This window comes from Metopolophium dirhodum, chromosome 3 (assembly GCF_019925205.1).
Source record: "Metopolophium dirhodum isolate CAU chromosome 3, ASM1992520v1, whole genome shotgun sequence".
Lineage (NCBI taxonomy): Eukaryota > Metazoa > Arthropoda > Insecta > Hemiptera > Aphididae > Metopolophium > Metopolophium dirhodum.
The window spans coordinates 32,081,819-32,225,997 of record NC_083562.1 but is presented as its reverse complement, the minus strand read 5'-3'; the positions used below and the strand labels follow the sequence as shown (position 1 = coordinate 32,225,997).

Below are 144,179 nucleotides of genomic sequence, written 5' to 3'. Positions count from 1 at the left end.
CCGTGATTCGTCTTTACTCTTTCGTACCCGTGTTTTCTACTGTGCCCGCGTAGTGTAGAAGTGTACTAAAGTGTATTACGGTCAGCGTCTTTTGTAATATTGACCATTTTGTCTGTTTTACATTTTTACAATATTACCATGTCTAATAAAAGGAAAATTACTAGCTATTTTGATGCAAGTTGTTCTACTTCTAAGCTGTGAAAAAGTATGTAAGATCACTAATATCGTTACAGAAAATCAAGTTGTGGACTTAGCGGTAATATTTTTAGTATGGTTGTTCATTGTGGTATTATAAATATAACATCCAACGAAGTACTGGATGAATTAGCAAAAAAAAAAAACAAAAAAATAGATTTACTAATATAATAAAAATATTGTTAATACTATAATATTATATTATTAAAGTCTGTATACCGAAGTTATAAATAAAGTTTGTATTTACCATAATTTTATAAATTGATATTAGACATAACCATAAATTATATTTTTAATGATAAAATAATGCATGTTAAAAAATCAGCCATATCCCCCCCATGACAAAATAATTCATAGCTTGATCATTAAATTTATAATAATCATAATTTAAATAATATAATAATTTATTCATAAATTAATATTTTATAAATTCCGCTTTAATGATTTGTTTGTACTAATTGTAAGTATTATTTTAGAAGATCAATATTATTGCGACACCTTTATCAATATGCGTCTCCCTATACTCTGGTTTCTCCTATAGACTTATTACTAGGGCTGAGAATTAAATGCACATGCATGTTTTTTTTGGTACACCGTATAAAAAATGGTTTGGCCTAATCTCAGTCTTACACACTTACGGCATACCAAATTTTCGTTCACTAGTTTCAATAGTGTTCTGTTAGTTTTTATATTAGACTATTAGAGTGATTTGACCTATCATAAATTTTTTAGATAATAACATTATCTGTGCGACTGTGCTTAAGCGTTGGCTTTTATTCAATATTTTAATTTTAAAGCAAGATATGAGCATTTTTAATTTTTGATATTTCACATACCCATATTTTTCTTGAAAATATAAATTACGAAAAATCGGCAACGCTTAAGCACAGATAATGTTCTTACCTAAAAGTTTTATAATATATCAAAACTAACAGCACACTATTGAAACTAGTCAACGACAATTTGCTATGTATGGGTAGTGTATTATTATGTTATTACTGACATTTAGGTAATGTTACCATTATTATTATATTGTAAATTGAATATTGTCCGTTTGAATTATAAATAAATATATATATAGGTGTATATAATATATATATTATAGAGATATAAAAATATGATGCTGGTATGCTGTATGAAGAACGCGCGTGTACGGTGTCACGACTATTATAATTTGTGTTGTGTGTGTGTAAATAATATACATATAATATACTACAATAGACAAATAAGTGTCACGATCCCCTGACTTAATCATGACTAATCACGTACGGTACCTATAGCGCCATGATGGTTTTCGGACCAGACGCCAATATAAATTCGCAAATTGTGTTTTATTATCGTTTTAAAACAACGTATAGGTAGATACATACTATTTGCGTCTAAACGTATGTAGTATGTACTATGTATCTATATAGGTGTATAATGTATAATATAGTAGTAATGATGATACGGACAACCACTCAAGGCCGTATCCGGACTTAATAGGTAATTCACTGTGCAGGAAATTGTTGTATCACTGTTTCGCCAATATTTTATTGGAATATGTACCATCGAAATCCGTGTTGCACGAGTAGAGATTACAATGCCGGCCCTATTTTACGATCCCGGGATTCCGAAATGTATTAAGAAAAAATGTTATTATAATTTATATTATTTATTTTTTACCATTTTATATAGGTAGTAAAAAAAAACTATTATAAATTACAATATTGTAAGCAGGATATTTATACGCAGGAATAATAGAGCGTTTAAAGTTCCATTACCCAGTCTGCTTCTCAGCTTATTCCCTTTAAAGGCTGCTGCTAAAATTACAGATTTTGACTTTATACAAGGTATATAATAGAAGGAGTAAACATTAAATACTTGATTGCTATCTTTAAAAGATGCCCACACCGACGATGTACCTCAGTACCTGTATCTTTTTTTGTGAGTCGTGAGTTCGTGATCGTAGCGCTACGTTTACGTATACATTATATCAGCAAGCAGCATATTATGAGGGGTATTATGGGGGGGGGGGGGGGTACAAGTATACCAATCATGTGGACAGCTTCACTCCTATTTTGTTAAGGAAATAATCATTTAGAATTTCTCATGTCTTCATAAATTATAATAACTGTAGTATTGTCAACATTTCATTCAGATTTCAGGTACTTATAGGTATTCTTAAATTTTTTTCAACGAATTCATTGAATAACTGTAGATACTTGAATTTTTTAATTTAATTTAAAAAAATATTTTGAGCTATTTGAAGACATTTTAAATTTTCAAATTTTGTATCTACTACTGGTGGATTGACGCTCTATTAGTTTTTTAATATTCTAGTATTAACAACTTATAGGAACCTTGTATTACATTTGTAAGTTTTTTTATTAAAAGAATATTTTGTTATACTACTAAAATTGTTATTCTTCGGTTAAACATCAAATTTCGATTAGACAATGATAATTGAATCACCTAGTTATTACCTGTATATAATTAATTGTAAGATCTCTATACGATCACGTTATTCACGTAATCACGTTTTTTAGTAAGAAATATTATATTATTACTAATAATTTAATTTAATTTCCTTTTTGATTTTATTTACTGTACAGTACTACAGTGTACTTATGGTTTATTATATTTAAACATTTTTCCTAGTGATGCATAATAAGATAAAGTATATAATATATTATAATACAGTATATAGCTTTATTATTATTATTATGTTGTTTACTATGGTCAATTTAATAAATTGGCATAACTGTATTATTATATTTTATTACATACATTATACAGTTACGTCATCATATATTATATTATTCTGCACGTTATTAACTCATTTTACATAGCTAAACACATTTGTCATCCAAGTACGTAGTACGACTAGTATTACACATAATATAATAGGACAGTGTCATGGTATCGTTATTGACGCGTTGTTATTGACAATGTGCAGTGTCGTTATTATAAACAAACATAGAATAATAATATAATGTATTTTGACCTGTTCACTGTGAAAATAAAACCAAAAAATTCCCATACATTACATTTGAATTATTATTAACTAAAAACCAAAAACAATTATTATGGATAGAATTCTAAGGGAAAAAGCGTTTAACTATAATTCGCTATCTTTATCCGAATAAATATGGGTCTGAAAGGGCTAGAACATTATTATTTTATCTTCATAGGGGAGAAATTAATGCATTGATTTTACAATGATATACAGTAGAAACTGGAATATCCGAACTTTCTTTAATAGTAGAGGGTTCGGGGAATGGAGTGACCGAGCGGACTAAGGCGTCGGTTGTGACGCACACCTGCGCTGGTTCAAACCTCGGTTCACGGGCGGCATTTTTCTTCTGGTTAGGTTGGTTCGGGTGTCCGGAGAACAAGTGCCGCCATCCCCCATCCGGGCATGGCAGATACCTACAGGTGCCCATTTGAAAATCTGCCAAAACCACACACACGTGTTTACACATACTGTTCCCTCCCCCACAGTTTAAAAAAAAAACCACCCAATGGCCTAAGTTGCCGTGGGTTATCTAATAATAAAAAAAAAATTATAAATAATAAATATTATATAATATAATAATAACATTGTTTATTTCTTGATAAGTATGAACATACTCAGGGCAAACACCAGCCGAAGACGGGACTCCGGGTGACCTGCAGCAGCAAGCGGCACTACACTAGGTCGAACATCCGCACCTCCAATCACCTCATCCGAAACTGTTCCGCAGCGGTTGAGTGCTCTCGAGACATTATTAGGACACCCACAGCACGGCTGGTCACCGTCCGGGTGATCGCGATTGAGCGTGAGAGATGCCGCGGATGCGGTGCCAGGAGGTGCCGCGGACCGTAAAGCTCCCAGAACGACGAGTACAACAACAACGGTCATAAGGAAATCTAGGAAACCAACAACGGCGATACCCACACTCCACAACATAGAAGACGCGACGAACGAGATAAGAGGCCGGCTGGCTATCAAGCCGGGCCGAGAAAACAATAACAGAACAAGAAGACAAGACTGGCGGGCAGCGAAGCCGGGTCGAGAACTACAAATGCAAACAGCAGGCCTTCAGCCAACAATGTATCTTTTATCCTTTTTAACATGTAAAATTAATTTAAATGTGCGCCCTTAGAGGACCCAAAAAAAACATGGGTGTTAAACATTATGCATAATTCGTATTTCATTTAATGTACAATGGCGGCGTCGCGGAAATAATGTGAAAGCAATTCCCGTGGCGCCGTCGGTTTCAAACTGAAAAAAAAAAAAGTATCAACATACTAAATAATATAGGTATACATTAATATAATAATATGCATAGGCGCAACCAGGCCAATATTTTTTAGGGGTGCACAAATTCGTTAATAAACGTTAAATTGATTTATTAATACATATTAAAATATTTTATATTTTTTTTTTGTTAAAGAAGAAAGCCTCGATAACAGGACCATTGGCTTATTTTACATAGATTCTTAAATAATTTAAACTAAATTGTACAAATTAATATTTTTCATAAATAATAATATATTTTTGATTGATTCTTCGTCAGGGCCCAGTGTGTCGTGAATGTGCTCGGGTTGTTATATTTTTGTCGGGCCACTTGCGTGTATTTACATTCTGTAATGATATGTTTGATCGAGGTTGGATATCCGCATGTCTACATGTTCTTGAAAATATGTTTTTATAGGCGAGAGGTGCAGACGGTGCAGTCTTTGCTGTACAAAAATGATCTATGTAAATTACAATACTATTGTAGTCGACCGGCGTTCGCGTGTTCTCGCTTGCGATGTGGATTAAGCCTACAGAGAAAACACAAAAAAACGCGCCACGTGTAATACCTCACACTTTTAAACAGCATTAACGATGTGATATAAAGTCGTTTAACAAGCATAGATGGTGTAAAAGCTTACGCGACGCTGCATAGTCATCCTATAGGTTTTTATAGACACCACAAAAAAAAAAAGTGCAACGTGCAACGTGTAATACTTCTTGCTTTTAAACAACACGGGTAATGTGACATTATGTCGTTTAACAAGCATAGGTGGTGTGGAAACTTACGCGACACTGCACTACTGCAGTCACCCTATACAGAGTAGGTATTCGTACTTTCATGTAATATAGATAATACAAATAATAATAAGATAAAAAGCCTGTATAACCATATAGGCGTAGAATGGTGGGGGCTAAGGGGGCTATAGCCCCCCAGAAATTTATTTAGCCCCTTGTGTAAAAGTTTACTGTTTTATACGTCCATATGTGAGAACTGAAAACATTTTCTATTATTTATTTTGATGTCCGAAGAATATTTTATTTGATAATTTAAATTTTAAATAAAAAATGCTAATTACGAAGAACTGTATTGATAAAGATGATTTTGACATAAATGCTATTGTATCAGAAATTAACATAAACATTTTTCCAAATTTATATAAGCTTTTACAAGTAGCACTTACAATTATCTGATTTATTTGAAAATTAAGTTTTTTTCTTTTATACGAGTCGGATATAATCGCTGTAGTTCAATTACGCGCGAGACTAGAAGAAGTTAGGGTATAACTTCAATTAATGCTTGTTTAATATAGGACCTAACGATGTTTTGTTATTTTTGAAATTTAATTGAATGAGGTAAATCGAAGTAGACACATAAGCGTAAAATGTGTAAGAGCCCCCCCCCCCCCCTAAAAACACACGAGGCCCCAAAGTATTCCCTTACTTAACCTCGCAAGTATAATCAATTATGTTAATACGTGTTAATTGATATTTCTAGCTTACCCCTAGATTTTGAACAAAATTTATGTCTGTGTGTGGACAAGAGGTTCTTATATAGGAGTATGCCATGCGATAGTAGAACTTTTATTTATCGTAATCTGCATAATCATAATAATACTTTAATTTTTGTTATACTATTATAAGATCGTACGCACAAGACTAACTATTAAATTCTTTATTACAATTTCGGTGGTTTAGATTTTTGAAAAAGAAATGGGTATGCCCGAGATATTATATAATTATATACTTAAGTAAATTTGCTTATTTATTTGCAAATGATAGGCAATTGTTTAGATTAATTTTTTATACGATCGTCATTGTTAAATATTGTGTGTAGATATTACCTATTGTGCAATAATATTATAATAAGGATTGTTCTTAAACTGGAACTACGATAACGCGTGTGATAAATAAAACAGACATTTTTTAAAATGAACATCGACAAATAAATGACACAATTAAGACAATCCGAAGAGTAATAACCTGAGCAAATAAAAATTTATCGTGTTCTAGTATTTCAACTGTTGTTTTTTTCGCAACCAAATTGGAATTGATTGTTTTGTTTTGCCAGAGTTGTGATACACCTTTGCGTATTTGCGTACTTATACATATATATATATAAAAGGATTTAAGAATCCAAAACGCATTTCTTCGGTTTAATTCACCCACGACCAACTTGTATAAAAGTCCGAGTCACAGTCTCTTTCGATTTATTCATCCCGACACACTCGAAATAACTGTACAGGCATAGTAGACAAAATGTGCACCGTGTGCTATTTGTGGTTTATTGCGTGTTCTCTGTTGATGACAAATGCAAGCATTTTAAATGGTAAGTCATAAATGTATAATAGTACTATAGTATAATAATATAATATAATATTGAACATTTTATTTTATTAGGTAGGTATTTAATAAGTAATAACTAAAATGTTTTTTTTTTTTAAATGTGAAAATTATTTGTAACATTTGTATTAAGATTTATTTGATTACTATATAGGTACTTGCTGTAGGTAGGATTAGGTTAGGTGTTTATTCGTACAAATGTACAATTTATTGGTACATTCCATAAAATATTTTAATTTTTTGATTCTCGGTTCTGCAAGGCTTGTTAATTTGTAACAATAGTAAAAAGACCTAACATTTTACACTTACATCAGCTGTAATTTGAAAATGTTTTTTTTAGAATTTAACATAATATTGATAATCTATAGAAAATAGTTTTAAAATCTTAAGACATTTTCATCTGACCAGAACTTATTTTACGTGAATCTTAGTTGTTTTTATACTGAGGCAGTCAGCATGCGTGGATAGCATGTTTATTTAAAAATGTAATTTTACGGTAATATCTTTTTAAAACTAGTAATTTGTCTTGTTGAGTTAATTATAGGACTATCATTAATTTTTTTATATGAATAGATGATATTATTATAAAGGTCAAATTGAACTCTATTTTATGATATTACAATTTTAAACTCTATGTCGTAAGTCAACTATTAACTTTAGTGGTTTTCACTTTTCATACTTTTCAAACAAATAATTAAAAAAAAACATAAATGTTCAAAACAACTTGTAGAATGTATCAATTTATTAAAAAATGATAATGAGTTAATGAGGTATTAATTCAGGTATTCCTGAATTTGATTATTTATTAGTCTATACTTATTCATTATTATCAGAAAAAATATAATACCATAGAAATAGGCTTAATTTTACACAAATATAAAAAAATTATTCTTAACATATTATATTAATTTTTAGTTATTGTCCTTATAATATCAATATAGTAGGTAGATTATAAATAATATATTCAGTAAATAACAATACAAATAAAATAAATTATTAAAACATTTTAAAAGACCAAAATGAAAATGTGAGTGTTATGTTATTACTTATTTAAAGACATTTTAATTTATTTTTCATTTGAATAAATTTAAAAAAAAAACATTTATGGTTTTAATTTCATAGTTTATTTTTGTAAAATATACAGGTATTGTTAAGTTCCAAATATTTAAAGAGAAAACTTAACAATACCTGTATATTTTACAAAAATTAACTACAAAATTAAAACCATAAATGTTTTTTTTTTAAATTTATTCAAATGAAAAATAAATTAAAATGTCTTTAAATAAGTAATAACATAACACTCACATTTTCATTTTGGTCTTTTAAAATTTCTTAATAATTTCTTTTATTTGTATTGTTATTATTTATTGAATATATTACAAAATAAGCCGTGTACAAATAAAAAATATATGTTTAATTTAACGTAAGCATCATTAAATTAATGTCTAACTTTAAAAGTCATAAAAAAAACAGAAATAAAAATTTTAATTTATAATAACGTTAACTTTTAGGATTTAATATTTTTTGTTTGGATTTTGGATTTATTATACTTAATTTATTCAAATTATTAGGTATGTTGCGTGTTAATTAATAATTAATATAAGACAAAAATACTATATAATATAATATTTACATAGGATACAGCCAAAATTGTATTTACGTATTATTTTAAAGTTTATTATTATTATTTTATGGTAGTGGAAAATATTATTTATTTACTTATAATATATAAATTACATTTTAAGTAAGCTCATTGATTTTTTTTTAAATATTTAGAACTTAATTATGACAAAAAAAACAAAAACAGTCAACATATTGCAAACTATTTCTAACGAATAATATTATGAACTATATTTTATTTTATTTTGAACAATATAGAACATTAATAATATTATAACAAGCAAATTTCACTCAAACTATAGGTATGTACAATCAATACAGAACTATGAAAAACAATTTATATTACTTGATTTATATTGAAAAGTTCTCATTCAATTACTACAGAATTAACATTATAATAAAGAATAAAACACAAAAACGTAGGTATTTGGCTAACCAGTGTTGGACCTTTGGATCAACTGATTGAATCTATGTGCAATAATAACTGAAGAGTCGAAAAATCTTTTAACACAGTTTGAAAGGCACGCTTCTGTTTTTGCACCAAGCTTTGCTGATGGTTTATCCACACACTTTTCCCAACACATTTCACTGATCTCTTGTATCTAGAAAAATAAATTAAATGATAGTGGAAAAGAAGAATGCAGAGCGTGAGAATATTTATGTTACTTGAGCATTTAATTGTGCTTTCTGTTGTTCCATCATTATAACTTTTTGTATTTCATCGGCTTTCAATTTGTCGGTAGTACCGGTACCAGACGAGGAACCCAAGTCAAAACTATCACTATTATTATTAAAGAAATCTGCCATTGTTGTTTAAATATTTAATGACTATGTTCTCAAATAAATAAATTACTGTCAAATAAAAACTTTGAAAAATTATAAATTCACGTGCGTACACTTACAAATTGAGAAAATTATAATTATTGTGGAATTGATAAAATGATACCAAGCCGGGCTATTATCACTGCATCTCGACTTCTTCCAGGGCTACCAACTACTAAAGTACTAAACCCTATAATCATTGATTATTAAAATATAATACTTGTATATTTAATCAATGCTATAATTATATTTTTCTATAGCACAATACACGGTTTAAGATAGACCATTTCTTATTACTTAATACTTACTATTACTTATTCTATCTTAAACCGTGGCACGATATTAGGTTCACAGTTCACACATTAATGTATTTCCAAAAGAACTTCTATTGAAGAAGTCTGAATTACTGAATTTATTCTGTTTAAAGTAAAAGGTAAAACAATGCACTATAACATGCAAAATCAAAATTAATACGACCTAAATGTTATAGGTATTATTATAAAATATACACATTACACATTTAACTATGCATAAATCAGTAATTTTATATTACTTAAGTTAGGTACTTCACAAATAATATGTACGATGTACCTATTGTACTTAAGAGGTTTTGATGAAAAACATTGAATAGGTACTATACTTTATTTCAAAAAATCTAAGATGATATTATAATTATTAATTTCTATGTTATGCACACTTAACTTGCTCTGGTGGCGAAAGCCGTGTGCGGGCGGGCGTTGTCGTGCATGTCCTTCTAAATCCTAATCACTTCGAAACGATTTTTTCCCCCGAAATGTAGATTTTTAATTTTCTTGCAGATCGTATTTTAATGTATAATTTGACTACCTACCTATCATATGGGCTCGTGTCGGGATGCTGAATATATTGTATAATTTACTATTGCTTATATAGACTTACAAGAAGCGCAAAAGTTCATGGAGCAGCTGGACTACGATTATTCAGCGGTGGTGGCCGACGCCGCAGCAGCAGCGGCACAACAGAGGCCCGTCGCCGACTTGTTGTGGTACGACTACGGAGGTGGCAGCGGTGTTAGCGGGGGCGTCGGCGGCGGCTCAAGCGGCGCCGGCTATTACGGCGGTGGATCTCCGGTCACGGGTGTGCAGGCCACGGCCGCGCTGTTCGGGGCCGACAAACGGGGCGGAACGACCCAGTCGAGCAACGGCGGCATATGGTTTGGGCCGCGGTTGGGCCGCAGAAAACGCCGTGGCGGATCGCCGTTTAGCGGTAACGTCGTGCATCCCGTGGACGGAAACGCGATCGCGCCGGCCGCTTCGTCGCTGCTGCAACAAAATCCGTTGGCCTCGGGCTCGACGTCGGCGGCGGCAGAGCAGGCCGCTGTCTCGGATCTGATCAACAACGTGCCGTGGGTGCTCGTACCGATCATCGATAATTCCCGTGAGTACATAAAGTGGTAACGGTGGAGAATGGGGGCACGGGAAAAAAATTACATTATATTTATGTAGCGCATCATAAGGTATTGAGATAATATGAGGTTTGTCAATAATTTTTATTAGTTATTTGACATTTTCGTATCGGTGTAATAATACATCCTGGACATGGGCGGATTGAGTGTCGATGGGCCTATCAATAATACATTTTTTATATAGGTACCTAGTATAAAGTATAACGTAGATATTAAATATCAGTATAGTGCCTACTTCGTATACTGTATAATATATATTAATTAATAATTATTATATATAATGCGTGAGCCAACTGGGCAACTGGCAACTGCAGTAAGTTTTATAATGCAGTCGAAATTACTGTATAGTATGTTACAATTCACTTATATATAGTATTTTACTATCTGCTATACCTATATATTGTATTAACTGCAGTCGGAGAATATACATAAATCTCATTTCCTATGACTTTGAGACATACACGTATCCGTTTGATAATTATGTTTCAATTTTGTATAAAAACTTCTTTGGACTATGAATATTATATAATTTATAACACATTCAATCTTCTAGATTTCGTTCAAAGGGTTTTAAAATGGTTTTGCTAATAGTTTATGTTGGTAGGTCGTATAAAGGTTTGAATCGCATTTTTATATGATTCAACCAATATTTAATTCTGACAAACATATTATAACCTATTTAAATTTTAAATTTTCTTCTAATCTTTATAACGATATTATAACGTACCTAACTACTAACTGTAGGTACAGTAATTGATTAAATAATATATATTTTTATTTAATGTATTTTGATTAAAATATGTATATTATTATATTTAATTAAGAGGGTGGTAATAATGCCTATTTTAAGTCTTAGTGGCGAATATAATGTTGATATTGTACTAATATGAGTAATATGACCCATATTATAGGCTAAAGCCACGACGTACTTATGCCCTTGCCCCTTTTTCTTTGTTTTTGTTTCACACCCCAGCGTGATTGATCTCATGCATTATATCACATGTTTTGGTATTATATCAGTTACGAACACACCCCATAATGACTTTCTGGCCACTGCTTCTGGTGGTATAATATATATATATATATATATATATATATATATAACGCATATACCGCCATGTACCTACCTAAATATATTATTTAAGAAACCAGCTGTCCGCCCACCAGTGACTCAGTGATATTATCACAATTCAACTTAAGAGGATGGTACTGGTACAACACACGAATGTACTGTATCCAGTGTTTCTGTTTATCGTACACGCGTATTAGTATAATATTTCAAGAAATATCCATCTGGACGTCAGATTAGGGTTTCAACGAACAACATATATTATTCTGCACGTCCGGCTATGAAAACTGAAGAAAACAAAATTAGTAACCACCTCATACACTTTAATATATTATTAATCTAATACAACTTAAAAGTACTCCACATAATATTATAACTTTAATATAGGTTTAAAATATTGTATAGTAATCTTCTAAAAGGTATATTGGGTTTATTTTGTTAAAGTTATGAAATATTAAAAATGTCGGTACTCTATATTATATACCTAAATGTTTTATAATATGATGTATTATTGTCTTATACTGGATTCAGAGAATATATTCCTGTATATTATGATAGTTATAACTTATAACGAATAACTAATAACCAAAGGCTGCAATAATTAATGCGGTCGTACCAGTTACGTGGAGTTACCTACTTAATAAGAGTTCAGACATTTTATATCTTCACTCGAAAACAATTATAATATACCTAGTTAACTATTCCTATTAATCCTATTGGCTATTTCACATAAACAAACTATAGGTAGGTAACCTGCCTATTCACTATTATCTATTAGACATTTTGGACTGACTTGTCAAGTGACACCACTAAACCAATCATATATATCATATATATCATACATAGACAAACTAACACCAAACCGCAGTCACAGCATTTTAGACAAATATGGTTCTTCAAGACTATATTTTCGGAACCAAAAATGAATCTCAATAATTTAATGTATAGGCTATTATAGGTAACTACCTAATTTAGATATTATGCGGACGCAACAAAAGTTAACATTGTTTACAATATTCAATTATTTTATTGGTCAAAAATCATTCTTGTCTCTCATAAACTGCAAGCTCATACACTATACATATTAAATATATAGTGTAGAAAATCGTGTAATTAAATAAAACAATATATAAATCTAAAAAACTGAAATTATCAATAATTAATAAAATCATCATTTAATTAATGTAACAAGTAATGCAATAATTCGATACATTTATTATGGGTAGCCGAATATCTAACTATGTTTAATTTCTATGGTAATATATTGTAATTTTTTAGACTGATATAATATAAGCATGTGAATTGTGTTAATTCTTTGGGCATGGTTGGTACTTTGACATTAGATATTTTCGTGTTCGGTGTTAAAAGTAAGATTATTTAAAATTAAGTAATATTTTTTACTGGTACTTTAGGTATACATATCGTTGTATTGTACTATTGTGCGGTATGATCTTGAATCCTTATTTAGAATAATTTTTAATATTTTATTTTGTATTTTTTGAATAGGTTATTTGAACATACTATATTAGTATAATACCAGTTACTCAGTATGTTACCAGCTAAATCTCGAACAGAATAGACGAGATACTAAATCTTGATTACAAGACTGCACAATATGTGTTTGCCTATAGAAAACGCCCGATCTAAAGTTTACATGACATATTTTCCTATTAATTTCTATGCCAAAATGATAAATATTATAATAAAGTAAAAACAAGCCATCAGAAAAAAAGGTTCTGTTGGGCGATTTATCATATATCACCCACATCACCCACCGCGTAATTACGCCGCTGGGCGTGGACGTCGATAACCATCATGTTGTACTAATTTCATATCGTAAATATTATATTGTATTGTACATATTTCGCCGTTCCGGGCTACATAATAATATACTCTCTTATCATATTTTTTCCAGCAATACGCTTAATTTTTATAATCATAATATGACGTTATGACAACGCCATACGACAATATTGGGATCTGCCTTCACTGTGTTTTGTCTAAAATTGCGTCGCAGCGTATGGTTATCGCGTTTTTTGTTTTGTCGTAATATTATCCGATACTCGACTTCGGCAGACGCAGACCGCACGTCGTCGTACACATGACACAATATACATTGGGCATTGCAGAACATCACAATGTCGTGATAAATTGCCGACCCGACTTCGCCTTGAGGGGGGCGTGACGCTGGAAGCCTCCTGGAAACCACCACCACACCCTGCGCCAGACCCTGCGAAAATAATAATAATTACTATCGTTTCACCGCCCCAAATTGCAGAAATAACAAATCGTTATGTAAAATGTAAATGACGCGTTATACGATCGCCTGTGTAGCTGTACCGTTGCAGGCCACTGTGTAGGTCTGTGAGCAGCGTGTATATTATATTATTTTTTATATGTATATGTGTGGCGATAATCTCCCGAGTAATCTTATCTTCGGGTGTTGGAGGCGTGTTTTCGTGCTAAATCGTGTTTTTGTTCGTACGGTAATACAAAAATAAAATTATGTATACGCGTGCCAGCAGGCTAGTTTTGTAAAGTACTACTAGTATAAGTATATTAATTTGTATTCAGAATACTCGAGGCCGGATTGAGTACCTAGTCTCGACCCTTCGAGAAATATTTTTCAACTGGCCAATGATTCGCTACAGTATCACATATTATTGAAATATTAATAATGAAAACTTTAAAAAAAAAGTATTTGAATATAAAAATATAAATATAAAAAAATAACGTATACAGAATACGTACCTATTTGAATATTTTTTTTACTAAGTATAATAAAGCATTAAAATACAAAAAAGTTATATTATTTATAAGTAATAAATTATAATTATTATTATAAAATGTTGATACATAAAAATGATACGAACATAATGTTCGTTCTAATAAAAATATAGAATCATCACTGTTTCGACAATTTGTTTAAAAATATTCATAAAACAGTTGATTTTTTTTTTAAATTCTTGACTTATATAACTATAACTGATATTTGAATATCTGATATCATAATAATAACTATACGCATCATAACTGATCGGATTTCGTTTTTTTTTTTAATATACCTACCTATTACTATAATGTTACTTTTAGCCTTTTAGGTTCTCATACTAGTTTTATAATATTAGTTGGAATTACGTATAACTACGGAACATGTTTGGTTTTAATATAATATAAAAACACTAACTTTTAATGAGCAATTAATATTGAACGGTAGCGCTAACGAGCGCGACACGCGTGTAGGTACGCTGTGACGATCGACACAGCAATGGATCACGTATTTTATTTTTAGTATTTTAAATTGCAGAATATATTACATTTCAAGAAACAAAGGGGTTCTCGTGGGTTGACGGGGGGTCTAGACCCCTACCCCCCCTATAGGCCTCTTTAGAAAAAAATAATTTACTTATACTTGTGCGTTATTCCCGGCAGTGTACACTCAGATACAGATGAAGCAGAACGCGAGGAACGGCAGATCGTCGGAGGAGGACGATGACGACGTGGCGTCGCGATCGCGGCACTCGGCCAGATCGCCGCCGTACTCTCCACCCTTCTCGCCGCGTCTGGGCCGGCAGGCGATCATGGCCCAGCCGCAAGTGCCCAGGCTAGGCCGCGAAACGTTGCTGTACCGGCGAGACGCCAGAAACGCGTTGTACCAGCAGTCGAACGCGACGCTGCTCAAACAACAGCGACAGCAGCAGCAGCAGCAGCAGCAACAACAACACCCACTGCAAGCTGCCGCAGAATCGGCGGCGGCGCAACGTCAGGCCGTGTAGACGACTTCCGTGAGGTGCATAACTCGTGCTTTGAACCGAAAGTTGGGACAAGAACGAAACTCACACATTCATTATATATGTTATATTATATATTATGATTTAGCGTAGTCCGTATTTTTCGTAGTCTAATAAAAACGATAATGATAATATTATTATTATTGATATAATTTAATCCGTTTTAAAATAATAATATTATTATTATTATAAATTTGGAGTAGTCCTTAGGATTTCCAAGGCCCGTTACGACAGTTGGTCCAATACTACAATACATTGTATTATTCATTTGGTATATAAGTCTACTAATAGTTGTGATTATTTAGAATTTGGCATACCTAAATTAAAATAATAACAACAATAATACAATAAATATTAGATTTCACAGATTAGGTTTGTATACAAATTAGAAATTCAACAACATTCAAAATATTACCTAATAATCGCTATGTAAGGTGCATGGCGATTCGTTACCCCAGACTCGTCGCATATAATATGGTCACTTGGTTACATGTTCCATTCGTAGCTGTAGTTGTTGCTGTGGATGGGGAACAACATGACACACTTATAAGTTATTATTCCATTTTTGAATGGAAAGGAACTTTAAAGTTCACTTGTAAGAGAAAAGAGGGGACATCAATAGTTCTGCAAGGTAATCGATTTACGCAGGAATACTAATTACTATATAGGTAATAGCTCGAACATGTCTACATTAGCCAGACACGAAAGGCTTCTTTGTGGAGGATGGTCTTTTCTCAGTATATTTAGGCTGTAGATGACAGAAACCCGGAAACACTCTAAAGTCTAAATTATAATGGTGATTAGTCTATACTCTATAGTACCAAAAAAGAGTCTCATAAAAAATATATTTTATGAAATTATAAACAGTTCAGCTTAGAATTAATATTCTTAGGCAAGTTAAATTAATTTGATGTGCTTTTATAGTTAAACTCTTAAAATTACATAAATGAAAAATAGATACCTTTATTTGTCAATTTTTAAAACATAATTTCTAATTTCTATAATAACTTTAATAATAAATAAACCGCTTTGAAAACTTTTTACTGAATACAATTATTCTTATTATTATAATTATATGTATAGTTACAAATTATAGATGGAAAACCCATAATTTAAAGAAAATAATAAAAAAATGTTGTATTTTTATACCTACTAGGTGTTTTAAAAACACAATATTATAATATTATAATATACAAATAGTAAACACTGAGATCCCTCAAAATTAATGTATATTTACCTATTTTAATTTTCATGTTTTGGAATTGTATTATTATTTATTGGTCATAATCATAAAATATGCTCAAAAATTGTTAAATTGTAAAATTAAGATTTATGCCCTTAAAACAAAAATACCACAAGACATGTAAAAATATGCACTTCCCGTATAAATATTTAATATTTTTATCTTCGTAGGTAATGTCTTGAAACTAATTATTTATTTTTATCTTACTTGGCAACAAATCTTATCCCTCAAAAAACATGCAAAACCAACATCTTCTGAACCCTATACGCATTGTATTATTTATATTGTTAAATTATTGTATAGACGTATACAATATTGTCTGGTCGGGGAGTGATCCCTATATTATCTCCTAATGAGGTCTTGTTTACAAAACGGTGTAAGTCTATATATAGGTATATATATATAATATATTGCCGCGAATCATGTGTGCACCGAGCTCCCCAAGACAACATATTATTATTATATATTTTAATTTGTAGCACCATAATAATATATTGATGTGTATACAGAGTGGTCTGTTTCAGTGCAGGTTACTCTGATTTTTCGAATAGATATTTTTCAAAAAAATAGTATTATAAGTTCAGGTCCAGGACTGGGGTATGCACTTGACATGGCAAATTAGAAAAAAAAGTAGTAAAACATTCTAAGAAAAAAAAGTTCTGAAAATTTTTAATTTTTACCCCTCATAAGCACCAACTAGATGCAATTTGCTACGAATAACCTCCCTTGGAGTCAACGAGCATATTTTCTATAAGAAAAAGTGTCTTCAGACAAAAAATAAATAAATAAAAACACATATCATTTTAAAATCAATAAGTACATTGTTGGCTCCACTCAGAATCTAAAGAGGATCGTCATACACATTACACACAGCAGGTTATTATTGATGTAGGAGGGGAGGAATTACGGAATGATATCATCCATCCAGTTTTTTTAGCAGTCGTTTTCCACCCCCACAACCCCTTTATGTTGTTCAAAAATTATCCACCCCTCTTGGATTTTTAAAAATTAATTATTTTCATTATGTGTAGCTCTTACGATGTTTCTTTTTCCATAAAAATATGTGTAAATGGCGTATTATTGCGCATTGTATATAATAGTATATAATATATATATGGAATCTCCAAAACAAAGGTGACCCTTTTGTCCTTAATCACATATTTAACAGGCAAATATCATCTTCCAAATTACTTATTAAAAATATTAAAATCATTATAACATTTTTTAAAGAGGATTATTTTTTAGAATTAGAGCCAAAATCGTATATCTTTGTTTTTTTTTGTATAAATATTAAAATATGGTCACCCTAACAGTAAAATGTAGAGATGCGTTCTTCTATTTGTAATTACATATATATTATATAGGTTTAAAATGTCTGTAGATTGCACATTTTAATGAACCAATAGTATCCGCGGTATATCTATATAGACGATAGACCGCACGTTGGACCCGTTACTATCGATTGTGTCATATAATAGGATCAATAGGATCATCAGTTATTTCAATCTCATGTTTGTAGGTATAGGTACCTACATAAAATTATTTGGTACAATGTTTCGATTTTACGGTAACGTCGCTTGTCGCCTGATATATTATACATAATAATATATTATAACATAATTATTAATTACTGATAATACGACGTGGACTACATCCGTCGCAATAAATACACACGTCACACATAATAAGATTATAAATAAAATATATATTGTCGGTACAAATTTGTATACACTTTAATAACTATTAAATGTAGGTACGACACTGCATCATTTTTCATAAATATAAATAACAAAAAGGTGGGTAAATTGATGTCACTCTGCTGTACAGTAGGTTACAAGTGGATCACTGTAATGGATGGTGTTAAATTTGAATTCAATGATATAATATCATTGTATAAGAAAAGCGATTCTGAGTGAAAACGGTCAGTCAGCCTATGATATTACCAAGTATACCTAATTGATGATATTATTGTGAATAAAGTAATTTATATATAATCCATTTACGTGGAGCCTTGTTCTAAATTTTCAATCCTTAGCTATAAAAGTTGAACATTTTATAAATTTTTAACTACAAAATAATTATTAAATTTTAAATTTGATAAATTTTGTCAATATTTGAACTCTAAAAGCTCATAAAAAAAAATTGTGCCTATGTATTTTTAATATTTTTCAACTGCTATTGTAACAATATATCAGAAGTCTTGCATTAAATTTTCAAGCTTTTTTACCCAACAAATAAAATTTTATTGATATTTATAGAAAAAAAAACTAAACATTTTGAAAACTGACAATGTCCATTAACAGCTCAAAAAGAATCAAATTATTTTCAAAATTTTACCGTGTATAGAAAATGAAAATATAAACATTTAGTGAAATTTTCAAGTATCTACAGTCATACGTTTTTTAATTACAACAAAATAAGAAAATCGTTACATGAGAAATCGAGTGAATATCAAATGTTGTAAAAATATGAATTTCAAACGCTCATAAAAACTTAATTTGACTTTCTTGTAGACATTTTTTTTTTAATAAAGTTAGACAAACTTATGGATAATCATGTATTACATTTTCAAATCTTACATTTAAAAAGAAAAATTTTTATGAATTTTCAACTCAAAATAATTTGCTAGTTTTTGTGATTTTTCAGTATTTTGTCAAGATTTGAACTTTAAATGCTTATAAATAAAAACTGTGACTAAGGATTTTTAATATTTTTCAAATATCATAGTAACAATATAGTAGGAGGCTTGTATTACATTTTCAAGCTTTTTTACCCAACAGATAAAGTTTTATTGACATCCATAGAAAAAAAAACAAAAAAAAATGGAAACTGAAAATGTCCGTAAACAACTCAAAATAAGTCAAAATATTTGGAAAATATTATGGTGTATAGAAAATGCTAATATAAACATTCAGTCGAAATTTCATGTACCTACGGTCATTTGTTTTAGAGTTGCAACAAAAACCAAAATCGATTTTCTCGAAAACAGATTTTGCGTAAAAGTTCCCGTTTTTCCTTAATTTTTCTTTTTTTTTTACGTCGCTTTTGAAAACTACTGGGAAATGTTAAATGTTTTGACATCCCAAAGTACCAACTAGATGCACTTTCCTATCAGAAAAGTTACTGTTGAAGAAAATCCAAGCACTTTTACTACTTAACACTATTTACATAATATAATAATCAAAATAATATAAGTCGAGCGCGTTCAATATTATCCAAATCGATTGAGGGACGTAGAGTTATCGTATTTTGATCTATATGTATATTCGGACAAGTGGTCGTGAGGAAAAATAATACAGTTACATATATTATATGTATTTCTATAGGCATAGGTACTTAAAATCAGGAGTGCATTGTTGTTATTAAATAACGCATTAAGGGCCGTTCTTACGATGTCCGGTTAAAGTTAACCGACTGGCCGAATTCTGCCGGTAAGAAAATCTGTTATTAGTCGGTTAGCGTTAACCGACACTTTACCAGCAATTGTAATTTGTAAGACCGGCCCTAAGGGGTCCTAATATAGGCCATTAGCCGTATACATTTCTGGGTACTAAGTTAAATAAAAAATTGTAAATCTTAATGTAAAACATATTGTTACACGTCGTATGTTACCTATAACCTATTATATTATAATATTCTTAAACTTTTTGTCCAACGGATAATCACGATGCTCTACTAATTACCATTGTAAGTACTCGTAAAATATAATTTATTATATCGTTTAATAATACATGACTATAATGTACTCTGTTCAGTGAGAGAACACGTCGATTTTCACTATGCCAGGGTATAGCTTGAGAATTCGCAGAATAACCGATTTTTGACGGTCCGCGGCGTATATTATGTTCTCTCGGTGGACAGACCATTGACGGACGTGGATCCAGAAACCTGAAATGGAGGGAGGGGTGCTACATTTTTTCAGAAAAAATACAGTTATAATTTTAGTAGGTGCCTACATAATAGATTATAATTTATGGATACGATTTGATAACAATATTAACAATTTAATTGATATTTTAAATTTATGGATTTTTGGACGTCTGAATTATTTATTGTGTTTAAATAAATACATAATACATAACATTTCCACGGGGCCTCCCTAAGAGACTTTAGCCCCCCCCCCCCCTCCCTGAATCCGAGCCTGATTATAGGTAGATACCTATTTCTGAATATTCAGATATATATATATATATATATAATATACAATAATTTATGTATAAATACAATAATAATGTATGTGCATCTCGTTAAATATTCGATATAATATAGAATGCGACATCGTATGGTATAGAAATAATTTAATTAAGAAATACTCAAAAGGTTTATAAAAAAAAGTACAACAAATAATATATTTATATATACACCTATCATAATAATAAAGGTCCAATCTTATTTCCCTCGAGCAGGACTCGATATTCGCGCGGTAGATCATAATATTATTATATTTCCAGGACTCGGTTGCAGCAGCGTTCAACGAAATCTATGATTATTAATTATGACATTATATGACGTGCTGGTGCAAAGATCGTTCCACCTACTTTCTACCCTTTATAACTTCTATATAATATAGACATAATATTTCGTTCTGTTTACAAGACACTATATTTCAACGGTGAGTACATACCCCTATGTTAAACGCGTCGTATATTATTTGTGTATAATAATAGTATGAAACAATGAACATCGAAACGATCACTGCTTTATAATATATTGTGACCGTATGAAACCAAATTGCAGAAGTTGACATCATATATATATATACATATATGAGCATAATATATACAAATCTCGGCACTAGTTAATGATTTTTAAACTCAGTTAGGGTAGGTTGACTAAATGTTCATCGATTTCGCGTTATTTTAAAAACAATCGAGTTACCTGTAAGGTAAAAAGTTAAAATAAAATAAAATAATAAAACTACTTATTAGAACTTTTATTTAGATACATCATAATTTTCAAGAAAATCAACTGCTAAATAATTTTCAGTAAAAGGGGGGATGGGTTCTCATTTAAAAAATAGAATTTTGTATCACCACAGGACACTCACGTAGTACAGAAAATATCAGGATTTTAAAAATATGGTGGTATGCTTAAAAATTCTGAAAACCAGAACTTCAATAAAAGTATTATCAAAGGGAAAAATGGGGATGAGCATGTTTAAATATCACCATGTATATGTTACGAGTAAGGTACAAAAGTAAAAACGGGCAGTGTACCTACGTTTTACACGGGTAATATAATAACCTTACCCATAGGGACAAGGTAATGTATATACATAACATTGTCCAGCTAATTTATACACAATAGCCGATGTGCTGTAGATAAAGTATTAAGTCTTTTTATTTTGAGTACTTGGATGCTGTGTCGTAAAGACTACGTAGGTACAGACTACGTAAATTGATGATGTCTGTGGAATGGTCAACATGCCAAACGCTTTAAATCGTCAAATTAGATACCAAGTCATTGTAATAGCAAAAACCAAATCATACTGTTTAAAAAAAAAGTTATCATTAACATAAAAATGATTGTTATTAAATAATTATTGATCATCATTTTATCGTACGTTTTATAAAAGTTTACCTACTCAGCCGTAGACAATGTACAAACTACCCGTGTAATTCACGAAATGAACGTTTTTATAAATAATATTTTTACTTTATCCGATAGGTTGTATTTATATATTATAATATATACGGTCATACGGATATATTTGTATGCACTTTGCCCAACATTTAATTTCTACAATATAGCGTGGCTCGTCTAGTGCGACGAATCGTCGCAGGATTAATAAATATAACAAACTTGTGTCCCATTATCGCATTTTGTATAATATAATACACATAATTATTATGGTTTCGCGTACATTTTTATGTACATACATAGTATAATAGATAATATTATATAAACGATATTACTTAGGAGTTATAACTAATTATTATATACACTCAGGATCCGCGCTATAGTGATCCTCATATTTACGCGTGGGCATACGATTCAATCTTTCCGCGCCTAAATGATTATTGATCGTTCTTCAACAATAACAAAAAAAAAAGGTCGCCGGAAAGGCGTGCACCGGGCGCGTGGTTACACTTGTTCTTGTTTCAGTTCTAACGCCCACACGTCTTGTGGCCACCCGGTCCTGCCTTTGCTCCGCTTGTGGTGGTGTTGGTGTTCTTGGTGTTGGTGGTCATTGGCGGGATTCAGAGGGTTTCGGGCGATCGTCATCTGTACGCGACAAAAAAACAAATAATATATTTTAATGCCATTAAAAAGTATATTTTGTAATATTAATTAATATACACACATAAGAAGTACCCGTACAAAATATAATTTCATCATTTATTAATTTTCAAACCCAACAAAGAAAAAAATGTTCGGTATGGTTGGAACTTCGAGCAGTTTGTAACGATGTATAACGCACTGGCCACCAGGCAATTGTGTAACTATATATTATATATAACACCATATAATATAGATACTATTACCATAGACACATATAAACATTGTTTATATATGTCTATGACTATTACTCAATATTATACGCATTGATATGTGTTATTTAATCATCTGCTGCCGCAGTGTGCACATCATAATATTATAATATAATTACGTATAAATAGTATAATATAATTTATAACAGCCGTCGTTGATATAATAGTAAATAGATATCGAAGTGTCACGTGTCAGACGTGTAATAAATAATATATCATACACAATATATTATGCGATGGCGTCCCATACGGTCCTATTACAGTATATTATAATATAATTATGGTATTATAATATTACGATAAGAGTGTGTTATAATAAAGCGTTTTGAACACGGTTATGGTTTATAGTTGATTGCTGCGGTGATCGCGTGGCGAATAATTATATCGCTCTCCAATCATAATATTTAGGGTTCCGCGGTATTGCAGGCGCGTGCTTATATTGTTCAATTATTACACTGCAGATGGGTCGGGTGTAGCGAACGTCGGGCGACTGCATTAAGAACGGCAATCGAATTTGGACGTAATGCGACGAGGCGACGATGGTAACAGTGGCGTGATAAATACTATGATACTATACAGAGTCGCTTGAAAATGAAAAAATTTCGTATTATACGACATGGTATTGGCCGTTTGATCAATGTGTGTGGCACTGTATATATTATTATGCGTCGTTGATAATTTAACGCGTCTTTAATATTGATACGTGTCATGTGAATATAAATTCGGACGCGTATACATAGGCGATTTTCTTTGGAAAGTGTTCGCGATTTGAACAGTTGATATGCCGCTTTCTTCTAAATTGAAATCGATTTTTAGTTGTTCTTTCCCACGGTGCGCCGAGAGCCGCTGGACAAAACGCATCGCTCTTACTACATCGATCGTAACGACGTTTTTATCGTAAAAATGGTTCGAAAATTACGTTATATAAATACGCATAGGTATAATAGTGGTATACCGCATGTAAATAACCGTTAATAATCGTTTCTCGATGCACGAATTTCGAGTATATAGGCCTTAGCTGGTATACTGCTACAGTGCTATACTTGAACATAATAATATTATACCTACTCCAGACAGATTTCTTACGTCCATATATTATATTATTATATATAAATTGTCTAGTTTGTATTTGTTATTTGTTATTCATTTTACTTTATTTAACTAACCTTATAAGCAAATATAAGCTACATGGAATTCAACAACAAAATCTATTAAAAAAAAATTTAATTTAAAAAATGTATTATATTTTTATACAATTGTTTTGATTTATATGTTTTATATATAATGAATTATTCGCCCAATATTTATTAATTGCATGATAATTACGAGTAAATAATAATATACTCCTGGTCAATTTAGTAATTGATCTACATTTGTAATTAGAAAATTAGAACTAATGTCTCCTGAAATTTGAAAACACTGACGAATATAAGTATTACATGCTTATGACGCCATACGCATTTAGTTATTTAAAAAGTAGTCTGCCAATCACATTCATGTGGTTGTTAGTAATGTAGTGGTCTGTGAATTTTTTTTTCGGGGGATTTTTGTTCCGGTTACCATCAATCCCACAGTTTATAGTTTTAAGTGCACACGCATGCTCATTTGCAGATAACAATTAATTGGTCGGGTGTTTGCTATCAGCCAGACCGCGGTCGGGTGCCTAATTTAATCCCGACCATGGTATATCCACAGGGGTGTCACCGGTTTCCGCCAAAAATTACCTTTCCGTTTTCCGCCAATACCTTTTTCCGCCAATTATAAATTATAGAATTTCAAAGTTTGGGAACCCTTACGTATCATAATACTCATAACGATAAACCTATGGTTTATTTTGAGATATAATAGTCTATATTATGGTATATAATATCTTATATGGTGGGTTTTAAAATGTTATACCTGTATGCGTCTTTATCTACACAGAAAATATTATTTCATAGATAATATTATCTAATCTGTCATCTGATATCATGCTGCAATAGTTGGTTCGATTTGTTAGAAATATTACGGTATTGAGTAGTGACTATAGTGATCACCGATCAGTGGATAGTGTTTGATGTGTTTTAACTAGAGTAATGTCTGCACAATTAATTACGAGTAAACGCGAAAAACCACAAATTGTGATTGATAATTTTAAATTTAGTAAGGCATATGAAGGAGTAAATAAAATTCGTTGGAGATGCATTAACAAAGTATGTGATGCAAAAGTATATACTTAATAAGTAATAACTGGAAAAAATATTATTATTTTTTAACTCTATAGTGTGCAATTATTAAATCTTTACGTAAGGGTTCCTAAACTTTAAAATTCTATAATTTATAATTGGCGGAAAAAGGAATGACGTTTTTTCTGATTTGGCGGAAAACGGTATTGGCGGAAAACGGAAAGGTAATTTTTGGCGGAAACCGGTGACACCCATCCACAGCGTATAATTAATTAATGGCTAAATAATATACAAATTCGTTTTTATGTACAAACCTGCTGTTGTTGGGTCTTCTCGGCCTGCACGTGTGGCGTCTGCACCGACCGCTTGGACGTGTGCGTGGACAGGTCGGCTTTGAAACCGTCCGTGTCCGGGTCGTCGCTGTCCAGCACGGTCATCAGGTAACCAATGTAAGACGTGGCCAGCCGGAGCGTTTTGATTTTCGACAGTTTGGTGTCTGACGGCACGTTGGGTATGCAGTCCCGGAGGTCGGAGAACGCGTTGTTGATGCTCTGCGTCCGTCGCCGTTCCTTCTTGTTGGCCGTGTTCCTGCGCTTGACGACGCGCACAACCGGAACCGCCGCCGGCATCGGAGTCGTCGGGACAGGGTCCGAAGAACTGCACTGTTGCTGCATCAGATGCTGTTGCTGTTGCAGCAGCTGTTGTCGCCGTTGAAATTGCAGTTGCTGTTGCTGTTGCGGCTGAAGCTGCAGCCGTTTATTGTTGTCACCGTCGTCGTTTGCTTCTTCATCGTCGTCGTCGTTTTCGTCGTCGTCGTCGTCGTCGTCGTCGCCGCCGGCAGCAGAGGCATTGTTGTTGCTTTGTTGTGCAGGACGGTACTGTATAAAGGGAAACGGCTTAATATATTATGTGTCATTATGATATTGTTTTTGATATCAGCTAAAGCGTTCGATGGTGGTGGGTTGTTAAATAACCAATCTCTATTTCAACGGTTGGTCAAAGACAGCGATTGGCTAAATTTCAGTTATTTCATCTATTATTTAACATATGATATTACATCACTATTAGCTGTACTACCCGAGTTAAATTTAATCTATCTACCTATAGTTTTCTGTTTTTGTTCAGTTAAAAATCGAAATATATTATAGATATAAACACAATAAATTGTTATACAATGATACATTTTGTGACCATTTAAAATTTAAATAAATACAAAATATTCAATTTTTATCTGTTAAAATTAAATGCACGTGTGAGCCACCCTATATCAACCTATTTATAAGTTAAAAAAATAAATCATAATTCATAAACATCCTCCGAGTCTCCTACAACTGCCTAAGATTAAGAAGTAGGTATTTAGCATGCCGCGGCGTAAAATGTAAAATAGAATTAATAGACTTAATGACTTATGGTAAATTTACCATTTTAGGTAAACCTACATATATACGATACAACTGTTATTAGAATATTATGTCGTTCGTGTAATATTAAAACAATAACCGCCTACCTATTGTAAAGTATCTAACTATCTACAAAGCCGAGGCTGTCTGAAGTATTCGTATTGGCCCCCTTCCAATAATTCGAGAGTTGGAATCAAATTAATCGTTAAAACCCGTAATAAGAATATTGTAAACCGTACGTAATAAGAGACAAAAGCTGAACATAAACTGCGGGTCTGCGTGTTTAATATAAATAGAATCCTGTATATTATTCTGTCTTCATTAAAAAAAATGTTTGCGCAGTAATAACCACACGCATTGCAGACGGGAGAGAAGCGCGAATATTAAAAAAAAAAAAACCTTTTTACGAAAACTAAATGATGGTGTATACTTATACGAAACCCGCTCATAACGAGCACTAAATTTGTATTTATTATTGATCCGGGTTTTTTATTCGAAAATAATATAATATACCTAGTTAATGAGTTAATCTCCACGAAATCGTACACTGTACGCGTGTATCCAGCGCATGTGCGAGCGAGTATACTATTACCTTTATGCGTTTCTAGATAATAATTAAAACTATACGGCTAACCGAAAATTCTAATTTTTTTTCCGAGTCAGTTTGCACCTTTCCGGGGTCGGGTGCCTCGTGCATATGTATATAATATAATATATGTATAGTGTGGTCTAACACTGCAGCGGTGTGGGATACACTGTACACGTGTTGGAGTAGGTACCTATATAACATGTAGTCATAACTCCGAACCCATTAAATAAAATCCCAAGTGCTCGACCTAACCCGGAAAGTAAAAAAAAAAAAAAAAAAACTGAGGGTAAATTGAAACTGGTCGTATAATAGACGCATATTATATAGGTGCGGGGATGTCGCGATTTATTTTGTTGCACGACAGTTCCGGTGGCGCGTAAAAATGGGACCGGTACACATCCTTCATAGTTTATAATGATGATGATATAATATGCAAATGATCTTTACTGCGGAATAAAACTTAATTTATGAATAATAATGCACGTTACGAGTATACGATGACTGCGGTATAAAATATTTAACATATATCTATATAGTTGACAGTCGTATATACTACAGTAAATCAATAATATAACACTTTAAATAAAAAATTGTGCATATTTAAACACAATTTGTGCTTATTAATATTATCACGATTGGAAAAATCAATATTGGCCTTATTATTACCTGCCGCTCACATTTTGAGCTGAATTATTCGCTACTTTTCAAACAGTTATACATAATATTATATGTATTGGTATGGATTCCGATCATAATTTGTTTATTTTTCATACAAATGTTCGGTATGGTTGTCAAAAGGAAACTGCAGTCTCAAATTTCTCATTCAATTTACTTATATTATTTATATTTTATATTAATATTTTTGTTTTTATATTCAATCATTTTTTCACATACTTAATATTATTACTTCGTAAGATGATTTATAATACATTTTTAAAGGGAGGGGGCCGAGGGGAATAACATTTTTGAAAATTTACATGGTGGCGTAGCCGCGTAGTATGAAAAAGGATGGGAGCCACTACATCAAAAATGTAATACGTTTATAGGAGAAGATAAAGATTCCGCTATTTTTTTATTTATATTTTTTATTTATTCGCGAATCGATTATAACTCGATAAGAAATGGACAATCAATGTAACCAAACAATGGGTTTAAATAAAAAGACTAAATTTTGGACATTCCTTTTAAATTTTAGATTATCAATATCGAAAAACTTGAAATTCCATTATACCCCGAATGGGGTTCTCGTTCGACATGCCATCTTGAAAAGTTATTTTAAATTGACTATATTCATGAATTTTCGTAATATTGAACCAAATAAGTTAAGCATATTATTCAAGTTGAGATCTTAGTACCTTACCAATAAAAAATAAAGACTGTTTTAGGGAATTACAGCAAAAAAACACTCGTGTCTTATAAAAAAATGTAGCGTGCAAAACGAGCGGTTTTGCTAGTTGGAAAAATCGCAACCAGCTTGAATCAAATTTTTTTTACGGAAAAACAGCATAATATAATATTTTTTTTAGCTTATAATCAAATATAGTAAAAATTATTCCGCAGTGTTAAATTATTGTTTATATAGATCGAGTTTCGTGGCTAGATGATATCCGTCACTGCACTACACAACACGTCATATATTAATATATTATTATGTTCGGTCGAATATCGTTGTTCATTGGATGGCGCCGCCCCGGCGAGACGATCGCGGAGAAAACGGTCAGCGACGAGTGACGACGGATGACCAAATAGGTATACCGACGAAAAATGATACGGTTACCCGCTGGTTACATCGACCACGAGTTTAGGTATAGTAGCAAATTTAAATGTGTGCAGTACTTATTTTCGGCTTTTATAATTTTTTATTTGATTAGTATTCAATATTGATTATTGAAAATTACTATATTGTATTTGTTTAAAATCCTTAACACTAAAAATAATACCGACTACACTATATTCTGGGCGGCTTATAATATAATAAGTATATTAACCCAAGCTATTTCGTTTTTAATTTTAAAACGTTCAGTCATATGATGGCCATACCTATAGGCTATGGGTATCGACGAATTTTATAGAAGATTGGTTTAGATTGTATTATAACTAATTATTAATGAATAGCAAAAACAATCATGCAATGAAGTTATATGTGGCATGTGCACCACTAGGTCTATGTTCATTATTTTAAAATATTTTGGTGTGGAATTAGGTGTGCAGTAGCAAACTATCTCAATTTTAGGCCCTGGCTTATACCGTGGTTGAAGAGTTGAAGACAGAGTCGGAACACCGCGCGGGCTTATAATATTATATAATATAGAACCTCAATAAAGCCGACTGCACCACAACACGCCTTTGTGGTGTTTCGTGTCGTATCTTGTTTTTACCATTTTCAGTTTTAATATTTTTCCAACACATTATCATATCAATACTATTATCAAACATTAATATAATATGGCGAATAGTTACCGCACGTGCCACGTGCGACGAGGAACTTGAGATACTTCAACTTCGGGTTAGATTTGGCTTGATAAAAAACCTACCATATTTTGTCAGGCATATAATATTTTACCAAAACTCAAAAGTATGTGGTTCGAAAAATCTAAACTGCTGTACAAAATCACGACACGAAACACAGAAGAGGTGTGCAGTCGGTTTAAATTCCGAGGGTTTTCACTAAAACCAATTTTACCGTTATGTCGAGTATAGTTTTGAAAGTGTTTGAAAATGTATGCCTACAATATTCAATTAATACGTGTCAAATATAGGGAATCCGCCACGAAACGGTTAAGTGGAAACACGGCTTTACACCACGAGATTTGAAAACTGACGCGTTTTCAAAAAGTGGTCGTCCCCGAACATTTATCGTTACAATCCTGCTGCAGTTGAGGGTTTAACTCGCGCGGTCCTCGTTGGATTGCGGTAAGTTGTTGCTGCACGGCCGTCGGCCACATTGTTTCCACAATAATAACTAACCGCAATAATAACTGTACATAATATTATTGTATAGTACTGACTAGTGGCTAAACTTGTCTCGCGGTTCGATAGCTCTGGATCCTGACGAACAACGACGACACTATTCCCACCCACATCCCGCGATGATTATTGTGCTTCGTGGCAGGATGAACCATAGGCGTGCGCAGAATTTCTGGCAGGGTACAGCCATACATAAGTACATAACGTACACACGCATATTACGTATATACTATATATATATATATATGTTACTTTTCACACCTAATAGTTATGAAAACTAATTTGGACGGGGTTACCCTCGTTTGACTGCATTTACCATAAAAAAAAAGTATTTTACGGTTGACTATCAATTATCATGATAATTATATTGAATATTGATGGGGGAAAGTTCGCAGAATAAACAAGTGCTTATGGGATGCACAAATTGCACGATATAATATAATATTATTCGCGGGTTCCTTGTAGCTGTAGAATAATATTAAGTTTTTTATGCCATATACTATATATATATATGTATACACCGCCGACGTCCGCCGTTATTTATAAATTACGATTTATTGCATTTACGTGACCCAAAACTCCAATATAAAGCACTATAGGTACCTACTTCAAATCGAAGATTTTGTATCTATTATTAAAAATATATTTATATTTATTAAGTTACCTACTTGTGTGCAGTGTAAACAACTATAGAAGTAGGTGCATATATGGCTATATTATATTATGTATATTGTATATAGTTTTTTTTTGGAGTAAGGTATTTTGTACGTATGGTATAGGTAACAACAAAACATCAATTTAAAACTAAACATTTTACATTATCGTTTTTTTCCCCCTAGAACAGAATAAGCTAAATTCAAGACTCAACTCGGAACAACCAACCTATATTGTTGATTTTTAGATTTGGCAATCATTGAAAGGATAGGTAGCAGCCTATGTATAAACATATAATACTATAATATAAGCACGTGCATACCTGTGGCGTAAGCGGCCGTCGATCGAGTTGTGACACGGCGGTCGTGGCGTACGGATCGTCGTAAGCGACGGCCACAGCGGCGGCCGTCACTGCGGAATTCATGTCACATACATCGGCCGCGTTGTTGTTGTCGTACGCCGCCGGCTTTTCGTCGTAGCCCTGCAAGTGGTCGAGCTGGTGATAACCGCCGCTGCCGCCGTCGTAGTAACCGACGTTACCGTACTGCAGCAACGGCTGCTGCTGTTGCTGTTGGTGTTGGTGTAGATGATGACCGTAAAGGCCACCGTAGTCGCAATTGGCCACGGCAGCCGCGGCTGCGGCGGCGGCCTGCAGCGCGGCCACTGAAGATGGTCCGTAATTATTGTACGTGATGTCCTCGTACGACGTGGATTCGTCGTCCACGAACGACGACGAAGACGACGCGGTGCTACCGACGACGCACGTCACCATCTGCTGCTGTTCCGCGCCCGGCATCCAGTAGGACGGAGCCGACGGCGACAGGTCCTGGACGACGTAACGCCCGTCGCCGGGCACAGCTGAAGACGACGGCGTGGCCGCTACACCGAGGGCCGTCATGCATTCTTGCTTCACTGTAACACAAAAATATCGTTTTGTTTGTCATTGTTATGTACTATTATACATGTATTACTGTTAAATCAATTTTTTTTTATAAATATAACAATTTATGTAAGCATATAAATTCATCAATTTATATGTGGTATATTTTGAGAAGTTCATGAAGCTATATTTTACGGAAGGCAACTCGTATAAACTTATGAACTTCCCAATCATCGGAGTTGATACTATAGTGTATAATGTATAATAACAGCTATTTTAATTATAATATAAGGTGGGAGGCAATTCGTATGTTTTGGGAGTCAACAGCTATAGTATATGTACTGGTTATAAACTACTATAATATAAAAATCAGTGATTCACACAAGACTTTACCCAAATCTGTAACATCTTTACAACCCCTTCAGAAACCCAAATTCCGTTTATACCGAAACCTAGTAAAATTTTTTACTTTAGGTACAAATTTCATATGAATATCAGGTCAATTTTGTAATAAATTCGTTGTTTAAAAATAATTATTATCAAAAGGAATAATTTTATTAAAGAAGTTGGTACTTATATTAATTATTGATTGTAATAACTATGATAAGTAATAATTATAACAATTTTTTTTGGGGGGGGGGAGGGGAGGGGGCTAGGTTATTTTGATGATATCCGAGAAATTTATTTCTTGTAAAAGGTACAATATCTATATTTACCTCATGCGTAGGTCTGATCTGATCAACTCTTATTTTTTTATGTTTTTTACAAAACACACGTCTTATCAACCCATATTTATTTCAGCGTAATTCAATTATAATACAATAATAACAAAAATAATATTAAGAGCTGATACGTAGAAGTACCAACTGAGCTAAGCTCGTATCTGGTATATAAACCCGTATATTAATAACATTTATCGATACCCAAACGTTTTCTAAAAAAATTTATCCGAAACCCGAGCAAATGGTTCCAGTGAAATGCCCTAATAATAATCGTACATGTATTTATTGGATTCACATATAAACTGTAAGTTTTTAAATGGACATTTATTTTATTATAGAATTTGACATTAAAATGTTTGAATGACTTAAATTTTCTAAATGAGAATTATTTTAGTTACCTTTTTCGTTTGTAGGTAGGTAATCTATATGGATATTAGTATAGGTACCTACATATACATTTCTTCTTCGTCTAATATGTCAGTTAAAATATTATTTTTTATTTTTATACTAGAGTAGGTACATTTACGATTTACCTACCGATGATACATAAATACATATTAGTTCTCACATATTTAAGTTTGACAATAATAATATAATGTCAATATTTACTATAATATAAAAATTGTTTCAAAACCGTATACCTATAGTATACTTAGTGTCCTAGTATTGACTGTGTGAATTTATGCTAAACGTAAATTTACAATATATTTTATATACCCGTACATTATGTTCGACGGAACAAACATTTATCTAATATTATATTCCTATAGTATATACAATATAAGTATTTGTTTTAGATTCTGAAAACTATATACCAAAATTTGAAATTCGTAAAACGGAAAGTTATTAAACAAAAAAGTAAAAACATATTCAAGAATGAATTACAACTACCTATATTATATATACCTACTTTTAAAGAGCCTTAAAAAATGTAGGTACCTATAAACATAAGACCTGTTGTTTTTTTGTTAAATAGCACGCATACCCATATTGCGATCGCGCACGTGTCGTGATCAATAAAAAAAAATGTGATTGCTTACCTGAATAGTTCGGTTGATAATGTCGAGAAGAATAGTTGATTATATCGCTCGCCATGGCGCGCGGACGCAAAGATGAACACTGTTTTTCACGCTGATACACGAGCTGTAAGACACGCGGGAAACTATTTTCGACCACCCGACGATGAGACCAAAGTCCCGAAAAACGTAAAAAAAAAAAAAATTGAGCCTGTACAACTACTCCGCCGGGTTTTGGGGTGCGGTCGTGATGTACAACACTCGTCGGACCCGAATGTTTCTGCAACTGCACCGAATATAATGCCACTGATCCCTGGCCAAACGCGGGACACTTGTTTCAGCTCGTACAAGTCCCGCCCATCCGTTTCCAAGGGGCGTTCGTCGATATCTTTATTATATATACATAATGCCTCGCTCGTATTAACGGGCGTTTATACGTACATTACGGTATATACGCGAGTCGACTCTATATTATAATCGACCTATACGCTTCGTGTCAAAATAATGAAAAATATTAGACAGGGATGAGTAATTAGTAATTTTATGACTGCCTCTAATGCATATTGTAGAGAGACGTTATAGATATTATGTAGAATGTATAATGTATATAAGTAATAGGTAGCTGCGTTGTATACTGCCGTAACTGCAGTGCACTGAACATATTCTTATGTAAGTTTTTTTTCGCTTCTTTTCAAGTCAAAGCTATTACACGCGTGCATATTATATACAATTTGTGGGTGCTGTATATGCTCGAACATGTATATAATATACAGGGCGATTCACTCAGCATGTCCATTCCTATTTTTCCTGTAGTCATAAATGCGATAATTCAAATTCTAATATTTATATATTAGATATTTAGAGAAAAAAAACCCATCAATTTAAAAAAATATACAAGTAAAAATAGTTGCTTCCTAATAGAAAAAAAAGAAAATATCCAAAAGAAAACGGCTTTTTAAATAGCATAAAAATGTAAGTATTATAAAATAATTAGGTCTTTACTTTTTACTCTTTATGTATAAGTACCTATACTTAAAAACTCCTAGAATATTAGAATTTGAATAAATGCATTGTTAAACGACGAGAGGGGCTGCTCAGAAGCAAGATTATTGAATCACACCGTATACATTATACACAGTACCTAATACAGTATATACTTATATTATATATACAGTGTTATAATATGTGATATACGATTATTATAACCATACAATGTAGGCTCATGCGTTACTATTAATTATTATATGTATATAAATACAACTCAACTGATCAGCCGGAAACCTGCACTTGATTGACGCAGTCTCTATATTATAATATTATTTTACTCAACAATGAACTAATGCACGTCGTATATACCTACCCACATAATACACATTTTTATAATATTTACGTGTTGTAATATAGATTAGTTGGATGCTGTAGAACATTAATCACTGTCCACTGATACATAAGTCTATAATAAAATAAACTAATAGCTGATATACTTAAGTATAAATAGTATAGGTAGGTACTATTATAGGTACACATGTAAGTAAGGTCTTATAGAAGAGCTGCGTATATAATGGCTATACGTATACTCATCTCTATATATAATATTATATACAAATGGATCCTAATCCGTTGTCATGGCATCACGCGCGAACGGCTGGACCGATTTTTCCCCGGACAACGGCGGGTAATTCAGCTAGTACAAGTAAATAAAAGCGGGTAAGTGGATGTCGCTTTGATGTACAGTAGGTTACAAGTGGGACAATGTGTAATGAATTGTACTAAACTTGAATTCAATGATATAATATCGTATTGTATAAGAAAAACGATTCTGAGCGGATACGGTTTATCAGACTGGATTTTTTAAATTGTTATTATTTATTATAGCCTTTAAGTAGAATTGATATAATAATATTATAATTTTTTATTCGTTTCTATGGTGAGTGGTGATAAACAAAGCGTTAGAAATTAAAATCCCATTTTTTTTCGTTTTTCGTAATTTGTCAGTAGTTTTTCCCATGGCATTAAATAACTATTGAGAAAATCGAAAAAAGACCTCTCTAAAGTACCATCTTGATCCAATTTGTTAAAAGATAAGGTTGTAAAACTATTACCATTGAAAACCACTAGCTTCCTCGCTCCGCTCAGAATCTAAAAGTGTACTTACTGATTTTCATCTTTAACCTGATATGCAGTAAATAAATTAAAACCCATAAATTTTTTTGTGTGTTTAATAGTTTCCTCGTGAAAAATACAATAACATACCATCTCCTTACCTAATGTTTAAAAATTATTTTTTTTACTCTATGGACTAATTTAGTGTTGAAAACGGTTTTATTGTTTCCTTAACGTGTTTTGGAGTTACTGCTTTGTGGATTATGATGGCATCTCACAGCCGGCTCCACAAAGGTATAATATAACATAAAAACTGAACCCTAAGCTTCGTGGACGACCAGATCGGTTCTCCCCGCAACGGCGGCAGTCCGACAGCCACGGATATCCTCCAATCGTCGACGGCTAAGTCTAGCACGTCGATCGTGCAGCGGGCATGACGTGGAGGTCGCAGCGAGTCAGGAGTGACGGCGTCCTGCACCTCCATAGGAATATTTGGAACCACGGTTGGTGCGGTAATCGCGGCTTGGTACACGGGCGAGTCCATTTTCATCTCCGGAGACGACTGGATCCTTTCTCCGAGCCCGTGTCGTAGTGGTAGTGGTAACCCGAAGACCACAGTGATCCTTCGATCGACGGCTTAATCAAGCACGTCGATCACGGATCGAAGATCGCTAAAACATTCGTACGATCGATGGTTTGAAACTTCCATCACGTTAACGTCCATTTCCGACTCGTGACAAACAAACGGTGGAGTACAAAAAATGACGGAACGGGTTTTTGCAGAAATATTTGAGAGACTTATGTTAAACGGACAAGCGCTAAACATTTAATAACGGTTTTCAACAGATTTTTGGTTACCCTGCACAGTCAATAAGCAATAGTAGTGTTATTTTTCTGGTTTACTTTTTAAACAATTTTTTAACAATCAGAAAAATATAATATGCTTCAAATAATCTATTCCGTAAAAATTCTGAACAATTAAACAAGTTTTCTAATAAATAAAAAATAAAAAATAAATTATAATGATATAGATTATACCATTATAACAGCAGCAGTTTTGTCGCTGTGCAGATGTGTAATAATTATACAAAATAACATTTTATACTAGGTAATTCATAATATTAGTTTTTAAACATATGGTTATTGTAATACAAAAATCTCGTTATTTTTATTTTTAAACACTTAAATTATAATATAATATTTTATCATAATATAACAGAATTTTGTAACTTATAGAGTTATATTACACTTTTTTGTTTATAATTATATCAATTATAAAGATATAAACATGTTTATGTGCACATACCTATTACTTAAATACTTAATATTACAATAATTATACAAAATGTAATATCTATTGCCGTTTATATTGTAATATCGACGAATTAATTATACCTATAATTATATTTTATATAGTTGAAGTATTTTGACATATACCTATATTATATATAGGTACAGTAAAATATCTCAACTTATTTATACATAGAATATAGATATAATATAATATGGGAAAAATTATTTGTTATATTTTAGGACTTTATGGTAAATCGAGTGAAATCGTCTTTGTGCCTCTCCATATGCAGTCTCCACCTCATCTTATATTCTTTACATAATATATATTATTACATATTATTCAGGTATAAAAATTAGACAATTCCGCTGATTGTATTAAATCAGTTCAAACAGCACTTTTAATGTTCAATAATAAATATATAATATCATCTACTTATTATAATGTTCGTTGAATATAATATAATTAAGTTAAACTGCTATCAAACTGCATTATATATATAACATAACAAATAATTGTTGTGATAAAATTTAAACAACTATTATAATTATATATGCTTTGTCTTTTATCTAAATTATTCAGCAGTGCTTTGTATACATACCTATTATAACATATAATAAGGTATGTTACTATATGACAAGTGACAACTGCTGACAATAGGTATGTATTTTGCATGTATACAAGACCAACACTATACCGAGATATTGATGGAATGTTTTGTTTTTTTAAATTAAAATATCGAGTAATTTTTTGGACCAACTTATGTTTTTGAATTTTAAATAATGAATAGGCAGTTAAAATAAATATATTAATAAATATTAAATACCTAATAACAATAAATACATTTATCGTGTTGTTTTAATAAATTATATTTGTTATTATTCTCAGAACATTTCAAATATTTATTATTTCAAACATCTAAATATTGTTTTATTATGTATTATTAATAGTAGTATGTATGTAAAATAAAGCGTTTATTGGGAAAATAGTAAAAGTCTGACTTCGTTTTTTATATGAAGTCAAAACACATGTATTGTTTATGCAGAAAACTCAATACAGCAAGTGTATACAGAGTGATTATTTTAACTGTTACAGTAAAAACACTCACTATTAATTATTTTTTAAAGTATATTAACGTTTTTGAAAATATTTTTGCTTACATTATTTCAAATCATTAAAAAAATGATTTAAAATTATAGTAGGTACCTATTAAATATTTTTTTATACTTTTTGGTGTGATATGAGATGATGAAGGTATAGCCATTTAGGTAATACAAATTACCTTTAAAATATACCTACATTACCTATATATCTACATAAACAATTTTTTTTTAGATCTTTTTCTTGTAGATCTCTAGTCATCGAAATTTTCTTTTTGTACAGCAGTTTGATGCACGGTATTTTATTTTTCTATCTTGTCCAAATATAAAACAATAATACATCAAATTATTATTTTTATAAATAGGAAATCGTTTTATATCTGGTGCTAAATAATTGATCACATAATAAACTCGTATAGTCATAAATAATATATTAATATTATATTAGGTAAAGTCGTATAGACGTAATAACACACATATACATTTTGATATATTATATTATTATTATAGTATGTATATACTGCACTACTGCAGGGCGTGACTCTTTCAACTTTTAAACGAGCAGAATGCAGTGGCATAGGAGTAGCCCAAAATATACCGGGGCACTATATTATATTGATTCATTCTCGTGTTTAAAATTTAAATATACCTACTTATAACGAATATTAGCTACCTAGTCATATAGATACTGATTCGGACATTTATCTTAATTATAATATATTTTTAAGAAATCCTCAGAAATAAAATCAAGTGATAAAAACGTTTTCTAAGACTGAAGAATGATCGTTTGCTGATAAAGAAATCACACTGTATGTATTATAATGATAATAGTAATATAAAAGTGGGTAAAGGCGTCGGCGGTTGTATAAAAAATGATTTCCGGTGCGCCGGTTCTGTGCGCAGAATCGCGCGGTTGTTACTCCGATCAAATCCATTGGCCGGCAACGCATTTCCCCTCGAGTTTCCGGCTCGTCCAAGTCCGCCGCCCGGCCGTTTGGGGTTCCGCCTACATGAAAGTTACAATGCTCTCGCACATAACAGACACAGGCACATACGCATGCGCCAGTTTGATAATTGTTCATAATATTAGATTAACGACGACCACGGCTTTGGAAATTGTTTAAAACGAGCGCACTCATCGTATCCCTTTATGGCTTTATTCATGTAATTTGATTATATTATTTTATATTATATCGCGTCCGCACCACTACATTACATACTATGCGAAATTATACGTCTTGATGCGCATTTTGCATGCCACGCTTCTACTACCTTTATATTATTGTATTTTTTATACATTCTGAGCGAAGCGAGGAAACCAGTGGTTTTACAAAGGTGTTTATTTTAATTTTTTTTTTCCTGTATACAAAATTTCTACATGAAGGAGTGCTTCGATTTCAATATATAGTACCTTATCTTTTAGCAAATTGGATCAAGATGGTACTTTAAAGAGGTCATTTTTCGATTTTCTCAATATTTATTTAATGTCACGGGAAAAACTACCGACAAATTACGAAAAACCGTTAAAAATGGGATTTTAATTTCTAACGCTTTGTTTATCACCATTCACCATAGAAACGAATAAAAAATTATAATATTATAATATCAATTTAACTTACAGGCTATAATAAATATTAAAAATATAAAATATCTAGACTGACAAACCGTCTACGCTCAGAATCGTTTTTCTTACATACATGTATATATCATATTATTGAATTCAAGTTTAATATACTCCATATTATACATTGGCCCATTTGTAACCTTCGGTACAGCAGATCGACATCCACTTACCCACTTTTTTTTATTTTATAATCACCATTTCTTCAACTTTTAACTTTTGACATGTTTTCAGTTAGCGCGGCCCCTCATGACTTCAACGGCCCAAAATTGTCGCGACCTACTATGGTTTCACCGGTAATAACTCGCCGGGCTAATACGGCTCTGAATAAAGGCTCTCTAGTAGGACCTATATAACATAATTGTTTTTCCATTCATGTATAATAGGACTCAATAGAATGTATCAACATGACTACCTATATATATATATGATAGATATAAAGGTATTTATAAACAAAGAATTAGGTGAGTATATCGTACACCAGCTGAAGTATAGATATAGGTATTAGGTATTATTTTAGTATCATTATTATTATATAGTATCGACTAACGATTATCATACAAATATATAATCTATATATATTCTATACACACTTTTATCACTATACAATATATTAAGGGCACGCATACAAAGTTTGAAAATTATGCGTTACCGAGCTATACATATAATAATATAGAACCGTATTCCGCCAAAATCCGTTTTAATGATTACAAAATAATTGTTAAATAATTTCCAACCACAACCACGCATACATTTTCGAGCGAAATAATAGTTTGCGGGAAAATACTTTTCCGTCAAAATATATTTTCAAATCAATACAGTTCCAGCCTCCAGGTAAATACAGTTCAGAAAAATATTTTCATTGATCCGTAAATCGTAATAAGCACGAGTATGATACGTAAAAAACTAAGTTTAGGAACCTCTGCTATATAGTTAAAGTAAACTATAGTAATTCATTATTCAATATTGAGAATTATGACGCAATTCGATTCGAATATTTATATGTACTATGTATAATAATTGATAAATGTATATAAGGTGAGACATGGAACTATATTATATATAATACTGGGCGATATCCATTTAACTCATATTATTTTAAAAACTACGTTTTTGAACATACTTATTTTACATAATTTTAAGTTGTAACGAAACAACAATTTCCTTAAAAAATAAAATGTTTACTATTTTGTATAATTACCTATCGTTTTTTAGTTTTTTTTCTTATCTAATGACAACATGTATTTTAATTCTTTATTTAAATGCAGAATATTTTTGAGTACTTTGATGTATTAAAATTTAAAATCAAATTTTGGTCGGGTAGCTTATGAGTTATTAACTACTAACTAAAACTAAAACTACTTGACCTAAACTATTTAGATGAGTGGAGTACTGGAGTAGTAAAGGGGCATTCCGCAAAATGTTGAACATTTACAAAATTATGTCATTACAAAATCATATTTTAAGTCGTTACTTAAAACTATATAAAAGAAATATGTTCAGAAACGTTTGTGTATACTGAAATCATGAATGGTTTACGTTAAATGGATCACCCCGTTTTTATTTATGATGACGTATAACCGTATAGGTATAGTTTTAATTGAATATAGAACTATTATAATTATATGCAAAACCAAAATATAATTTACCTAAATATAGGTAATAATCAAGTCATACCTCCTACCTATGAATCGGTTATAATTTATAACTGTAAACGTTAACGTGTATTATTAATTAATAATAATGTTCATGTATAATTAGACGCCCGCTAACATACGCGTGTAATAATTAATATAATATGATATATAGTAGCTTTTTTGACATAAATTTAACACTTGACGCACAATGTGAACTCGGAAGAAGCGGCATTTAAAAAATATGTAAAACTAAAACATCATGATACAAAATATCTTGGGGCACGTCACACATATATAGATCATGATTTTTTCTGTGTATAGTAGCTGGTACCTATACACCATAATATTATAATTTACGTTAAAAACCTCTTAAAAAGTTTCGTCAAAAGGATCATCTCATCAGTCTCAACTCTTCCGAACCCCTATTTTAGAGCTATAGGAGTAGGTCGTGTAATTCACGCTACAGTCACTATTTCTACACACAGTATAGTACGCCGTAATATTATTATGTCATATTAATATATAATATACACTTCTCGCGATGTCATATTGTTAAAATGTATTACAAATGATAAGAACCGCGCGTTCTATTATATAATATATATATATTATATGCAGTCACTTCAAATGTTTTTCTATATTTCAATAGAGAGACGTCTGTCATATATATCTATAGATGTATATGTGTGTATACATGCGTATCACTTTAAGCGCTGGCTCTCCCGTTGACTCCATTAATTTATCATCTTTCACAGCCATTAGTCTACGGGTTTTTTCTTCTTTTTCCACATTTATTCCCATTACATTATTATCCTTTATCTAAGCCATATGTCGTTTATTATTCGTATAATACGCAATGTCTAATGCCATACTAACATATTATTCTGCACGTTCTCTCGCGGTTTTCGTTAGATATAACCATATCATAATATTATAAACACATGTTTTTGACGAGTTATCAAAAAGTTTGGCACTCGCAACCATCACACATAAGCCGTTGGCGGCGTGAACATTTTTTAAGTATCAGGCAAATACAAATTTTGGATATTATATTAACAATACCGCCTAGTTTGTTTCACATTATATTATACATATTGTGTTTTCAAAAGTGAGTGTGCAATAATTTAGCTATAAACAAAGACATTTTTTTACCTAATAAGTAATAGGTAATGTTATTTATTTTCAGACTATAGCACTCGGCACCAAGAAATTTCTTATTTGTCACGATTAAAATGTATAGTCGATAAACGGTGGTGGACTATATGCGTCGGGATATTGGGACTTTACCCAGTGGCGGAGGGGAGGAGGTCTGGGGTATATTGGGCTGTTCATACAAATATTAGAGGCATTCCCATTTATGGCTGTAGAGAAAAATATATTGAAAAATATAGACGTTGAAGACATTATTGACATTGTTAAATATAAAAGTGATTTATTATATTATAAACAACTATAAAACAATTATATACCTACTTATATTATTTTTAAATTTAATATTATATTCTGTGTTTATCAACTGCAAAAAAGAGGTATTTTGTTTAGTGGTTTCTAATTTAAGGGCAACGCGTGTTCTATACAATTTCAAAATAATCATGCATCTATATTTTATATGCTAAAAAAATTACTTAATATATCTTATTCATTTTTAAAACCAAACGTTGTGTATATGTTTTGTTGTACCTTTTATATTAACATCAATATTAGGTACAATTTAGTGTGAATGTGATATCATTAATATTTCTAATGATTCCATTCTTTAAACTTTTTAAAAGTTATTGCTTTTAAAAATGTTTGTTATCTATATTTGTGCTCTAAAATCATATACAATTCCGATATTCAACTACGCTACTCTATAGTTTTGTTTTATAATATGTATTATTATGATTTGTATTTTTTTTTTAGAACAAAATTAATAATATAAAGGCATTTAAAATAACATTTTATTCAAAATCACTATATACGGTACCTATTCTGTATGGGCTTGTTGGCTATAAATGACAGTGCAGTGTTAGCTAGAGATGGTAATTTTAGATAAATCTTATAGTGCGTAACAAAGGTTAGGTAAATAACACTTAATACGTCATGTAAAATTGTAGGGCGACGAATATCCTGTAGAAGGTCTACACACGAAAAATATGCATATAAATTAATATTTCTCGTAGACGCTGTAGTGCTCGCGGTGATTTCGTGGGGTGTTAGCGTTTACTAGAACGAATCCACAGACTGACATATTATCGTGTATGTATAATACTATATGTATAATTTTACGGCGATAAATCAAGGTGCCTATCCTATCTAAGTAAACGTTACCGCTTTTCAGAAGGTCTTCGGAAAGGCTGTTGGTTCGCAGGATCATTGACCGTTTCGTATTACTACATCGCATGTATATACTTTGCAAATTAATAATAAATTATATATCTTGCGTAATACTATATATATATATGTATACATAAAATATAAATCGTCATATACGAGGACGACGGTTGACGATGACAAGTACGTCTCGATGACCCACAGAAATCTTAATGCACGTATACTATAATATATAATATACGTATCTATATATATATATGCGCGTGCGTATGTAAACATGTATGGAAAAAAATAAACGAATAAATATTATAAAATCGGGTCGGACCCTAATGTCAGGCGCCACTATTATATATAATATATATATATATTACGGCCTTGTCGCGTATACTATATAAGCGGTATATAGGTATATACCACGCGAGTGTGCAGCAGTGTCGAAAACCTCTCTGCGGCGCTGCCGGAGCAGCAGCGTGTTGATTAATTTCGGATTTTAATATTTTCCATCTGTGGGGCCGCCCGCCGAAATGTCAACTCGCACGCTGCGGGCGCATTATACTTATATTATAAACGTCATATAATGTACGACTGGCGTCTTAGGTATATCGTATATATATTATAATATATGTACCTATACACGCGACAACCTCGATGTGTGCATACTGCATATATGTATATGAATATGACGTAAATATATATCATGCATGTGCGCGGACTTAGGTATATTTTAAATTTTAATGTGCGCTATTATTTTTGTTGTTTTTTCCGAGAAACCCAGTGAAATGGGACAAATTTTTACGGCCATAATTCTCACACTACACCGGTGGCGGTTTCCACTTTCCACACAGCGCAACATTGCTGCAGCACAGGTATATAAACTCAGTCGTGAGTGTATGTAAAATATTTTTACTGTCCGCCGTTTGCTGTCCGTCGTCGGATTTTAAAATCTTTATTTTTGACACAATCGTCAATGTCATTGGCGTGGTAAACACTATACACCTATAATATGAGTATTCAGTAGGTATATAATATATTATTATTATTATTATTATGTTATGTTATAACCACTTCGATGTATTTTCCGTTGACTGTTATTTCTGTCGGACGGAAAACGGCAGTTATTACGATAATATTCATCTGTATTTATTTTTGTGTATATAATAATAGTAATATGTAATATTGTTTTTACGATTTAGTTATTACTATAATAAAACTTTTTGTCTCAATAAATACGTCACACAACACCTTCTGCCTTCTGGTTTTCGATTTAAGCGCTGCAGCAGCAGTATATAATGCGCAGGCAGTCAGGGGCGCAATTTCAATGAAAAATCTGGGGGTGCTATTTTTTACATGTCATTATATGGTTATGGAAATCAGCTTAAAATATAAATTAACATGAATAAATTTGAGGGTGCAAAATTCAAAATGTTAGCCAATATGTACCTCGAGGTATCATGTGGAACCCAAATTGCAATTAAACATATTTTAACAGACCAACTCAAATATGAAAACGCAAGAAAAAAACAATTTATCAGAACATCTCTTCAAAATCCAAGGACCCCAAGCAGAAATGAACAACAGAGTAATACATTTAAAAAATAAATAGATTTATAGGTATAAAATAATTTAGTAGTATATTTCAAAAAGTATATATTGTAATAAAAAAAAAAACTGTACCAAGCTTTGTGAAGTAATTTACATATTATATTTTAACCTGAAACTAAAAACAACCATTAATAAACAAAAAAAGGTTTCAATTTCCACCGTCAATCTTAAGATCCCTGTTTAAACTCTTTAAAATGTGAGTAGGTATCCTTTATTATTGCACATCTAGATCATTAGAGGAACCACTAATCCAAATATCATATTCGTGCGTTTTGTATTTTAAAATCAATGTTGTATATTTAAATTAGATATTGCATAATAATGGCGCTATACTGTTGTATTCTTACAACCCCTTATTTTCCCCTTTAGAGGTTGAATTTTCACGTATGTCAAATCCAGCCAGATCCGTCCAGTGGTTCCGGCTAGGTGATGATGAATCAGTCAGGACAAGCTATTCCCTAGATACACCCTATAGTATACTATTATACTAGCTGGCACGGCAATGCGTTGCTATTGCTAGGTTTTTGTGATTCTGCGAGCATTATATTCTCAAGTAGGCAATCTACATGCGATAAATCGCGGACCCCGCGTGGTGTTTATACGTAAGTGTATGATTTAACTCTAAAGTATCAAAAAATCTATGCACCGAAACCGTGGTTCGAACTCAATACTTTCTGTACTAAAATACACAAGCTTATCGCATTAATAATAATCATTATTAAAACCAATAGTAAACAAATAATAATAATAATAATAATCTCCAAATCCCTGTTTGAGAACATCCCCGGGTTGGACCTCTTATTTACCTTTTTTCCGCGACAGTATGTAGCCCATCTTCTTTCCTAAGGTCTAATCTATCTATGTAACAAATTTCATCGCAATCGGATGAACGGTTTAGGAATGCATATAAAGGACACTGCAGTCAGTCGCAAACATTTTTCGTCTTTTATATATATTATATAAATATTTTTGACTGCCCTATAAAATATTATTTCATATACAATAAGTATTTATATCAGAATTTCAAATATTACAAATTCATTTCGACGGGCCATTAAAATACAAGGCTGGGCAATTTAATGATTTTTTTAACTCGGTTAAGTTAAGTTAATATGCACCAATAACAAAAAGTTAAAAGTTAAAAATTAATTTAACTATAGGTTAACTCAGTTAAGTTAAAAGTTAATACACATTTTTTGTTAACTTTTTATTAAGTTAAAAAATACAACGCTAGTGTATTAAATTTTTTTCCAACCCAAAACTAAATTATAGGATATAGTGTTAATACTTCATACAGTATTTCCATATAAGTTAGATTCAAATGATATAAATTTTTAACTTTAAACAATTTACGATACATATTTTTTGACATGAAAACGAAATAGATTGAAACAGTGAAATATTATAAAATTAAAAACAAAATAAATTAACTTAACTTACTTCTTAAAATGAAAAATTAACTCGTTATTTAGTAAGTTAACAGTTAAGTTAATGAAAAGCCTAAAGTAACAAGTTAAGTTAAAAAGTTTAAATAAAATTAACTTTTTAACTCGTTAATGCCCAACCTTGTTAAAATAGCCTAACCAGGCTCCTGTACTCCAGGTCCAACAGCCCTCCCCTTGTGGGGGGGGGGGGGGGGCATGACAGGAAATATTATGTATAGACGTCCAGTGTCAATGCCTAACTGTGTCACTACAGGCTGAGTATATCATGGTGCATTTATAGAAGAAACGAAAAACCGTTAATTTGTCTTTTTTACGTCTAACAAGTGCGAGCGCGGGAGACTTACATTCGTCTTAAGATCCCACCAAGTAAATATACCGCACACTTGCATATTATACGATATACGCACCATGCATATACTATAACATGTATTATATACGATATACCAGATACCTACTATAATATATAGTAGATACGAAATGCGGTTAATGGTTATAATAATATATAACAAATGGGTTTACATATTAACACCAATGATGATTTTTTAGGACGAAAAACGCCAGAAATTATGTGACGTGAAGTCGTTCATAATTACTATTATCGCAGTCGTCAGACATAATAAGGGAGTAGAAAGCCGCAATACGGCCCTTATATAGATAAGGTATACATATATAATACATAACTACATAAGTCGACTTGTGTTTTTTCTAAATTTTTCCTTTCCCTTCTTCCAGTCGTGTACACACGTGTACGCGCGATCCCTATTTGGGTCCGGTCGGCACCCATCGCGTGCACACTATTATATCAATATACAATATGTATAAATTGTGTACTTTGTCGGCGTGTCCGTTATCATTTTTTTATTTACGTAACGCCGAGACGAGGGAAACACGAATCCCGTGAGCCCACGTCTGGCTCCTTATGTATATATTATGTACATACTATTATAATTGTTATATATATGAAAATATACATAATTTAATGATATATGACGTACACACATACTATGTATCCGTATATATATATTGTACACCGCGGTGGCGCGAGACTATATATATATAATATGTGTGTATCGAAATCGTCCCAATCAACCCTGATTTATTATGTTGTTGTTTTTTTCGGGCCCGCTGTAATTTTTTTACCCATTACCACAAAACACGTGTTCCGAAAGACACAAAGTGCCGCTGTAAAAATACAACGTCATATATTATGATACTCCTTAACAATTTCAAAGTATGTAATATAATAATATATAAATTATGTATGTTTTACAAAAATGAGTATAATATCAAGACGTGAAATACCAAACATTTTATAAATTGTACTCGATCCCGTAGCGGAAGCGATTTAAATCGTAAGATAAATACTTACGAATTTTACCGTAATTGAATCATAAACTCTAACGTACACGCGTGCCAAGTTAGGTGCAGTTCAGTCAGTTTACGCAATGCGTTAGAATTTATATTTTATTGACAGGGACCAAATATATGACAACATTTGTAAGATTTTTGGATTACGTAACTTATACCTGTTTGATTACCTATAAAACTGCAATGTTGCATATTATATACTATCATGTACATATACAGATATGAATGTGAAGTATACATATTTCGTGTATATAATATTATGTATTATTTAACTTTTAGTATATCGATAAATTATATTATATTTTAATAATTTTCTTCTAATTTATATGTATTTCATGAATTTTATTTTAAGAGAAACAAATATTAATTTTAATTTAAACTATACCTATACGAATTTATCAAGTAGAATGCGAAGATAGAATAATATTGTACTTGTATACTTGGTAGGTACATTATATTATATGGATACTTAGGTATACATATATTACTACATATATGTTATTAAGTATGCTTTATAGTTTATCATTTTTATTTCTGTGTAACATTTTAATACAAGTTATTGTAGAACCAATACATATTAAAATTAAGTGGATTGTATTATAGGTACTATAATAAATGAAAGGCTGTTCATAGTGTTCATACCATGGTGTTCGTACAATGTATATTTTCGTTTTGTAAATTAAATATTATTGTAGTGTGTTAAGACATATTATTATTGTGACTTCCAACGTTGATCGACTTTTATAGACGATTATATACGGCGGCGATGGCAGTTTTAATATCATAAAAACCTTATACAATATAATATAATAATATATATATATGTATACACTGCAGTCGATTATTATTATTTTAAAAATCGCTTTCAAGTGGCTGAATTGGTGAGCTAGGCGTGGAATTTCGAGTGCTTTCTGTCCGTGTGAAAATTGTTGACTTTATTATAATATTACTATATACTGTACCTATATACTAATAGTATTATATTATTATGCAACCGCCATAATCACGTATTAATATCACATAATGCAACAGTATAGCCGTCTACAATAATTACAATAAAGTTATTAGTTAATAGTTACTATATAATACTAAATATTATATACAAGTTATTCCAACTATAAATAACAATTTTAGCTATAATAATCATTAATCAGGAATCACTAAACAGCAGTATTAAACGAGAACTTGACTTACATTAAAATGTATAAAGGGGAGAGGGAATATAAAATATTATACCTAATACCTTTTACTTACAGGTATAGGTACAATAGTTATATAAACAATTTTGTTTTAAAAAGGGCGTCATTGAGTCACTTTTTTTTGCCAAAAAGGATCCAGAAAGTAATAATCATTTTTGGTTAACAAATTGTTCTTTAAAATATCAATGTTTATATTTTATAAACCTATATAACTTTATAAAACATTCACAACATTTTTTGCTCCATAAACATTTTAAGAGATTTACTTCTCTACGATTAAGCTTATATTATGCTTTATATACTATACATATTTATTATGATATATTTATAGATAGGTATAATATATTGTAAAAATAATGATATGCAATGTTGTATATTAAATAATATTGGTATAGGTTTATTATATTGTGTGTACGAATAAGCGATTTCGTTTTTATTTTTTCATTGTCTATACCTACTTGACTCGTAAAGGTGTATACGTGTAATGCGCGTACATTAACTATTAAGTAAACAGCAAAGTATAATTAAGTCCGATGGAGTGGCACTGTGGCAGACGTCGTTGCAGCAGGTGTCGAATGTCACGCGACCGCGTAACCCATTGGAACACTTACAACAAAAAATTGAGATTATTGGAGTAGGTACACAGTCGAACGCCCGCGCATGTGTTTAAACGGGGTCAGAACGCGCGAAAACGGCACACGGTCGAATCGGAATCGGCACGAGGCCGGAGCGGCGTATTCAATACGTGATATGTACAATTGAGAGTAGATCACCAGGTCGCGAAAACGACCGTTTCGCGGTCAATGCCATCAATACGTGCAAAATGTATAATATTCATTGTGTGCGGGTGGTCATGTAAACACGGGAGAGGGTGGTAGGGGAATTTGATCTTATAACTTTTTTTTCACATTCATATATCTCCCACTATATTCCCACCTACTTAAGATTCTTTAAAAATATCACCCTACCCTCTATCAGTTATGCATACGTGCCTATATTATAATATACTATATGATTGATGTTTTTTATTTTTAGATTTTGAGCGGAGCAATGATGATGACAAGGTATTATACCTACCTACTTTCGTTTTTTTTAAAATTATTTTTTTTGCATCTAAATTATAGCAGAAATATTTTTTTGATCTTTAACTTTGAGGGTTGTTTGTGTTTCTAATAGAAAACTGGGTCTAGTTAGTAGTTTTGAAAGGGAGGGTCAAAATTAATAATTATCTAGTGCTTATAAAAATAATTATTCTGGGGAATATGAAAGGACATATAGGTGTACGGGTAGAAAACTGCGGAATTTCAAAGTTTTTAAGGGATAAAAGAGTAGGAGAGTCATTATATATTAAAAACTACCAAAATATATTTTTATAACCTATTATTTTCAAAAGGTTTGTATATCACCATAGAAACGAATAAAATTTAAAAATTACCTAATTCCCAATAGGTATATCATATACAATTAATAGTTACTTATTAACACGTCATATTTATGATTCATAAATTTTCTTTCGTTCACTCGTAATGCATACGCACTATACTCGTCCAAAATTCGATTTTATGCTTCGAAGTACTCCAAAAAATATTCGGTTTTGGAATAATAGGATTTAAAAATACATGTTGTCATTAAAAAAGTAAATTATTATAACGATAAAAAAAATTTTTTTTAGAAAATATGGTTTTTATAACTATTTAGAATTATGTAAAAAAAAATATTTTAGAAAACGTTTTTGATATAATGAGTATCTGGAGTTAAATGGACCACCCGGTATATAGGCGTATTATAGGACTATAATAGTATCATAGTTTCGAATCGATAATCCTAATATAATATCATCATTCGTGATATATCTGGAAATATAATACATAATAATATTACAATGGATACATATTTTATACAATCTAAAAGTGTAAGTAACGCCTAAACTAGTTATTATTGAAAACCGGCGAGATAAATCACTGCTATAAATATATAAAGACAGCTTTCTACTCAAACATGCAGTTATTTATTAGACAATCGAGAATTGCGTAATTGCTACATCAGTTGCGACTGAAATAGCTATATATATTTAATAGCCATAATATATTATATACGGTATCACTCATATATATTTATAAAATATATTTGTATAATATTATAATACAATAGGAAGTATGAAATGAAATACGAATATTTAAAATTGGAGCGTCTTATACGAGTTTAAATTAAGTGCTTTGCACCTTCTAAATATTTAAATTAATTTAATTATATACATAATATATTACATAATAAATTGAATGGGTTTTAAATTTTAAAATGTCTTTATTTTCTAATTATTATTTATTCGGATTATTCCATATTGTTTTTATATTTTATACAAATTATAGAGCCGCAGTTCAAATAATTACTTACAATACAAGTAGAATATTTAATTAATACTCGAATTAAAATATAGGTACAGTGAATGCAAGTATTGCTTAAAATAAAATGTATACCTATACATAGCTCCAGGATTCTAGAGCTTCTAGGGCTACCAGGGCTCACCAAAGAAGCCATGTCGGATTCGAGTTAAGTATAGTAACCTTGGTTACCAAAAAGTTAGACCTAAGTCTTCGCTTAGATTCGTTTTTCATAGTGTACAATTATTTGCCATTGAATTCAAATTTAACACATCCATTACAATTTAGAGTAGGTATACCTACACTCAATGAAGAGCTACACTCGACTATACTACTGCGTATACAATTTACATACCTAGCAGTGCGATTACCTATACTTTCTTACGTTTTACATTTTTTATGTTCTATTTGTAAATTGAATTTTCTCAATAAAGAGTAAAACGTTGTATTATTTTCACTAGGGAAGTATTATATTACCTAATACAGTAATATATATATATATATATATATTATACCGTCATATTTAGCCAATAGGGTAGGTACCTACATACTTATTAAATTTCCCAGTATATAGTTTAAAGCAGGCAACTTTTACACATATTTTTATCAATAAGCTCGAATTCGATTTCTAATGCAATGAAATCACTATATATAGCTTTCGAATTTAAAATTACGATCAGGCCGTATCCTGTCCGTAACTACTTTTATTATTATCTATGTTATTGCGTTTTCTATATTATGATACCACGAGCGTGTGTGCTCATCGGCCACGTAACAGTTCAAAAGGACCGACAGGCAACTGAGTATATAATATACATTATACACACACACACACACACACAAACAGTAATTTCGTGTTCACTATTCATATGTATATTATGTGTGTGTTCGCTTAATATATATAAATAGTAAATATACGATAATTATGATTTGGCGCGCACGTGGGGCTACGCGTGTTGTTACTTGTTATTATTAATAATAAAACAATAAAAAAATTTCAAACGCCGACGGACGGACGTGCAAGCCGCGCGTGGCGTAAACAGGAACTTAGGTTTATAATAATAATAATAAAAAATATACGATCACCGAGCGCATGGTTAAACAGAGGTAAATACAATATAACAACATATCGCGATGTATAATGCGATGGCGTTCGTGCTCACAATATTAATATAATATATTTTAAATTCAAACGCAATAGAGACAAAATAAGTAAATAATAATATATGAATCTTACAAAAATTAAAAATTATACAAAATAGGTAGGTATTATATGAAAATATGATTGCGAAAACGACACATCGTTGTTGCCGTCATCGTCATTCATATACAAGCGTATAATATCTATTATCTAAATAATAATATATCATAATATCTCTGGTCTGTGTCCGTTCGCTGGTCGCGGATGATGGCCGCCAGCTTTTTTATAAATGATCCCGCGAGATCTATAATAGTATATTATAGTGGAAACGGTACGGCCGCGTAAATAAACACACTACTGCACACATTATTATAATATGAAACGATTCTATAATATATACGCGCGCACATACACACACACACACACTCACTCACACACTAATTACGATAAAACGCCGTTTACGAGTTTTTTGGAACTATATAATATCAAAGTTGGCAAACACGCACACGAATTATAATCATACGAAATGTATGACGGACGTATATAATATATTTCATTGGTTTGTGTCTAGTACGAAACGATAGAAACCAGTCCCCTGTCGTGTCCGTCGTCGGACGTAAAAAAATATAAATATAAATAAAAATAACAATAATGTATACGTGGTATATACACATATACCGCGAGGGAAGCGCGTTGTAGAGGTAGGTAGTTTGCCTTTATTTTTCCGTTATTTATTTATGTTTTTTTCGGATCGTCGCCTTCGGATCGGAAAAAAACAAAGTCTGTTTACCTTATAAATGTAGTAAATCAAGCCGTATTAAGTCGTTAATATGTGTACATGCGCGCATGTATGTATGGTGCAAAAGGCGAATATATAATATATTATTATTATAACGCGCCGTAACACGTCATCATTATGTCGCTATTAAATTGTATAAACACGTAATTGCTATATATAATAATATATACACTATAATTTGTTCGTTATCGAGAACTATAACGCATGAACCTAAAGGATCGACGGCAGACTCTGTGTAGATATGACATAATAATATATAGTTGCGCAGAAGCGTCACGCCCAAACCCTGCTCCATCGTTACCACATTTTTTTTTATATTGCGGGAGTGATAATTGTATCTTATATATACTTATATTTAACACTATAGTCTTATACGTATATATTATAGGTACCCACAACTATAGATGATACCATTGAGTATATTGTATATATATATATACAATATACTCAATGGTAATACATATTCATTTTTCATATCTATATTATAGAAGATTAGAAGGTAGTAGTAAAACAATAGGTGATTACTTATTAGTTATTACTTATTATATGATATCAATATCATCTTTGGTGCGTTTAGGGCCAAATCATATTATGCTAACTCCACGGATATAGTCTTATGTAGTTAAATTCCTAAATTCTATAAAGTTAGGTTAACTATAGTAGTTAATCATAGTAGGAAAAAAATCGTTAGCAAAAAAATTATAGCATTTTTCTTTTTTTTTAGGCTAACATTTTAGGTTTATGATTTTGCTTCGTGTATTATTATTTTTCTTAAGTTTTAAGCCACTGATACTTAATTTCAGAAATGAAATCGGTAATAAATTGAATTTATTGTCCAATTGATTTTAAAAATATTTTTAATGACGCACTGTCCTCATAACTCAAGGAAAGAGTGCTTAATACTATTAAAAATTACGAATACATTTGTTACCCCCCCCCCCCCCTCCCCCAATTTTCAAACACTATTTACGCCTATGTCTATAGGTATATTAGAAAAACTTCCAACTTCCATTTAACGGTCAGTGAAGGAGCCAGAATATACTCAAAATATGATGATCGTTATTTAAAGAAAACCGTCTTACAGAAGACGTATTTTTCTCAAAAAACTAAATAAATGCACGGGACCAAAAAAATTAGGTACCGCTTCTTAAAAAAAGATGGAAGTTGCACTATTATGTTGTCGCCCAGTTCGATTGTATATTTTTGTGTAGGTACTAATATAAATATGAAAACGCTGGTAAGTGAATGTCGATCTGCTGTACAGTAGGTTACCAGTGGGTCACTGTATAATGGATTGTATTAAATTTAAATTCAATGATATCATATCATTGTATACGAAAGACGATTCTGAGCGGAGACGGTTTGTCAGTCTGGATATTGTATATTGTTATTTTATTTTATTATAGCCGGTAAGTTGAATTAATATAAATTACAACAAAATAAGTTATTTTTATTTTCAGTTTTATTCGTTTCTATAGTGATATACAAAGCGTTAGAAATTAAAATCCCATTTTTAGAGATTTTTGTAATTTGTCGGTGGTTTTTCCCGTGGCATTAACAACTATTGAGAAAATCTATATTATGTTGAAATCGAAGCACTCCTTCTTGAAAACATTTTGTATACAGGAAAAAAAAATAACAAACACCATTGTAAAACCACTAGATCCCTTGCTCCACTCAGAATCTAAAAATTGATTTTCCATTATTTTGTAGATTATTAGATTTGGTGGTGGTAGTATGTCGATGGCCCTGATACATATTATAATATATTTTACAGGTCTTCACTAGGGTTGTGTTATACGATTTAAAGATCAAAAAATATTATTATTGTATTATTATTTTATGACATCACCAGACAGAATTATAAAAACGCTGTAATTTAAAATAATTATATTTAATTTATAATTTTAAAATAAAATATTACAGATAAAGTCATATATAAAAACATTATGTAAAACATTATGTAGATATGACCTTACTCGTTAAAGGTATTATTTAAATTTTTTTTAATTAGTCCATGTATTTACTCTATGGCTTACAATATGAAAATCACCTTAAATGTTTAAGAGTAATATTTAAAATTGTAAATAATATTTTCAAATCGATATTATAATTATTGTCGTTGTGACAGTCGCTGAGGGCAACGTTGCAAAGAAGACGAAAGCGATCGCCGCAGCTGCGGCAGAACTGCAGAAGTGTGCAGAACATGACAATACCCGACCACGACCGAGCCCTTTGCGCATATAATACATTATAGCATACATAAACATAATGGTCTGGCGAACGTCACAGCCGATAATTTGATTTAAAGTCAGCGTGATGGGTTGGGCGGAGGGCTCGCCGCCGTTCACGGTACGTTTATTTTTACGATTCCGCGTTGGCTTTTTGCGGGATTAAAACTCGCGGTGGGTGGACGAATATGATGGCTAGTACTTAATAATTAATATATATAGCTATATAAGTATTATATATTATATATATATATATATATATATATCATCCCATAGTAAGTATTCAACTTTTATAGCTAAGGATTGAAAATTTAAAACAAGCTTCCACGTAAATAGGTTATATTATATAATAATTACTTTATTCACAATAATATTATCATCAAAATTTGATATATTATTAAGTATATTTAATATACTTAATAATATCATACGCTGACTGACCGCTTCGCTCAGAATCGTTTTTCTTATACAATGATTTTATAATATTGAATTCAAATTTAACACCATCCATTACAGTGACCCACTTGTAACCTACTGTACAGCAGAGCGAATCACACTTGCCCACCTTATTTAGGTTTACTGGTCATAGACAATATTTAAAATTAAAGGTTTAAATTTTACCATTTTCCAAACTTCCATAGAATTTAAAAATTATATTTTATGATTTAGTTGCTAGGTACCCTAATCATAAATGCCGATAATCTACTGCCCGATACCTATTTATCGGAAAGGGTTGATACGGTGTATTATATCAACAAAAATGACTTCAAAGGAAAAATGTTCACGTCTCGTTGATATATTGGATATATCTTATTTTGATCATTATTTTTTTTTATCTGAAAGGAGAACTTTTTTTATTGAATCAAAGTCCGAGTTTTAATTTAATTTTAAATAATGCTTTAATAAAAAAATGCACCAGCTGCGGTTTATGATAATTATAGTTAAAACTTATAGGTACCTAGATCTTAGATACAAGATACGCAATAAAGAAACATAAGTTTCACGAAGGCATGCAGCTACATATACTTACTAGTTACTGTACCAATAAATAGTTGATTGTAAATATATTATTCTTGGACTTCCAAGCTACAAAAATAAGACTTAAATTTAATTTGAATACTAAAAAAAGGTGGGTAAGTGGATGTCGCTCTGCTGTACAGTAGGTTACAAGTGGGTCACTGTAATGGATGGTGTTAAATTTGAATTCAATGATATAATATCATTGTATAAGAAAAGCGATTCTGAGCGAAAACCGTCAGTCAGCCTATGATATTACCAAGTATAATTGATGATATTATTGTGAATAAAGTAATTTCTATATAACCTATTTACGTGGAGCATTGTTTTAATTTTCAATCCTTAGCTATAAAAGTTGAACATTTTATAAATGTTTAACTACAAAATAATTATTAAATTTTAAATTTGATAAATTTTGTCAAAATTTAAACTTTAAATGCTTATAAAAAAAATTGTGCTTATGTATTTTTAATATTTTTCAACTACTATTGTAACAATATATCACGAACCTTGCATTAAATTTTCACGCTTTTTTACCTAACAAATAAAATTTTATTGATATTTATAGAAAAAAAAATTAAAAATATTGAAAACTGACAATGTCCGTAAACAGCTCAAAAAGAATCAAATTATTTTCAAAATTTTACCGTGTATAGAAAATGAAAATATAAACATTCAGTGAAATTTTCAAGTATCTACAGTTATACGTTTTTTAATTACAACAAAATAAGAAAATCGTTACATGAGAAATCGAGTTGAGAATATTTGAGAATATCAAATGTTGTAAAAATATGAATTTCAAACGCTCATAAAAATTTAATTTGACTTTCTTGTAGACATTTTTTTTTTTGATAAAGGTAGACAAACTTATGGATAATCTTGTATTACATTTTCAAATCTTAGATTTAAAAAGAAAATTTTTTATGAGTTCTCAACTCAAAATAATTTGCTAATTTTCGTGATTTTTCCGTATTTTATCAAGATTTGAACTTTAAATGCTTATAATAAAAACTGTGACTAAGGATTTTTAATATTTTTCAAATATCATAGTAACAATATAGTAGAAACCTTGTATTAAATTTTCAAGCTTTTTAACACAACAAATAAAGTTTTATTGACATCCATAGAAAAAAATACTAATAAAATTGGAAACTGAAGATGTTTCTAAACAGTTAAAAACAAATCAAAATATTTTTAAAATTTTATCGTGTATAGAAAATGCAATTATAAACAACCAGTGAAAATTTCATGTATATACGTTCATTTGTTTTAGAGCTACACCAAAAACCATGTTCTCGAAAACAAATTTTGAGTAAAAATTCCCGTTGTCCTTAATTTTTCTTTTGTTTTTCACGGCACTTTTAAAAACTACTATGAAATTTTTACTTTTGACCCCCCAAAGTACCAACTAGATTCACTTTCTTTTCAGAAAAGTTACTGTTGAAGAAAATCCAAGCATTTTTACTGTCCTAAAGGTAATAACAGACACAAAAAAATAAATAAAAAAAAAACACACATCATTATAAAATCATCACAATCATCAGAATCTAAAATGCTAACGAAATGTCGTTGAAACACTAATAATATTATATAATATCATTATAATAATGAAATATAATAAATTACATTATTAAATAATTGTTGGAGGAAGGCGTTGCAAGTGAGGTCATGTAGAATACTTAGTCTACACCACTATAATATATAGTCTATAACATAATAAAATTATTATAATACTTTCAATGTATAATGTATATATATAATAAATATATATGTTTTTGGCTTTTGTAAATAATAGGTAAAATCACACGAATGCCAAACAAACAACCGTATAATATAATATATTATATTATGCCACAGGCTCGGAGGGGAAAAAACGACAGTATAGTTCGTTGACTTACTTGGCTTTCTCGCGAGTCCCCGCGTGTACCCGTTTTACCGGAGTCGGTTCGCTAAAAATGGTCAGAAAGAACCAGTCAACTTCCACAGCCTGCCGGCCTTTTCTGCGGACTACCAGACAGAGGAGCGTTGCAGATCGTGCTCGACGATCAGACAGCTCATAACGCCAACGCCTCTTTATTTACCTATTTAGGAAAACTCTAAGTACATCAAATAATATTCATACAAACGAATCGTCGGGACTGCGTGCACGAGTCGATTGGCCTCTACAAAACCATTGTTGGGTAAGTGATTTAGTGAAAATGATAAATTTAATATTGTATAATGTTATAGGTATTGTTATTTTGTCAATCGAGTGGAATGCTTTTGCTTATAATATAGTTTATTATACAGAGTAATTCACCAAGCATGTTCACCTCCCTTTTCCCTTTTCCTTCTCCAATAATGCAGTTATCAAAAGTCTAATTTTAAGAATTTTTAAATATACTTAAAGACTATATTTTAAAATTCTTGAAAAACTTGTCCTGACTGAGTTTCCTGTAGAAATACAAATTACTGTTTTTCAAACGATAACCCCATTTTTTAGCGCTTTCTATTGCCGCTCAAACATAACCTAATACCGTACAAAATGCATAAGCATAACGCCATAACCTAATACCACACACAAAAATAAGATGATAGGCACCATTTGATTATAAGAACCAATACAAATTAAAATATAAAAATATTACATAGAATTGAATTCAAATTCCATAAAATTAAAAAACTCAATCCAAATTAAAAAACCAAAAATGTGTGTGTGGTACAAAATAATTAAAAATAGCATGTACGTATCTAGTAGATGTATAATATAATAGGGTATATTAATATGGCTCGTTGTTCATACCTCTGCCCCGTTGCCCCCTAGGGAATCTTTTGTGTCCCATTTTCAGAAGGTAGACCAAGAATAAAATTAACGAAAATTAAAAATAATAAATTGTGAGGAGGTGGAACTGAGTACCAGAAATTACTGGGCCACATGAAAACCAGATGGCTCGCACTAATGCCTACTATCGAAAAAAATTTCAGTTATATGTACCACTTAAATATTATTTCTTAAGCATAAAAAAGTGTCTAACGGTTTTAAAGAATTTCTTCGAGTATCCAAACTTTGAGTTATGGATTTTATTGCCACGTGAAAAATATAAGACTAAATTTGTGTTCGGTATTGGGATATTCAGTATTTTAAATCATGTGTGCGGTTTTGTCTTATACGTATTTTGCACATTTGTTCGGTAATGGGGTACGCCCTCATTTTTATATAGTAAATTATTTAGCGGATAACTTTTCTCAAAATGTTGATGCATCGAAATAAAAATTCAAACGAGTAGATTTTGAGTTATTTTATTTTGTGTATAGGTACTAAGGATATAATCGGTCCATTATAATATGGGTTTGGAAGATAAATGTGCTATACTGCTTTGGTATTTTTTTATTAATCTATCAATGATTTAAAATTGTTTCATTGATTTTAATTTGTAAGGAATAATTTTAAGGACTGTTATTCTTAGTACAAACATTTTAATAACTAAGCTACTCGTTCGAATTTCGTATTAGGTCCATAAAAAAGTTGAAAAAACAATTATATGCTAAACAATTTCCAGAAGAAAAGGGGGATTCTCATTTGAAAAATAGAAGTTTGTATCGCTAGTTGCCACACTAGTGATACTACTACACACCTTAAGAAGTACGAAAAGTCTCAAGAATTTTAAAATATGGTCTTCAATAGTAAGTATATTTAAAAGTCCAAAACCAGAATTTAGATTGTTAAAATAAAAAATTAAGGTGAGCATGCTTGGTGAATCACTCTGTATAAGGAAGCCCATGTTATTGTTGAAATTTTGGAAGGGCGCTCTGATTTTTCCAGTGGGTACCTATTGCAATATTCTAAATCCTAATATTATTATGCTCTCGAAAATGGTTGGATATCGGAATTATTCCAACAGGTATACTATACTATATGTTCCTTTAAAAACAGACTTTTCCGAAAAATTTTAAAACGTCTCAAAGTTAATACAATAATTTTGACATTTTTTGTTGGAATTGCCTATATAGAACGCCTTTAAAACATTATCAAACCGAATCCCTACAGTTTTATCTGTTTTTTTTACTAACTCTGAGAGTGTGATTATACCACTTTTTTTACAACGACAACAGTTAAAGCTGAATAATATTTTAGTAAGAAGTCTAAAAAAAAGTGAATGCAGCGAGGTGAAAGCTATTTAGAGAACAAATTGAATTTATAGAATACAATTATGTTTTAAAATGAAATAGTAATCAAACAACAACAACAACAGGCTACCTAGTTCAGTAGTACCTACCTATGTACAATTGTAAAATTATTAGCTAATAAAGTATAAAATAAAGCTAAATGAAGTACAAATTCTGTACAGTTTCAAACCTATAAATAAACAATAACGATTTAGGCGCGACCTTACTCGATATAATATCAAATTATAGCTGGTACGTAGGTATGTAAGTATTCAAGTCCTATATACGTTACCTACGTAAATTTACTATTTATTGAATTAACTGTTAGGTACTCACCGTCCACCGATGAAAACATCGGCAGGGTATAGGTACAACACAAAATTACAAAATAATAATCAACATTGTGCTGGCCGCTGATCATAATCCAAATCGTGTCGTGACGTTACATATTACGCAATCCGAATGACTATCACTATCTGAGTTTAAAATTTAAATTTAAAATCATATTTTAAATTGTAATGTAGGTATTCGTAGGTATTAATGTAGGTAGTAGGTGCCTATATTGTTCTATGCTATAACACTGCAGTATAAGCCATAATGTAGGCTATATTTAATATTATATTTTAAACACTGAGATAGATCATAATAATATTATTATATTATACCATGAACTAAGAAAATCCCTCTTAGTTCATGATTATAGTGCCATACTGGAGCGCGAGTCGCCATTATTTATCTCAATTCTCAGTTAGGCAGTCTGTATAATAAGGTATATCCATAGACTACTTTTAAATTATTTGTTATCTATGTTTTCGAGTATTTTTTTTTGTAGGTTAGGTTGTTGTGATTGTAGATAAGAAGTTTGTTGTCATTTTAATTTTTTTAAATGATGATAACGTTGTTTTTAACGACTGAATTTAGTTTTAATTTTACTTATTACTTATGAGTTTACATTATTTTGTCAATTTTAATTTGTAACTAATACTAGTAATACTTATTAATTAATTTCCCTCCTTATACGTTATTAGTGTTTTCTATGTTAACTAATGAGTGATTATTTAATTTATAATTTGTGCCTTGTGGCATAACCATTTTGTATTAGTTAAATCACACTTGTCAGTTATTTAACACTTTATAATTCAACATTTACAATATGTTAAATACTATTATGATGTATTTATACTTTTTTGTTGGTGTTAAATTGTGTCTGGGTGCAGCTATAATAGATATTGATAATTCTAGTAAGTAAAACTCTCAGATAGGTCCTATTCAGTTGATATAATTTTTTTATGTTGATATTAAATGTTTATATGTTCATTTAACTAATATTAAGATTAAGATCAGTGATATAATGTACCTTATTTATCCAGTAAATGGTGTAACAATAGGTACACAATTAACATGTACTCGAGTAGAGGAATGAAGATTTTATTTTAATTGCCATGGCAACGGATTACAGTACTGAATACAAACACAGTGTTTCAAAGTGAGAACTAGGAAGGAAGTGAAAAGTTAGTTTATCATACTTTAGGTAGTAGAAATAATTAGTATAAACTATAAATTGATATATGTACTTAGTGAATGCAGATAATGATGAAAATTTTCTATTATTTATACAACACTTGTTGATCATTTTTACAATTCTGTTGATACCCGCACGGCCGTGTGATTTTATAATATTATTATATCGATTGTGTGAATGTCTGCTGTGAAATCAAAGATGTTTGGTCTGAGAGAAAAATTAAACTAGTTATATTATAAAATAAAAAAAATCAATAAGTACATATTGGTAGGTGAAAACTTTTTTTTATTATTATTTGAAGGGACTATTCACCTGATAAGGGTGACTTAGGGTGTTAGGCCCTAGCAACGGCAGTGCCTATTGTCCTATTATGTATTTAATATTATAGTAGTTAGGTTAAATTGTATTGGCTATGCAGTATTATTCTTACTTCAATTACACAATGCGATTGTCGTGTATTGTAAGTAAATGTAACTTTTATAGTTTATGCCTTAAAGTAACCTAATCATAACTATTATCGTAACCATGTATCTATTTAACTAATGTAGGCATTGGGTGATATATCGTTTCGTTTGGCCTGGCTAAACTGCGGATTTGATATTTTCGTGTACAGTGTGGCCGACTTTTGACGGATTCGAGTAAAAGTGAGATCCGAAAATAATCCTAAGACAATTATACAACATGAGTCAAAAGAGCTGCAACAACAACCGTCGTCCGAATCCCGCAAAGGTATACGAGGCGTTGCACAAGAAGCGCGCGGCCGAGTGCGAAGCTAGAGAGCAATGGGCCGGTGTGACGCAGTACTTCAAGACGTGGGAGAACAACTCGAACAAGTTCACCAGTTGGACTTCTCCGCAATACTACAAAAAAAGGTGAGTGTAATGATGCAACCAAAAATATCCTGCAGAAAGGGAGGTGTACTTCCTATAATACGTTCTCAATTTAGATTCTGAACGGAGTGATGAATGTATTGATTGAACAAAAATTTGTTTTTTTTTTATTTGCGTCTATCATCACTCTTTGGGACGGTAAAAAGGCTTAAATTTTATCAACATCATCTTTTCTATTCAAAAATAACCGAGTTAATAACCTAAACTCATAAAATTGTTTCTATTTATATCTAGACTTTGAAATTTTAATACAAGATTACCTACTTTTAACAATAAAAAAGTTTACCGGATGGTCAAATTAATTTTTTACGAGTTTTTGAAGCAAGCCATTGGATATTCACCCGTAAATAAAAAAAATTCTCTTACAACGATATTCTTATTTTGTCGTTGTACTAATAACCATAGGTACTTGAAATGTTCATAACATTTTGATTTTATCATTTTCCATGCATGATAAAATGTTTGATATATTTCAACTCGTTTTAAGTTATTTATAGACGTTTGAAATTTTCAATATTTTTAGCCTTTATTTTATAAATGTCAATAAAATTGTATTCATCGAGTCAAAAAGCTTGACAATTTAATACAATGTTCCTCATTAGAGTAGTTTTAATAACGGTTGAATAATATTAAAAATCCATAGGCACAATTTTTTTTTATAAGTATTTAAAGTTCAGATTTTGACAAAATGTATCAAAATTTCGAACATTTTTAAAATACTTTCTAGTTAAAAATTTATAAAATGTTTAATTTTTATAGCTAAGAATTGAAAATGTATAACAACGATTCTCATAAATAGTTCATACTGTAACCAAACAATCTAAAAAAATATAAACACAGTTATTTTTTACAGATATACGAAGTTCAAATTTGAACAAAATTACATATTAAAACCAAGAATAATAATTTTAGTGAGGTGGTATTTTGTTGTAATTTAAAAATACTATTCGTGGGTGTATATAAATTTAAGAGTATATTATTATATTTTATACACAATGATATTTTCAAATGTGAAATTTGTGAATTCAAAAAATTAATTTATCATACTGTTGTACTAATGCATAGTAGTAAAATAAATTACTTTAATCACAATATTATCATCAAATATACATAGTAATATTATAGGCTGACAGATCGTCTTCGCTCAGAATAATTTTTCGTATAAAATTATTTCATATTATTGAATTCAAATTTAACACCATCCATTACAGTAACTCACTTTTAATCTATACTGTACAGCAGAGTGACACCCACTTACGACTTACCCGCTTTTTTGTTTTATTAAACTTATTAATACTATCGTTAAAATTTCGAATAATATCATAATTCGTTGCCCACGCTTTTGCTTCAGTTCCGAGCTACAATTGGAAATGCGAAGACGAGAACAGCAAAAACTCGAGGAAGAACAAGAAGAATTGCAAAAGTGGCGCAAAAAATTACGGGACAGACAGCTTGAGGACGAGGAATTTAAGGTTTTTATAAATACTAATATCTATATGTGATTTAACTAGCTATATCGAATATTTAGTAAATTATAATACATTATATGTGGTTATTAATTGATGGTATTCGATTTTTTTTCACTTCACCTCCTTGTCCTGTCCGAAGAAAGGACAAATGAAAAAGAAACCCGTACCACTGTCGAGACCGAATTCAGCCGGGCAAAAAACACCTTGCGAAGAAATGGCCATGGAATTGAAACGAAAACACGACGCAGTTACAGACAGGGAGATTGAGTTGAGACTTCACGTGCGATCCAAATCGTGCGATCCTAAACAGGCCAAACAAGTGAGTACATTATACTCATTAGTCATTATTCATTAATTATAATATATTATACAGTATTTATTTTATTCTTCTTAGTGTTCTCGTCACGATTTGAATGTATGTAGCCATATGGTAATCTGTCGATGTCGTGACATGGAAAATATTTTAGGTACCTAGGCACTTATTGCAAAACCGTCTCATTAGTCATTATTAATTACCACAAAAAAGATAATATGTACTACTTCATACTTGGTTCTAAAAAACTAACACATCGATCCGTATTATTACATTGGTTGCGTACTTGCGTATAATAAATAATATTACGATATATTTATACCTACTTAAGTATTTAGGTGTGTTACAAAACCTGATTTTTGATTACAAACCTAAAATTAATTTTCGTAATTTTTTATTCAAAATTGTATATCAAACCCTAATCTAAACTTAAAACAATTCTATAAATTCTGAGAAATATATTTTCTATATTAACATGACAAAAAGTACGAAAAAATATTAGGTATATTTATCACCCAAAAATAATTCTAATTAAATTTGTTTATCGTTCTTCGTTGAATTCAGTACCTTTACAGATTTTGATTCTTATTAGCTTGATTTTTGAATATTTTGTTCGAATATTAGGAGTTTTCAAGTTTTTAGAACCTAACCAAATAGCCCAAGTAAACTAAATAATTAGATAGGCCTGTTAAATATTTATTCTAATTGATTTACATATTGTTTGCTTTGCTAGTACGAAATGCGAGAGCGTGAGCGGTCGTCAGAGTCTTCGTGGGACGACCGGATGGAGGAGAAAAAGTCCGCGGACCAAAAACGGCGAGAACGATCAGAACAGGAACAGCAGTTGAGCGAGGAACGGTCGGCAGCCGATCGATTTGCCGAAGTGGAAAAACACCGGACACGACAAGATCGGGCGGCTCAGTTAAAAGACGAGCTCATCAGTAGTGTGGCCGAATTAAAGTAAGTCTGATAGTTTGTCCGTCCATAACGCATCATTTCGGTAGGTATGGCCTTTTGTACCCTGCAACAAATGCAGCAATTTTCTTAAACGAGGTTTGTGATTTTGACTTGAACCAAAAAAACCATAGCATGTTACTTACTCCATAATTTTCCTCTACAAGGAAAATCTATGAATCATAAAAATGTTTTTATCAACTAGTAACAATGACAAGAAAAATCGGTCAGAAACATTTTTATGGTATATTATCTACCCAAATGCATATTTATGATTGTTAAAAAAAAAGGGTAATTATAAGCGCAATGGTTTGCTCTAAAAACCATTTATAGAAGCGCTTAATTATTATGTGAAGATATAAAACAAAAATTAAAAAAAATATAAAAATTATAAAAATTTGCAAAGTAAACAAAACAAATAGATTTATTAACTGTGAAAAAATCAAAACAGTTATAATTGGATTAATATATTATCATACTATCTGCATTACATCATTGTTAATACTTTTTGTGTTTTTATGTAGAAATCGTTCTGACCGATGTGACGAGCTCAAGAGATTGGAGTCTGCGTACTTGTCTTTGCAAGACCAGGTAGAAGACGAAGTGCGTAAAAATGAACAGTTGGAACGTAAAAAGGTGCAAAGCTTGTCCAGGTATGTAACAAACTAGAGGAAACCAACCACTTATATAATGGAATATGGTTTTAACAACTGGGGGTATATAACTGTCTGTTTTATAGAATCCTCTTACCTCTCCCCATACAAGAGTTGTTAATTGTTCTTCTAAAATCTCGCTGTATTTTTCAGGGCCAAAGCGCTCCGCCAGTATTTGACCACATTGAAGCAGAGATCCAAGGAGGTGGTCGAGTTTCTACGAGAAGACCGCAAGCTTTTAGACGACTTGGTATTGACTGTACGTCGCTCAAACGCCGCGGCATCTGTCAGTCTGGGTAGCATGGTAGACAACCTCAGAGACATGTACGACCAGTACGAGGAGGATGAGAGCCAGCGACTATACTTGATGGACTTTATGTTCGAGTGAGTGTATTACATGATATAATATAAAACCTAAAAGTAGGCATTGGCACAGTACATAGGCTAAATTATTTTGGGAAGGAAATCTCAAATAATATTGGTTAAAAAAATCCTATATTTATTCTGTGAGAATTAGGCAGCTGTATGTACGTTCATAACATGTTTGTGTAATTTTATATTATTTTTTTGTCCTTAGAGAGGAAGCTCGAAACATGTGGCGGTCACAAGAGGAACGCTGGCGGAGAGAACATGCGTTACGCAAGACTGGAATGGATGACCTGTTCATTGCGATAAAATCCCAAGTATGAACAGACTACTTACGTTTGGGTTAAAATGGTTAAATTATTAATTTTCGGAAATTTTTGAGAGAAAATGGGTCGGTGATTTGGGTATAATAATAATTAATAATATATTAAGATGACATGATACCTCATGTTATCTTCGTCTTACAAGTGCGTAACATAGTAAAGTTTACGCTCAGCAGAACATGTGTAGCTCCGTTAATTTTTTTAAATTAAAGGGAAATGACCTCTTATAAAATCTAAAAGTAAGATTATTATCAAGGCAACATCATGGGCTTTTCATTATATTTTAATTTTAAAGCAAGTTATGATTATTTTAAAATTGTAAATTGTTTGTACATTTTAAAATACTCATAACTCGCTTTAAAGTTAAAATATTATAAAAAGCCCACGAGTTTGCCTAGATAATAATCCTACTATTAGATTTTATAAGAGGTCAATTCAATCTAATTTTTAAACTAACAGAGCTACACGTGATCTGCTGAGCGTAAAACCTGCCATGGTACACACTTGTCAGACGGAGACAACACATGTGGGTATCATGTCCTCTTAATATTGTATTATATTAAATAATATGCAATATTGGTTTCTTTTTATTTTCTTAGTTGGAAGAGAACATTGATAAATGCTTGAATGAGCAGCGAGTCTTGATCGGTGAACGAGAAAAGCTGATCAGCATCATTGAAAAGGGCAATGACGAACTGAAACGGTTGGAAGCAGAGTCGGCTGAGTTCTATGAGCAGCATCCAGACTACTATGGCAGTGACGACAACAACAATGATGGTGTACGATCATCGGTAAGCATATTCTATATAGTGCCCTATAATTTGCTCAATAAATTGTTTTTATTTTTTATTTTATAGGATTCCACGGACTATAGACAATTTGAAAAGACCGCGTTGAAGGTAATGGATCGTGAACAAAAATTAATGGTAGAAATGGCTCGAATGAATTTGTTGAATGATCCCAAATTAACAGTGAGTTACAAGTATTTGATTAATTATATATATTTTGGCCCATTTAGCTCTACTATCAAACATGAGTTTCAAATTTGATTCATATTAGATTAAATATATTTGTAATAATATTGGTTCTTTTTTTTCCAACTATGGTTTTTAAATTATTTGTATGTATCATAATAATTTGAAATTATGTTTTTATAACATTATCAGCAATGTGAGTTTATGCTCAAATGCATATATTTTATTTTTAACTTTTTAAATTTAATACAATAGTTAAATATTTAAAACTTAATTTTTTTTTATTACTAGACTCAATTAAAGTATAAATTGCATTTTAGCAAATAGTTTCATTGTAATTAATAATATTTCATTGAAAACAAATTTAGTTTTTAATACTTTTGTGGTTTCTTTACTAAATCCTTAGACGATACCCATACATTCTGATGATTTATTGCTATGGTAACTTTTAAGTTATTATTATGACATTATGTTTTAAATTATTATATTTTATCTTAAGCAGCATTCTTAAAAATGTCTAAATTAAGTTTTTGTTTATATTTTTAATTTAAAATATAGTTAAATGCAATTAAAATAATTCATAATCCGTTTAAGTCAACAAAATTTGTTTTAAAAATGTTTTCAATAACATTTGGAATTTTAAATGATTAGCTTGATTGCAATTTTTATTTGTATATTTTGCTTTTTAATATACATTTATTTTTAAAACTGTTTGTTTCTATTTCTCAATCATTAACAATAGACCAATCAAAACACAATATTTCAAAATGCATTTGTTTACACAAAATGATAAGTTATGATATTAAAACATTTTAATACATTTTTAATGTAATATTTAAAAATATGTTTTTTATTTTGTTCTTTGGTATTTGAATTTATGAGGTATTTTATAGAAAAAAATGAATATGATATAATATGTAGCAATAAAATTGTATATTATTTTAAATAAGGTATTTTAAAGTAACCATTTTAAAAATATATAGAAACAAGTAAAGGTAACACGGCATTTCCTTGCTAGTATTTTTTAATTGTATATAGTTGTTTTATTAGTGTATAGAGCTATAATATCTTACAACAACTGTTGATCATAAAATATTTATCCAAGACTTCTATACAAGAACACAGGTATTTTCAGAAAAAATAGCTTGTGGTTTAATTTTATATCCAAATAAATTAAAGATTACTATTTAAAAATCAAAAGTTGTCTATTAATTGTATGTTTTATGATACTTTAGAGAAAAAATAATAATACCTTTAAAATTTTAAATAACAATGATTCAAAAAAAACAATTAATAAATTGTGTCTATGTTCGAAAAAATAAATTGGCAGTGTTTTATATTATGATTATTTGTTTTTTGCAGGATTACAGAAGAAAGAAATCAGTTTGGTGAGTTTATCATACTTTTGTTTTCACATTTAAATTTTATATGACTTGTTTAGCAATTAATATGTTTAACTTTGTGTAATTTTTCTTTTTTTCGCACCGAAGATTAATTGATTTTTAAATTTTTCTCCAAGAAAAATTAATGACGTTAAAATTTTTTATTTAGTTGAATCCTTTTATTGTTTCATTTTTGTCAAATAATTAATGATTTGGGATTTTGGTAACAACATATATTATTTAAATTCTGTGCAATATGTTTTATTTTTTAGACTTTATTGTTTAACTAACTTTTATTAACGTATAAGATTTATTGTAAACATTTGACATTTTGTTATTTGGGAATTAATGAGTATGTATTTTATGTATGTATGTTTTTTAAATGCAAATGCAAATGTCTTTTTGTTTTAAGTGATTTTTATTGTGTAATTGTTTTATTTTAATTTTAAAAGATTATGTAATGTATTTTTATGAAATAAACAGTTGAGTGTTTGGGTGAATGAACACAGAAATTTAAATACAATTTGTTGTAAATGCTGTCAATAATAATATTATTTAACAAATTGATATCAGCTACAGATTAGATATCAATTATTATGTTCAGTTAAAAGATTTGTTTGTTTATTCCGTACAAAAACAAATGGTCTACGACTCATCAATTTATTTCACAAAACATGATAATAATAAACTTAATTTTAGATTATACTTAACTTAATATATAACTAAAAAATTCAAACATTTACAGGAAAATAATAATATTTTTAAAGATTGTAAAGAAACCCGTGTGGAAGCAGCTTATTTGATGAACAATTGAGCATAGTGAATGATTTCGAAGCCGACCTCAACCATAATCAACACGATGATCATCCATTCCAGTCTGATGTGATGTTTGTCGCTCAAATGGTGTGACAGGAGCTCGACAAGTTCTAGGCAATGGTTTATTTTGGTATTCATGGTCTAGAAAAAGTGTCAGAATGAGTAGTTGATCAGAGAATGAACAACAACAGTTGATAGGCATTGTCGTTGTAGACTTACCTTGAGTCGTGTGGATATGCTGAAATAGTTACAGGTAGAACGGTAAAACGTTTCTAAGTGTTCTCGTTCCCAGTAAAAGTCTGGCAAATCGAGGAGATCTGAACTTAAGTTAATCCTGTGTCTCAATCCGAACAGTTCACCGGTTTTCTTCATGACTTCTTTCCTGGTGATCCGGATGGGCAATCCGTTTTGCAGATCCTAAAAGAGAAAAAACCGGTGCATACTATAGGTTAAGTTCTTATTGTAAATAAAAAGCTAAAAATGATGATCAGGTAGTTATCATAAGGCATTTAGATATTTTTTCTATTTTATTATATAGTAAACTCTTGATTTTATTTTAAGTGCAGGAAGAACTTCATGCTAAGATTATTTGAAATAACTTAATTTATAGGAATATGGCACCTCAGGTACCTACACAATGAAGTTGAGCGATTTTTGTGAGGATTTTTCGATAAATCAGGTCGGATGTGTGAAAGATCAAAGCATTTGTTTTTCAACCTCTAAAAAAACAATACGTACAAAATACCTATCCAAGTACGTCTTGGGCACTTAAAAACCATAAAATATTTAAATATGCAATAAACGTTTTAATATTTATTATTAATTAAAATTTTGATAAAATCACATATAAAATAAATTAATTTAATGATGAAATCTGAGAATATTCAATATTGTACCGAGGTATTATGAATAAAATTGATATGACAAGGTATACGAATTATTATTTTAGATTCTGAGCAGAGCAAATACAATATGATGTGTATTTTTTTATTTATTTATGTGTCTGATGACATTTTTTCTAGTGAAAATAATGCTCCTATCGTCAATTTTGAAGGCGTTTTATGGTAAGAAATTGGATCGTTTTTTTTTTTTAGGAGGTAGAAAAAAAAAATTCCCAGTACTTTTCAAAATGAACGGGAATTAAAAAAAATATTAGTTAAAATGTTAATATTATTATTATAATACTTAATTATTGTTTGGTAACCTAGGTAATATCAACCGTCTACATTCTGCAAAATAGTTTTTCATCGTATACAACGATTTATCATTGAATTAAAAACGCTTAACAGATCTTAATAATTCAACCCATTCAATGACACGAGAACACACAGCAGTCGATCCCCCCCTCTCCCTATACGGCAGAGCGGGCACCAGCTAAACTTGTCGACGACTTTCTAAAGTTTAAGAAACTTCGATTTCTAATGCCCGCCTCAATTTTCTGACATTAAAAAACTCACTTGTGTTACGACCTCCACGGAATCTATGTACTCTTCAAGCAGCGCTTCCCACGTGCCCAGCTTGACGCTGTGCGCCATCGCGTTGGAGAACGTGTACCGGTCCAAGTCAGACGCCGTCGCGTCGTCACCGATCAGATGAAAATTTCCCTTTTGGATCGAACTCTTTCTACAAATAAACGCAAACGACAGAGTTAGAAGTTTTGTACGAAACACGCCGGCAATCGCAGCTGCAGCGTTCATTCCCAGCTGCAGCTTCACCGACTACAACACTTATACCCATTTAGGGCTGTGCATTTGTAGGATAATGGATATTCTTTTAAGTTTGAATTAATAAGTATCGATGAGTTCAATTTTTGAACTTTAGATTTTGTTATTTTTATTAGATTTTTTGATATTTTTTTTAACAATTACCGATAGTTAAAACTTTTAAACTTTTAAAAAGTACATTTTAAATTATTTTTTAATCTTCGTCTTATACAATCAGTTACGAGATTATCGACTGTTATCATAATATAGTACATTACTGGTTCTTTATAATACAGTACACTACACTACAGTCTACAACAGTTAAGGTTGTTGGCGCGGTAACTAAAACACCGGTAATTTTTTAAATATTTGAATGAAAAGACATCATTTTAGTCCGCCAAAAAAGTTAGAAAATATGAAAATGGAAACTAACCACATTTTTGCGGAGAAAAATAAGCCAAAAATAAGGGGTTGTTTTGATGGAGGTAGTGGAGGTGACATGGAACTGCTTATATTTCCTGCAGTATGAGCATATAGACTGAGTCTATTAGACTCTATATGCTCTATATTATAGAGGACCACGTATTCACGTGGGTGCGTGTCCGGTGAAAAATTACACCACCGGTGAACTGCAGAGAACACCACCACCGCTTAAGGGCGAATTCGCCCGTCCTGTCAATCTACCTCCATGACTTATTTATTTTAATCAATGCGCATTACTTGTCGTTCGTGTAAGCGTAATACATGACTTCTCTCTCGCCCATGACGATGTGGTCGTCGTAGGACCCGATCTCGTGTTCGGCGAGGAAGTTAATTAGGCTGCTGACCTCGAGATCCGACACGTTCCATCCGACCACCGAGCCCTCGCGGAAGAAATACAAATGCCTGGGCTCGTTGGTCACGTGAAACTTGGACACGGCGTGAATGACGTCCGCCGGCGCAGTTTCTGAAAATTGTCAAGGTTCGTATACAATATACTGCAGGTAGTATATATACACTGTTATTGTTATAGTATTATTATTTAATATATAATATTATATAATATATATTGTTGTTTAAGGCAAGCCCAGCCACGACCCCCCTGGTTTCACTGGAAACTCAAACGCCATCCTATAACCCTCTATATAGTTTCTCTTGTCCGACATTATGCACTCTTCTTGACAACCCATCACGTTGCCTCAAAAAGTCAAAAGTCTTGGTGCCGCGTGGCTATACTAAATAATTAGTTGATTAAATAAACAAATTCTGTTCTAAAAGGTTATGTCACTGGATGGCTATTCCCTCATCACGTGTTCTTCTAAATATCATGATATTTATTATCCATATTATATTAGTCATCGTATTTACTATTTTCATGTTTATAGTAGATAGCTCTAATTTATATGTATTTTATAATTTCTTAGTTATTTTTTTTTATACAAAAATATTAGACAAAACAATATTGTAGAGTTTCAAATATCGTGTACTATTAGTATAATATGATTTACTGTCTTCCAAGATATTATTAAAGCTCTCCCCCGATAAATAGACAATCGTATAAGCAAATCAGTTATTTACAACATAACAATAAATTTACTTGTTACCAACAACTATTATTTTAATCATAATATTTATATAATATGTGAATACACAACAATATATAGGTATATATTTATATTATATTTCACAAATTATTTATATGATTTTATATATTATAATATTTTCCCCACTTATGTGCAGTTCATTGGTTTTTTTTTTAAATTTTAGTGCAGAGTACTGTTGACCCCTCGCGTGAGGAGTCTTGGCCCAAGACCAAAGGTCTCATTGACCCTCCCCACTTCCCCTCGGTAAACGAATTTTGACCAATGGGGCGATTTAAAATATGTTTTATTAAAACTATTGCGTTATGGATGATCCCCGGCTCACACTTCACGTTAATAACGTAGGCTTAATTTAAGGCTATAACTCACTATACCCCCACATAATATAATTACAGATTGACTTGAGATTTGACAGTAGAACAGTTCTACCTTATGCGTGAAAGATACCACCACAGGTTACAGGTACCTACATCATTTATCATGGTACAGTTAGGCGTATATCTAGTAAACCTCATGTCATGGTGTATTTCGGATAAAATATCATCGAAAACGAATAATATGTTGTCATCTCCAATGATTGTTTCAAAACGTGGTCTCGCTCACCTGCGCTATCGTCGGAACCGCTGTACAGGCACGTGGGCTCGTACATGTTCGTCTTGGACAGCGCCGCCGACAGCTGTTCCAGGCGAAACTCTTCGGCAGTCGAGAACGCCGACACGCACCAAAACTATGGATACACGTCAAGTACGTATAAATTGTATAATATAATATTGTTTTATGGTAGGTATCTACACGTAATTAATGGGTGTCACAAAGGCGAGCGCGCGAGTTAATCAACAAAACTAACCGAGTAACGACGACTAACCAGTTGAGTCAACGCTCGAGTCAACGTTAAAAACATACAGTCATAAGTTAGTGGTTAACAAACAACAATATAAGTATATTTAATTCGAAATGTTTAATGTTAATATGAAGGAAAATATATTATTCCGTTAAAAAAAGTTAATTCATTTTTTTATAATTATAATTCAGCTACGGGTACCACAACTTTTAAATTCTTTTAATGCAGGTCCGGAAAATTATCCAAATGCTCACCTCCGTTTTTCTTTAATAATGAATTCATTCAATTTTTGAGACTTTTCTAACTACTTAAGTACTATACAAATGTATGTAATTCAAATGAAAACTCCCACTGTTCTCATTTAAAAAAACAGCGGTTTGTATCTCCGTAGGACACTCCTCACGTTAAGGAGAGTAAAAACATTTCAAGTACCTACCTACTATGATCTTTAATGTTTAATCAGATGCCTATACCTAAAAACTCAAAAATCGGATTTCGAATAACTGAATTATTGAAAAAAAAAACCAAAGTGAGCATATTAATGTCACTCTGTATAGTTAATGATAGGTATTAACTAAATATTTTGTTAAAAATGCTTCGCCTTAAATCCATCCTTATAAGATACAATTCTTTATTTTTATATTAGTTATTTTACACTATAAAAGAGCGGTTTAGCCTTCAAAATAATATAAACAATCGCGTATCTATAAGCTGCACCGATTGTGCCAAAGTTGGTTCGGTGTGAACCTCCATACGTCATGCCAATTCATTTACTTCGAGTATATAGGTAAACCGTAGCAAGTATAAAGTGGGTAGGCGTGTTTGCCGTGTGGGCCGTATAACTCGGAGACCGCAGAACTTGCTTTTTTATACTTGAGCCCGAGGCGGCCAGTCGATGTTCAGGTTGATTTCGCGCTAGGACCAGTATTTGATATGGGGGAGGTGTACAGGGGGACGGAGCTTTTTTTTTTGTGTAACCCAACTATTTTTCTTTGTTGGAATTGGGTGGACAGCACAAGCTAATGCCCAAATTGATTTTTCTTTAACAACCGATTTGAATTTTGTCAATGAAATTCCATTTTTAAAGTGACAACGAAATTTATAAGCAAATTTAGGAGAACACAAGGAGAACATAAATCCACGTTCACTAACATAGCTGATTATATTTTTAAACCAAATATTTATATTTAGGTAGGTAGGTGACAAATTTAGTGATACTTGGATTGCAGTTTTTAAATCGTTAGATTGAGTTCTCCTAAAGTTCTACGTAATACATCCCAATTCGAGGACTGGTTACGACCGACCGGCAAGTGGCAACCGCAGCGCAAGTACACCCCTCCCCCCCCCCCCTACACACCAGGATAAAACGGATATTAACGACGACTTACGCCCTGTCGCTGACCCGTGTCTTCCACGACTGCCGGCTTCCGGCGTTGGGTGCGCTTTTTGATGCCGCTCTGCGCTTGGGCCGCGGCCAAGGCAGGCGAGCTCCGTGTGTTCAGGCCTTGACGTTTGGTCACGGCCGCGACGACTGACGGCCACGGTCTACACGCACGAATCGCAGTCAAGCAGAACATTGTTTTTTTACGGCTGACAAGTAAATACTATGATAATATTATGTGATAGGTTAAGGTAGAATCAACGCACGATTGTAATTTGTAACGACTGACGACCAACGACGACGGCACGGCGGGACTATAAAAAAAACACCTGACGAGCCGGCCGGCGGTGTGTGATAACGATAAGCACAACGCTGATAACAGTCGTTGCATAATATTATCATAATATGCAGATGCACGCCTGATGCACCACGGACTAAGATAGTAAGATATAAGCCCGTGACTGTCTGTAATTTATTGTATATTTAACCAATGATGATAGTAACTTACAAACAATTTGAATTGTATGTACCTTCGAAGGACCGTACAGCGTAACTGCTTAGCGTTTTATAATATTATAATATAGAACAACATAACACTATTTAATAGTGTAGAAATATGTCATTTTGAACGTTGGAATTTTTTTTAGTAAAAACGTTATTTTACACTAATTGCTCATATTATATTACTTCGAGAATTGTATATACGATGTGTATGTAATAAATGAAGAAATTGAACAACAGCAATAGATTTTTTCATAATAAGACAAATAAATACCAAATCATAAGAAACATATTTTACATGGCAATCGGGTAGGCAATAAACACACGACTGAACGTTAGCGATGGATTTTCAGGATTGAGATAGGCAACTTTGTGTACAAGATTGCCGAATAGCAATAGATTTTGGGAACCCTGGAATTCTCTTATCAAATATTGCTAGCGGAACGTACATCAACATAGAACTACCAAGTGGAGACGCGTCTAAAGTTGGATTTGTTTATATTTCTGCAAGCGCTGCTTTTTAAAAATGAGGCGGCGAGCCGGGGTCGGTGCCATTCAGAAACAAAAATTGGAACAAGAAAAGTACAAAGACAAAGGGACGGTGATTCAAGAGAATCAGTTTGAACAGATGACCAAACAAATGGAAGTGTTCCGCGGGAATTTGGAGGAATTTGCCACCAAGTACAAAAACGAAATCAAGAAGAACTCACAGTTCAGGCGACAGTTCCAAGAAATGTGCGCGTCCATTGGCGTCGATCCGTTGGCCTCGGGCAAGGGCTTTTGGTCCGTCCTGGGCATCGGTGATTTTTACTACGAATTGGCTGTTCAAATCGTCGAAGTGTGCATGGCGACCAGTTACAAAAACGGGGGTATCATTGGGTTGGACGAGTTAAGGGATCGTCTGGTGAGTGTTTTGCAAGTTATATTTATTTTTGATGTCTTCAAAATCGCACCTACCCCTCTAAATCTTCCTAAGGCTTCCACTTAAACCATAGCGTTTGTTCTCTAGATAAAAGCCAGAGGTCGCAATATACAGCATCAAGAGATCACGGTCGACGACTTACTGTGTGCTGCCAAGAAGCTAAAGATATTTGGCAACGGTTTTTGCGTGATACCTGTCGGCAAGGGCCAGTATATGGTGCAGTCTGTGCCCGGAGAACTGAGCATGGATCAGACAGCCGTGCTTAAACTGCTATCCTCTTCTGGCAGCCCCTGTGTCAGTCTCTCATCCCTCAAAGTACAACTCAATTGGGAAGAAACGAGGGCAGTCAATGCCATCAGTCAAATGGTGATCGAAGGCCTGTGCTGGGTTGACAGTCAAAATGAAGGTGAATTCTCATACTGGTTCCCTGCCATGTTTAACGAATGCATAACGTCATGACGATATCCCATTTAGAAATTGTTTGTATATACCTATTATACTATATTAATTATTTTATAAATATTAAAGATTACTATTCAATGTTGTAAATAAATTGAATATCACTCATGTTGATTATCGTAGGCTATGAATCTTTCCTTTGTGCAACATACGAGGCTGAGAGGTACACTAGGTTTCCTAATGAAGACCACAAAACACGGTCCACGAGCTTCTTATTACATATTTGGTTTTGTGTAGACAACATAAAGTTTCTAACCCAAGTCTCCATTAAGGGCATACTGGAAATATAAATCGGTGAATCGGCCCAAATGTTGGGCTAATATTAAAATACAAGAATAGAATGGTTTAACGCTATTTGGTATTTCTTCCTTTTTTTTTATAACTTAATTACTGTACAGTTATTATTAAAAACACTAATACATACTTTCATTAAATTGGCTCAAATTTACATCAGCTTAGGCGTAGCAGAGTACCCACTGGTCACCATATCCAGCTTCTGAATCAAGACTTAAACGTCCACATAGATGGTGAGGTAAAAAACCTTACATAAACTAAATCATAGTCAGAAGGTGCATAGTAAATACATCAAGAAATGTCCAATAATTATGATATGGTAAATTACATCTGAAATCAAAGGATAGCTGCAGGAACAAACAAAACCACTTTACTCTCGATGTCATCTCTTGAGAGCATAATATAGTCACGAGCTAGATGTAATCGACTAGTGTTTCTTTCGAGTTTTGTCAATAATATCTCACTTATAATTGGAAAAATGCATTTGTTTTCAGTAAAACATCACGTAAGTTTTATTAATATAATATAATATCAGTGTAACAAAAAAAAAAAAACCAAATACGTTCTATATTAATTTACAAATTCAAAGTAATTGTGGGTCACAAGAGCGTTTGGTAATCCACACGAACGGGTAAAAAATTATAAACTATTTCTACAATAGAACAATATTATCACATGATTTGTTTTTATTTATCATTAATTATTTTGGCTTATGGCTGGCGTACATAATATTTGTTGAATATTTAAACAAAAGACAAAATTATAACACAGTACTATGTGTACCTATTCAGACGTATCTTTGTTTGACGAGCCATATTATTATTGCTGATTACTAGCATTTAGTAATAATATAATAATATAATCATATAATATTACAATTTATTATATCAAGTAAATAATTTTGAAGAAAAAATAATAACAATCTATGCTAGACGCTACTTCTTGCCGTTTGTTTAAAAGTGAATTACCTATTGTTATAATATCATTTTAACATCACAGCCACAAAAAAGGGTATAAAATAAAACAGTGGCATGGGTTACTTAACTTATTCAAAGAGACCATTATAGTGAGGAAATTACATTTTATGTCAAAAAACAAAAAGGCATACTTTTGATATATTTAAAACGTCATAGCTATAATAGCGTACGAAGCGCTATAATTTATCTTCAAAATAATTACAATACCTATTTGTTTTGAATCAAACACTCGTACATTTTTTGTCATCAATTAAGTATAATAATAATAATAATAATAATAATAATATGATGTATACAATATGTACTTATTTATGCGTATTGTATTTTAGTAAACTTAATACAGTAGGACAATTAATAACGTAATATAAAGACAATTTAACTTAAAACCAGGTGGTCGACAAAATGAGAGATAGATTAGAATCTATAATATATACAATAATAAACAGAAGATTAATCAAATATAACTATATATAATGAAAAAAATATATATATAAAATTGGTATAATAATATGCTGTAGGAAACTACGTATTTGAATTTAGCTTCTCGAAAACAAATATGAGTTACATTTAGTGAGACATTATATAAACCTTAAATAAATATGATACAATACAATGATTAGTAATAATAAACACATTTCAGATAATACAAGTTGGGTATTTTTCTCAATTATAATAAAAAAAAATATAATAATACTAAAGAAAAAAGAAAATAAATCAGTCTTAGGTAAACTTCTCGTCGTTCATTTAGTTTGATAACAAACTCTTGTCAAAATATCAAATTCATATCGTACAAATAAATCTCAAATCAAAAACTCTAAACAATATTTTCTACACACATAAGAGATTCCAGAAAACTATAATAGCTGCGTAAATTGTGCAAATATAATGCTTAAGCTGTTACTTTTAATCAAATACCATAATAATTTATTAAATTTAGCTTTTCTCAATATTTTCCACAATAGCAAAAAATAATATGAAATAAAATTAAAGAAAAAATCTTACTTTGAAAAACATTTGTATGAATCTTTAAATGTTATTCTTAATGGAATACTATTTACTAACAAATATAATAAACAGATCTCATAATTTGCTGAAAAATTAAAATATGTATATTGTATATTTTTAAAGTAGTGGATAGTTGATACTTTGAAGGGCAGTAATAATAATTAGTGATTTATTTAAATGTTTTAACACTTAGCCACCTCCATTATTTTAAACTAACAAGACAAGTCCCTTCCTAACGAAAAGTTTATATAGTATGAAAAAATGTAAATGTATAAATATTATATAAATTTGATCGGCATATTATGTGTCATCGATGAGTGCATAAATAGAAACACAAGATGGAATTTAACAAACATCACAATCTCTTAATTGATAAAAAGATCATATTGGGAAAAGAAATAATTTGTAAAAGTATACCTTGGTTTCAGAAAACATAAGACCTATCATTGTATTTTTTAAATATCCCTTCAAGTAGAAAGGGTAAACCATATTATATAGATCTATTACACAAAATAATTAAAAGAGAAAATTGTACAAAAATGGTTCTAAAAATAAATATACATAATAGTAGTAAATGCTACCGCAGACTATACGTCCATATGTTTGGAAGGCTGTTGTATTATAAATGGTTCACTCCACATTCTTCTTAAATCACCCTAAACAATTATTATTTAAAATGTTAATTAATAGTTATTTACAAAAAAACAATCATTTTAGTCTCAACGGGAGTATAAATATTACCTTTAAATAAGCCATGGTCAAAAGAGGCAACAGTGTAAATGGAACTAAATAAAGTAGTGCTGGCTGAGCTGCTTTAAAAATTTCCGAAGACACTGTAGCGGTAACTAGGCCCAGAAAGTATCCGATTAGCGAACAGTGGAAGTAACTACAGAGAACAAAAAAAATTAACAATGCTATCTTTTTGTTTTTCACAAATGTCATGATTTCATAATAAGATATTTTCTTGCCTTATTCTGCCAAGATGTCTTGGAGGTGGAACGCCAGTTTCCCCGAAATGTAGAAGCTGAGATTTCTTATATGCATCATACCGCATCACGAAACACAGTAATAGACCCGGCATAACCTGCAACAGCAAACAATATTGATAGTTATTCACCAGAATACTTACTAATAAATTAATATCAAAGTATAACTCACTATATCCCCGAGCCCAAGCATTGAAAATCGCCCATTATGAATACTGGGAAACACTAATTTTCCAGGAAGAGATAACCTTGGTGCTTCTTTGGCAACTCCGCCAATGTGTAACTTTCGAGCCACTACTCCGACAGGATTTTCTGCTGACCTTGTTGCCACCTATTTTAATATTTAACGCAACAATAAATATTTTAGCAATTTTTAATAGCCGCATAAGTAATGCTCACTTTGACCATAACGTTGGTGTTAAATATGTATGATGAGAAAAACACCCAGAAAACATCATAGATCAAAAGACCAGTCAACAGAAGAGTGGACACTTTAAGACTAGGAAGTCGGACAAAGGCAATAAATGCTACACAGAGTCCCATTCCCATTGCTACAAAAATTGAACAATAATTTATTTAGTGTTTGCTACTTTGAATAATCATTCAAAACAGTTTCTACAAATATATTAATATAAAAATGACATATTGTACTTTTAATTAAAGAAAGAAAAAGGTGTCATTTAACATTATTGAAGCAAATTTATCTCTTGATTATTATTTCATATTATCATTCGCAGTTAGAAGAAATTAAAATCTAAAAACATTTAATATTAATTGTTGTATACTATTCAGTACTCACCGTCCATTAACAACCAATGTCCAGTCAGTACCCAGATACAAACTATAAACAATGCCATTGAAAAAGACAGCAGCTCAGCCATAGTAAAACGACCACATATACCGAAAGAGATCCTAAAAAAAATATGTTTTAACTATAGTAAAACGGAATAAGAGTATGTTTTGAAATGTAAATTTACTTGTTTCCATCCGAGCAAGGATTAATAATGTACTGGCACATGGGCAGCAGAAGAAATGCCAACGCAACAGTAGCAATAACTGAAACAAAATAGGATAATTATGAATATTAAAATATACTTTCTATAACAGCATAAAATTAGAGGTAATGAGATATTTGTAAAGAATGTTGTTTGTTGTAAACAAATTTGTATTTGCATTTTTTTGTTCAGTTACAATGCATTTTATAACCAAAGGGCGAAAAGCTATGTATGACGATTGGAAGCAATGACTTCTTATCTCTTTACAACACCAGTGTTTAAAAATGTAGATATAAGTTTTTGTGTTTTATTTCCACCCGAGATATAATTTGATCTTACGATGGAATAAGGTTTTTAAATATAGAATTTTAATTTTTCAAGCAGTCTACATGATATTAACTTTTCTGCATTTTCAATTGTATCTCTATAAGTCACAACAAAGAAAATTAGAACAATTTTAACATAAAAAAAATTGCCATCATATTCAATTATTTGATAAACTTGAAGCAAAGGAATTAAAAACATTGTCAAAAGTCAATCACCAGTGTATAAACTTCACAACAAATTAGGATCTATTTTTAGAATTCTTATTAAATCATTATTTCAATTGGCACACTAGAATTATACTTTTATTAATTTCAATATTGCATGTGTACATGTGTGATTAAAAAAAAGTAAATAGACACTTTTAATCCTCTTAATAATAAAAATGAAAACATGATTGTGTGCAAGTTGTAATTTAATATGTATGACATAATCAAACAACACACATGATTTCTGTACTTTCTATTTTTTACTTCCAATATATTATGATTAAAACGCTTTTAATAAGATTAAAAGTCAAGTTAAATAATAATTAACAATTATAAAATAGTTAAATCAAGTCATTACATAAGAGATATAACATTATGTCATGATGCACTGAAATATGAAAATTGAACATAATATTTACTCAATATAACAAAAGACCAACTTACTTGCAGTGCATATAGCAAATAACATTTGCATAGAATCAAAAAAGAAAAACATGACTAACAATGATATTGAAGCTCCTAGAGGCAAACACAAAGCTTGCATGGTATCCAGTGTTTGAACATCTATGAAATAAAAAAAACAAATAATTTATTAATCATAAGCATATTTTATATTGATATAATAATTAATTTACAAAACAATACCATCAGTTTCAGAGCATATTAGAGTCCATAAAATTTTAAGAAATTCAAACTATTTTAGTTTATTTGGATGATAAAGTGAAAAATAAAAATATTACCTATTATCAATTTTAATAGATACAAAAGTCTATAAAACATTTGTATACATTTTATGGACACTCAATGATGTAAAATACTGAAATGAAATTATTTTAAAGCATGTTAACCTTGTTTTTGCTTACTAATATCTGTTAAGCACACAGAGCTTCCGTTGGAGTTCTTAGATTTTTCTTTTTCTCTTTCTCTGGCTTCCTGTTCCATATTTAAAGATCTGGAAAGGTATAAAATATAAAAATAATGATAAATATATTGTAAACAAAGTTGGGGCAAACATGTAGGTGTATTATTTAATTAATATTTATTAACCTGAAACTGCCATAAACAATTAACAGAATAGATATCAAAAATGTGGAGACCCGAGATGAATCCATTATTGTATATGCCCTGAAAAAATGTATATAATTTGATTTAATTAAAATGGGTATTTTAAATAATTTCTGATAAATTTATATATAGGTAGTAATATATCCTACCATTGGTAATCTACTTGGGAAGACATTTTGGTATATTTGACAGTGAAGTCTTCTTCTGTAAATATAAATAAAGTAAGAATTTTAAAACAAAAACAAAAACTACAATTATTTTTATAATTATCAAAATATATACATAATAAAAATCAACAATTTCCAAACTATGACCAGTGACAACCAAGGTAGGCTCTGATTTATATTATTAAAATTAACACTTTCATGTTTAAAATGTATATAATTTGTTTAGCGGACAAAATAGGAAAGTTTTTGTTTTATAGTTATAGGCCCACAACCACAATATGCCAATATCTATGTATGATACATTAAATTGTATGAGCTAAACTCAAGCCCGGATTAAGGGTGGGGGGAAGGTCCGTCCAGGAGGGGCACGGTCCCGGGGCCTATTTTTATCCCCCAAAATATTTATTTTTTAATGCGTTCAAAAAAATAAAATAATTTTAGTAGGTCGTAATTATAAAATAAAAATGCTCTTAATTTTATATCACGAAAAATGACTAAATTATAATAAATATAAAATTGATATTCTATGATGAAGTTTATAAAACGGGAGTTGTGAACTACATAGTACGCATAGATGATAATCTTTATTATCTATGATTGACAATTGTATGTGGTAATATACCTAGTACAAAATTAAACAATTTTATAGATAGAAAAGCAAATAGTCGTAAAAATGTAGGGATACAATTTTTTTAAGTTAAATTTGAAAGGGGGCCCACTTAGTGCATGGTGTCCCGGGGCTCAAGTAATCTTTAATCTTGGCTTGGTGTTAGGTATATATTTTATATTTTTAGTCTACCTAATTTAGGGATAAGTTATTGAAAGGCATGGGCAATATATTTACACCTCGGACGGAGCAAATCAATATTTGGGAACCGTTGACCATTGATATAAATATTAACTATTAATTCATTAAAATATAGTACTCTTAAATAAATTTCCCTTTAATAATTAAAGTTAAAAATAATATATTATTGCCGGGTTGAACAAAACATTTAATGAATCAATAGTGAGCTAATGGTCCCTTAAACAAGATTTAGTGGCCCACAATTGATCCATTAAATTTTTAGTGAACCATTAAATTTAATAAATTGTTTTTACAATCCAGCATATACCTCTTCTCTTACCTACTACCTAATCTTTATATTTTGATTAAATTAGCAATTTCAGTTAATATACAACGTTTAAGTTATTATTTATGTTACTATTTTGTGATTCTTATTTATAAATCTAATCAAACAGAATACATTTGAAGAAACTTTACTTGAGTGTAATAAGTATCATTTTGTTTATGTAATGCCTACTATGTAGTTTTTTTTACTGTACAGAAACATCAGGACACAACAGATAATGTAACATTGAAGCCCTACCTACTAACAAGAATCTAAGCCATATAGGTAGTTTATGGAGGGTTTATATAACATATCATCAAACAGGTATAGAGGTATATTATTTTTTTTAATATATTCATAAGTTGATAGAAAATGGAAACAGGGAAGTCTAATGGGCTACATTTTAAGTTTCTTTTAACATAACATTTACATTTTTTTAAGTAAGTACTTTCAAATTCTTCTAAAAAAATATAATATAAGTAATATTTCATTGTTAAAAATGAATAAGCATTCAAAATATAAATAGCTTGTTTAAAACTTGAATTTATAAATGTTATAATTGTACATAATTGCAGGTTATCAAGATTAACAATTATTATTAAGGATTTAATTAATTTTTATTCTTTACTAGAGGTAGACGCTTATTTTAAAATTAAAACCATTTTAAGTAGGTTAATGTTTATTTGTAATAGAATTCCTAAATCCTAGTATTTATAATTTATAAGCACAATGTGATTAGTGAGTAATGTGGGTGAATTTAACATATATGTTTGATATATTACAAAACAAATTTAATTTAATTGTTCATTTTTATAAATTAAAAATCAACAATTAAGGAATATAAACCATATGTACAAGTAGCAATGAAATATCATTGATTACGCATAGTACAATATATTGTATAATCAATGGTAATATGTAAATTCATATTATCTTTAAAATAACAGTTAAAATATATTATACACCATACACATTACACGTACAACTAACTTGTGACTTATCTAATAAATTATATTACATTAGGTAGGTGTGTCAGTTTTACACTAGTTCTAAACTTTTTTATTCAATTTTAAAAGGGTTTGTTTCTTATTTGACATTAAATGTCGAGAAATATGATAAATATTCACACAACGACCATTGAATAGTAATGAAATTGTTTCATTACAAATAAAAAAAAGAAAGCACCAATGTATTATCTAAGAAATATTTGTTAAACGTGTACCAAGGTACATAACTAAGTGTTGTTTTTCTTTTTTAAAGTTATCTTGTTTTTATTATTGATAATAAATACTTATAACTTTTAATTCAAATTTATAAGGTACTGTTAAATTTAAATAATCAATTACAAAAAATACAAATAATATATACTACTGTACTAGGTAGTAAATTATGGTGCCCTGTAATTTAGTTGTAAATACCTAATTGATTGCAAGATATAGTTCATCAGTAACAATAGTCATAATAACAATTTACCACAAGAATATTTATTCTTATTAAAACAGTAATGTATTTGAATTTTAACACTAGATTATTAATTAGAGGAAAAATAATATTTGTGCTGATTAAAGTAACATTCATAATGATTTATAAAAAAAAAATTTGAAAACTAAATTATATTTAAATTAGCAATAATAAAATAACAATTTAATCCTGCCTACTTTTTTGAAATTTTTTCATTGAATCTGGCATAAATTTCCCTTCAAAAACAAGTACAATTATTTTTATTTTTGATATATCTAGCGAAGTATAAACGTGTAATCTCCTATTTTTTATACTTTGCCTATTTTACATCACAACTTATATTATGTCACATAATAAATAATATCATAGTACCATGATAACATATTTAATATTTATGTTATTTATAAAATAATATTTGGTATTTTGTACCAACAGGTTAAAAAATGTCTTCATATAGGTACCAATATAAACTAAAAGATTCTAGTAGTATTATTATTAGTGTGTATTGGATTAACACATTCACTGCGTCAAAAAATTAATTGTGTCTTATATTTTACCAGGTGTGCATTTAATTTGAATATAATTTATATTTGGAAAAAAATATAGGTAGCAAAAATAGTTATTATTTATATTTTATAGTTTTATTTCTTACATAAAATAATATGATTGTCATATAATATCTAGTATAATACAACAGTTCCTAAAAATTTTTTTATAAAAATAAACAAAAGATTGATTTATAAATTAAATAGGAAGGTACTAGACAGGTATTTTTATCAACTTATTTACTAATGAAAGTAGACTACAAAATTGCCTCACCATGGGTATGATTGTTATAATTATTTTTTTTTTAATGGCATAGGTAGCTGCAAAGGAATAACCACAATTTGTAAGAAAAAAAATATAATGGAAACAAGGACCAATTTGCTTGTCAATCATGCAGAAAACAATAATTGGGCAGTTAAATATAATATTATTAGCTACATACCAACGTTTGCCAAAAATGTGCTGAAAGGGGATATTAAAAGTAGGCTAAATTTCACATGATCTGTGATTAATTTATTAGTAATATTAAACCTTCGGACTCAAAAACCAAATTTATACAGGTTTTGCTCGAATCACTAGAGCAGTGTCCAAATCCTGCCAAACCTCTTTCAAAAATGTTGGACAAGACGATTCGGGACTAGGTATTTGGTGACAAATCGTTAAGACTTAACGATAAGACATTAATATCCATCACGCATATCCAATTTGTGCGTCACATAAATTTACTTCTGAATTTACTATACATACGGACACAAGACAGTTGTCATCTATTGGGCGAACAACGCCAGGGAAAAGACTTCAATTTTTTTTTTTTGAAAAATGGAACTTCAGCTGCTAACGATCGTTATTATCTATTATTATTAATCAAATAGGTAAACACTTACGCGAGTGACTTTGTGGTCGGTCTATATTACGATCGAAGAACGGTCGATGTGATTTGCGGAGGCTAAGACATCGTCGGTCGGCGTCTGATGCTCATCGATTTCCATCCCGTCACACGTCTTCGGCGGCAGTTCACGAATCCGGACTCTTTGGACTCTTTTATACACAAGACACTGCAAACCGTCACAATCAATCACTTCTGCTCCGTGGTGCCATTAAACAATCAGACCGATAACAATCGGGAGTCGGCACTCTTGTGTTCGCGTCCACCTGTCGTCACGACGAAGACTCGACGACGACGGAGTCGTCCGAATACCGAATAACCATTGGCGCTGCGGTCATCGCGCGCACAGCCAGTTTTTTTGTTACTTCTTATATTATACCTAATATTTTTGTCGAAACCGAATGAGTTCCAAATCACCGGAGGGCTGGCGAAAAATATTTGCGTCACGAACCACTGACGACACCAGACATCGTAATGTAGGTATTAAATTATACTCGAAGAGGCTTTCGCGGCATATTATTAAAATCAAAATAGGTTGTTTGCGAAAAAATCGTCGGACGTCGCGTAGTCTTTTGTTGTTATTGTTTTAGCAAGGTGCCGTGCGGCGTGCGTGCGTGCGGAGTTAAATTTGGAACGCGGCCGCGGACATCACGACTACCACTGCAGCTGGAACAAAGTAGAAAAATGTAAAACGATATAATAATATAGTACCGTACGACGTCGGACGTACGTCCACAACTAGAGCGGACAGCGGTAGTGGCGACTGTCGAGTGGTGGAGGTGGCGATGATGATGATCGGCGAGTGGTGAAGGTAGTGGTGTCGATGATTGGCGAATGGTGGTGGGGGTGGATGTGGTGGCGGAATGGTTGCCTACCGCGGTTAGGGTCCCCGGCAGGTGGTGTGGGAGTTGTGGACGAAAGTGTCGTGATCGCAAATCGCAACGGGGTCGGTCTGTCCCGGCGAAGGTGCGGGGGAGTCGGAGGAGTGCGCGTGCGTTATCAGCACGATGTTATCATTATATTATGCAGAGCGCCGCCAGTTTAGTTCGCGGACCTGTCTGTAACTCGGTCGTCGACAGATGGCGCGTCCTACGTTCGCCGCGGAAACCGAATCCTTGGGCCCACCAAAACTATCTACATGCTGTAAGTACTGATGATTAATATGTAATAAATAAAAATGAATTTTACAAATTTTTTTTTTTTGAACTTGAGCCCAGAAAAAATGGTCATTAGCTATTTGTAGGCATTATAGACTATGGTTGGTAGGGTTGTTAAGGAATGTAAGCAACACGTGTACAAGATTTTTGCTACTTTACGAACCCGGGTGGTCACCAATGCGGGAACTAGTAACATCGGCAGTGGCGTGTACAAAATGATTAAAAGGAAGGGGAGTTCAAAAAAAAAAAAATTAACCCAAATACCTGTAGCAATTAAAAAAATAAATAACAAAATACAGGTAATATATTATAATTAGGCACAATAGTGTCTATAAATATTTTAAGTTTAAGATTATTACATATAAAATATAAAGATCTTAACTTACGAGCATAGCGAGAAAAAAATGTCTAAATAAATAAATATATTATAAATATTGGTCTATATATTGGTTTTCTGAACATTTTTTTGTTTTTTTTTTGTTAGCATACCTTTCATAAAGTTGAAATGACGCCCCTAAATTAAACAATTATTTTGGTTCACAATTAATTAAATTTTTTTTATGGTTCCTTGTTACGTGATAACACTAAGAACACTATTTTATGAAACTTGAAAAAAAAATGGCCTATGAGGGGATCTAACCCCCACATCACCCCATGTATATTGTATACGCCTCTGAGCAGCGGACATTATTTACTCTCAGTCACATTGCGTGACTGGTAGCAGCCAACGCGCCGCGCCAAGCCACACATATACAGTTATAGAACATATTATTGTAAATTAATGTAAGTCTTGAAGTTGATAACGTCTAAATTTTTTTTTAAAAATGTTTATGATGATGTTTTCTTATCTAAAAATGGGTTTCATTAACATTCAAATCTAAATACGTTGGTAAATAATTTCAATTTTATATGTTTCGACATTTTAAGAGGATTTCAGATCATTTTCGATATTTAAATGATATATCCCAGTTTTTTTGTATATCTAGGATTTATGTCAAATTTTATAACTAAAATAAATTTCATAATATAATACATCTAATAATCTATTATAATTTATATTGAAATTTGGCACAAGTGCACTACAGCTTTTCCATATCCCTTTTTGCAATATATATTGCACTACGTGGTACCTGATTTGAAATTAATAATATGTATCTACAGGCTGTAGGCCTCAATTCGCAGTTACACAACATATCATAGGTATATATATTATATAAAATACAATTTCACATAATTTTCTTAAATTGTTGTTATTGATAAACAAACACTCCAATATAGTTTTTAGAAAATACAATTTATATGATGGGTAGAAGTGGAATGTGCGGGATATATTTCCACAAAGACCTTGTTTTCAATTTTTATATTTGATAATAATATAATATTACATCATTGATATTTTTATAAAAAAAATTATGTGAATAGATAATATATTTTTATTTTTTATTTTAAAAACAATGAATTCTGGTAGAGCCGTAGAAGTAAATACTATATACTTATTAAATGTGCTTTAGTAGTTTAGTCTAAATAAATAAATGTACGAATAAAATAACTAATAAGTATTAAATTAATGGTTCAAACATAAAACATTTATATCATAAAGTATAAATTATAACTTTTTATGTTTTTTCTAATTTTTTTTATAGTTTATAATATGTTTAAAACTTTTACTTACTAAAATTATTATTTAAGACAATATTTATTAATATTGTGTAATTATCATGTTATTCTAGAACCTAGAGTCATATCAATGGCTTGGCTAAAATGAAATTAGCTGTTCATTGTAGGATTGTCAATATAACCTCAAATGATGAATTAGATAAGCTGCCCAAAAAAAAAAAATTGATTTATTAATTTAGGTACAATTGTTACATAATATTAAAAAACTTTCGGGTTTCATTTTACCGTGCCACTGATAAAATAAACTGATATAAAATAAATTATTCCTCAACCCCACCAAAATTTCTAATCATACATTTGTATATAAAATATCATACGGGTGCACCCCTCCTCAGCGATTGCCCTGGTTTATTAAATTTACAAAAAGTCCACAACCACACCATATTATAATATGCCAGTAGGTACACCACTGCAGTCTTATATTACATAATATAAACTTTCCGTCCTATACTTTGCATGATTCACCATTCTCCTCTCCTATACTCATTCGTATTTATATTATACCATATACGACGGTACCAATAGCGATATACTTAAGTAGAATACTAGAACTAGAAGGGAATAAAGGTATAAAGTATAATAAATGTATAAAGGAGAAATTTATTTAAAATAAAATCGCAAGGTGATATGTATAATATATGAAATCGTTTCATTACAAATATTTCGTATACCTACATGTAAATGAAGGGTGATTCTGATTCACCAAGAATGTTCACTCATGTATTTAATTAAATAATGCATTTATTCAAATTCTGATTTTTAGAATTTTCAAATTTATCTAAAACTTTTATAATATTTATAAGTACTTAGATTTTTATACCATTTAAAGCGATGTCCTATAATCCTATAATATACTCATTACTCCCATGATGATACAAACTTTTCTTTTTCAAATGAAAATCCTCGGTTTTTGCTGTAAATTGTTAAGAACATGATTGTTTTGAAAATGTTGATGTATAAGTATTTAATTCGAAATGTGAACTATTGTTTTCAGATTTATTAAACTATATTTACTAAGAAATAAGAATAATAGGTTCAGAAGATTTTGGGGCGGCTATGATAATAAAATTTGAATCAAATGAAATATCATATACGGTTACATAATTCGTAAAAAATAAAAATTGACTGAGTAGAATATGACGTGCTAGACTTACATAAACATAGTATTATATTTGTCTTTTTTTTCAATATAAAACCGTTATGGGCGTTATGGCGTTATTATAAAGACTATGCTTTTATACTATTATTATCCATGATTAAAATAATATTATTTCAATTTTCAATCATGCTATTATCCTTAGACCTGCTCAAAGTTTAATTCCTTTTATATAAAGCTATAAATTTGAATTTCAATTTAAATGCATCAAAATTTTTAAATATATCATTTGCTTAGTAATTTACAGTAAAAAAGAGAGTGGTTACATAGGTGCAAATAGCCAAATTATTTTGGGGGACTAAAGCCCCTCCAATAATATTTTCTAAAAATTATATATGCTCTGTACTAATTACCGACTTTAAAACTGGGGAGATTTGGCAGAAATATGGGGAAACTAAGTCTCCCCCTCTATTCGCCCCAGTGTTAATTTGAAATAAAAAGAAGTTAGGTTATTAATACAGTAATACAGTTCATTGACGATAAAAACTACTTAAATGGTATGAAAAAAAATCTGAGTATCTGAAAATAATAAAGTCTATGGATAAACCTACAAAAAATTACGAAATCGGAATTTGAATTTGAATAAATATATTATCTATTATGGAAATTAATGAATAAGGGGTGGGGGCGAGTATGGTTGATGAATCACTCTGCATATTATGATGTATGAAGAATTGAAGACCGACCGAGTTTTTCTCTCCCTTGTGGATTTTTTTTTATATAAACTAGCTTATCTGGTCTCATAACGAGCTCTCATATAAATATTAAATTTCAAACTTTTCGCCTTTTAGATTCTTCTCGCTTATTCAGTTATCCTCACATCTCAATTATGATATAGCTGCTGCTCCACTCCAAATAGTAGTTAATCCTTATTCCTTTTACAGTATTTAATATACTATTTACTTACTTTTAACTAATTATGCGTACGCTTTCCGTTATACATAATTAAAAGAAGTATAAATAACGAAGGGTGTATACATAACTGCAGATGGACATAATATATACATAGCCGCAACACAGACAAACATTGAAAAATAATATAGATATTATATTTACATTTTCTACCTATTCACCATTAATTATTATATAAAAACTTTTAAACATAAAAATAATTATTATTCACCAGTCCGCGGTGTCTATCTGTAGGTGGCACTACTGAAGTATATTTTATGAAAATTACGCATGCGTGTATAATATGAATCTGAACAATAATATCTTTACACGCCCGTTATATGTATTATATTATATTTTAGTATATGATGGGATTTGAATTTGTGTGGTGGCGGTCATTCTACCGTAAAGGCAGGTTCCGTATACCTACCATACCTATAGTATAATATTATATTATTATATATATACGCTTGGTTGTAAGTGGCGAGCACAAAAAAAAAATATAACGTGCTAATATAATAGGTGGGTAGCACTTTATAGGCGTATGATATGTGATATGTGAATAATATTAATTATAAATTATAATACATAATATTATAGTGAGTAGGTACCTCACCTATACTTTCAGACCTACGTGAACGTATATATATATACGGCGTGCTTCTCGACGTAAAATTCGATAACGCTGCAGCAGTCGCCACTACACGGTGTATAATAATATCAGATATCTACTAATATTTCACCAGTGGTCGAAGTGGTTAAAAATAAACGGGAGGACATTACCATTTCGTTAAAATTCAATATGCGCGTTTCATCGCCGCAAACGTTTTCAATACTACGGTTAATGGATTAAAAAGCTAAGTTACTTTGAAGTCTTAACTATAATTACTTACTCTTTATTTGAAGTAACTTCCAACTTAGCTAGGTAAATTATTTTTTCAAGATATATACAGTTCGTAATCAATTAATTTATTAAATATTCTCCCGACTCTCAATATAATTATATAAACCCTTTATAGATTTAAAATAAATTTTATTTTGTAAAAATTATTGTTTAAAAAAAAAAAAATAAACAATCGGAATTATTATTTATAAATTATATTTATATTATATAATGATTTATGATGTATTTATTTTGAATACTAAATTGTAAATTGACGAAGTGTTGAATGCATTTATATAGTATAAGTAGGTACGTATAACGTATTTATATACGGAAGATTTATTTTTATAAATGTCCATGGAAAATGACAATATCAGTAAAAAATATTAAATTAAATTTTTCAGGAAAAAACTCTTGAAATGAAAGGAAATGTTTAAGAATCAAATGATGAAATAAAATGTACCTGATAACGATGTTTTTTCATATGGGGACATGAATTGTTGAAAAATGCCCGAGGGACGAGGGTGCAAAATATCTAAATGTATATATACGGTTCTGATGACATAAATTGCGTATATGCACTACGCCAATCTTTGGCTCGGAGCCGACAGTAAAAATCCCTTATAATATGCACCCCTGCCGAGTCAAGGGAAATATTTTACCAATCCCGCAACCACATAAATGTAAGTATATAATAAAATAATAATAATATGTGGCTATTATTATTGTTTTCTGTCGTATTGAATGCGGTTTATTATAATATTATGCGCAACACACCTAAATATTATGTATAATATGTACAAACGCAGACTACAATATCTTGCCAATTTTTTTTAATAACACCGTCATGGAAACAAATACGTTTCGATTATTTTTTCGAATCGTAAATGTTCCATAATATACAATTTGAATTTTTTTAAAAGACCGCGATAATATTTTATGAAACGAATAAGTCATGTGGTGCTTGCTAACTAACGCGACTATAATCTAAATATATATATATTGCAGCATACGAAACGTTTGTTTCTATAAACCGGTCGGTGCAACGATCTGTATAATAATATGCGCATTAAAGGATAATAATACATTTTATTTAATTGGCTATAAATCGTTGGCGCAAATCGTTGGTTTTTATAAAAAAGGCAATACAATTGCAAATTTTAAAAATTTATTTCGTACGACACCTTAGCTGTTACTAATTTGACAATAATATATGATCCAGTTATTTGCTATGAAATCTAGAAGAAACTATATCCTCAGATAATTCTCGAAATTTCTAAAACATATATTTGCATTGTCTGCATAAATGTACAGGGTTATTCATCAATCCTCAAGCATTTTATACTTTTATAATGAAGAATGAGAATCTACCTTTTATATTGTTCTTTTTTTTGACGGTTTATTTTTTCGAAAACTCGGATGAACCAAAATCAATATTCGAACGAGGAATTTCTGAGTTATTAAAATGTATTTAAAAACGGTTTAAAACAATTATAAAATAGATGTAGTAATGTAGTATTGGATCTAATAAGTATTTATTATGTTCAGATAATTTTTACAAATTAAAAAATACAATGTTGGTATGACCTACAGTGCCGAAGCTAGGAGGGGAGTCTTAAGGGTTTACCCCCCCCCAAATTTAAAATTGGAAATTGTATATTCCCCTGTTGTGGGTATGAATCGTTACTCGTTTCTTGTATTATATTATTATGATAAGGTAACTACCAAACTGAGTTCTATAAATTACAGCAAGCGCTATATAAATATGATAACCGTGATATAACTGGTATAACCAATTTTTAAATATAGACAATTATTGTTTATTTATTTGTTTATTTTAGATTCTGAGTTGAATGTTTTGTTTTTACAATGATGTATTTTTTTTAAATTTTTAAAATTTTTATTTGTGTTTATAATCATCTTTTAGGGCCGTAAAATGTTTAGATTTTCTTCAACACCATCTTTTCTGATAGGAAAAACGACAAAGAATAAAAAATGTAATGTTATAACTTCACTGATGGCAAAGCGAAGAAAATATTAAGGGAGTTTTAGAATTAAATATTCTTAAATATGATGGAATAAACCAACTTACTATATTGTAAAAATCCCGTAGTACCCTAGCCGTAGCAAATATTTTAGCCCCTCTCCCCGAAAAAAATCCTGACTACGGCACTGTTGACCTGGTAGACTAATATTTATCACAAACTGTAGTTCAAATCATATAATATTCCAAACCCATTATCATATTGACCTTTTATGTTTAGTAGGTACCTACTCTTAGTCGAAAATTACTCGTTTGAATTTAATTTTAGATGTATACATTTTTAAGAAAATGATCTGATTAATAATTTATAGTGAAAGGGGTTCTCGTTTGAAAAACTTAAATGTCATACAAAATCTAAATGATTAAAAATATGTAGTGCTAGTCGCTTGAGTAGTGAGTACTCTTAAACATTTCACATTTCAGTGAATTCATTATTCAAGGAAAAATTATGGGACCACTGGGTTAGCATATGCTTGGTGAATCACCCTGTATATATTTGCATATATTCATCGTCGATCGTACGAATAGAACTATTTATAATCAATGGTAATGTGACCAGTGCAACCGCGGCCTATATACCATCACGCAAATAATATTAAAGCATATATTATTATATTATATACCTATATAACAGTTGCCACCAGTTAGGCTCGAAATCAGCTCCGATTGTAGGTCATCAACGATCTAGTTACAGTCCCCCTTCTGTTTTTTAACCGATTTAAATTTAACTCGATATTAATTACGTTTGTAAGTTTCACGAACACTAATAACAATACGAGAGGGATTATGACAGTAATATATTATCTATCTATTATATCATAAACGTATTCTGCTGCAATTATGTTCTATTCGAGTTTCTGTAATATTGTAAAGGTACATACTCTTCATCATATTATTATGTACACAATACAGACATATAGTATAATAGTCTTATGGATTTTAATTTTTAGTAAGTGTGGTTAGGTGGTCTAGTGCGGTGTCTATTAATTATTATTGTTCAGTGGTATAAATCAACTGTAACAGCTGTTTTATCCATTAAAAAATAACAATCCGTTTTCGTTAGCGCACAAAATGTAGGTATATTATTCATCGCAACGATAATAATAATGTGTAAACACCTAACAAAGTAACAACGACTTAAATATGAAAATAATAAGACGTATAGGTACATAAAAACCAACTGTTATTTCCGGTGGCATATTCTTCTCATGGAAAAATTCTCAAATACTATATTTTCGATTATTTATGTTTTGTATGTTATTTAAAGAGTGTCGTGTAGTGGGTGTTTTTTTCAAATGAGAACCACCCTTTTTTTACTAAATTATTAAACACTTGATTTTTTTTAAATGTTGACATATCTGAATCAAAAATTGAATGAGTAATTTCTGAGTTATACCAATGTGTATATTATACTATAAGCATTAAAATCCTTATAGATGGTTTTACAAAAGGATATATTATAGAATGTTGATGGATTAATCAATTAATGTTAATTACTGATATTTTCAAAAAATTCATCATAATAGCCACCATATCTTCCAAATTCGTTATCTTTGACCTATTATATCCTTAGAACACAAATAGTTAAATAACTCAAAAACTACTTGTTCGGATTTCGTTTAAATCAAAATTTTCAAAGAAGTCATCTGATAGACAATGTATAAGATAAAAAAGGTGTCCCAATGAGACCACATGTAGTGACTATAGTGTCCTTATAATATTTCACAGATAATCTAAGACGAGGAAAATCCAAAATCTAATTAAAATTACCAAAACCGTTTTCCCTACAATATAATATGATGGCGTAATAATCGTAAAATGGCCAAATTGATTTATTCACTTTTACCTGTGCATCGTCAATAAAATATATATAACAAATACAATATCATATACTTAGTTGTCTTGCTCGGCTTTTGCAACCTTTACGCGGCTTATGCATGTAACACCCTACACCCATGACTAAAATATCTACGTAGGTACATTATAATATTATATACATGTTAAGTATTAAATATTATAATGTTATATACTGAGTATAGATGTGACCACGATTTACATATTATATTAAAATATCTTCGATTATAAATACTATATATTATAGCCTCATGCTAACAGCGTTTATAATCAATGATAATAATATAAACATCCTCTAATAATATACATTTACCTAGTAGGCCGAAAGTTTGCCGAAGCGCATGTTATAAATTGCTGTGCGTGAACTGCGGGAGAGCCGGCAAAGGACTAAGGAGACTGCTGAGATAGGCGATAGAGGGTGACCAACAATCCTGTTGAAATTATTAAGGCTATATTATCATTATTCAGAATATTCAGATACCTATACCTATATGGAATGTTTTGTAAATAAATATATTATGCTCAAAAACACAGGTCACAATTGTGTAAGACATTATAATTTACAGTATATGCTTAAAAATGAAATGCATTTTCTCAAATGTTATATAGCAAACTGCATGCCTATATTATTAGGTACCTATACCATATTACCGCCAATATGAATACTTGGCAGTTGGCAGGTATTTCGATAGTATATCTCGTTTTCGGGTAGGTCACTGTAATGAATGTAACAAATTTGAATTCAATGATGAATACGTAATTTTATACGAAAAGGGATTCTGCAGGGCGGAGGAGACTGGTGGATAAGCATCTATTTCTGATGATGATCTATTTTATGTCATAGCTAGTGCAATATCTTGCTTTATTGAAATAAGAATTACTAATATTACTAATATGGTAATTAGATAAGATTTCGTGGACCCTGCTCACACGAGCTTACATTATGAAAATATAATATTTTATTTGTTTAAATAAATAAATCTGTGGTAAAGAGTCAGAAGCTATTATCTGTTAAATGTTAATTTTTTTGGACAAGTGGTTTTCATTTTTAAAAATAAAATATTAGTAAATATGAGTTTCAGTTTGCAGTTTTAGAAAAAACATGTTTTTTTGTTTTTTATTGCAAATTTAACTTTATTTTTAGTAATAATTATGCTCATAGACAATAATTGATTAATTAATAATTTAAAAAAAAACTTAATGCAGATATCAACTTTTGCCGTAAACTTTTTCTTGCAAAAACCAGATAACATATTATATTACTTGTATTTATTATTATAATAAAGAAGTACAATATTAATAATATTGATAACAATAATAATGGAATATGAATATATGATTGCACTTGTAGTTTGTACAATAATTTTATTATTATAAAAATGAAAAAAAAAACTGCAAAATATGTTATATGAATATTCCAATTGATATGGCCAATATATGATAGCCGATTGTTTAGAGTTAACTTATCATATTTAGTCACAAAAAAAACCCCACGACCAAGTTGATAACTGATACATCATGTTTTTCCACAATAATTATATGTTATCTATTATGTAGATAGCATATTGATAAAATGTTTTATAACTTATTAAATATTGTACCTAGAGATACCAAATTTGACCATGGTAAAATATTCATCTCGAATAACAGATATATTAAACCCCGAAATCAATTTTTTTGCAGCTTATGGCTCTTTTATTACTGAAATAATAATACCATTCGACACGGTATTTGAATCTCACCGGTACATCAATGAGAGATTATACGTAGAAAGCATAGTATAGGAATAAAATGGATGGTATTCCCAACTGTAACTTTACCAGTTACCACGTTATGACTGCGTGGACGCGTGGTACGTGATTAGTGATGCTGCAGATTTATATCCGAAATCGGTAAGAAGTTTATATGAAATAATAGTCCGGAATCGATCGATCGACCGAGGAAACTAGTTAACTTGCCCCCCTCCCTTAAAAGTGCTGAAAAGGAAATTTTCGAATATTTTATAACTTTATGTACGTGTTTTTTGTTGGTTTTATTTCCAATAGTTAAGATAATAAAATTTTTTAATATAAATAAATAAACAAATAATGAATCTTTAATTTTGACCCCACTTGTAAGTACCAAACTAGATCAAATTTTCTACCAGATTGAGATACCACCCTTAATGTTGAAAATCAAAAGATCTTGGTCCAAACCGCGATGAAAGTCAAAAAAACTTATAAAATTATTTTAATATAAATTTGGATTATATTTATTCATTTAAATTGTTAAAAAAATAACACTTTATTGGTGAACGTGCAGTAATGATTTGTATTAGTTTTCTTTTTTACTACTGATGTAGCCAATCAGACTACAGTTTTCTCTTTTGTGTGCACTTCTATTGACTATAACAACAAATAACATTATTATAAATAGTCACATCGACTCGGCTATTACTACATTTTTTTTTATGAAAATACAAAGGTTCAGTCGTACAAAGACTAAATTTGGTATGTATAGGTGCATACCTGCAGTCACTGTTATTCGTTCATCGTTCATGTCGTTGTAAAAATTTTAACGAGTTGGTTATTTAATAGATGCTCCAGTATTATTGGGTAATGTCGATTTTTTGTCCCTACACGGCTACACGGGGCTTTCACCATTTCCATTCCTTTTCTATTTCTATCTGTTCTACACATTGTTTGATAAAATAATACTTTATACCGGATGATAAAACTGGCCGACGAGGACCCATGTATAATTTCTTACTTGATTTATTATTATTGTTATAGTTGTCAATGTTACTATATTATTAAAATGATTTCATTGTCAATTTTACTATTTTTATTGTTATTTACTTCAATTTTTGTTCGTCTGTTATTAGTTTTAATATATTTGAATTTGGTGCATCCCATTTGTACATTTCAACAAATAAATTATTAACCCGATCTATGTTATTATAAACATCGATGATTCTTTGCTGTACCTCTACGTATGTATATAATATTTTTCGATGATTAATTAATTTTATTTGAGTCCAAGCAATAATTACTATATGTTTTAATGTTTGTTTATTTTTTGATACAACTACTGCATATAATACATATTTTTACCCATATTGAAATAATTGTCTATATATCCAACATATTACATATATGTGCTATTAAACTATAAAATAATAATATTATACTGAGATGTTGTTATAAATTTACGATAACTTATCATCTGATTATCCGAATGACGTATAATAAATTGATAACTATACGTGTAAAGTAAAAAAAAAATCCTTTTTCCTCATATATATTTTTATTATGATGGGTTACTCATCGCGTAGTCTACATTGTGGTTAATAAATAATTGTATGTAACATATTATTGTATTTAGTGATATTTTCGCACTGTGAAGTGTGAATATCTTACCAATATACAGGGCGATTCACCAAACATGCTCAACCCAATTCTTTCCTTCATAATTTGTTAAAATTTTAATTTTTGGAATCCTTATTAGCTTACAGGCTTTATTAATCAATGTTTGCCCGGTTCGTGTGTTCGGTTTTACCCGAACTGATAATAAGAAAAAGGGAAAATTTTATATATACATATATGGGCAACTCATGCCTTATGTGTATTTTCTTGGTTTGGTCAAAAATTATTGTACTGGTAAAAACGTACGGATACTGGATAAGGTATAGGTACTATAGTCATTCATTAATGTATGACCCCGGACCCGCTTAAGACACTCCTAAACGGTATGAAATATTTGACAACATTTTAGAGAAAAACATATTATGGTCTGTAAGTTTACTAGAAAATTCCCAGTCAAAATCCGCGGTGAAATGATGCAAAAAATATTTTTTTCGACGCCGGCGAAACAGCAATTATATATAGGTATAATACGGATGTAGAATATATAATATTCGTGTATATCATATACGCACCTTTATATAGATCTAAGTATGAATCGTATTATATGTGTCTAATGGCACGGATATTTTTTTAGTATCGAACGATCACGCCACGCGAATATAATAAATAAAAATATAAAAATATATAATACATAGGGTGATCTATTTAACGTAAGATTCTCTCATTATTTCAAAAACTATTTACATTTTTGAAAATTTTTTTTATATTGTTATTATTTTAAAAAATGATTTGCTTAATTAATGACGACACGAATTTATAGTTCATATATTATCCCAAAACAGAATGTTACTGTCATACAGCGTCATATGAGCTGTCATAGATTGAAAATCTTAAAAAATGATAACAATAAGTTATATTACTTCTTTCCAAAAATGTTGTTTTCTATAATGTCTTAAAATTATCTAAAAGAAATACATATTTTCAAAAACGATAGTGTTTCATTTTTTAGAAATAATAATTGAGTGTTTCTTACGTTAAATGGATCACCCCGTATATAATATGTAGAAAGGAAGTTACCAAATACGAATCCCATGTGCATAATATATACGTATACGTTTTTCTACCTTTTTCTCATGGTATCGTGCACCGATGATGGGGGAAGGTCAGCGTTATATTATGTACCTACATATGTGAATTTATCAAAAATATTACATCCCGCTGTCATCTTCTAGTTTATAATAATATGTACAAATATAATACGTGCATTATTCAAGTCTGTGTGGAATACTGGAATATTTATATACATTATTTTTCATATTAGGTATATCGATTTATATCTATAATAATAATAATAATAATAATAATATAATATGTATATATCATTCAATACATACCTCTATTATATTCACAATTTCCCTATACTACCTATATAATAATACTCATAAATGTATAATTCATAAAATATGTGTTACATTTGAAGTAAATGTATTTTAATACAGATTTCCATTAAAAAAACTCGCCTTGGACTGCTATATATATATCAAGGTCGAAATCGGCATTGTGCGGAACAAAATATAATAATATGTCAAGAATTTATATCATAGGACGACTGCTATATAGATGAGCTGATAATAATACGAATATTATACGAATTATTCAAACTTTTTAATTTCGTTGGTTTATTAGAATATCGTCGTCGTCTGTTATGAATTCTATTATGGTAACTATAGGTACTATATTATATCTATTGTATACATTTCTACGTGTCACGATAAGTTGTATATTATAATCGTATTTAAATTTCGTACCGCCTTTTCTTTTTTCCGTGGGTTAACGAAAAATCACTTCATCAGTTCAGCGTATAAAATATAAATTGATTTTCCAAAATCGTAGAATATATTAAATATATTTTGATGAATTATAAAATGTATGTATCTGAGTCCTCAGTGTTTTTATAAAATTAGTTCGTGACACGTAGACGGGCAATTAGGTATTTCTAGACACCTAGTATCAAATAGGATGTGTGAACAATATTTAAGATTTTTTTTTTAAAAATATTTATACAATTTTCAAAATAAGTGAAATGCTGGTAATTAATTTTTCTATTTATATTATGCATGTTAAGAAGTCGTATGTATAATTTATGTTGTATAATAAATGTAGGTACCTGTATTGAAAATTCATCTTTTTTTTATAATTGATAGTCAGGATAGATAATAGTTACTTAGGTATATGGATTGATGGATTGATAACTACAGTCTACAGATATGGATTGCAATTTAAATTTCAAACTATAAATTATAATTTACAAGATTTCAAAAAAAAAAAATTCTATATATTATCTTAGATACCGACAGGAATAGTTACGTATCAAATATTTCTTCTTAACAAGTATTAAAGTTTAGTATAAAAAGTGTTATTGACAAATTATTTGTTGACGAAATGTTTTTAACCTAGCCTGTTCTAGATGACTTATTATCGATATTAGTTTTCTGATTAAAATTTAAAATTTAAAATGTTTAACAATTGATTGATTTAATAATGTTATGTTTTTATATTGTTGCACAATATTGATTTAATCTTTTTCTGCTTTATAATTAGATTTTAGGAAAAGTGAATCTAGTTAGTACTTTTGAGAGGTACTTTTCAAAGTAGTTTTCAAATGCATCGGGGAAAACAACCAAAATGCAAGGAAAAGCAGGAATTTTTACGCAAAATGGATTTGGTTTTTTTGGTGTACCTTAAAAAACTAATAATCGTAGATACTTCATATTTTCACCGGATGGTTGTATAACTATTTTCTATACACTATTACATTTTTAAAATATTATAACTACGTATTTTTAAAGAATTTATAGGCATAAGAAAATTTTGGTTTTTATTAGTTTAACTATATTGCATATTTTTTCTATAAATGTCAATAAGATTTTTTTCGTTGGGGCAAAAATTTTGAAAATTTAGTACAAGGTTCCTCATAAGTGGTTATAATAACAGTTTTATATTCATTGTTAAAAATAGACTGTAGGGATACAGTTAAATTTTTTTTTAATAAGCATTTTAAGGTTAAAATTTAACAAAATTCGTTGAAATCTCGACAGTTTGCAAATTATTTTGTAGTTAACATTTTATAATATGTTCTGTTTTCATTGCTATGAATTGGAAGTCGAGTACTCGTAATGAAAAGTATAACAAAAAATGTTGTCATTTTTCCAAAGTCAAGTACTCGACTAACTCTAAAAATGACTTATATGCTTAGGTACTCGATGTTTCATTTAAAGATTTAGGAAATAATAATTTAATAACAAATGACTGCTAGATGAACGTGATCACTTGATGAAAAACTGAAACTGAACGACTTCATTTTTTACGCATTGGACGTGAACGTGAACGAATTCAATTTTCAAGTCAGCCTTCATAACACTGATGTATATCTACATAAAAATTTTTACATTTAATGTGTGTATATTGTATTCTATATACGTTATTTATAATGATGTAAAGTTTTGGGTTATGATTTTTTTTACAAAAAAAATACTCTCGTTCAACCTCGTGGTTTTGTCATTTTGACGAGGTCGTTTGGACCAGACTTTTGTGCTCGACGTAAGTCGTAAGTATGTATTACAGTAGATACCTATTCATCACATTATATGGGTCGCCCATTATAAGAAATATTATATATTTCAGCGAACCAGACAGATACCAGATACATACTATTATAATTAGTAGCTATATAATATTCAGCACATTTGGGTTGGATTCCGGATTATTTTAATTTTTGGATAAGTAATAGGTACAAATATAGAATACAAACAATTATTAAAAATACTTAAAGCTATAGTAAAATAATACGATTCAAAAAATCACTTTTGTATAATTAAAAATGAATTTAATGGTTCCCTCAATTATTGATATATAATCTAAACATTTCACTTTGTGTCATGTACACACTATACGTATTTGAAAAATAGTCACTATATATAACCTAGAATGTAGTCCTAGCTAAGTTTATTGTTCGTATTCAATAGATAAAAATTTAAAACTGTTCCCTTATCTTTCAATTAGTATACATGATTTATAGTGGCACGTCGTCGCGGACGTGCGAATTTTTATATTGTCATATTGTCATATTGACCTTAATGGCATTTTTGTTTAGCATTATTATGATATAAATTTAAAACAATTTGTGTTTCTTTTAGGGCTTGATATTATGCATCATGTGATTACAGAAAACAATTATTATTATAAAATATATTCATTTAAAATGTATACTTTATTGTAGTCTAATTTTAAGTTTTAACAACACAATTTTAATTGATGTGATTGATTACTATTTCATTTAATATAATTTAACTTCATGAGTGCAATAAATAAAATAAATTATTCGAAATTAGTTACATAAAATATTATTATTTTTATTTATACACAGTAGGTATAATAGTAGTAGGTACCTTTATACTTTTACAAAAAGTGTTATTGACAAATTATTTTTTGACGAAATGTTTTTAACCTAGCCTGTTTTAGATGACTTATTATCGATATTAGTTTTCTGATTTAAATTTAAAATTTAAAATGTTTAATAATTTATTGATTTAATTATGTTATGATTTTTATATTGTTGCACAATATTGACTTAATATTTTTCTGCTTTGTAATTAGATTTAAACTTAATTTTTTTTTAATTTAAAAATATTGCTTTTATAGTTTTACGGGATTTGATTTCTACTTATGAGCCATAGGTACGTGCAGGATTGTCGTTTGTGCGTTCCATATAACATTACGCTTAGATGCAAGACGCGAGACGCACGGCTGTAAAACGGTTCTAAGAAAACGAAATTACTAAGTGATAAAAAAATATTATATTATGTTATGACAATATTTTTAGACAACAAATTTCTGTCCGGAATTTGCTATTGAAAATTTTAAATTGATTTGTAGACAATAGGTTTTTTTATTATAAAACGATTATTATTTTGATATAAATAATAATTATTGATTTAATTTTTTCATTTAAATATAAACTTTGAATATAATTATATAAAAGTCACTCTACTGTAAGACAGTAGGTTAAAAGTGGGTCACTGTTGTGGATGTGTTAAATTTGAATTCTATGAAATAAAATCATTGTATACGAAAAACGATTCTAAGCGAAGACGGTCTATCAGCCTATAATATTACTAAGTATATTTTATGATATTATTGAGATTTAAGTAATTTATTTTAATCTTTAGCTATGCAAATTGGACGTTTTATAAATGTCGTGCCCCTGTTCTCCCCCTCCCTGGATCGACCACTGGTCTTATAGCCTCATGTATAGGCACAGGCCCCGGCGCAGATCTCATGTTTAGGGTTGCAGAACGCCGCCAATAAGGTGAATGACAATAAAAACCATATAATAATACCTATGCTTATAGGTAATTACAATTTTAAAAATATTTTCAAATATTCAAATTTAATTTAATTCATTTTTATCCATAAGTTAGATATATCTAAATTTTAATATTTTATTGTATGCATTCATTATACATTTTGAACAAAAATGTGTGTAAATCGTATGACAAGTTATCGCCAGTTTAAAAGACATATTGACACGATAATTTTTTTTATGTACCTATAACAGATAGGTATACAGCGATGTTCAAACAAACAAACTCCTCGGTTATATAACATTACTATTTACTACGTTAGTATAGAAAAATCCCTGTTTGAACACCTTCCCGGGCTCCTTTTGGTCGTAAAGTGATATTATATAACCTATAATCCCCGCTCATCGAGGTTGTCCGACATAGTAGTATTGCCTACCTACCAGCCACCAGGGTGGCTGAGTAGCACTTACTGCAGCCAGCAAGTTACACCCAGAATGAGTTGAACAATAATTACAATTTTTTGAGTTAAAAGCGTTGTCATTTTTTACGGGCAACGAAGTGCGCGGGATTAGCTAGTTAGTTATAAATGTATGAACAATTTCCACTAATTGAAGTAAAAATCACAACATTTTAGATATTGAGCGGAGCTATAAATGTATTGATTTTACAATGATGTGTGTTTTTGTTAATTATTATTATTATTTTGTTTTTTGTGTCTGTACAGTGTACACGGTAAGTTGTTGAAACAATGCTTCGATTTTCAACTTCAGTATCTTTTCCGATGGGAAAATGAATATAGTTGGTGCATTCGGGAGGTCAAAATTTAAAATAAGCAGTAGTTTTTAAAAACAAATACCAATCCTCAAAATATTTTTCTAATTATTATTTATATGAGGCGAATAGTGAACCTAATATACCCCATATAATTTTGATAACTTTAATATTTTTATGTGTTATCTATATAATAATATTGTATAATATTTATTAATATCTAGCTGTATTTTTTTTTATTTAATGAATTTTATAAAAATATAACTACCTCTTAACTATTTAATATATAATTGTATACAATATAGAATATAGATGATATTTTTATATACATCATATTATCATATTTTATATTTTTATCATGTCATTAAACTTATATTATTTAACAATTAATTAAGTAGCCCGCTAGAGTTAAGCCCTTTCTCTTTTTAATAACCAACCAACTAAAAGCAACTAAAGAAACATACACTATGTTATTGTGTAAGTATAACCTATTTACCAATAAATTGCATATCTGACTGGAGGAGGGGGGAATTTAAATTGTTTAATACGCCTTTTAATACGGAAAGACTCCTTCACGCCTTAATTTAATCACCTCCTTGAATTTTTTTACAGTAATATTATAATATTTTTACTTAACGCTAATTTGATAATTTACCATCCTATATACAAAAAGAGTTATAGAAAAAACGCACAGATATATCCACCTATTATTATACTTACGATCTGTGCGCTAGGCATCCGCTATATTTTACTAGTACCTATATTAGGTAAATTTACATATGATATTTTAACGATGCTGTGTTTACTTGGTAAATTTTTACCGCTCATAAACCCCAGTGACCATAATTTCAAATGTTCTCGAGTGCATATAATACATTATTTAGAAAATATTTGGTCCACAAGTATAACAGAAGGACTTTTAACTTTTAAGTTTTAACATAATATAACTTAATAAATTAATATACTAATAGATAATATTGGAATAATATATGGACATATGATATAATATTCTTATGTTTAACGCTTTAAATGTCAATAGAATAATAGATATTAAAATATATGATAGATGACGACGATATATATATATCGACGACACCATTATGACGTACAACTGATTAAGCTATTTATGTGGGTATTTAAATACAGTTTGTTTGTTATCGCGGTAACGGAGGAAATTAACGATTTACTAAAATATATCAATCCTCGATCATGACTAAATAACACTGTATGACAGAAACTGATTACTGCGCATGACCACTACGTCATCCGTTCTCGGAAAAAAGGTGCAAAATCAAATATTTCATGATAAATTAAATCATCATCCGTGATCATAAATTTCAAGTATCTATAAGGTTATTCGTTTTTAAATTACAAAGAAATAAGAAAATCGTTCAATGAGAAGTCTGGTGAATATCCAATGTCGAATAAATTTGAACTTCAAACGCTCATAAAAAATTAGCTATTTTTTGTTAAAGGTAGGAAAACTTATTGAAAATCTTGTATCAAATTTTCAAATCATATGGATATAAATGGAAATTTTTTTATAAATTTCTAACTCAAAATAATTTACAAATCTTAATGATTTTGACTTAATTTCAGATGCTCATAAAAATATTGTGGACTTATGTTCAACTTTGTCACCTGTTACCTGTCAAAAACCAGTTTTGCGTTAAAAATCTCCGTTTTTCTTTAATTTGTTGTTGTTTTTCTTCGCTTTCGAAAGCCATTGGACAATTTTCACTTTTGACCCCCCCTAAGTACCAACTAGATTCACTTTCCTATCAGAAAAGATACTGTTGAAGAAAATCCAAGCACTTTTACTCTTCTAAAAGGTGACGACAGACCACAGACATATTGACTTGGAGAAATTCTGATTACATATCTATGGGTTTCATATACTTTCATAATGCGTGTATACACCTATTGTATATGCGATAGGTTCTATGTAGGTTTAGACTCGTATGGATTTTATTATTTTAATGTTAAATCCGTAGTACTTCATTTAAGTATAAATTTATAATATATATCATAAATTCATAAGTAAACATTTAAGAAAAATGCATTGAAAATATTCAGAAGATTTTGAAAATGCTACCTATATAGTATTGTATCATATTTTATTAGATATTTTTTTTTTTTCATTAGGTATCATCCGCTAATTATTTCAATTTGAAAACCCATTAGATATTTTATAAAACTTAATGTTTGTAACTATATATTATGGTACCCATTTCAATGCTAAAATAATTTGTTATTATATTGTAAAAAGTAAATAAATAGGTTAAATAATAATATATACCTCGATAACTTGAACGTCTATAAGTCGAATTTTGGATAACTCGAAAGAATATCTTCGCCCCTGCATTTCAATAAGTATACACACAATTTTTTCTATAACTCGAGTTTTTTTTTCACTCCCAACCGATTCAAGTTATCGAGGTTTCACTGTACCTAATATTGTAAATATTAAACATGTCAGTACGAGACCAATATTTTTTATGATGCAGTACCTATGTCTTGAATTCTTTTTTAAAGATTATAACATATAAGACATTGATATTAATAATTTTTGTTTATTAAATTAGTATCTTTTTTAAATTTGGTGTACCTACACAAATGATAAATATATCCGTGATATCCATAATATCCGTGATGCATATATTGTATGCACATTTTTAATATTTTTTGTATGCATTAAATATCTTTTTGAACTTGAACCCTAATAAATTTGTTATAATATAATATAGGTAATAGGTACCTTTATACTATTTTATAGCCGTCATTCGACCATACCTATACCTAAACATATTATTATATTACTATAAAATATGCTGCACACGTACTTCACACTTAATTACTGTGAATATTAAGTATAAAAAATATATAGGTAATAATATACGATAATTATATTATTATTGTTGTTTCGTCTACGAAATATGTAATGATATAATGGTATATCGTGATGTGCATAATATGAATGAAGCATCGACGTGTGTCCTATGTATTATAGATAGTAATCGCGCGTCGGTATATTATTATTATTATTAGTTTCAGTATATTATATTATTATTATTGCGACAAAAACGATAATGTTCATTTTTGTTCTTCCACAATATTATCATACTACACTTAGCTATGTATGAATATAATTTATTAATATTGTGTTTGAAACAATGGACCGCGGATATATTTACCACGCATATTTAGCCCTCACCAGTAAATATATATTATAATAATATAATCTATAATATATATAGGTACAGATAGTTAATATATTATTATTTAGGTAAAACAAATATAAGTAAAATATAGTTTGGTAGTGTGGGCTCAGGTCATTGGGTTTTTTTTTTGTAAAGAGATATTATGATAATAATATGCGGTTTCATTGTTTTGTCAAAAAATAATAATAGCGACAATTATACGAAAAATACTTTGATATATTGGTATAGGTGCTACCATATACTGCATGTACAATAACGTTAGTAAGTAAGTAAAATAATTTATGACTCGTAATATCGTGCACCAAAAGAAATATTGAATAGTAGAATAGTAGGTACTTACATAGTTACATATATATTGTGTATTTGTGTATAATATGCAACCGTTTGCCTAAAAGTGCTCAAATACGCACTTAAATAATATAATGCAAACTTTTAATTATGCAATGAAAACTCATAAATCTGCAGAAAGAAAATTATAATTATTAGTTTTTTTAATTTGTAAACCAAAACATAATATTATTATCCTTATTTCTTATATTATTGATTTCAAACATGCTTGAAAAATAATTGTTTTAATTGTTGTTCTTTCATTCGATTATAATCGTTTTTATTGGCCTATATTGCATGTCGACCATTATGTTTAACATATTATTTTGAATCATTTACAACCGTCTGCGCCTATTGTGTACATTGTAAAATAGATCGTATTTTTAAAGTTTTCAAACAGGTTTTTTTATCTACAATAAGAAAAACTGGTAATTACTTACATCTAAACTAGGTATTGAAAATGTATTAAAAATAACATTGAAATATTTTAATGCACTCTTTATATATGTAAAAAAATTGCACGATTGTGCCAACAAATTGACTAAATTTTTTGGGGGACTCAAGCCCCCCTCACCATAGGCCATATTGCTTAGTACCACAGAATATAAAAATTAGTACTAATTACTAGATTTTTAACTGGGGGGACTTGACCAACATTTAGGGGGACTACGTCCCCCCAAGCCCCCCCCCCCCCTATTTGCGCCAATGGTGCCAATATATACCTACCATGTGTCTTTTAAAAAAAGGTTGCACTCTACAACTCAGTATCTTATATTACACGCATTATCCTATACATATTTTTAATTCTGTTAGCGGGACATTAGACTAAACTATTGGTGTATTGGATCATAAATTCCTTTAACTTTAAAATGTATAACGCTTGTATTTCGCGCATGCGCAACAATTTCACTTTTTCTGTGTACCATTGTTTTCGTAGACACACGATATATGCCAAATTTTCATCGAAATATGCAATTAATAATAATAAAATTGCATATATAGGTACTGAATCCTGTCACCTTGAAACTAATTTCTATATATGTTCCATTTGTAAGCTGTAGGATTCAACATGACTTAGTAAGATTGAAGTGCAAATGCACGAACTCGCGAGTCCTGAATTAATTACCTATTTATAATGAATAATCCCATAGCCGGTACCTATACTATTATTTAAATTTAAAAAATGATAGTTATCTGTCTAGCTTAAATCATGCATAAAATAATAACCTACTAAAAATATATTGTATTTTTAGTTATAGGAGAGCCGAGGATACGTCATGTTATAATATATGCGCTTACTATATATGATGCGTCAACAAATATTTGACTTAAGGACATATAGTATGGCCAATGATACAAGTCGATAATGTGTAACCTATGTAGATACTTAAAAATATGTTAAGTGCGATATGCGTCAACATCACTGTCACATGCATGTGGATGTGGTGTTATGTACTATACAGAGTGGTTTACCAAGTATGCAGATCATTCCCTGTTTTTATTCAATAATGCAGTTATTCAAAATCTGATTTTTAGCATTTTTAAATATACTCAAAGATCATATTTTCAAATTCTTAATGTACTTAAGGAGTGTCCTATAGAGATGCAAACTTTTGTTTTTCAAATGAAAACCTTCCTTTTTTACTGTACATTATTTAGTGGATAATTTTTCTGATATAAAGTTGGCGTATCAAAATCAAAAGTCGAACGAATAGTTTTCGAGTTATTAAACTTTGTGTACCTACTAAGAGGATGATGATAGGACTATGATAATGGATTTAGAAGACATGTCGGCTATAGAGATCTGGACATTTTAGTAATTAATATTAATTTATTAATATTTATAATTTTTTTAAATGGCCCAAGTATAAATCAATACTAGATCCAATATTAAATCTATTTTATCCTTATTATAAACATTTTAATAACTGAGAAACTACTCGTTAACATTTTTAATTAGATACATTAATATTTTCACAAAAAATATCCACTTAATAATTTATAGTAAAATATTGGATTTCTTACTTGAAAACAGAAGTTTGTATCGCCAAAGTAAGTACATTCTTTAGCGGTTTTTGAGGATTAAAAATCAATTTAAAAAGGATTTTGATTTTTGATTTAGAAAATCGTATTTACAAGGGGTTTTGGTTTTATTTTGAAAAATCTTTGTAATGATTTTGATTTTTGAGTAGGTAATCAGTTTTTAACAATTGATAAAAAAAATTAATAATAGTGTCAGCAGTCGGTTACCATAAATATTTTTATTAATATCATTTAATTAAATTAAAATAATATTCAATTTATAATAATAGCATAGCATAGCATACGAATAGTTTATTATTTTTATAAGCTTAAAAAAATATTACCTATTATAATATTATTCGTAGTTATTGAAAAGTAAATTTTAAAAAATATTTAAGTTATTCATATAGAGTTTTGTATTACATGTTTATTATTTTATAATTTATTAAGAAGACATTTTACCTCATAATTGACTATTCAAAATGTACAACACTAATATGTGAACAGGTGTATCTCGTTAGAATTTATAAAGTAGGTACTTTTTATTATAGTTGTATGGTACTTCTATAGTCATTAATTATTAACCTATTCAAATAATATTCTAAACGTATAGTGTATAAGTACTACAATCGGTCTATTTTATAATTAATTTGATTATTATATTTAGAAAAAAACATTTTAATGCCCTTAACAATGGTACAGTAATGAATTTAAAGAAATATAAATGTAAATAATAAAAAATTTAATTGATCAAAATGACGAAATAGATAAAATAATATTTTGGTTATAGGATTTACAAAATGTTCTATAGGTACTGTGATTTTGGTTTTGGATTTTAAAAATCAATTATTATGGATTTTGCTCAGCTCTAAATTATGATATATCGATATTCGCCATAGATATGACAATAAAAGTTCTACGAGTTACGACACCAATATAAGTACAAACCATTCTACAGCGTAGATCTGAAACTATATAATTTTTTAAATATTTAAACTCTTATTCAATTTTTTTCTTATCTCCGTTGGTTTTTTTATATGAAAATACTATATATAGATTTATTTATTTATTATAGGTATACCTACTTTTAGTATAGGTTCCTTTAGATAATTTTTGCAGTTAAAATTGACTAGGAAATAATTGTTTTCTTCTTATAATACAGACATACAGTTATATCGGCATGCATGGACAAAATATAAAACCGTTGATTATTTTTTGTCAACTATTGTTAAATTTTAATAATAAACAGACAATATGTACACAATTATTCCTATAAGTTATAAGACGTTCGTATATAATACATAGTACCTACTTGCCCTACCTGTATGGCTATAAACATTTTTGAAAATATAAATTATTGTATACGTCCTACTTATTATTCAAGAAAGTATATAGTTATATTTACCTATAATAGTATTATATAGTAGGAGTAATAGTACAATAATAATATGTTATACACATAGGAGCATATTATATAGATCCGAATGAACAAACATTTAATTCGAAAAAAATGTAAAAATTGTGTAATACAATATAGTAATTTTATAGTCTTACATAGCAATATTTACTGCAGAATGATAAAATCGACATGGATTTGCGTATTGATTTTGAGATAGGAAAAGGATTTAGATATTTTTGGATTCTTAAAGCCATCGCGATAATCTTGGTATAATAAGGGAGCATTGTTAATAATAACAAATATATATTAATTTGTATTGTTTTATTAATTTCAAAAAATAAATATAATAAATACTTATATATTTACCTAAATATTAGGTACTTAAAAATATTGATAAAGAATTATCGTAGTGCACAATTTTTGCTGTCAGAAAATAATTCCGTACCAATAATATATTATATTATTCGATTTTTTTTAATAAAGACCATTACAAAAGCTACAAAAACATTTTTTTTCGTAAATTCATTGAGACTTAAATACACAATACGCAGTACACCAATGATTTTTAAACATATTATTATGTTGAGAGAATACGAAGTATAATGTCATGTAGAGTATACCCCTATATTATGATGGGAACACATGCTAATTATATTCTATTTGAAAACTCGAGCGCATCGTCAGTAGTTATCGAACTAAAAAAAAATTGTTTGGTTTTTTCGAATTCTATACAATACGCGTACTTACCTGTATAATATATTATGACATTATTATTCCAGGTGCTTGAATAATGGCGGTTACGATTTGAAGAAAAAAACTCTGGTTTGTCACCCTTATCATTATGATGTTCAGAAGTCAAATGTGGGCAAACACTACCACGGCAGAACGTAGGTACATAATACAACATATAAAATATAAATATATAATAATGAGGACGTATAACTTGCATTGTGTAATATAAGTAATGTACATTGTTTAAATAACGCGTGTACGGTTTTTTATGTACCTTTATAATATACAATATGCTCTCTCGGTGTATCAGTATAATATAATATATTATAAACCTGTCGTAAAGGCGTAAACCGTAAACCACCTGTGAAAACGTGCATCAGGTGTCCCGCATGATATGCGTATTATACATTAATAGTATATGTTCATGTGTGTACAGTCGGTACTCTGTTGTATATTATATTTAGTATAGTATATTAGTATGATACCTTCGATACCGAGGTAGTAGCTGCAGTATATTAATATTAGTTGTAATATATATATATTTGACAGCGAATGTAAGTCTGTTTGGGGGGACGGAGTGGCCGAGTGGACTAAGGCGTCGGTTATGACGCGCACCGTCGCCGGTTCGAATCTCGGTCACGGGCGGCACTTCTCCCAGGGCAGACATCTGTCTGGAGTGAGAGGCCGTCATCACACAACCGGGCATGTCAGAAACCTACGTCTGTTATTGTTTATCCTTTACACATTCCTACACTATTCATCCGATCGCCATGAAACTTTCTGGCGGGCTTTAGGCACCCGAAGAAAGGTTTCTAAACTATTACAAACAAATAGTATACATCATATGTGATATGATACGTATACATATATCATATATATATATATATATATATATACATGTGTATGATAAGATTTCATGATAAGCTTGTAATGTAACATAAACCATAACAGCAATATTGAATACCTACTGTCGACAAAGTTTAAATTAAAACAATTTAATATGCCTCGTAAACGAAAAGCATCGATTGGTCGGTTTACGCCAAAACCATGAAAAATACAGAAAAGTCGAACTTCTGAGTCAGATGAGCAAAATGAAGAAACATTGGTTGCCGGCCAAGAAGGCTCAGTGCATAAACCCGTTTGAAAAAAAAAATTTTAATTTTATAGTTAGAAATTATACACTTACGTATGCACCCCATACCTGATAACTACTGCTCGCGTAATCACAAAATATCTCAAGTGTTACAGGTCCCCTTATGGTACAGGCAACGCCAGGCGAGATTCATGTTATATAATCAAACGTCCCTGGCTGATTAACGTAGAGCCTAAAATATGATAGCTTGACACTTAACATTTTTACGGTACCTTCGTACCTCTATGTAAGTACTTAAGTGTGCACTAAGAAATAGTTTTGAAGCAACACATTTGTATGAGGGGCGAGGATATATGCTGTCGCTAAAAACCCGGGTGGTCCGTGGCTATCAATGACGATACTTGACCGCAGCATACAGGCAGGGCTGGATCAAGGGGGGGGGCTATAGCCCCGGCCCCCCATAATGTGTCAACTCGTTTTTTCCAATACATTATTATTTATTATAACTTATAAATTTTAAATTGATATCATATGAAAATGGACACTAGATACTTTATTACCGACACACAAGACACTCAAGACCCCATTATAGGTATAGTGGTCGTCGCTTGTCGCGTTCACTCGAAACTCGTTATCGTCGTTATCGAACGTGCTTCCAGCCGATCCGCAGACAAAATAAATATAATCGTTCGATGAACAACAAACACGTATTTTCGCAGGTGCAGCAGTACTGATTATGTTAGCTTAAGCGCTGGCTTGAGATTTCCGACTGTTTATCTCGACTGACATATCCATCAATTCTTTCAATACAGTGTGAATTGACAGTGAATATTTCATTTGAAGATAATATTATAAGAAAATTTGCTGAGGAAAAATCCAGAAAAAAGGTTTTTAAACATATTAGTCATTAGATTAAAAATATATGTATATGCCGAATAAATGTATATTACAATTAGAATAAAATGTATATGTGGGGGACGGAGTGGCCGAGCGGACTAAGGCGTCGGCTGCGACGCAGTCGACCCGAGTTCGATTCCTCGGCCATCCCCCACCCGGGCATGGCAGATACCTATGGGTATCCACTTGAAAATCTGTCAAAAACTACACACACGTGTAAATCCAAAACATGTAAATTGTAATTTTATTCAATTTATGTTTTTATATTCGGTTACAAATAAGGCATAATGAAGAAATTTCGGGGGGTTCAGACCTCTGGACCCCCCCCCCCCCCTCAGATACGGGCTTGATTCTAGTATGTAATTAAATAAATATAATGTAAATTAATATAAATTAATATAATGTATAATATTGAATAGTCGATGATACAAAAAAAGATGGAAAAGTATTCGGGATTCGTTTTCTCGAAATAAGCGGAAACTTGGAACTGAATCTGCAAGATTAAATTTAAAAAAATGGTTTTTGGCTCCACATCTTCGCTTTTTGGAAAACATGGAAAACAAACGACAGTACGTACAATGTCTTATAATTTATTATACATAGAATATTTTAGATTTATTTCAATGATCGGCGTAGCTAAGACATAAATATAGGTACTTAGAGTCTGTTATATTATATATGTGCAGTGACGTGGTGAACTGAACATTTTCCAGTGGCAAGTTACAAATATCCCAAGTATTAATGCATGATAATATACTAAATAATTTAATAATACAACTAATTATATTTCAAACCATTATTGACTAGGTACCCGTTGAGTATATCATACATTTCTTAATGTTACATTTACTAGGGGACCCACCGCCTACCACCTACCCCACTATTTAAGAAAAATGTCAGAGAAGTTACCGTTCACCACGCCACAGTATATTATGTATATTATGTCTATTATGTATCACATGGCCACATGGACTCCTATCTCGTAAACAGTACTACACAGCATAGAACTATAGCAGATTGGTGTACGAATTTGATTAAAAATAGCTATAGTTAGCTAATATAAATTATAAATAGCTAAATAGCTATAGATTTCCGCAAAATTTATTGACTTTTTGGATAGGTGAATATTTGTCACTGAGAAAATATAATTTCTGGCATCAAGTCATTTTCGTAACCAAAAATACTTCTAAAATGCATAGAAATTAGTAATAACAGTAACACTATGTAAATGTAATATATATTTAGTAAATATTATGAAATTAAACAATAAGCAATATTAAACACTATAATTTGGTTATTGAAACTACTGCAATTTGTCAATTTCTCGACATTTATTACTGTTCCCTAATATACAAATGTTATATATTTTATACTAGCTGATCCTGTGCACTTCGTTGCCCGTTAAATTTACCAACTCTATACGACTCAAACTTTGTTCAATTCATTATTGAATATTCGGTGTATAGTGTTCAAAATTTATCTTAATTTTTCTGTTGCCTGGAATAAAAATTCTGATTCGCAGCAGTATATTATCAGGTAGGCAATCTACCTGTGGTAGATCGCGGACCCAGTGCTATTTGTACGTAAGTGTATGATTTAACTCTAAAGTATCAAAGTTATACCAAGTTTATATTGATATAATACAGTGGATTAATATAATCAATTAATACATAATCTTAAACTAACCGTACTAAAATCCGATGAATAAAAAAAAACAAATTTAACCCTTTTTAAATTAGCCTATCTTCTTCCCAGAGATCTGCACACAAACATTCATTTATATAAAATATAGCTGATCCTGCGCACTTCGTGCCCGTAAAAAATGCCAAAAAAATTGTGATTGTTCAACTCCATTTTGGTGTAACTCACTGCAGTAAGTGCAACTCAGCCACCCTGGTAAGCTATGTGCGAAAATTCGATTTGATGCATGCTTGTACCTGATCTGCTCGATTAACCAATAGCAACCAATAATAAATAAATACTATTTCTATTAATTATTTCCCCTATAACTAATAGCAACCATTTATAAACAAATATTTCCATGGTAAATCTGAAAATCCCTATTTGAGCACTTATATTAATTGGTCGTAGCGTGATGTTATATAGCCTATAGCCTTCCTCGATGAATGAACTATCTACAGTGTTCGGATTAGATAAGTACTTTTTATCTAGATAAAGATAAAGATAATGAAACTCAAATGTATCTAGATGGATATAAAAGATAACTTAACTCATATTTATCAAGATAAAGATAAAGATAAATACTTTTTTATCTAGATAAAAAAAGATACAATTATTTTTTAAATGGTTTTAAATTTAGGTATATTTTAGTTGGGCATTATAGGAACATAATAATAATAATAATAATGGTATAAATTAATTACATCTATATATATAAAAATAAGTGTACATTTTGAATACATTTTATAACTCAACATCGATAAAAATTTCAGGGCATATTATTAAGATTGACATGTAGATGGTTTCTGTGAAGTTTGTACGCTGTGGGATAAGTAGTTCCGGGGTTATGGCCTCTTAGGTGCACACCTGGCGACGTGGCCGAAAAAAAACAACAACGTCTATACAATTATTTTTATCTATATATATAACCCATAGCAACCATTAAAAAACAAAAATTTCTATCGTAAATCTCAAAATTCCTGTTTGAGCACCTACCGGGGGTGATCACTTCCCTTTTTAAATTAGCCTATGACACTCACAAATAATGTAGCTTTGTATTGGTGAAAGAATTTTCGAAATCGGTTCAGTAGTTTCGGAGTTTATCCCGAACATACAAACAAACGTCATCATTTTATATATTAGTATAGATATAGATAAAAATGAATGTTTGTGTGTAGATTAGACTTCTGGGAAGAAGATAGGCTAATTTAAAAAGTGTTAAATTTGTTTTTTTTTATTCATCGGATTTTAGTACGATTGCGTGAGGCTTTTGTATTAATTGATTATATTAACCCTCCGTAGGTGGAATTAAGTAAAAATGACAAACTTGGTATAATTTTGATATTTTAGAGTTAAATAATACACTTACGTACAAACAGCACGGGGTCCGCGATCTACCGCAGGTAGATTGCCTACCTGATAATATACTGCTGCGAATCAGAATTTTTATTCCAGGCAACAGAAAACTTAAAATAAATTTTGAACACCATACACCATCATACACCATACACCAGATATTAAATAACGAATTGAACAAAGTTTGAGTCATATAGAATTGGTACATTTAACGGGCAACGAAGTGCCAGCGGGATCAGCTAGTTATTTATAAACCATAAACTTTGTTTGAGAATCTGTATAAATATTTAAAAATGCGTTTGTACAATTTCACGATTTTTATCAATAAAAATGTATCTAGGTGAATTTATTAATTAAAAAAATTATCTAAGATGAACGTGTAGATACCTTGTAACTATTTATCTAGATAAGATAAAAGATGACCAAATAATTATCTAGATATTCATCTAGATAAATCCGAACACTGACTATCTAGCAAAAAAATAATTTTTCAATTTGAACCAATAGTTCCTGAGATTAGCGTGTAAAAACAAACAAACTCTACAGCTTTATATATTATATATTATATAGATATTTATTAATTATTAAAATAATATTTATGATTTTAATAAAAATATAAAAATTGTATGACGTTTACACGAAATTCTCGAAATAAAAATAATATTTACATTAATATTATTATTACTTCTGATAAATACTAATACGTAATAGGTAGGTACGCCCAACAATATTCAAACTATTACACACGATATTTAAAATACATTCTAGTAGTTATTATTGTGAGGGTATTAAGCAGCTACGTTATCTAATAAAATAGGTATCATTAGTTATTATTTTATTTTATGACTTTAATTACAGAACGACTTCAAATGTTGAACCAGTTGATGATGTAAATCCACAAAATGAAGACACTGAAGTAATTGAAACTGTTGATTGCAGATGATTTATCGCCCAACACAATAAAGAATCAAATCAAACAAAAAATATCGTAATATTACATAAAGTATTATAATTGGTGTGGCAACTAAAATATAAAATTTTATTGAATTTCGGAAAATTTAAAAAACTGGCACCTTAATAGTAATTTGAAGGTTTTACCTGATAATAATTCACAAACAATTACTTACTAGAATATTTAAGCTAAACCTTAATATAGGTAATGTTTGATGTTGATTTATTTAATTTAATGGAAATTCCCTTCCACAATTCCCCTTTAAAAATGATGTCGTTATATCTAGGGTTAGATATATTATACGGAACATTATGCTTTCTTATTTCTTCAATAAATAGTTCATCCTCATAAATCTAAAATATTCTATGTATAATAAATTATAAGTCATTGTACGTACTCTCATTTGTTTTCCACGTTTTTCAAAAAACCAAGATGTGGAGCCAAAAACCATTTTTTTTTTAATTTGATCTTGCAGATCCAGTTCCAAGTTTCCGCTTATTTCGAAAAAACGAATCCCGAATACTTTTCCATCTTTTTTTTTGTATCATCGATTGTTCAATATTATACATTATATTTATTTACATTATATTTATTTAATTACATACTAGAATCAAGCTCGTATCTGAGGGGGGGGGGTCCAGAGGTCTGAACCCCCCGAAATTTCTTCATTATGCCTTATTTGTAACCGAATATATAAAAACATAAATTCAATAAAATTACAATATACATGTTTTGGCCCCCCCCCTCCCGAAAATTAATTTTAGATACGGCCTTGAATAAAATATTTAAGTTAGACTTTATAGGTAATACTTAATAATTTATATTGTACTTACATGATTTATTTAATTTAATGGAAATGCCCTTCCACAATTCATGTTTAAAAATGATGTCGTTATGTCTAGAGTTAGATATATTATACAGAACACTATGCTTTCTTATTTCTTCAGTAAGTAGTTCATCCTCATCGGGGTAAAAGACACGAGCGTGGAGATGGCACCCCGAACTATGTTTCTTCGCGGGGGTTGTAAAACAATGTTGCGAATTTTTTCATCAGTGTTGCAAACTGTTTCAATTATTTTGCAAAAAGATGGTACTAGTTTGGTGACGATACGATAAAGTCGGGGTGCCAACTTCACGCATGTGGAAAAGACAGGCTTGGACATTTATTTTATATTTGTATAAATATTTATTTTATATGAGTATCTACTGTAATAAAAGGTACTATTGGTACCTACTATATTAATAAATTGTTTTGAAAAAATATTGGATGTTTTATTTTTGCGGAAGGTCGAACTTGTCACACAAGTGTCGCGCTCCTACTGCAACCTCGCGATGCAGTCGTGTCCGAAAGTTCCGTCGCCGCTGCATGTCGCGCATTGCAAACCAGTACATATGCAATTTTAGTGAATTTCTTGGGAAAAATTGAAATTGCTGTCGGCATTGAAAGAGAGCTTGAAGAAAAGTACACTGCCCCTGCTAGAAGTTCAAACATGGTACCTAGTCAGTATGGTTTTATTTCAGGTCCATCGACTAGTAATGTACCTATACCCCCCCAGTAGGTACTTCAAATTTTAATAGTTTTAACTATAATGAAGACAGTAATATTTCGTATGTATAAAAAATAAAAAATAAAATAATGATTAGAGTAATTTTAATTTATTGTATTTGATGCATAATATTTTGAACATTACTTATTTTACCAAAATATTCTAAAAATAATATATTATATAATATTGTAGCAGTCAGTTAAACATTAACAACATAGTTATACATGTATGATGCATATTATACATTCAATTTTTTTAAATATATATAAATATTAGAAGTATACGAAATACGAACATATATACATATTAGTATATTATCACGTATTAAAAATGTATGATATCAATATATGGTTTTGGTATAATTTTTAAGTATAGGAATATAATATATTACTTATAAATATATTATGATACATTTATCAATTATGTATGCTTTTTTAAATTTGATTATACAATTTTTTTATCGTTATTTCTAAGTATACCCAAAAACTGTTTTGATTTCACTGATAATCAATTTTACATTATAATATATTTATTTTATTTTCATTGGTTTACTTAATAATTTTATTGTATATAATTATAATTGTAATTTGTAAGTATAAAGTTTATAGGTATTACTCAATACTTAAGTCCATCGAAGTACCCACTCATTATTAAAAAATTATCCCTTACTTCAAAGCCATCCCTACATGTAAATCCTATTCGTCGTGCGTTTGGCATCAAATTGTTTGATGGTTATGGTGTTTCGTTATCAAACTCAAAAAATGGCTTTGTATTTTTTTCCATAAAACCTTCACGTAACATATTATTGTGTAAACAACAGGTCACCCATATGAGATCTTGGCGAGTGTTGGTATCTAAGTTTATTGGTTGGTAAAAAATTCTGAATACTTGCGATAATTAATTTGAATGTATTTTCTGAAACTATCTTTTTGCTCGACTTAATCTATAATTAAATACTATTTTCGTTGGATCTTCAGTAGCGAATTTTCTAGTATAGGGTTTCATAAAATGCCTATGTAGATGAAAAGCTTCGTCACCTCCACTATGACATATGGTAAAACTTTTGTTGATCCAGGCAATGCGCTGTCATTTGGAAACCCAAATGACCCATCTAATATTTGTTTCCCCATATTTGATTTTAAAAATATGCCACTGTCGCCTTGTTTCCCAAAAGATCCAATGTCTACGGCAACAAACTTATTGTAATTGGCATCAACCATTGCTAGTAGTTACTATGGAAAAAAAATCTTTGTACTTATGGAACAGTGAACCGGAATTACTGCAGGGACAACGAATGCGAATGTGCTTCCCATCAATAGCTGAAATGCAATTTGGAAAATTCCTCTGGTAACTGAATTCTGCTGCTTTTTGGTTGAAGTCTATGTTTTTAGTATCGGGCATAAAAATCGGCTTTGATTTAGTTTTTGAAGTAGCTAACGTATTTTGTATTATTGTACTAGTATATAGTTATTTCGTATACGGAAAGCAAACGATATTGATCGAAGCGACTCACCAGTGGCCAGAAATCTATTAAACAAATAAAATATTTATAAAATAGATTCAGGTATCTGGTTCTGGTATATACCCATACGCTATATTACATTATTATTATAATACATTAATTGCGTATTATAAAAAATAGTATATAAATAAACTTATGCCGAGAGTAGGTATAACTACACAAAATATAGTATAATAAAGGTAACAACTATAGTTTCGACTTTATTAATTTTCTCGTCTTCTTCATCTAATAAGAGAACCACGGGCCACGCCAATGGTGTATAATATTATTCATTCTCTGTAATCATCGATGATGTGTAATCGAATTTAATACACACGTTTTTACGAGTGTAAAAATTTAAGCTTATGTAGGTATATACCTATTATTTTATATATATCAGAGAATCTATTTTGAACGAATTGAAGTTTTAAATTAGTTTGATGAACGTGATCCTACTTTTACTTTTATGATCCAATTATTACGATAAATATTAATTTAGTATACTATTATACTTTTAGCGTTTCACGTGTCACTAATTATTCAATTCTGTTATATATTTAGTTTTTAATATTTCATAACGAACTCGACAGTTTACCATTTTTATCGGAGTAAGTATTAATTTATTATGACGAAGAAACACATGTGCTCAGTCTATCGAAGTTCTTTGATGTGTCGTGAAAAGGAAATGCGATGTAATAGTAAATAAGAGCTTCACCTTTATTTGAAAGTAGATATGAGGGCCGGTGGCAATCACTTCATAGTTCATCCATCCAATATTTGACGATTTCTATACAGACTTGGTTTTGGCGTTTTTAGTTTAAAGGAAAATTATTAACCTATGTGAATTCGTCAATATTATAGAAAAGCGATTAAAAAAATAATCATAAATATTATAAACACAATAATTCAATACTATTTTCTGGTGGACTATATGTGTACTGCTTATAAGGTTGCTGCCCAAAAACGTTTATGTTTTCTGATATAATAACGATATATAGTGTATTACGTTAAATGGATCAACCCGTATCTAATAGTGCTATATCTAAACATATATTATATTATTATATTTATTTTTTGCCGTACACGCGTTAATATTAGTCGTGTTTTTTTTATTTTACATCAAGTACATGGTAAAATAATGTATATACCCACGACCTACGTTTGTATGTTAATAATTACTATCGACGGTGTGTATACAACTGGAAGAAAATGTCGTTGGTTTAATTTATTATTATGATATTTTTTTTTCAGCGTTTTTTTTTTAGAACCGTAATCGACTGACTGAATATTGTACACGACAATACGCGCCATTAATCATCATACCGTTCGTTCGTCGATTTGAACACTATAACGAGCACACTAAAGTATATAACAAATTATTCATAATATATATATATATATATGATATACCTACATTTGTACCCCCAGAGTTCAATACACTGGAGCTAAAAAGCGTATATTTATTCAATTTTATTCTCTCTATTTTTGAGCGGAACGGAATAACATAATATATAATGATATTATATTGGTAGAGTAATCAGTACCTAGGTATAATAATATATGAGAAAATAACACATCCCTATACGTATCGTTATAATTTATTAATTTAATTTTTTTTTTGTCTTACGACATGCATCGTAATATATATAATATTATAATTTTCTGAGATTTACTCATTTTCGTTGTCATTTAAGATAAGACATTCTGCATCAGGTCACGAGAAAAGGTTAAGTTCTTTGAATATACCGGCTATCTCCACTTTTAGACAATTTTTAACTATACTATTCTTGTTTAAGTTATTATAAATAATTTGATTGTATGACCAAAATTATTAGAAAATGTTAATCATAAAACAAGTTATATAATATTCAAACAAGACAAAATATTGTTTTATATAGAAAATATTTCATTAAATTACATGTAATTTTTAACAGAAAATGTACTTATGAGTCATAATGGTAGATCTGTTGATATCGATTTCTTTGATAATATAATTGATTGTATTTTTGAAATATTTTTAATTTAAAACTATAAATGTCATCTTACAATAGGTATAGGAAGGTACTTTTCTTTTTGCATTATTATAATATTTAAAACTATTAAATTGTGTTTGTAAAAATGTATTTTAAACTGTATAGATTATATACCTAATAAGAACTAATTAATTAGATTATATTTACTTTTATTATTATCATAGTGTTATTATACGAATATTCGTATTTTTCTCTTGTAGCTTTTATATAGGTAACAACTGTAAAAATTACAATCATTGAAATTAGAATATATTTTATCCTTGTTATAGGTCGCCGGCGGTTTCGTGGCAGTCAACGTGTTAAAATAAATGACTAAAACTATGCAAAATAAAATGTAATATAGGTATGTAATATGATTGCATTGCTTCAATGGTCTACGGACTTCACTAATATTGTCAGTGTCAAATACTAATTGAAAGCAGAGTAGTTTGAAATGTTCTTGATGTGGATAGGTGGAGGCCTGATGTCTCGCCCAGTATGAGGCAAGTTCACAGGATCATCCTTTAGGTTGGTCAAGGACATATAGTTGTTGCTATGTCGTTTGTGTGTCATCAGTGGCGACTGGCGGGTAAGGCAAAACGGTTTGGTGAAACATAGAATTTGGTTTTTTTTGTCATTTTGACTTGGCAAAATTGACGAGGTTGATAAATATTGTTTTGTGGATTTTGGTGTACGCGGCGAAGCGGGACGAGTTTTCCGTACGTCATTCATCATAATATTTGTATGCAGTTGAAATATAATATTATAATATAGTATAATATAATAGGCTCTCGAATGGTCGAATAATAGTCACACTGTTCGTTCGATAATTAACGGAATATATATATACGTTTTAGAGAAGATATTTTGATGACTATTGTTGTTGTTATGTAAATATTTATAACGCTTTGCATTCTACACGGTTGTTCACTGACATAATAATATCGAAGATGTGTTCGTATAGTGTTGTAACTAGTTAAAATTTGATATAATTTTAAAACATTTTTCTGAACTATAGTGAGTTAGGTAATTTTCCGATTGACTAAATATGTGGTGGTGGTGCGACCAACCTTTTTTTTTAACCGAAGGCTATAAATGTATTAGTATAAACCAAGAATTTAAAGTTTCTTCTTCAAGACCTAGTAATTAAAAGAATATTAACATAAATTAATATAGGTATTATTAGACATGCTATTGGTAAATGCTACATGTTACATGTAAATGGTAAATGGCTGTGTAAATGGCGCATGTTAAAAATATAATTGTTTTCATGAGTCTGTAAGAAATTCGTTGGTATTTATTAATTATAACATTTTCAAGAAAACAATTTTTTATCATGTACCGTTTACGTTATAAAATTAATTTGGATAAAGATTACAATCTAATAACGTCATATTGAAACTATAAAATAAAAATATAAAATTTAGTAAGTATACGCGTGGCGCCGAACTAAATTTTTTTAGGTGTGGTAATGAACAATAACTTGTAACAATAACCCACCTACCACCATAGGATATATTAGAACTAAGTCGTGGGGGCTACCCCCCACCCCACCAATTTTTAATCTAAAAAATATTTTCACAAGTTATAATATTTACTGCATTATGTTTACATTTTAGCATTATTTAATATTTTGACACATTACAAATTAGTACAAATCCCTCAAAATGAAAACCAAGTAATCTTAAAACGATATTCACAGTCACTGATTTAGTTATTTAAGCTTTTATCTACATCATACCATTCAGTTATAATTAGAACTATTACATTTTTTTCTTACACCCATGTAAATATATGTGTGCCTATTATTTGGTTATTATAGTGAGCATTATATTAATTTTAAGTATTCCTTTAGTTTCAATGTCAATATCATTTTCACATGATACTTACATCACCCAATATTAATTTAACTTATCGGTTACTGTATTATTAATAATAGTAATAACCAGGGCTAAGATTTATATGCAATAGCATATTTTTTTGAGATTTCTGATTATTGATTTTGTCAGTAATGTCCACGAATCAACTCATTATGAGATAAATTGATATACGTGTCCCCAACCCCCCATCCAAAGAAAATCTCGAAAATTTCTATCCAAATATTTTGTACGTAATATAAATAATTAAGTATTCATACATTTTATACTGCAAGATTCAAGAACGCCATTTGTATGAATTTGCACGACCATTTTTGGAATTTGTATGCGACCCCCTCCCAGTTATAATCGAAAAACCAATTTTCCCGTGTCCCCCCGCCCCCCATCATCGGAATTTTCTACTTTTTCCTACGCGAAACAATTAAACGCTATTTGTATGAATGTGTATGACCATTTTCGGAATTTGTATGCGACCCCCTCCCGAGTTATAATCGAAAAACCAATTTTCCCATGTTCCCCGCCCCCCATCATCGGAATTTTCTACTTGTTCCTACGCGAAACAATTAAACGCTATTTTTATGAATTTGTATGACCATTTTTGGAATTTGTATGCGACCCCCCTCCCGAGTTATAATTGAAAAACCAATTTTCCCTTTTCCCCTGCCCCTCCTATTTGGAATATTCTAGTTTTACCTACGCGAAACAATTAAACGCCATTTGTATGAATTTGTATGATCATTTCTAGAATTTGTGTTCGAAGTAATAGTGGAAGAATATCTATGAACCCATGTTAAAAGGTATTGTTATACAGTGTTGAGTGGTTAGGTTACATGTAGAAGTATAGTAGTTTTTTTTATAATTTTTGAATGTTCGATTAATTTATTTTTTCCATTATAAATGTTAAACAATACAATATAAGCATTAAGAACCCTTTATACTTAAATTTAAATTTAAATGAACCCATCGTGAATATTAATATAATTCTAAAATGATAGTTGTACGTCGCTACAACCATACAGGTTTTAAATTACATCCATAATAATATATTATGTATCCTATATATTCATAGGTATATTATTATCCAAGTGATTATCACGCATTTTAAATATTAATACCTTTTCAATGCATTTTTTTTAAATTTAACTTAATTAATGTATTAAAGATGCGTAATAACATAACTTTTAATTTGATTGAAAAAATAATACTTTACTTAAATTATATAAGTTTAAAACTATCATTAACTTGCCCAGCTGTGGATTTAGGTAAGTAATATTATTTTATTTGTTTATAAGTTGTTTTTAGCAGTTTTTAGCATTCACAATATATTATGCATAACCTATTTATTTAAATTATTTATTATTAAAAAGTATTCAACAAATGTTTAAATTATTTCTCTATTAAACTAAGCACCTTATTTTATTTCCATCTTCTAAGTGGACTTTCTTCCTTTGGGTTCAAAAAAGAAAGGAAGCACCTCTACTTAAGGTACACAGGTAAGTGATTATAACAACATATTAATTCAAGTATAACAAGATTTATCTTGAATATAGGAAAAGACAAATCTTATTTCTATATAGTAGAAATACAAAGGTCTTAAAATAGAGATGCATATCAATCATAATTAAATAATGACAATCCAAGATATTCGATTCATTACATATTACGCGGAATGGGTCATAAACCTCACAGACGAATTTTACTAATATAAATATTGTTGTATTTCAAGTAAATAGGTTATGCACGATATATTGTGTATGCTTTCAATTATAACTCGGGAGGGGGTCGCATATAAATTCCAAAAATAGTCGTACAAATTCATACAAATAGCGTTTAATTGTTTCGCGTAGGAAAAAGTAGAAAATTCCGATGATGGGGGGCGGGGGGACACGGGAAAATTGGTTTTTCGATTATAACTCGGGAGGGGGGTCGCATACAAATTCCAAAAATGGTCGTACAAATTCATACAAATAGTGTTTAAATAATGACAATCCAAGTTATTCGATTCATTACATATTACGTGGAATGGGTCATAAACCTCACAGACGCATTTTACTAATATATATATTGTTGTATTTCAAGTAAATAGGTTATACACAATATATTGTGAATGCTAAAAACTGCTAAAAACAACTTATAAACAAATAAAATAATATTACTTACCTAAATCCACAGCTGGGCAAGTTAATGATAGTTTTAAACTTATATAATTTAAGTAAAGTATTATTTTTTCAATTAAATTAAAAGTTAGGTTATTACACGTCTTTAATACATTAATTAAGTTAAATTTAAAAAAAATGCATTGAAAAGGTATTAATATTTAAAATAAGTGATAATCACTTGGATAATAATATACCTATGGATATATACGATACATATATTATTATGGATGTAATTTAAAACCTGTATGGTTGTACCGTACTATAATTTTAGAATTATATTAATATTCACGATGGGTTCATTTAAATTTAAATTTAAGTATAAAGGGTGCTTAATGCTTATATTGTATTGTTTAACATTTATAATGGAAAAAATAAATTAATCGAACATTCAAAAATTATAAAAAAAACTACTATACTTCTACATGTACGTGGTGAATATAATATCATATACATTATACATATATATAAGATTTATATTTTAAAACATTATTATTACATAAATCAATTAAAATATCATTAAACAACAATCAAAGAATTAGATACAAACGGGTACACGGAAATCAAAACAAATTTGGCGATTACGATTTTGGTTGTTAACAACAGGTTTTCCATATTAACGGTTCTTCTAACCACTTTTATTATAAGTCTTAGGTTTTGGTTAACCACTCAACACTGTATAACAATACTTTTTAACATGGGTTCATAGATATTCTTCCACAATTCCGATGATGGGGGGCGGGGGGACACGGGAAAATTGGTTTTTCGATTATAACTCGGGTGGGGGTCGCATACAAATTCCAAAAATGGTCGTACAAATTCATACAAATGGCGTTCTTGAATCTTGCAGTATAAAATGTATGAATACTTAATTATTTATATTAGGGGGGGCTGGAGACATGTGTCTCCATCCCCCCTTCTATATTTCCGATATTGCTCGAATACTGGTGTCGTACAAATTCCAAAAATGGTCATACAAATTCATACAAATGACGTACAAAATATTTGGATAGAAATGTTCGAGATTTCCTTTGGATGGGGGGTTGAGGACACGTGCGTGATAAATTGTGGTATTTTATTTTTGCATATTTTAGATGAAATGCATATTATTGCATATATTGAATAAAATTAATATTATTGCATATTTCGATTATAAGAATGCAAAAAATGCATGTTTTATAGTATATTTCATAAAACTTGGTTTTTTTGTCAAACATAAATTTTATTTTTATAAATACAATCCTATGGTACAATAGGTATGCGATAAAAGATTGAATAGTTTGACATTCATTTTCGAAAATTTGAAAAAATATGTGGTCGTAGCATGTAACACACGTAATGAATGTGAATTATAAATTTTATTTCTAAATTATTTTATTTTATTTCTCTCAATTATATTATATTAAGACAAATCACTGATGTATTTCAACAAATAAATACTTTTTTTGAAACTATATTTTTGTGTTTATCTTATAAAAATTTAAATGCATACTTTTGCATATTTTGGTAAATAAAATGCATATTTTACCATTTTTTATTGCATACAAATCCTAACCCTGGTAATAACAATATAAATAGAATATAGAATATACACACTGACAAACCGTTACTTTTACGTTAATTTTACAATTTGGGGCTTATAGAACAATAGTTATTATTATTATTTTAGATTCTGAGCCGAACGATTAATGTATTGATTTTAAAATTATGTGTGCGTGATTCCTTTTTCTGTCTGTTCTCACATTTTGGGTTTTTTAGTGTGGTTTATACCCTAGATGGCTAGATATAGGTATTAAATGTTTTGCAATTATATATTTTACTATAATTATTAATTTTTCATTATTATATAATAAAACAATACACTTTAAATTAAATTAGTTGTTATCAAGATACACAGTCTTAAAAAAAACTATTTTCTGGACGTTTTCAAAACGGATTATGCATGAAAAAATTGCGCAGTTGTCGTAGCAGTCAGTTGCTAGATCAACCCGTGTGACATAAAATAGGAATTATTCTTGTTTTTTTAAATAATTTTTTCGAAAAATATTGTATGTTATATTATGTATAGCTCAAATTAAAGTTAAGTTCCATATAACTTATATTAAAGTTAAGTTCCAAATAACTTTTATCAAAGTTAAGTTCTGGTTAATTAAAGTTAAGTTCCAAATAACTTTTATCAAAGTTAAGTTCCAGTTTTATTAAAGTTAAGTTCCAAATAACTTTTATCAAAGTTAAGTTCCGGTTAATTAAAGTTAGGTTCCAAATAACTTTTATCAAAGTCAAGTTCCATATAACATTTATTAAAGTTTAGTTCCGGTTTATTAAAGTTAAGTTCCATATTATTTGGAATATACTTAAGTTCCTGTTGAATTAAAGTTAAGTTCCAGTTAGACACTGACTATACATTTTTATAATACTACAGCATATATGTCATGTGTAGTGTAGCCGGGTATACATAGTTAGTCGTCGATTTTTATTACGCCTCGTAACACTATTGTATACTCGTAACACTATCGTATCATTATACTTATTATTATTTACCTTTAACTTCTGTATATCTGTGTACTTCAACAACAATTATTAAATACAATTTTTTTTATAAGCAATTAAAGTTCGAAATTTGACGAAATTTATCAAATTGAAAATTTACAAATTATTCAGTAGTTAAAATTTATAAAATGTGCAACTTTTATAGCTAAGGATTGAAAAATTTAAAACAGGGTTCCACGTAAATAGGTTATAATATATAAATTACTTTATTCACAATAATATCACCAAATATACTTAGTAATAATGTAATATATCATAGGCTGAATGACTGTCTTCGCTCAGAATCGTTTTTCTTATACAATGATATTAAATCATTGAATTCGAATTTAAGTTTTTAACACCATCCATTACAGTGACCTACTTGTAAGCTACGCTGTAGTACAGCAGAGCGACACCCACTTGCCCACCTTTTTATTTTTTTTTCCTAGTTTCCTAACAATTTACATACTAAAAAGCGGAGTTTAATGCGGCCTGTAGAAACACTCTCTAAGTTAAAATAATTATAAAATTTGGTTGATTCTACAGACGTCATATTTAGTATTTTTGTGGACAACATTACTTTGGCACCGGGCGCCTTAACATATTTTATTCCATCGCTCAATTTATAATTTTATTTCAATAATACGCTGAGCCCACTTAAATACTAAATTGTTTACGTTTACAATATCTGTCTCGTATTGGAGCCTTTAAAACCAGCCCCATACCTAGCATCCTATGTGAAGCAAATACACCGCCACTCGAAATAAGACGAAACATGCTCATCCATAAATTTGCACTTAAAATACTAGCCGACAAGGACAATGCTATATCACCATACCTTTTCAACACTTCACCTCCTTAATTGCACCTAAAAAAAAATCATCCAATATCTACACGAATTAAAAGATGGCTAGACACAACAAATACACCACTGCCTAAACTGCTCTCCCCTGTTCCCTACATATACCCTCCTTGGAAAATGAACCTAAACATCAACACCTCAATGATCCAAGAAATTCAAAACATAGAGCCGTCCAAAATCCCTAAACATTTTAATGACATTATACTTAAGAATTTCTGTAATCACAAAATTATATACACCGATGGATCAAAATCCAACGTCCAAACAGGACTAGCTATAGTTACAGATGAAGAAACCTTCAAGTTCTCTTCACTGGAGATTAATTCTATTTTCACCATCGAGGCACTAGTGATCCTGAAAGCCATAAAACTAACTGAACAAAATTGGAAAAATACAAAGTCCTTCTTAATAGCCAGCGATTTCCTTAGTTCTATCCTAGCCATATAAAACCAAGGGACATCAAATGAAATAATAAAAAACATACAAGAAAGAGCCTCTTCCCTTACCCCCCGTTCGGTAACCTTTATGTGGATTCCTGCCCACAAAAACATACCAGGAAATGAAAAAGCTGATGTAGCAGCTACAAAAGCCGCCACCAACATCAATATCCCAAAAATAGACCTCTCATCTTTCAAGGACACTGTCCGAAACGCCTTAAAAACTAGCAAAAAGATTCACCAACGACTCTGGGACCAGGAACTGAACAACAAGTTATACCAAATAAAACCTCTTTTGTCACCTAACCCGAATCCTCCCTCAAAATTGTTAATTAATTAATATAGATTAAATATTACATATATTAATAGTTGTGTAAAATAATTTTTAAACTCATTATTAAAGGAAAAATAACGGCCATCGTGCTTGGTGAATCAATAACCGTACCACCACCATAATATTATTATTATTATAACTTAATAAGTTACCACGATAATATTATGGCAACATGATAATATTAATAAATTATGTAGTACGGCGTAGAGTGTAGGCAATATAGGTACACCAGTGTGTCGAAAGTAGTTTTAAGTAATAATTTATTGCATTCAATGTATAATTGTATACGGCTCAAGGGGCACTATTTTGGAAGTAGGTATCGATGTTTGACTCGTTTTTTCGTTTAATATTTCATGACATTTGATTAATTGATCAATGAATAATCAAAGGTATACAATTACAAATCAATTGCATAATAATAATAATATAATACGGATTATGGGCTGATATTATTCTTTTATTTGGGGGACGGAGTGGCCGAGCGGATTAAGGCGTCGGCTGCGACACCGGCGCCGGTTCAAACCCGGCTGCGGGTGGCATTTTTCTTCGGGCAAGTCACGGTGTCCGGAGAGAAGTGCTACCATCCCCCACCCGGGGGCATGGCAGATACCTACGACGGGTGCCCACTTGAAAATGCCGCCAAACCAAAACACACGTGTTTACAGACCTACAATTCCTCCCCTACAAACAAAAGAACAGCTAATAACCAGTTGTCGGGCTTCATGATCAATAAAAAAAAAAAATATTCTTTTATATAATAAATGTAAGTCATGCATAAAATAATATATATCATAATTTATAATTGCTAACTGTATGTCGATTATAATATCTAGTTATTGTTTATTGCTTTATCAAGACATCACAAGTACCTACCTATAATCACAACAATTCCCTAGTTTTTCGAAATATATTCGAACCTTAAATATTTAAAAAGTTTGGTTCAGAATACAAATAAAAAATTGTTATTCGAAAGTTCGGTTGCATATTAGACATTAGGTATTTATTTTATTTGTACTCTGAACCAAACTTTTAAATATTTAAGGTTCGAATATATTTCGAAAAACTAGGGAATAGTTGTGATTAGGTATAGGTGCTTTTAATGTCTAGATAAATCATTAATCAATAACTAAATATTATAATCGACATACAGATTGCAATTATGATTTATATTATTTTACGCATGGCTTACATTTGTTAAATAAAAGAATATTTTTTCTTTTTTTTACAGTTTTCACTCACTCGACATCGCAGTGGCTTTATATTATTTCATCTCCCGCAAGACAATCGTTCAAATCCAAAACGACGGTTATCGTTTCATCGCGTTGTGCAGAACGACCGATTTACCCGACACAAGTCGTAGTGATATGAGTGATAGGTACGTAAAACTTGAGAATCTAAAAAAGAATCAAAAGGGAAGTAGGTAACCACTTCACTATACTACAATAGATCTTTTTTAATATTGGCATCTGATAACATTCTCCAGCACTTCGATGTGTATAAAATCATCCGCAAGTCCTTAAAAACCTTCAAACACTCATCCACTCATGCACTACAACTGTAATAACAAGATTCTTTTATATAGGTACTCTCTTGTTTTTACGTTATTACGGTATGTGTTTTTAAAAATAAATAATTGTTTATATATTTTGTTGATACAATAATATGAAGTACTATTGAGAAACGTTGTTTTAAATTTTCAATCCTTAGCTATAAAAATTGAACACTATACCTACATTTTTAATTATACAATTATTTCAAATTTTCACGGTTTTGTAAAAATGTAAACCCGAAGTGTGAGAAAAAAAATCGTTCTTATGCATGAATCTTGAGTATTTTCGAATAGCTAAAACTCATTTAGAATCTTGCATTCATTCAGAATCTAAAATCGAAAATAATAATAATGATGAGTGAAATGTTATTAAATCAGACGTTTTGTGAAAAAGTGTTATTAACAACGAAATAATAATGATACCTCACTTTGAATTCAGTCGTTTTCATTTTTGATGTAAAATCGAAAAATTATTTTAACGCACAAGGTTTTTTTACTATTATATAATATATAATAATATATTCATTGTTATTATATTATATAATATGTATAGCGCACTACAATGCGAACACGCGTACTGCGTGTACCAACATACGATAATTATAATGATCGAGATTTACATATTTTAATAATACCTAATATTATGTAATAATAATGCGTCTATAAGATAAAATATTTAGTGCTTTTATAACTTTAAAAGCATAGCCGCGCATATGTAAATATTATTTCGGACAACAGAGACACGAAAAATATATAAGACATCGCGCGTGTATCACTTTAGACAGTTTAAAGGTCCAAAGTCATTGGATAATTGCAATTTTATTAGGTGGCTATTTATCATACGTAGTAATGAGCGTAGTAATTACGATGGAGTGGCGAAGTCCAATGGACCTCATCATTTGACATTAAACGACCAGTGTAAATAGTACAGCCGCAGACACACAGTATAATACGAAACCTAATAAAACGTAATGGGACTGTACCACGCAAGATTAGAAAGGGGAAAAAATTCAATTGTGGCAGGTTATACGATGAAAACAATTTCATCGAGTTGAGAACGTTAAAAATTAAGATATACAGTACCTATAACTAGTAAAGTAATGCTTAATAGACAATAGTTAGGTGACAAATAATATATTGAACTCAAAAAGTTCAAAGTTTATAAGGCGATATTTTTTAAGAATAGGTTATTCATTTTTATTAAATTTAGACTTATGTGATATATAATATTAAATAGGTAATAGGTATAGTTATATTAAGGCAATCCAACCTAACCTACAAATCAGTAACTAAAACCATTTTGTAAAAAGAATTACCTTATACTAGGGTAAGGTATTCCTTCTTATTTCACGCATAATGCACAATAGCCGTAAATCGTAATAGGTACTTACTGTAATAATATAATGCAGGAGGATCATTTGCGCCTTGCGGGTTGCAACTATGCAAGAGTGTGTGCATTTACATCACACGTGGATGATGGATCCTATTAAAATTTTTAAAATTTTTTTTAATATTATAGAGGTTTTCTAACACAAAATATTAAAATGTTGATAATTTTAGACAAATTTAATAATAACAGTGATTGTATTGTTATAAAAAATAAAATTCCCAATCTATATATTTCTCAAACAGTTAGGTAGTAGGTCAATAAATCATAATTTTTTAGATTCTGAGTGAAACGATGAATGTATTGATTTTACAATGATGTGTGTTTTTTTTTTTTATTTTTGTGTCTGTGTACACGATAAGTAGTCGAAATAATGCTTCGATTTTCGACTTCAGTATCTTGTTCGATGGGAAAGTGAATATCGTTGGTGCATTGGGGAGGTCAAAATTTTAATTTCCCAGTAGTTTTCAAAAACGATGTGAAAAACAAAAGAAAAATTAAGGAAAAACGGGAATTTTTACGCAAAATCGATTTTTAACAAAATCGATTTTGGTTATTGGTGTAACTCTAAAACAAATGACCGTAGATGCATGAAATTTTCACTGGTTGTTTATATTTGCATTTTCTATACACAATACAATTTTGAAAATAATTTGACTTTTTTTGAACTGTTTACGGACATTGTCAGTTTTCAGTTTTTTTAAATTTTTTTTCTATAAATATCAATAAAATTTTATTTGTTGGGTAAAAAAGCTTGAAAATTTAATAGAAGGCTCCTAGGTTATTGTTTCAAAGGCAGATGAAAAAAATTAAAAATCCTTAGTCACAGTTTTTTTTTATACACGTTTAAAGTTCAAATCTTGAAAAAATACGGAAAAATCACGAAAATTTGCAAATTATTTTGAGTTAGAAATTCATAAAAAATTTTCTTTTTAAATCTAAGATTTTAAAATCTAATACAAGATTCCTCATAAGTTTGTCTAACTTTATCAAAAAAAAAATTTCTACAAGAAAGTCAAATTAAATTTTTATGAGCGTTTTAAATTCATATTTTTACAACATTAGATATTCACTCGATTTCTCATGTACCGATTTCCTTATTTTCTTGTAATTCAAAAACGAATAACTGTAGATACATGAAAATTTCACTGAATGTTTATATTAGCATTTCCTATACACCATACAATTTTGAAAATATTTTGACACTTTTTGAGCTGTTTACGGGCATTTTCAGTTTTCAATTTTTTTAGTTTTTTTTTCTATAAATATCAATAAAGTTTTATCTGTTGGGCTAAAAAGTGTAAAAATTTAATACAAGACTCCTGATATATTTTTACAATAGCAGTTGAAAAATATTGAAAATACATAGGCACAGTTTTTTTTTATAAGCATTTAAAGATCAAATTTGGACAGAATTTATCAAATTTATAATTTAATAATTATTTTGTAGTTAAAAATTTATAAAATGTTCAACTTTTATAGCTAAGGATTGAAAATTGAAAACAAGGCTCCACGTAAATAGGTTATTTATAAATTACTTTATTCACAATAATATCATCAAATATACTTGGTAATATCATAGGCTGACTGACCGTTTTCGCTCAGAATCGTTTTTCTTATACAATGATATTATATCATTGAATTCAAATTTAACACCATCCATTACAGTGACCCACTTGTAACCTACTGTACAGCAGAGCGACATCCACTTATCCACCTTTTTTTTATTTGTAGTAATTGAAAATTAACAGTTCTAAACCCAAATAGTTGGGAGTATACTTATTAATAAATTAATAAATCAATAAACTATCAAAAAAAATATAATTAAATTTGTTCTATGCTTTAAATTTTTTATTCTAATTTGTATTGTTTTCAGAAATTTTTAAATCGGTTTAAATTGTAAAAACAATATTATTTTTGCAGTATTATGATTTATAACTATCTACTATTATAATATTCAGTATATATTGCTCGCATCCTATCCTCCCCAGAAAATTCAACATTACCATTCTTAACACATAATCGTTTTGCAAATACATTTTGCTCCAATCCCAATCTAAAAAAACCACTGGGTCAAAGGATGTTATATGAAATGTCACACACCAATATTGATCCAAATTTAATTATCAAACGAGAATGCAGTGTGGTGCCCCCTTGGAGGGTTCCAACATTTCTTGTGGACACCAGCCTAGCGGATCATAGTAAAAAAGAAACGTTAAATGTTATATATAAAAATTTATTCAATGAAATCATGGACTCTTTTCCATCTGAACCACAAATCTATACAGATGCCTCAAAAACAAACTCAGGTGTTACGATCGCTATCATAAACGGAGAGCAATCCATATCGTACAAATTACCAGACCATAACAGTATATATACGGCGGAATACTTTGCACTCCTGGAAGGAGTCCACCTAGCCATTCAACTACCCGATTCCACCATTAACATTTGTACAGATTCGCTCAGCGCTCTAAACAATCTGAAATACAATTTACACTCAAGCATCCTAGCAATCAAAATAAGCAACATCATTGAAAATGCCAACAAAAACATACGGTTCATATGGACACCTGGCCACAGCGGAATTGATGGCAACGAGAAAGCTGACAAAGCAGCTCGTGAAGCAGTAAATAACCCTCTGACTGAAATACGCACGTACTCCTCACTCATCGACATCCATAGAAATGTCAACACCTATTGTACCAATCTATGGGAATCTGAATGGCGTCGTACACCCAATAACAAACTGAGAGAAATAAAAAATACTACCGAATACTGGCCTAAACCCCATACATCAAATCGTAAAGATGAAGTAGTTATCAATAGATTACGTATAGGTCACTCAAAGATGTCCCATGGTCATCTTATGCGCAGAGAAGAACCAGCAATGTGCCTAACCTGTGGAGAACTTCTCACAGTCAAACACCTCCTCATCCACTGCCGCATCCATATAGATACCAGAAAAAATCTAAAAATGACCGACAACCTCTTTGAAGCCCTCAGCCCTACACATGACAACACCAACAAAATAATCATATTTTTAAAACAAATTAACATGTATAATTTAATTTAAGAATTTATTGTAAAACTATACTCTATTATGTACTAACTACCAATTTTGTTGCAAGCTAATAACCTAGTAGTTGATGCTGTACCATGAATAAAAAAAAAAAAAAAAAAAATATTCAGTATATATAATATATGTATGGCATTTTATTTTTAAAAACAATCGTTGTCTAAACATTATTAACATTTTAATGATATTAAATGAAATTTTTTTTTAATCAGCGAATAATTTTATGGCGATGCAATCTGCTCTGATTAGTTGGATCAAATATTGTTACCTCGTGTGAATGAGCTATTTTATATTTCTGTAAAAATACATAAGACACAATCGTGTTTTTTATTTAGTTTTAATAACCTGCACTGAAAACGATAGTTCTGAAATGTATTTCAATAATAGACAATTATTATATAAATGCAGGGACTGAGGACCTATACTCAGATGAAATAGGTTATAAGTACAATTTAAATATAATAAATCTATGTTCCAGCAAGTACCTATTTATAAATAGTAAATACATTTAACTAATATTAACACTTCCTTAATCCTTATGCAGACCCTCTGAAGAATTTGTAGTCCGTTTAAGTGTTCATTTGTGTTTCTTTTTATTTGGATATATGTATAAATATTTTCATGCGATTGATTATATCATTTTTAAATCAAGTGATATATTATGAGATACGAAGTCAACAGAAATCCCCATACAATTCAGCATAAATAAATATTAAATAGGTATTACATGGATATAATATATAGGTAGGTAACCTACTTAGGTATTATTTTCGTATTTTTAAATATAATATAATCACAAAATGAATAGGAACATCGCGAGAATGTGAGATAATTTATTTTTAATATTTATTTTCCGACTTTCGAGTTGTTCGACTTACAAGGAAAGTGCTTAATTGCTTAAACACTCGAAAAGTCTTGTCACTGTGGTCGTCATCATCGCCACTGCCGCCGTTATTCTGTCGGCCGGTGAAAAGTGCTTCGTTCCACATGGCTAATGGCTATTATGCTGCGGACGCGGCGCAGTGCTCTTTAAATCGTAGCAAAAAAATTATTATCGCGATTCGGCCCGAACTTCTGAAGTATGGGTGGGGTGCTTCGCGGTTTGCAGCACGAGACGTCGTCATATTATTATTATTGCTGGACAGGCGGCGTTCGCGACGCAAAGTGAAGGAAGGCCGTTGAGTAAAAAATAAATAAATTGTCGAAGAAAAAGAAAAGCTATTGTTCTTTACTGTTTTACAGTAGGTGCCTATATAAGAAGTAAATATACATTATAAATAAATCGTATTGGTGTGTTGTATTGATTTATTAATTTTACAATACCTGCTGGGGCCTAATTTAGATATGTATACGTAATAATTCACAAATACCGTTAGCGGTTTACATATTATTATATTTATGTATTAATCAAGATATTGCTTATGATATAGTTAACTGAAATAAAGGAAAGTGCGTCCTCATCAAGGAAGGTACATCATTATTTTGGTAGGCTGCGGGTGGCGTACGTAGTTTGTGGTAGATCTAGGCACGTGAAAAAGATATAAGACCGTGAGTAGAAGAAAGGCATCTTACAATTTATTTTGGATAGGAGTTGAGATGAGCCAATAGTACCATTAATTATTTTTTTCGGGAATCTTATGTTTTCCAATTCACTTTACAATATTATTAGTGAGAACAAATTAAGTTAATTTAATACGAGTAGTTTGTCGTGAGGGTCATGATAATTCTAACTTGGCTAAATGCGAAAATAGCTATAGTTGTATCCATTATAATAGTGGTGAAGTGGTCTACCTAAGTGAAGTTTAGTGGAACATGCCAAAACTGCAATTGTGTAATATATTTGTATATTGTATTATACACAGCCGACGTCATTTTAGTATTTTACATCTATTATGCGAGTAGATAGGTACCTACTTAAACGTGGTGTTAGGCGGAAGCGGAAAAGCACACGCAAGCATCGTACACATTTTTACAGTAATTTATTGCCGTGTTATGGTCGATGAGTTTAAATGAACAAAGATTGCGCGCTTTTAAGATCGTTGTCGTTAATTTGGTCACTTAAAGCAATTTTTTCTTCGAACAAAACCTATACAGATATAAAGTGTTACTTACTAAATAACCTATACAAATATATTATATTCTGTACGAATAAGTGAACGGTAGGTAGTACCTACTCGCACACCGACGGGTGACGGCTATCGGTCAAACGTCCGGAAGAGAATCGATATAATATCATCTATGTCAATATTATGCTTCGAAAAATAATAAACATCCTGTAAAATGTATTGCATGATTATTGAATAACTAGATTAGATCTTGATATTTTCTGTATCAAACGATCGCCGTTTGTCTGAAAGTTTGTTTTTGTAACGCGAAAATGTAACAAAAAAAAATTTAAACTCGTATAATTGTATCGAATGGAAATACGGAATTCTAGCTTGGTCTGCTATAAATTGAGAGTATACAGACAAATATGCAACTCCTACAACTTCCAAGCCCTACTGATCAATGATCATTAATGTGCGTTTAAGTTCCCCGAACACTTTATGCTAAGATACTTAGAAATCCGTCACGTAACCTAACCTACATATAGTCACACGTTACTATATTTTGAGATCAAGTCCCAAAAGAGGAAGAAAAATTCCGATTTTAATTATGAAAACATATTTTAATTACTTATTCTCTTTTCTAAGTTATGTAGGAAACGGATTTTTGAATTTTTGTATTGTTTAATTAGTATAGAACCAAATTAATTTTCTTATTTTCAAAATTCGCCTTTTCTTTAGTGATAATAAAAATCCATCTCCTACAAACCTAGAAAAGAGAATAAGGAATTCAAATATATTTTTTTAAATTAAAATTGTACTACTGGAAGTAGAATTTTTAATGATTGTGATCTGTGTATTAAATTATGTTATTATACAATATACAGTCAAGTCGTAAAGACAATATAGAATAAAGTAGAAAATATTTCCATAAAAGGTTTAGAAAACGTAATTAACTATTAACTACTACACAAAATGTTTTTATATTTGGTGGTTACAAAATATAAAATATCTAAGGATATTTTCTGGAAAAATGTATTATGTTCAAACTTCAAGTTCAAATTCGTAACAGCTTAATCTTATCTGACTAACCCAAGACTATTATAGTTAATATTTATTAAATATTTAGCTAATTTAGAAGAGAGACCAAACAAATGTTGAAATAGTAATTAAGGAACACCTTATTGCCTGTGTATAAAGACAAAAAAAATCCGTTTTTGGGGAGTAATAATAGTTATATTTGCGGTTTAAGGGCCGGTTTGATTTATAATTATATTTCCCGGGCCGAAAAAACCACCAATCCGCCCCTGGCTCAATAGGTATAATTAAACCGTCTAGACGAAACGTAAAACGTATTTAGGTATATCCCAGAGCAACCTTCGTTATTTAATTATTAAGTCTCCCTGACGGTTGCAAATACAAATAATTAATATCTTACGTAGTCTGTAAGCGCATAGTCTATATTATACACGATCACTTTTGACACATAGGTATCGGCAACAATGTCTGGGTTTGAATAAACCTAGGTATGCGCTTTTCAAATATTTTAAGAGGATGCTAACACCATGCGTTTGTTATGTCTTACAAACGTACGACACAGCACATTTTCGTTCGCTAGTTTCAATATTAGAGTGAATTGACAAAGCATATTTTTCAAGCATGCGAAATATCAAAAATTAAAATATCGAATAAAAGCAGACTGTGCTTCAGCACACATAATTCTTACCTAAAAGTTTGATAATAGGTCAATTTACTCTATTATCAAAAGCTAATAGTTAAATATTGAAACTAGTGAACAAAAATTTGTTGTCGCACGTGTGCAAGACGGAAACAACAAAATATGTATGGGGTCCTCCTCTTGAAGAATAAACCCAAGCTCACTTTAAAAGTGGCCGACCTTCCA

General features: G+C 30.4%; 7 protein-coding genes and 1 long non-coding RNA gene across 13 annotated transcripts; 4 read left to right on the top strand and 4 right to left on the bottom strand.

Annotated features, from left to right (window-relative positions):
- Window positions 1–6,612: 6,612 nt before the first annotated feature.
- On the top strand, window positions 6,613–15,685 carry LOC132941878 (uncharacterized). The gene is made up of 3 exons (XM_061010097.1): window positions 6,613–6,785; window positions 10,154–10,657; window positions 15,187–15,685. Exons 1-3 carry the CDS (start codon window positions 6,716–6,718, stop codon window positions 15,528–15,530), a joined length of 918 nt encoding a protein of 305 aa, XP_060866080.1. The 5' UTR covers window positions 6,613–6,715; the 3' UTR covers window positions 15,531–15,685.
- On the bottom strand, window positions 8,625–9,349 carry LOC132941879 (mitochondrial import inner membrane translocase subunit Tim8). Its single transcript, XM_061010098.1, has 2 exons — window positions 9,086–9,349; window positions 8,625–9,021 (listed from the first exon to the last, which is right to left on the bottom strand). The coding sequence occupies exons 1-2, from the start codon at window positions 9,224–9,226 to the stop codon at window positions 8,851–8,853; spliced, it is 312 nt and encodes a 103-aa protein (XP_060866081.1). The 5' UTR covers window positions 9,227–9,349; the 3' UTR covers window positions 8,625–8,850.
- A 6,751-nt stretch (window positions 15,686–22,436) lies between the features above and the next one.
- Window positions 22,437–33,982, bottom strand: LOC132940991 (lateral signaling target protein 2 homolog). The gene is made up of 4 exons (XM_061008838.1): window positions 33,697–33,982; window positions 31,377–31,966; window positions 25,759–26,322; window positions 22,437–23,013 (listed from the first exon to the last, which is right to left on the bottom strand). Exons 1-4 carry the CDS (start codon window positions 33,749–33,751, stop codon window positions 22,873–22,875), a joined length of 1,350 nt encoding a protein of 449 aa, XP_060864821.1. The 5' UTR covers window positions 33,752–33,982; the 3' UTR covers window positions 22,437–22,872.
- A 24,955-nt stretch (window positions 33,983–58,937) lies between these two features.
- Window positions 58,938–70,451, top strand: LOC132942062 (trichoplein keratin filament-binding protein-like). Of its 5 annotated transcripts, none has more exons than XM_061010359.1 (11): window positions 58,938–59,100; window positions 63,202–63,460; window positions 64,830–64,950; window positions 65,087–65,266; window positions 65,994–66,220; window positions 66,739–66,867; window positions 67,021–67,251; window positions 67,445–67,550; window positions 68,156–68,347; window positions 68,414–68,527; window positions 69,893–70,451. In XM_061010359.1, exons 2-11 carry the CDS (start codon window positions 63,270–63,272, stop codon window positions 69,920–69,922), a joined length of 1,521 nt encoding a protein of 506 aa, XP_060866342.1. In that variant the 5' UTR covers window positions 58,938–59,100; window positions 63,202–63,269; the 3' UTR covers window positions 69,923–70,451. The 5 variants fall into 5 exon arrangements, with proteins under 5 accessions (XP_060866342.1, XP_060866341.1, XP_060866344.1 ...); XM_061010358.1 differs by having other exon boundaries at window positions 63,137–63,460; XM_061010361.1 differs by lacking the exon at window positions 58,938–59,100 and adding an exon at window positions 61,959–62,307.
- A 107-nt stretch (window positions 70,452–70,558) lies between these two features.
- Window positions 70,559–76,586, bottom strand: LOC132942064 (required for meiotic nuclear division protein 1 homolog). Its single transcript, XM_061010365.1, has 6 exons — window positions 76,241–76,586; window positions 74,615–74,738; window positions 73,152–73,377; window positions 72,186–72,351; window positions 70,948–71,145; window positions 70,559–70,869 (listed from the first exon to the last, which is right to left on the bottom strand). The coding sequence occupies exons 1-6, from the start codon at window positions 76,427–76,429 to the stop codon at window positions 70,708–70,710; spliced, it is 1,065 nt and encodes a 354-aa protein (XP_060866348.1). The 5' UTR covers window positions 76,430–76,586; the 3' UTR covers window positions 70,559–70,707.
- A 189-nt stretch (window positions 76,587–76,775) lies between these two features.
- On the top strand, window positions 76,776–78,223 carry LOC132942066 (vacuolar-sorting protein SNF8). Its single transcript, XM_061010366.1, has 2 exons — window positions 76,776–77,638; window positions 77,744–78,223. The coding sequence occupies exons 1-2, from the start codon at window positions 77,261–77,263 to the stop codon at window positions 78,113–78,115; spliced, it is 750 nt and encodes a 249-aa protein (XP_060866349.1). The 5' UTR covers window positions 76,776–77,260; the 3' UTR covers window positions 78,116–78,223.
- Window positions 78,224–80,071: 1,848 nt separating this feature from the next.
- Window positions 80,072–89,020, bottom strand: LOC132942063 (signal peptide peptidase-like 3). Of its 2 annotated transcripts, XM_061010363.1 has the most exons (13): window positions 88,873–89,020; window positions 88,141–88,808; window positions 84,120–84,174; window positions 83,953–84,030; window positions 83,754–83,857; window positions 83,350–83,469; window positions 82,355–82,433; window positions 82,177–82,289; window positions 81,777–81,928; window positions 81,550–81,708; window positions 81,360–81,475; window positions 81,133–81,277; window positions 80,072–81,047 (listed from the first exon to the last, which is right to left on the bottom strand). In XM_061010363.1, the coding sequence occupies exons 3-13, from the start codon at window positions 84,143–84,145 to the stop codon at window positions 80,979–80,981; spliced, it is 1,161 nt and encodes a 386-aa protein (XP_060866346.1). In that variant the 5' UTR covers window positions 84,146–84,174; window positions 88,141–88,808; window positions 88,873–89,020; the 3' UTR covers window positions 80,072–80,978. The 2 variants fall into 2 exon arrangements, with proteins under 2 accessions (XP_060866346.1, XP_060866347.1); XM_061010364.1 differs by having other exon boundaries at window positions 83,769–83,857; window positions 88,141–88,941.
- A 125-nt stretch (window positions 89,021–89,145) lies between these two features.
- On the top strand, window positions 89,146–122,224 carry LOC132942067 (uncharacterized). Its single transcript, XR_009664215.1, has 5 exons — window positions 89,146–89,285; window positions 115,031–115,142; window positions 116,796–116,963; window positions 117,393–117,542; window positions 120,868–122,224. It is a non-coding gene; the product is annotated as an uncharacterized LOC132942067 (long non-coding RNA).
- The last annotated feature ends 21,955 nt before the right edge of the window (window positions 122,225–144,179 follow it).

Bases quoted from the DNA above. Each gene is read 5' to 3' on its own strand.
- LOC132942064 (XM_061010365.1), bottom strand. From the start codon at position 76,429: ATGTTCTGCTTGACTGCGATTCGTGCGTGTAGACCGTGGCCGTCAGTC. The intron at 71,146-72,185 runs GTGAGTTTTTTA...TTTCTCTTTTAG, and splicing joins CCGTGGAGGTCGTAACACAA to GATCTGCAAAACGGATTGCC. The intron at 70,870-70,947 runs GTAAGTCTACAA...CACTTTTTCTAG, and splicing joins GCATATCCACACGACTCAAG to ACCATGAATACCAAAATAAA.
- LOC132940991 (XM_061008838.1), bottom strand. From the start codon at position 33,751: ATGGCGAGCGATATAATCAACTATTCTTCTCGACATTATCAACCGAAC. The intron at 26,323-31,376 runs GTATGCACGTGC...CCCTTTATACAG, and splicing joins GACGGCCGCTTACGCCACAG to TACCGTCCTGCACAACAAAG. The intron at 23,014-25,758 runs GTTTGTACATAA...TGTCGCGTACAG, and splicing joins AGAAGACCCAACAACAGCAG to ATGACGATCGCCCGAAACCC.
- LOC132942062 (XM_061010359.1), top strand. From the start codon at position 63,270: ATGAGTCAAAAGAGCTGCAACAACAACCGTCGTCCGAATCCCGCAAAG. The intron at 65,267-65,993 runs GTGAGTACATTA...TTGCTTTGCTAG, and splicing joins ATCCTAAACAGGCCAAACAA to TACGAAATGCGAGAGCGTGA. The intron at 67,252-67,444 runs GTGAGTGTATTA...TTTTGTCCTTAG, and splicing joins TTGATGGACTTTATGTTCGA to AGAGGAAGCTCGAAACATGT.
- LOC132942066 (XM_061010366.1), top strand. From the start codon at position 77,261: ATGAGGCGGCGAGCCGGGGTCGGTGCCATTCAGAAACAAAAATTGGAA. The intron at 77,639-77,743 runs GTGAGTGTTTTG...TTTGTTCTCTAG, and splicing joins ACGAGTTAAGGGATCGTCTG to ATAAAAGCCAGAGGTCGCAA.
- LOC132942063 (XM_061010363.1), bottom strand. From the start codon at position 84,145: ATGTCTTCCCAAGTAGATTACCAATG. The intron at 82,434-83,349 runs GTAAGTTGGTCT...ATTTTGTTTCAG, and splicing joins ATTTGCTATATGCACTGCAA to TTATTGCTACTGTTGCGTTG. The intron at 82,290-82,354 runs GTAAATTTACAT...TATTTTTTTTAG, and splicing joins CCTTGCTCGGATGGAAACAA to GATCTCTTTCGGTATATGTG.
- LOC132941878 (XM_061010097.1), top strand. From the start codon at position 6,716: ATGTGCACCGTGTGCTATTTGTGGTTTATTGCGTGTTCTCTGTTGATG. The intron at 6,786-10,153 runs GTAAGTCATAAA...TTGCTTATATAG, and splicing joins AAATGCAAGCATTTTAAATG to ACTTACAAGAAGCGCAAAAG. The intron at 10,658-15,186 runs GTGAGTACATAA...TATTCCCGGCAG, and splicing joins ACCGATCATCGATAATTCCC to TGTACACTCAGATACAGATG.
- LOC132941879 (XM_061010098.1), bottom strand. From the start codon at position 9,226: ATGGCAGATTTCTTTAATAATAATAGTGATAGTTTTGACTTGGGTTCC. The intron at 9,022-9,085 runs GTAACATAAATA...TTATTTTTCTAG, and splicing joins AAGCACAATTAAATGCTCAA to ATACAAGAGATCAGTGAAAT.